A 142,683-nucleotide genomic window follows, 5' to 3' on the forward strand; every position below is an offset into this window, starting at 1 on the left:
GAAGCTTGAAAATTGTTAAAAATACCACTATCTGCTTAAAATATAATTACTTTTGTTCTAGAGCGAATTTTTACATTCTGTTTAAAGTTTCTGAAAGCTAAATAAATTTTTTTTTATCATATATCTTAACATATCTTCCGGTTTTTACATGGATCAAATAAAAAATTGCCAAAAATTGCCCGAAAATCCGTTCTTTTTCGATTTTAGGGTAAAATCCGACAAAATCGGGAAATCGGATTAGTCACGTGTCAAAATTATTCAAAATGATTCTTCTTGATGAAACAAAGTTGTGTTGCAAGTTTCAAGTTCTAAGGATAATCCTAACAGGAGCTATTATATTTTCCCCATTATAAGGATTTCATAGAGATTTTAGGGGTAGTTTCGAGTAATGGCCAATATCAAAGCCTCTGACAGGTATGGCACCTAAAAATTTAGCATGCAGGTGTCTAATAGATAAATGTTGAAACTCAGTAAGTATTATAGCGATATAAGAAAGCAATCAGGAGTTATTAAAAAAAAAACCGTCAGGGAGGGGGGGCGGAATCCGCCCCCCCCCCCGGACCGAATAGGGTTAAGAGCTGTGAAGCTAAAATCGCAAGCAGTTTAGTTAAAAATAAAAAACAATTATATTTCTGAATGCACTGCCTTCATTTTTGGCATATGCTATGATTAATTTTCCTTATCATAAGAGTAATTACCCTTAGTTGCCTTCCAGGAGGTTGGACGTTTTGTCGAACATTATACATTATAATGACGGAATAGAAACACGGATGTCAAAATCAGTGCACAAACCACAACATGAAACATGTTGTGGCTTATGCGCTGAATTTATTCTATTCACAGCAAATTTCATGAGTCCTTTGTTTGTATGGATTTTATCACAATTTATTAGTTTTAAATAAGTCATTTAAGAGGTCTGGGAAGTTGAAAATTTAGACCATATTGTAATCAATGAGTGATTATCAAATTTAGGAAGTATAACCAAGTAAAATTGTATAAAAAATTGGCAAACAGAATTTTGTTTCTCCGAATCAACCAGGTCTAAGCAAATAAAAATCGTGATATTTTGAAGAGAACATCTCGAATGCATAGATTAGCCACGAGACGATATCTGTTCAGAGCACGCTGCTGTGTTTATCAGTTTAAGATAGATTTATTGAAGATTAAATAGCTGCTTTACAAAAATTATATTGCTCAAAAGGGGAATTTACTTAATACATAAACCCTTGATTAAGTCGAGATCATCGTTATCAACAAACATTACGCAATATATTCACCTTATCAACATATCTGGGTCTATGAAAAATTACCAAGATTAGTTTTTATCAAGGGCTTTAGGAACATAAAAACCCTAGCAACGTTACCCTTACCGAGTTGCACTTAAATTGATCTTCTATTGATGCCTTCACGGCTGGAGTGGAAACTAACGGGAAGAATAAAATGACAAAAAGTATGAAAACGTAAAAATTGGTTTATACCAATGTCAATTAACAAATAAATGATAAGTATGCAACTAAAATACAGTTTGCAGAAAGCATAGATTTTCAGAAATCACAATAAATAAAATCGGTGAACAGATTATTTTTTATTATTTTTTTTTCAAAACAAACAAACAAACAAACCGTTCTTAGAGCCTGTTTCCTACATCACTAAAAATAACAATGCCTATCAAAGGCTAAAAATAAACATTAAACTTTTCCTTGATAATTAGCTATGAGTATTTGTTTCGGAATGGGAGATGTCCGTTTTTTTGTACAACACAAACACCCGTCTTTAAATACTTATCTTACAAAAACATGAAAAAAAAACTCAACACGAGAAACATTGCAAACGATTGAAATGTGCTCATACTCTGTGCGGCGTTTGTATTACAGGTTGTATTGCAGGTGTTATTACAGCTACAGGTACGATTTTGCGGGACAGCGTCAGTAAAGCTTTTGTACACAGTACGGTCGTTAAGTGGTTGTGGAGGTCGAAAGTTGTATTCTACTTTCACTGTCGAACCAGAAGTTCTATTATACTTGAACACCGATCGGAATGTTTTAATCTAAATATATAAAACAAAAAGACTTAGTTGATGGTAAGTCGAATATTAAGTAGGAAAAGAAGATATCGAATTAGGATATCGTCTAGTGAGGACGCTCTAACGGCTCAAACGTCTAAATACGCGTTTTCTTCATCCTCAAACATTATTTTGGTGTTCTTTTGAAAAGTAGGAAAATATACGGTGGGAATTACGAATGGTTTAATAAATTTAAAACTGACATAAGTAAAAAATGTCAAAGTTTATCGGAAAAACATAAACTAAAAGAACGAAAAACTGCTTTAATAGTTTTTCCTAATAACCCTACATTCAAGTTACTTTGTTCTTATAATCTATGAAGTGAATTCGTGCATTTTTAAAATCTTTTAAATTCTTGGAAACATCTCACCATGATGATCTCACCCATAAAAAACGTGGAAAAAGCACAACAACTATATTTCTACCTGGTCCTCACTGACGGTAATCGTGTTATTGTTGACAATCCATGTTACCACTTCCTGACATTCTGGTGTAGTCAACGATCCGGAATAAGTGTAGTATTTAGATTCAGAATTCGGTGGAATAAGATCATCAATGCGGAATATAGGGTCAATGTTTGCTCTATCCCCATCGTACATGACTTTTTGTATTTGGTTTATTACATTGTTCATTTTAGTATTTTCTTCCGTACCTGCTGCCTAAATTATAAAATATTTTTCTTGCTTTAGAAAGAAGAGAATTGAGAGCTTGTATGAGAAACTTGCGCATCTAATAACGTACCTAAAGTCAAATTTTTACTAGACGTTTTAGAACGCACTTAGCGTGAAGGATTTTGTTGTTTTAGCCTGAAATATGCCAAAAGAGTCCCGCTTAACACGGAATCAAAATCAGCCTAATTCCTACCTTGATAAAATGTCCCCAAACTAACACACCGTCAGGGTTTTCTAGCGCTTCCGTAGGTGTCCTGTATTTCATGTTATAATGCACGAAATGGATCTAAAAGGAGAATAGGTAAAGGTTATGTGACCTTAACATTGCTTCCTATATATTAGTTTTGTTATCGGCCATTGTACAGGACCTTACCTCGCCGGCGTAGGATTTATTATCAATAGTGTGCTCAGAACCTTGCAAATCGTTGCTTCCCCAATGAAAGTGAAATTGGAAAAGTCTGTATGGCACATCTAAGATTAAATATTAAGATTATTTTTTACCAATTTATTAGAAGAGTAAATTTGTTACGAGTGCAAATTTTAACACAACTGTGTGGCAAATTTGCAAAAAAAAGTCGTAATTTAAAAACTTACTTTTATACGCCAGCAGCACTGGACTTCGGGTCCAGGTACCATTTCTTTCAATTTCCACGTTTAACGTGTGCCCTGTATTTCTGATTGTATAATTCAGATCTGGCAATGCCACGTGGTAGTTTAGTGGAACCAAAGCTGGTAAAGTTTTATCATACATCACATTTGCTGTGACAATGTCGATTGGTGACTGTTTGCTTCCATTGCATGCCTGAGCTATGTTTGCCCAGTACATGGGACCTATATAAGAAATAGGGATATATGATTAAAATATTTTGTTAGCGTAAAATGGATACTAGCTTAAAGACATCGCGACGAAATGTGTACCTTTACTGGATGACATATTGTAATTCCAATTAGCTCCTAAAATTGAAATGTATTTATATTAATACACTTGTGACCTACCCTACCCTACCCTTGTTTTATGTTTTAATGTTAATTTGGCTGTACCTTGTTTACAATCAGAACAAAAGCAATAATTACTAACCAAAAGTTTGAGCTAGAAGCACAAAAGAAACTGCCGTTGTCAAATACTTCATGTTGCCTAAAAATAAAAAAAGCTAAGTGAAATATATAATTACTGGCATTTATCCCGTAAAAACTTCGTGAGAATTCGCCCGCGGTTAGTCGCAGTCACCATTTTAACTCATAATGACGCACGGCCCAATTTTAATTGCTAATACCGTAGCAAAAATATTTAACTGCATTTATGATGATGTATTTATAATTGTTCTAATTAAAGATAAGGAGCTTGGTTCATTTTTAATTATACTGTATAAAAAATAGTTCCGTGCTGTCTCCAAATAATTATAGTATAATGTGATTAGCAAAAAAGCACACAAAAGAATTTTTCTGTTATTATTTGAAAACAACGTTAAAAAAATGTCACATAATGCGGACACTCAAAACACAATAAGAAATTGTTACGACAAAATACCTAAGGAATTTCACAATTTCTTTGTCAATAATAAATACAACAGCCTAAAAATCTATTAGTTTTTTTCCTTACAAAACTTAATCTAGTCGTATTATGAATTGCATGAAGACTGAAACCTAAAATAAATCATAAAGATATAATTAATATATATGTATAAATATAATATGTTAAAATGAAATCTTTTATGTTAAATTTTATAGGAATTATAATCTCTTAAAAACATTTCAGGGCGATTTCTATAGTGGTTATCCAACATTAATTGTGTATTTCCCAATTGAGAACTGTCAATTAAAATTTATATTCCATCATTTTTTTATGAATTTGTTTGTTGTGTGGCCCAATTAGCTTGTTTTTATAATATTTTATTATTTTTTTCATTTCCTAACAGTTTTACAAAAATGTTCACTCCAAAAAAATTAAGCTAAAGGGCCTGATACACTTGCCTTTACAATGTCACTAAAACATACCTTATAATATCAATATAATTTCTTAATACTAGTCGCTAGCCCGTGGAAAAATCCACGGGTTCGCCCGTCGCAGCTAAGCTACCATTTTGCGTGACAGACGGACGGACGGACGGACTGACGTATACGGGCATTATAATATAGATATGTTTAAAATATGGTTATAATTTTTTATTATACAGCTATAATATGCAAAATTTTAACACCTGGCATGTGCATTAGCCCCTCAAAATTTGCTGCATGCCTATAATATTTGAATAAACTCAAACGAGTTTTGATGTTGTTGGTGATCTGGTTTTGTATGCCTTTTGTTTGTGTGACAATTGATTTATTATCTGCTAGCGTTGTTGTGGAAAAGATGTTATGAAGTTGAATGAAATTATAACGATAATATAACAAACTAGTTGTTAACCCGTAGAAAAATCCACCGGGTCGCCCGCCCTTTACATATCACATTTCGTGTTTCCGTAACAAAAAGACAAATAGACGCACGAACAGACAGACGACGGCTATTATTACAGAGATTATAAGTATATTGTAGAAAAATTATAACTGTATTATAAAATACTAGTCGTTAGCCCGTGGAAAATCCACGGGTTCGCCCGTCCTTTTTATACCGCATTGCGTGCTTCTCGCTATTGCGCAGCTAAGCTACCATTTTGCGTGACAGACAGACAGACAGACAGACATATACGGGCATTATAATATAGATATTTAATGATATTATACAAGTGTATCCTGGCCTTAAGAATGGGTTGAAAATAAGAACAAATAAGAATATCAAAACGGCTTTTTTATTTTATCTTGTTTCCTTAAAACAAACTAATCTATAAAACCTTCCTCCACGATGAAACAAAGCGCTTATATTTCTACTAAGTTAATTCATCGACTACAGCTATAACACAAAACTATAATCAGATGTTAACTCGCAAAAAAAATTACAATGTAATGTAACATAAAAAACAAATGTAAAAAATATAAACAAAATAAGAAGCCAAATTTGAGTCCTTATAAAAAAGCGCTCCACAGTGGCTAAGTACAAACCTACAAAGCTGTTATGTTTGTTTTCATAAAAAACATAGAAATAAAGGGAGCTTTGGACATAACAATTATTGTGGTGTTTTTCTTATTACATAAACCAATACTTACGCGTTGAACCACCTTCCTTTTTTGTGCCTTCTTAAATACGTGTTTTGTCGATGTTTCCGTCAGCTCAAATAAATTTATTAAAAAAGGACGAGTTAAAGAGCTTAAATTAAACAAGTAATTAAAATTAGAAAAAAGAATATTGTATTTAAAAAGAATTGTTCAGAACTAGGAGTGGCGGTTTAGTCGGCATTGTGATAATTATGCATCTCGACCACAGTTTTCTGGAGGGGGGGTGCAAATATCATGTTACCGTGTGTTTGTTTAAAAAAACAAATGAATCGTTGCGTGAACTACCCCCGTTACACTTATGACAGGCAACATAATGGTTCTCCGTTTTTAGAAGCAATGCATCATGATTTTAAAATCCTCTTGCGAATTTTTCTTTGTCTCGCGTAATTTTTGTGTTAATTGCCAACAGCTACAAATGGTGTTTCCTTAAGTTTTGTATAAAACCAAGTAATTAAGTTAGCTGCTTATCGTGCAGATCAATTGAAAACATTTCAAAAAACATGTTTATTTGAGCCCCCGCAGTTTAGCCAGCAATGCAGTAATTGTTTACCATAATCAAAGTTTTCTAGGAGAGGAGCAAATTGCAAATGATCTTTCGACAAACAAATAAAATATTAGCGTATATCCTCCCCTACCCTGACAGACAATATGATTGCTGCGCTTTAACCCTATTCGGTCCGGGGGGGGGGGGGGGGGGGGGGGCGCGGATTCCGCCCCCCCTGACGGTTTTTTTTTAGTAACTCCTGATTGCTTTGTTATATGGCTATGATACTTACTGAGTTTAAACATTTATCTATTAGACACCTGCATGCTAATTTTTTAGGTCCCATACCTTTCAGAGGCTTTGACATTGGCCATTACTCGAAACTACCCCTTAAAATCTCTATGAAATCCTTATAATGGGGAAAATATAATAACTCCTGTTAGGAATATCCTTAGAACTTGAAACTTGCAACACAACTTTGTTTCATCACGAAGAATCATTTTGAATAATTTGAACACGTGACTAATCCGATTTCCCGATTTTGTCGGATTTCACCCGAAAATCGGAAAAAAGCGGATTTTCGGGCAATTTTTGGCAATTTTTTATCCAATCCATGTAAAAACCGGAAGATATGTTAAATAACTTTTATTTAGCTTTCAGAAACTTCAAACAGAATGTAAAAACTCGCTCTAGAACAAAAGTAATTAAAATTTAAGCAGATAGTGACATTTTTACCAATTTTCAAGCTTCTGATGACGTCACAGAAAATGTGCTGACGCAAGCAAAAGTTTATTGGCGCCATTTTGTTCCTTTTATGACGTACTATAAGTGTACCAAGTTTGATTCAATTTGAACAATCCTATGAAAAGTTATTAAGGGGGGGGGGCGAAATCCGCTCCCCCCGGTCATAGTATGTTCGAAAAACCCCGGACCGAATAGGGTTAAGAAAAACCATGCATTATGTTGTCTTGCTAATTCTTTCTTTGTCTCGCTTGTTTTTAGCTACCAGACAATGATAACACCAACATATGCACAAAATTACACAAAATCTCTAATTTTGTTAAAGTGCTGTGCCATCCCGCGATGTCTGTCGACCCATGTTGTCCGATATTTTGAACTGTGGAAAAAAGACAATATGGGCAACCCTCCGACAATATGGGTAAACCGACAATTTAGTGCAGCGCGGTTGTTGTGTGTGGATCGTGGGTATTGTGGATATCTAGCCAGCTATATTTTCCTCCGTTTGTTTATATAAGTTTGTTATTTTACTTTGTTTTTTTTATCCTTTTCAGGGATAATTTAGATTTGAGTTTTTAATGGAGAATCTTTTGCCTAAAAATGATCTTGGAGAACATAAAAAACAGTTCCAGGCCTGGTTGGAGGTGGAAGCGTGCAAAAAGAACTCCACAATAATGTCCCAAGAGACCTATCACGACATTGTTTAATACTTGAAAAAACAAAAGAGCGATGTATCAGAAAGTACTGTAAGGCGTATCAGACGAAACAAGTATGTTTTGATGAGTTACCCTACACTTGGGTTGGTGGATATTTTATGTGTTCCTAGCACTACAGTTGATGTAAGTCATTTTTTATTCTCCTTTATAGTTTAATTATACTGCATTTTATTACACATTCATGTACCTAGGTATATATTATATATATACTTTTTTATACTTTTTATGGTGTTTGTAATTTTTACATTTTCCATTGTGAGCAATGCTTAGCTATTCGTCATCTCTAAAGGCCAAAAATATGAACAACAAACTACAATAGCAGAAGAGTAAAGATACATGTTACTTAATACCCATGGATTGTTTCTTTGGCAATTTCAGTTTTGGCATGACCTCTGAATTATGTTTCAGTTACTGTGGTAAACTGAGATGGTTTTTTATCCTGTTATGTAATTTTTCTTTTTTTGTTATTTCTGTATATATACCATAATTCTTAGATAATAAAATCAAGATTCATAGACTGACTTTCGATTCAGTCATCCAATTGGTAGGATGTCCTGTTAACAGGATAATGCAGGTTCGAATCCTGTCTGAATCAGTTCTGTTCTTTATAATGGCTATATACAGTAGATGTTTTTGTAAGTATGTATTATATATAATCGTTGATTTGACATAATATTTATATATATCTAAATGCTTTTTTCAGTGCAACGCAACTCTGGGAAATTTTAAGAGGGTATGCACAGGAAACAAGATGTTTGACATAATTGAAGGAATCCATAGCAAGGAACTCATCCATTGTGGTTCAAGAAAAACTTTTGAACAGGTATTAACGCCGATAACTATTTTTGACCTTACAGGAAAGTGTAATTAGGTCTGCATTGCTTGTGAAAAATTCACTGAGTCAGGTCAGTACTATTGTGTTTAGTATTTTTTATTTTTGCCTTCACTGGTCTTTATTTTCAAGTTCATTTAAAAGTTAAAAAGCCTTTATCGTTGAAATAATCAGGTTATGAAAGGTTAAATACAAGCTTGGATATTGTTGATTTTTTTATTTCAGAAAATGCAAAGAGGAAGGAGTACTGGCGTGAATTTTTCTCTTGAAAACGTCTTCTGTGTGTACAGCCATGTCTTTTTCTACAAATAAATGATATATACTGTTTAATTTGTTAGAACAAGAAGATCAGTCAACGCGAGATTTAAATGCCAGGTGGAAAACTTTCGCGAAACGAAATCACAACCTAATGCAACGTTTGCTTTCTGAGTCTTGCGACGAAAAAAAAATCCTTTGTTGAAGTATTCAAAAGGCAGTGGTGCCAAGTTTCATTGGGCTGCATTTACATCATTATGCGAAACCAATCCTGAGTTTCATGATGAATATTTGAGGAATAGTGAAAATGTACCCAGCGGTTTTGTACATTTTCTCAGAAGCAACTTTTCTGATTTAGGCATCAGTGCAACTTCACATAGCAGGATTGGATACATAACAAGTTTAAAGACTTATTTGATCGAAATGAACAGTAGTAGATTTCATTATACGTGTCCTACATTAACAATTATTTATTACTATGTTCTTTGACTTATGTTATATTCATGTATTTGTTAAAAAAATTCGGCAAGAATACTTACTGTCTTTGTCATTTGTTATCTTTTCTTTTGGAGAATGTGGATATTTAATGTTTTTAAGATCACCAAGTCTGATATGCAGGTTTTTAAAGTTTCGAAGTTCAGTAGACACCCCAACCCATATGATCCAAGAAGGTTCAGGAAAACGTAGGTAGAGGTTATATGCCTGCCCATGTTGTCCAAAAAGGTTTAGATGAGGACGTGACTTACGTTACCTTGTAAGTTTTGTTGAAAGGTCTTACCCAGGGTGTCAACAATCCGCATTAACAAAAGATTAATTTTCTGAAAAATAATCAAGCGATAAGTGTATTTTACTTATCCCGATAATATGGGTTGGATTCGGACAATATGGGTTGTTGCCGTTCTTCGGACAACATGGGTCGACCGGACAATATGGGTCGGAACAGTGCAAATTTGGTAAGAAAAAATGTGTTATCCATTTGCAAAAATTCATTTTGTGTTTTCCATCAATGTTTATGATTATCTCTTTATTAATAATTTATTAATAATAAATCACTGCTTGTGGAATAATTTGCGATATTTTATGTTCGGGATTGAATCTTCAAAACATGATCTGACGCAGGTTCACCTGCAGCAAAGTGGACAGATGAGCAATTATTATTTTAATACATTTTGCCAGCACTGTTCATGATGTATGAAGCTCTATCACAGCCAATTGGGAGATGTTGGAATGTCATATGAAAGCTTTTTTGGTGTTGCACGCCAGATGTTACATTGTGGAATTTCTAATTTCTCTCGCACTTAAGTGAAGCAGTCAACATGCACAAAAAAAGGACAACAAAAATTCATCAGGTAAAGTGTAGTGATCGTATCGTCATGATTGAGCTTCCCGGGCCCTATTTCGTGAATATCAAAAATGCGTTAACTTGAGTACCAATCCTGTTTTTGACTTTGACAACGTTCAGGGTTAGCTTGAAAAATATTTTTGTTATTTCCTAAGTGTTTAGAATTTAGGCATTTTAAGGAAGGGCGATAAAAATTTACGGAAAAAATAATGAAGTGATGAAAATAATCCAGAGCTACCTACAAGGTTTTATCTCAAAGAGCTTTATGGAAACGAAAATGATGGTATTTAGGTATATAGCTTTAAACAGATAAGCTAAGGAAAAAACAAAAAGAGTTATTCCGTATTTAAATTAAGCGCCGAATACTGGATTTGTAATCTTAAAAGATCGTTTACAACAAGTGAAATACCCAGTCTAATTTTTGTAATTAAATAAAATACATAGCTTTATCAAGGGGAATAAAGTTGTGACGCGTGATTAACCTGACCATAGATGATGTCATTGAATAATTTTAGAATATTTTTGATTTTATCCGATCGTTTGTGGCCGATTTCGTTTAGTCGAATAATTTGAATAATGTTACATAATTTTTTTGGCTACAAAAAATTTTAAAGGCAATGTTGGATTTCATTCGAAAGCTAAAATAAATACAACCTCGTCCCCAGGGTCTTGTGGCCCTGAGCCGTTATCAACTTATCAACAAGGCAAAATTCCCCGAGAACGAGGTTGAAGTAAATAGACATTGGTATTTTTGACAAATTTTAAACTTCCGATGACGTCACAAAAATGTGCTGACATTAGCAAAAAGTTATTGCTACTATTTTGTACGAAGTTTGATTCCATTTGAGTATGAGAACGAGACTTGTCAAGCACCCTCTACCTCTGTTTATATCTTCCACAAACCTCGACACAAACTGGGTTAACCTATTAATGTATACTGGTGCATTAACACGTTCAAATCTTAGGTTCCTTTAGTCTCAGGTACGATCGGTTTTTGTACGGGAATTTTACACCTAATTTACCACAACTTGAAAACTCACTAAGTTATCTTTGTTTTTGTGTACCACGTTGGGATTCGTAAATAATTGTCTGTAGTAATTTTTATGAACAAGGAAGAGTATAATACGTGCTGGTTAAGAAATACAACGCTATCACAGTTGATCCGTTGATTGGTTTAGTAAATATTTGAAAGAGCCTTTTTGATTTGTTTTGATATTGAAATCAAAAAGCGATAGAGCCCTAGGGACGGAGATTAAATCATTTCTTTATCTTCCCGATTTAAAGAACAAGTACAAACATTCACGCGCTGCTTCGTAATAAACTGTTCATCAGACTTAACTGCTTAATAAAAAAGTCATACCCTCTAATATCTTTACTACACTCCACTTTTTCTTTGTACGTTCAACTTCCAATCTACGTCATTCTTGCATAATTTGTAATACGCCACACTCCTCTACGGCGTTATTATAAACCACTTATTATCTGTGAAGACTTCATAAGAATGCGATAGGCTAATGATGAATTTGTAGAGTATTAAAACTCAGACGCTGAATTAGACGAATTAGTTGGAAATTGTGGTAACAGTTGAGACCGCTTGAGACTAATCCACGTTAGCAATTAATGCGAACACATGGAAAAGTAGTTCTGAGCAGCCAATTAATCCATAAAACACCCATTTACTGGCAATACGCAAGACATGCGTACCCTTTATGACGTCAAGTTTTGGTCGAAGAGAGTGCTGTGAAAAAGGTTAAACATTAACAGTATATTTAATTTTAACTAACTTGCTCTTAAATAATAATTTTCATAAACAATGTTTTATAATCAACACTCCACCCCCGTCCCCAGGGTATTTTGCCTTCTTGATATGAGAAAGGACGGGCTAAAAATACTTTAGCCAACATATGGCCAGATTATGCAAAACGTCATACGGTAATTTATGCGACCTTCAATGGTGGAACTTTAGCGATGTTATAGGGTATCGCCGTCATTCCCCATATTAAAGAGGCAAAAAACCCTTTGAAAGACAGTCAGAAAACGAAGAACCTGGTAAAACACAGTCCGGTGTGAAGTGAGTAAATGAAAAAGTGCAGTAGCGTTTTTCATATTAAACTAAAATTTTATGTCGAGTGATGCGCAAGCCTAAGCCATACGAAGAAAGCAAATACTTCTAAGTAAAAAGTCCGCAAGCAACAATTAGGAGACAGTGAATTCAGTACAATAAAGAAACCTAAGCAACATTGAGCCATTTTGTGTTGTTTATAAAGCAAAAGCACATAGCAAAACGTACCAAAAGAAATGTAGTTTTTTAAATTTTTGACGTCTATCTACCTAACTCTTTAGATTAAAGGAAGAACAGAGACGGTCAAAGCATTAAAGATCTACCAGACAAGCATCCTTGCCCCAGGGTCTCTTGGTCCCTAAGCCGTTATTGCTGAGCGGGCCGCTATCAAATTAATCATAAAGGCGAAATGCTCTGAAAGGCTACCCGATGATTGTTAATGACGTACTTTTAATATAACACGCACGCATATGAAAAAAGAGGTTGAAATTAGCACGAACTCCTTTGCCAAACTATGTAGATCTGTTATACTACCATGGCCACCAAACTTACACTAGAGCACCGGATTATTGTCTATTCTACAACCTCCAACCCCACCGAGAAATGTGAAAAAACAATTTTTTAAATGCGTGAAAATACTCTTTAGGATCTCAGGCATTGACTTTCAACCTTTGGGATGTGTTCCTGAGGAGTAGAATAATAAATTCCGCAACAATCTTTCATATATGGTTAACTAGCGCCAGTTTTGCAGCAAACACCTCAATTTAACTATTTTTTAATGTTGAAGCAAAATTTTAGCTAGTCACATAAATCGACCACCAATTGCTTTTTTTTGGTTTACAAAATACTCCCGCGCAGCGTGGCAAATATAAATTTTCACAAGTTCAATCAAAAAGGCAAAATGCCCTGATAACGCCTGCAGCATTGCGGGACTAGCATAAATGGGGTTGAATATGCATAAAAATGCTTAAATTGTGTACAATAACACGCCTAAATACGTGAACATGCCAAAATGGGGTAAACAAAATGGGGTGACATTGACTGGGCGAAGGCGAGTAAGCGAATTTTACAGAAGACAAAAACCTTGGAGACGAAGAAAAGGTAGTAAATGCCATTGTGAAAGGACTGCATGTTTTATCTACCACTATGGGATGCAGATCAATGTGGCATCACCTAAAAATAAATCGAGGAGTAATAAAAACACGAAATTTAGTTATGGCCGCATTAAGCTGAATTCACACTGTAAGTGCGGTTGGTAACTGCATGGCCCTTGCTTTTATATTCTTTACATTAAATTTAAAAATACTTTGTTATATTTTTGCATACAATAGAAAAGTGATAAGTAAATAACTAAGTGATTCTAGAATAACAATGAAAAATGCTTATGTCAGCATGCAGCAACGCAAAACGCTGCAGCAAGTTTGAATTTGATATAAACTTGCCGCAGCGTCATGAAATAAACCGAAAGTGAGTATACGTCCTTTAGTGACTACCGTATATGGTCACAACGCGCCGTGATGCCGGGGTTTTTGTGTGGATTTATCATTAAGAATCATAGGTCCTAAGAGCGGTTCACTTTGTGCACTATAAAGTTAGACGAAAGAAACAAACGGTCGATGAATGATGGATATGAGAAGCTCAAGCTGTTTGAGATATGGCTTCATTGATAGCCACATAAAGAATATTATATGTTTTCAATTAGTCAAGTTTAAAAATCATTTAAATATTGTTGGGACGTTCCTTTTTAGATGCCGTTTTTTCAAAGTGATTGTGATACAGATTAAGTTTGTTGCGGCAAAGTCATGGACGAATAGTTGATGACATTTCAGATAACCGTTGACAAAGAGGGTGAACCCCAGTGAAAAAAGGTTGATAATGAATACGCTAATACTTTGAATACAATCGTGATCAATTATCATTACAGTAGACGTCCGTTAATTCGAATGCCGCCTAATTCGAACTTTCTGTTATTTCGAACAAATTGCCAAGTCCCTTGAGTTTGGTTTAATAAAGTCTTATATTTTGAGCTGTTTAATTCGAACTCCGCTAATTCGAACATTTCACTAATTCGAACAATTTTTTAGTCCCAAGGCTGCATTATGCTCGTTAATTCGAAATTTTGTGTATCGATAAATAAAATCTTATGGGAAAATAAAAAAAAACGTTTTCATTTTTATTCATTTTTATTGCATCAATGGTGGCAAAATTTCTTTCAATTTATCAATTAAATTGGCATTTCCAATAAAATGAAGTTTACAAGGAATTTGGAGCCCTTGCCCATCGCCAAGCAAACAACGGTAAAAAATGTTATCAAAAGTTGTAGTGAAGTTGTAATAAAGTTATATTAGCATATTAAAATTCTTTTTTTTTCTGAACTTCCGATAATCCAAACATTCGTTAATTTGAACAAATAATTTAGTCCCTCGCGTGTTCGAATTAACGGACGTCTACTGTACCTATTAAGCATGATGATTTCGAGCGTACATGTTTTCAAATTGTTATTCTTTTTTTAGTGTGAATCGGATAATGAGACTTTAGAGGTCTTAAAATTGCAATAGCCCGTATTTACACACGCAGGAAATGGTGTAAGTTATTTCGACCCTCCTCAAAGTTCTTTGTCTCAATGTTAAAATTAATTACCAATGACTTCACTGATCTTATGTTATTGACGTCAAACTAATGGAATAACAGCCAAGGTTTGGAAATGACAGAACAAGTTGCTAAGTAATACCTCGTAGACTTTTTTAAAGAAAATTTCTGGAATTAAATCCAATTTGCAAAAGTCACAGACACACGGACAGACAGTACATTTGACTATTAGTACATACAACTAGTTTTTAGCTCCACTTAGAAAAAGAACGACGAAAAAGAAGTTGATTCTCAAACATTTTAGACAAACTGTTAGTAAAAATAATGCATAATATCACGTTCTTTGGACACGCCGTTAGTTTAAACGATTCTTAATGACGTCATTAACTCGTTTATATGTAAAACCTCCTTCCCAAAAAATGTTATTCGTGACCTCTATTGTGTATAACATAAAAGCAGACGATAACGACGCAGAATAATATGTTTTTTTACAAGTATTTAAGGTGATATCGAGATTTGAATGTATTTTAATGATGCCCCGCTCCCGTTGGCTCAAATTTCATCCCATATGGTCCTTAGATACGCATATGTGAGACGTTATTAGTTAATTTTATCCATTTTTAAAGGAATATCGTACCCAGAACTTCTTTTTCCATCTATGTTTTCATGGTATAGTTTCAGTTACGCTAATTTCAAAATTCTACAATTTAATTTTGCAATTATAACCGTCAGTTGTCAGTAACTATAGCGCGCAATATTTAGTTGATCCTGAACTTCAATGACACTTTCAATCACATGATGCATTACATTATGACAGCTTGTTTTTATTTTGTCACTTGGTATGTGTGTACATTAAACGTGGTCACAAAAGCTGATAAAAAAATTTATTTAGTTCATTGTGGAATACAACTACAAGTAGCTAATAATGATTAGGAAAAAGGAATTGTCTTCAATTGCGCAAATGGTTAAGAGGGAAGTCTGTTTTGATTTTTGATATAGAACTTTAAAAATCAAGAATCCAGGGAAATGCACATGGCACATGCCAAAACAATAGCAATTTAAATAAAATTTCAAAGCGCTCTGAGATGAGTCCAATCTTCGTCCCTATTTCTACCTTCATATTTTTTCGCGGAAACAGAATGCTGTTGTTGTTGTTGTGCTCTTCTGATATGGAAGAAAACCTTATCTTTTGGCTGTTTTTATTGAAGCATTGCATATCGATAAAGAATGTTGTTCCCATACTTTGTAGAGTTTTCTATCTATTTTTCTTCGTCATAATACAACAAAAACACTTGATAAAAAGCGACATTTGTTGATTGCTGCCATGCTGAATAAATCTTAAAACAAAAATAGTAAATTTAAGGCGTGAGCATACGAAAAAAATTTCGGTTTTTTTTAAAAAAAATCTTTTTTAGTGATTAGATTAAAAAAGATCTGGGCTTTAAAATGGTGAAAAAATATTTGTTCACACGTAATCATGTTGGGTATTAATTTTTACTACTCAATTATGTTCAACGTTATAAATGATAGCCGACTCAAAGAGGAAACTGATTTTCGAATGTAGTTAAAAGATTCTTTTGAAGTTTATCTCCTATTTCCCATAAGGATCTTTTTTTTTTTTTTTTTGTCTTCCGAAGTTGAATATAATTTACTGTGAAAAACATGGAAAAACCAACTTATAAGTTAACAGCGAATAAAAATGTCCTATCGTCATAAAGCTTTTATATCATCAAAAAAAGAAGAAAATCCAAAACAAAAATATTTGACTCGCCAGCTAAAAGAAGATTAAAGCAAAAGGTTTCTACTGCCGATCGCCAAGCTAGCACTAGTCGAAAAGAATTTTGTTTCTACAGTTTGTTTTACCCATACTCAACGTGTATAATTGCTAAAGTGAGCGAAGACGTGCATCATATACAGAAGATGTGAAAAAACCAGTAACAAATAGTCGTTACCATAGTGATCAATTATTATGCAGAAGTATAAGATTTCTGTAAGAAACTTAAAAGCTCTTTTTCACAGTGTTAAATTTTTAAGAGAATATCACTTACGTTTTAAATCCCTTTTACAAAACTATAAAAAATGTGGGGTGAGAAGGAATGTTTGATCTAAAAACGCTTTTTTTTTATTTCTTGAGAATGAGTAGAACGCGAGTTATGATGAGTTTTCTGACAATTAGAGGTTAAAAAATTTTAATACTAAATAACTCCAAAAGTAAAAAACATTAAGAAAAAATTAAAGAAGTGTTTTTTAGGTCAATGTCTTGTGATCACAAAAAAGCAGACAGCAAAGTTGAGAAATTAGTAGTTTTGTAAAAGAGATCGCATTTGTAGGAGAGGGGTCATTTTTTTTCGTGTCTATTAAACCGTCAAATTTTATTTTTTCCTAATAATTTTTATACCATTATATAGGTAATCATAAAGGCTTTCTAAAAATATATACATTAATATATAAAAATAAAATTTTGGTGAATTAAAAGCATTTTAAAATATCACACCTTTTTTGTATACTCACGCCTTAAATGAGTAACGTGGATGTCAACCAAACATCACACAGCGAGAGATTTCTTTTTGCAGCTCCTCCCGTTTCTAGGGTTTTTTGATCCTCCAGAAGCGTGCACTAATTTGACTTTAGTTTACAAGCTTAGCTCAACTTCTGCATTCGAACGATAACTTCCATTGACAACAAATTGAAGCGGTTAGATAAAGTTATAACAACCAAAAATATTCCTGCTATAATCGGTAGAATTCACACTAACAAAGTAGAAAGTCAACTCTTTTCTCTTCCACCCAGACCTGGTGGTTTGGGCATCCCAATATTCAGTGAGGTAACAGACCGAGAGTTCTCTAACGTTAAATTCTTGACCGACCAGAACATAATGTCCTATGAACCACGTAATGAGATTAATAAAGATACATAAAGCTAAATAGAATTTAAACACGATAATGCAAAGCGCCATCCCCAAGAAATAGACATCATTAGATTGAAATTAGTCATAAATGTGGAGCATCTCTTTGGTTAACGACACTGCCAATTAAAGAAGAGGAATTCCATTGAGACAAACAATCCTTCTGAGACTTCATCAAGATTTGTTATAGACACCAGTTAAGCCGTCCCGCCAACTAATGCGCTTCAGGTTCTCAATTCATCTAGAATGTTTACCGTGGTGCAAAAAAAGGGGCTTCGTCACGCTGCGACATAACACGGGATCTGACAGCAAAACTATTGTCCGTAGTGTGCAAGGATGTATGTTTCGAACCACCTGTAAACCCATTGACAGGTGAAATCATGATCGAAATACGTGCGATAGAGCAGACAAGGCAAAATTAGGCATTATAGCCAGGGAGATTTTTATTTCTGACCAGAAAAAATCTTTGACATAAGGGTGTTCAACTCCACCTCTGTAATGTACTATAATACCAAAAATTAAAAAGCATACAGAGTCATTGAAAGAGAAAAAAACGCAATTAAAAGCCTAGATATAGAGCACGGCTCTGTCACTTCAATTTTGTTTAGTGCAGTGGGAAGAATTGGAAAAAAAAAGCTATATCCTTGTACAAACGACTAAGCAAATAACTAAAAAAAAGAGAAACAAACAATTACTTATTACAAGGAGGTTTAAAAAGAAGGAGAGAGAACTCGCGGCGTCCCTTTAAATTTTCTATTCAATTTTTTATTGTTTCGGCGCCCCTTTGAACTGATCCGTGTCTCTGATTTGGCTCAATATTTACCTACCGACTCTGAAACGAGTGTTTTAACGAGAAAAGATAAATCTTAAAAATCACACTTACAGCAATGCGGAAGAGCAGGAAAACATGTAGTTTAGTTAAACTACAAGATTCAATGAGGGTGAAGTTTGTTTTTCCACTTCCATAAGGACGCGGAAGGAGTAAAGTGCCTTCAAAGTGCGAAAAGCTGCCTTGGGAGATCGTAAAGTTTTACAACTTATAAACTATTTCGTATGTCCCCTCCTGGGAAAATGTTAGTTAAAGGGTTGATTAACGTTTTTGTGCAGGTCTCGTCAGGAGGGGTTATTTATAAAATTGTTTTTTTTACTCTCGAAGTAGACGAATTCTCGGTAGGGTGTCGCAGCACGTCGCAGCACTCGGTGATGTTTTCCATTGTCATGGAACAAAAGAAAATAATTAATAAATTAATTAATTAATTATAATAATTTTTCGACATGTCGATTTTTGTTTTCATGAGCTACTAGTATTTTTATTAACTCCATAACAAATTTCTGCAACAACATAGAGAATTCTTGACTGTCAATGCAGTATCCTTTAGGTAATACATGTTTCCAATGTTGTCTGAATTTATCGTCTTGTGCAAGTTCATGCACTTTTCTCCAAAGAGATTCTTTTCCTGAACCAGTCAGTAGGTTAGATTTTTGCAATTCTTTAAATATGCGACACACTACATTTTCAGAAATAATGTCCAAAACATCACTCCCAGCATTCAAAATTGAGTTGGCTAATTCTTTGACACGATTTCCAGGTGTTTTGAATCCTTTCACAACAATGTTATTGATTGGGTCTTTTGAAATTTTAACCATAGCATCACGAACAAAATTCATTTTTTCTTGCTGCAGCTCATGATCGGTGATGGATAAAGATTCTAAAAGGGTGCAAAAAAAAAGGTTTATACCACCAGTTCACAATATTTTGCTCTATATATAGCAAAAAAAAATTCCTTATGTTCTCAGAGTTCATGAATGAATACTTACGATTCGATTTTGATTTAACTTGTTTTGTGGAAATTGTTGTAGTTGATTTATTTTTTGAGTCATCAAGAGTTTTTCTTGCCACTGTTGTTGTTTCTGGATCTATTATTGGAATACAGAGTTGACATCAGAACACAGTTGTGATAACAAAACAAGACAACAACAACAAAAAGCATATCAAATGATGATAATACAATAGCTTTTCTATGAAATCTACATGCAGAGTCAAAAAACAAAACATTATAGCTAGCTAGCTAATGGTGTTTTAAAGAAAACATGACTTTATTAAACTGAAGCATTACCTGTTGGCTTTTTACATATCAGAGTATGTTTCTTGTAGTAAGCTTCTTTAAAATACTGTTTTTTGCACTTGCTGCACACAAACTTCACATTTTTGGTACTGTTGTTATCAACCACCATGTCCACATCTTCTTCATCAACGAATACTATTTGAGGAATACCCAAATATCCAGCATCTACTTCATTTTCTTCTTCCAACAGATCTTCCACAAACGATACTTCCACCTCACAACTTTCGTAAACAGTAAAATCTGACAACATTTCTTCCGTCACAAAAAAGTCATCATCCAATTCTATTATATTTTTAACGTCTTCGCCTGCCATTTCGCTTCTTGCTTGTTTATGATATGTAAAAACGACAAATTTATCAACTAACAAGCATTTACCGCTGAGAGAAAAATAGCCGCGGGCTCATAATTTATGCAAATAGTAACAAAAGACAACGGCTAATTTATTAATTTAAGCGCGAGATTTCAAATTTTGATTGACAGAATTCGATGTAAGAACAATAGAGAAAAGTAAACATGAGACACGGATGATTTCAATAGAAATAAAAGAGTTCTCTCTCCTTCTTTTTAAACCTCCTTGCTTATTACGACAACATGGGTTAGAAGGAAGGTGATATTTTCTCTAATGAGATCTGGTTGCCGAATCCCTTGGAGTGGAGTAAGAACCATCTAATTACTTCCCTCAAAAACAAATCAAGAAATAGCGAATGGCTAAGCTCGATTTGAATCGATATTATTTTTTATTATCATTATCACCATTACTTTATTTTCTCTACGAAAACATGTAAATATAAATCACATCGTAACAACTCCAGGGCTTACGTGTACACTTATGTAAAGTTATGTTATCAAAGATTAGCAGAAGAATGTTCAAAGGGATATTAAAAAGAAAAAAATCGGCGTATGGCCTTATCAAAGTCCTAAGTATGCTGTGACCATGACCAAGAGAACTTAGACAAGTTCAAAATGTGCAACCCTAATTTAGAACAGCTTATGTGACTTGAGGCTGCAAAATTTGAAATTAGCCTTCTTTTTTTATTATATTTTGTCCATAATTGTAGTATGCGTCCCATACCCACCTTCCAACATTTAAAAAAGTCAGTTTCTTTTCTTAAAGTATAAATTATCAAATAATCAGTGCTACCATTTGCTAAATTTAACACAATTCAATTCAAATAAAGGCCTAATTGTATTTTTTGTTCTTCTTGTGTATTTTTAAATCTTTTTCTTCATACCAATTTTTAAATCTTTCTTATTAGCTATTAATGCATTAATAAAAATGATAACCAAAAAATTGAAAGTGCGACTACAGAAGACTTACTATTGTACACATACACTAAAACGACGATAAAAGGGGCTACAAAACGCATTGTTGACATTTTACTTTAGTGGCTTACACGAAGGTGAAGTTCAAAGTGGTGAAAAATTTATTGAACAATGAGGTAACAAACAACATCTTAAATCATCTTGGATATCATATTGCCACCCCTGCAAATATTTAATATCGATAATTTATTCTATATAAGCACTTACCAAATTTCAGAAAAATTCTAAATTATTGCATATAAAGTCAGTTAATACAACAACAATGGCTTCAGAGGTATGAATTACCTTCTTAAGACTAATATAGTATACCATTTCAGTCCCTCGTGTTGTCTTTTTACAAACCATAGCTTGTTTCACGGCTAAAAAGTAATACTGCAAAGTACTGAAAAAACTATTTTAGAAAAATATTATTCGAAAATATTTAATCTTAAGAAAGTATTTATTCATCCAAGTCTTTGTTGCTAAAATAACAATAAAGGACGGATTTAAATTTCGTCCTTTCTTAGGTAAGATTATCGATGCGAGAATCATCTGCATCTTAAAACAGCACATTAGTTTTATCAACCGCGCAAAGTTTCTTCCTGCTTCCCCTCCACCCCGAGTTAATAATTTAATGTCTGCCTATAAGTGTCTTATGAGGTTTACTCTTTTGTGATGTGCTTTGCGGAAGCACTATGGTTTTACAGAAATTAAACTGCATGCTGGAGCATATTATTATTAATTTCTTTGTTTTCCCTGCTCGCCTTCCGTAATATCAGTCGACTTCATCAGATGCCGAAACGCAAACTTCTGGACCCTGGTAAAACAAAAGAGACTCCAATGTAAATCTTCCTTAGAAAGCAGAAAGATAAGATAGGTTATGGAGATAAATAGCTAGCTTCTTCTATTGTTATTGCTTTACGGTAGCCATGCGGTTTAATAGGTTCGGCAGAATTCGGCGAGCTTTCAATTTGTACTTCAATCCTGTTTTTTTTTTATTCCGATTGATACAGTAGCTAAGAAGAGCATAAGAATAAACTTTTAAAACTTTTTTTCACTAAAAATAAACTCTTTTATACACTTAGAATAAACCCTATGGCGCTAAAGTTAATTTTTCTTTTTAAAAATGCTTAACACGAGTATGTTAAGGAAACTTATGTTTCTTTGCAGTTGATAAATGATTTCTAGGTTTAAATGGAAAATAAAAAGAGCCTTTACTTAATAAAACAGTTGTATCTATTTTGAAAAACAAAATCAAAAATGAGTTTTTGCCGGAGTTCAGGAATGATAACTGCTCACAAACGTATTCAAAGTAATTAGTGTATTCCTTATCAACTTCTTCATACAAACTTTCTTCGATGCAATCTTTGATGGTGTTCAGATCGCCAAGGTCTATCGAAAAGGGGTATCGGGCTTTCCATGGCATTGCTGCTTTTTTATTTCCGTGAATAGTGGCAGCTCCATAGGAAACTTGTAATTCGAGAAGCTCTTTTCCGATAATGTAAGAGAAATATATCCATATACACGCATTTTTAACAAGGTCATCCTGATTGTATAACCCTTCATCAATCATATTTTTTAAAAACCGTAAGATGTGAGCACCTTTATGCAGAGACCTAGGACCACCAAGCTTCGATTCTTAGATTACGATGCGGGATCATTTAACAGACTGATGTCTGTTTGTTCGGTAAATGACTCCTTCGAAAAAACAATTGCCCACCAGCAACAACACTAATTTCTTAGCACCACAAAAACTTATTTTTCCACGTCAATCATAAGGTTTCAGGTTCGAGTCCCCACTTCGGCGCACTTTAAACGCAGTGTTGTTAGCTCACCGCTAACCAGCTTGTGTGGCAGGCAAGCAAGTTAGAGCAATGCTATACGTATCTCTGGCGGTAATGTAACATAGTTACAGTCGGAGGGGAGGGAGAGCCAACCGTTAGGATGGAATCCCCAAGGACATTAAACTTCCCTTTACTTACTTTATCTTGTAGTCTTAAGATTTTTTGAAATATATACAGATTCCAATGGATACTGAAATCGTAACAAACCGTCGTACCACCCATTCATCCACCCGTTTCTGAAAACTCTATGTGATATTGGTCGGCAAAAGTTGTGCACGGTGACGCGTTGTTTTATCGGATACAGCCGTATTTCTGTAGCTCTGGGGACATGTTATAACGCTGGCTATCGGTTACAGACGGGTATGTTGAAACAAAATGGGGACTGCAGATGGGTGTGATCCAACAATCAAGAGCTTCTTAAAAAGTTGTTATTCAAGTTAAAATGGACCTTAATATCTTTATGTCGTATCTGAACTTTATTACCTTATTAGACCTTATTCTACCAGAGATAAGCATCAAATTGTTAGCCAAATAGCCCATAAATTGGTATGTCTGGGGGAAGCAGGTGATCCACACCCTTGTTACGTAACATTTCGAATCTTAACACCTCATATATTCATTTCCTATAGTAACAACCTTCGTGTAACAGATAATCAGGCAAACTAGTGCTTTAATATGAGAAAAAGATGACAGACTCATTTATTTAGCACACAAGATGACATTTTTGGTACATATTTGCGTAAGTCCAGAGGCAAGAAACAAACTTAAAATGTAGATCATACACTAAAATAACTAAAATATTCTATTACATAGTTCATAGTTCAAATTCTCTTACCTACTGCGATACCGGCTGTATCCTTATGAAATAGAATGTATCACAAACAATCAACATTACCACGTGGTACGGATTAAATAAAATAGATATTATTCTATTTGTAACGAATTAACATGTTACGCATAATACATATTATACCTTGTATTCTATAACAAGACTGTTAATACAAACTTTGGTATTTCATCAATTTTTGTTATCCACTTATTATTTTACTTGTATTTTCGGTTTTAAAATTTCTCCTTTGGCTTTTTTAATTGCAGTTCGCTCGACCATTTTTTGCGCATTTGGCCAAATGCGCAGACTCCAATCGCCGCGTAGTTGAACAATCCCATGTGCGATTTTCCAAATTTATTACTCCAGCAAATAAAGCCATCTCTGCGGTTGACCCGCGTTTCGAGAGTCCGTATACACGAGAGGGAAGGGTGTATAAGTACCTTCACCATTTCCTTTGCCCCTTTATAATAAAGACTGTACCCTTGTGCACATTTTATTGACTATTTGCGCTGTACATACACGCTAACCCGGTCGTTAGCCTAGTTGTCTATTCACCCAGATTACCCATAGGCGCCCGTGTTCCACGTTTCCAGCACAGCCCCCTGCCTTGTTTTATTTGCGCTACTCACAAACTGTACATTGCGTCACTTACCCGAGGCGCAGTGGTGCTCTGAACCAATTAAAATCTCACCATTACAGATGCCTTTCACGTTCCAATTATATTTACCCATAACATCACGTGACTTAGTCTTTTTCAACAACGAGACAACACAATTTTTTCCTTTTTTTTACCCTGCTAATTATCGTACGTGGTTTGTTATCGGTAACATACCAAATCTGTTGAGCATGGTCAAAACAAACAAATCGGAAAAGAATTATATAGAGGTAACTCTTTCATTATAAACAGACCCTTCATAATGACAGACCGCTTACGCCAGGTCGGGTTGTTTTGATTCTATCATGAATCAATTTCACTATCCGAGCAGAAAGCGGTATAAGAAACAAGGCTTGTGCATCTGATAAAGCCCTCGTTTCTTAGGTTTTTCCTCTACCCACACAACATCTTTTCTCTACATACAATACTTCGAATCCTCCACTGGAAAGTAGGGACACCCAAATCGAAAAACAAACTCATATGTAATATATATTATAAATAATATTTTTAATATATAATATATATGAGTAGCTATAATTAAATCAAGATAACGCGAGCTTAATAAATAAATAGAGCTTGTCTTGGAAATGATTCACCTCCTATGTGCAATTGTAGAGTTACAGTTTTATGTCCATTATCCAATAAATGTCTAGACTCTGGCATCATTTACAAATGCAACATCAAAAGTAACAACTACACTGATTAGGCTATACATTGGATTAACCGCAAATTCCTTCAAAAATCATTTTTTACCAACACTGTAATACTTTTAAGCATCAAAGCAAAGCAAACAGCACAGAGCTATCAGAATTTTATTAGGAATTGAAAGAGAGAGACAACAACGAAGAAGTTGTCACCAATTGATCAATTTAGATCATGCACGTGTTTTCTTTCTAATGGCGTAAACAAATGTGATTTGGGTAACACTGAGGAATACCGTTTTATTACTTCTCAAGGACCTCTTCTATTCTCAAAGTTTCATCAGTAGAATAAATTCATTTTGATAAGCTACAAAGATATCCCACCTGATTAACTATCACTTGCATCATAGAAGCTTTGTAATGCGTGTAATTTGTAAAATTTATAGATTTAAGAGAGTATTTGTAAATGATTATTCGTCTAAAGATAGGTCTTAACAAAACGCAAATCTTCGAGTATTGTAATAAAAATACATAAAAAATTATACCTATTTAAATGATGTATATTACATTAAGGGATTAAAAAAAATTTCAAGTGAATGCAGATAAACAAACCATTTAACATTTTACTGGCCTGACTTTGAAATGATTTATAACGATATTTGACTTTCATTTATAAGATTAGGTACTTCTGTGCAAATATAACGAATTAATTCCGCCATCTCCCACCTAAGATACTTTAAAATTTACCTTAAGCTTGTCTAAAAAATTTTAAACTCATCACTCGTTAAATTTAAAAAAAAAAATTGTGTCACGTATGAAGTGTTGGTATGAAAAAAATTTACTGCGAATAAAAGTTAGAAACCGGAAAAAATTCTTTCAATTAAAAAAATGAGCTTGCATGATTACGATTTTCATATATTAGTCAATAAGTTATTGTTGATGACAGATAGGCTAATTACAATTTAAATTGAAGATCAAAAAGGTATTTAATTTTAGATTGCTTCAAATTAATTGATAGCTTAAGTAATGATGTGTTATTGGTTTATGTGTAAATACCATGGTAACTGACAGCATGTGCCCACACGTAGTTTCGATTGCAAACATCTCAATGTTTGCATAAATTCAACCGAAATTCCAGTTTAACGAATATAAAAAACGAATATAAAAATTTGTCGAAAGGATATATAACACAACGTGTTCATTTGCAAATAATGTTATCTTTATAATTTGAATTATCATCTTTTCATTATTTATCTAAAATTTTCTTTTTAATTGTATAATTGCGAGGTATGCTTAAAAGGGCGCCTCATTTATGGTTTGAATTAATACGCAGTTTATAATCTTAAGGAGTGTGAAGCCAAAAGCTGAAAAAGTAATAATTTGGAAAACAAGAGAGCAAGATAGGCCGAACAAAAACATCGTATATTTTACACATTCTTGCATTTATCATTGAATGATATATAGGTAGGCTGATTGCATATATTAAGCAGGATGACTCGGTGCGGACTAGGTTTGCGGGTCAACTCGTTTGAAAAAAATCGTGTTATATGGGGAAAACACAACCCGGGACATGACCTGTTGCCAAATTGAGTTGTGCGTTTTTTAATGAATATGATGAATCTAAGGTGTATACGAACTAGCACAATATAGTTAAAATTATTCTGAAGTATTTCGGTTGTCAATGGCTTGCTATCTCCAATCCAAGGTTTTCTTTACTTGTCCTATGCAAACAGCTTTTCATTTTTCATTCAGGCACGTGCTCAGGAAAATTATTTTATTTGGATCGACAACCGACATAATATTTCTGTCCCGTATTAAAAAAACAAGCCAGTTCGCCTTGGCAGGTTGGCTCGCTTTTATCTATGCTGACACATTGTTAACTTTAATAAAAGTTTATCTTATTCTGTTTATACTATGTTGAGAATTAGTAATTTAATACTTATTAAGTAAAATTCAATTTTTAAAGACCCACATTTTTTTTCGTATTTAAAACATGCTTTTTCGGCTAAAGCCGCCATTTTTTGATATTTTTTTCATATTAAACCATAGTCATAAAAAAAGAAGATAGTCTAGAGGCAACGACCACCGACATTGTTTGTGCAATCTATCCTTAAGTTGTGTCGGACGACCCTCCGATACTGCACGAAAGTTATGAATGGCGGCTCAAATAGGAGAGGATTACTTGGCTTAAGATGATCTTGATGTTTATTTGAGTTCATTGATAGTGGTTTTTTAGAAGATAATGTGGATTTTAACCCAGAATTAGATGCTGTTGTAACAGAAGTTGAAAGCTACAAGAAAGATGAGGTTTACCGTTGCCAAAATTGCGATAAAGTTTGCAAATCACAATGGTCAGACATTGCAATGTTAGACATGCCTTGTCAGAAATGCCAGATGCTAGCCCTTTTCTGTCCGTGCCAAAATTGTCAAAAGAGAAAAAATTTAAAGAAGCTACATCCGTCATCATTAAAATTAATGGTGAGAAAAAGTGCTGAGATATGTTGTGGTGACAGATGTTAATCTGAATCAGCGAGATGTATGTTTTCAGAGGATAAATTAAATATTGGAACCAAAAAAACCCCTGATAGAAAGTCCTCATGGTGATGCTGAGGATTTTTATTCTCATTTTTATGGCTTACTAGGGGATAATCTTCTACCCTTAAAGTTAGAAGATGGGACATTAAGCAACATTTTATTAACTAAAGTTGCTAATCACATTTTAATTCATCTCTCAGGAACCAATAAAGTTATGGCGTCTCTTCCTGATACTGTTTTAGCGATTTCTGAAAATGGGCTGAAAAGTTGCAATATATAGCTGGATTCATTGTACATAAGCTCCACACAAATTTCCGTTTCTCAAAGAAGTGTACTGATTACAACAAGCAGGCTATTTTAATTTTACAGGCGTGCAAAGTTGACATTGTATAAATATTTTTAGCACGATAAACCAAAGTCACCATTTAACAATACATGCATTCTGAAAAAGCGTCTGTTTGGTGAGGCACCATCAGCTGTAGCCGCTATAACTTTTAAATTTATTCTCTCTAGATAAAGAACAGCTTTCCAGAATATAGGCATATGATGTAATCCCAGTTGTAGCAAATGTTGCAATACTGTACGAAAGAGGATTGACAACACTTTTAGCCAGAAACACAAGTACATGTGTGGCAAGTTCTTTAACGGTTTTTAAGGTGGTAAAGTTTGTATGAATGTCACCTAAATCAACAAAACTGATCAGTTCGCCAAAATATTCCCATACTAACTCTACCTGAATTTTCATCTCATCAAACAATATTATTGTGTATCTTACCATATCTGACAGTGTGTCAGTTTTTTTGGCAAGATCATTTATAACTTCAGGATTACATGCCCTGGTTGGTCGCATGTAATTTCTGTAATCACGAAGTACTCGCAGGCTTGGAAGAACCAGTATACCACTAACAGTCTTAGGATCATGTCCAAAATCCAAATAAGCAGAAGAAGATTTTGCAGCCAGGTTTAGACAAAATTTAATAATCATTGGATGGTACCTGACACTAGTTGGCGAAGAAGATTGGATATACCTTTGTTGCTTTTCAAAATAATTTCATAAACGGGGGCACACTTTTTTTTGTCGCAACCACCGAACAAAGTAACTAAATCAGAGCTTATTTAAAGACTTACATTGCCACCATTAACTTGAATCGCAGTTTTTATTTCCACTAATTAAGCTGTTGTTGTTTGCATTCATACCGTTGACTTTGAATGGTTAATTTTATGCATTCAGGAGAGGTGAATTTGATAGGTGCTTTTAACTTTGCTGGTTCAAGCATCTTGGTTTCTTTCAGGGCCGTAGATGATTTAAATTTAACGTTATGTGCTGTACAATTAGCACAGGGATTAGGTTTCACAGGCAAAGTTAGAATACTGCAAAAATTTAAGCGATAATACTGATCTTGGTGAAGATTCGACTTGAATGATATTTGTTGAAATGTCAAATAATCAAACTTTTTGAGAATAACATGGGTTTGAAAGGATAATCCCCTGCTATTAGCCATTATTAATCAACACACAATTTTAACCATTAAGTTCTGCTATAAAATTTGAAAGGGTGATGTTATAAAAAGACTTTTTATAGGAGGTGTACAATTCATGATCGCTATGTAGTATCCATCCAAATATTCTCAATGAAAACAAGAGAGATTGATTAATTAATATTTCATACTTTGAGATGATGTGGCCCGATAAAGTAGCTACAAGTAACAATAACTAGCGTGTCTTGAATCTCAATATGCCAACAGCTACTCATTGACAGTTTTGAAATTCGTTGACTGAAGTCAAAGAGGTTTCTATATATAGTAGTTGGAGAAGGAGGCGGTGAAAGATCTTGGACAATATTAAAATCTTCCCGTTTTTGAATTGAAGTGCTGGATCGAGGAGCTTTTGAAGTGGTTTGACCAATACTTTTTTGTGGAAGATTGAGATGAGGTAGCTCTCCTTCTTTCAAGCTTTTGCGAGTTGAATAAACCCAGATTTGTTCTGGAGAAAAATGACGCTCACATATAAATAATTTAAATGTTGCGATGAGTTTTTTTAGCTAATCATCAATGAACCTATCTTTCGTAGAAATGCTAATAAGCTCCTTCCCCCGTTTCTTGTTTACATCAGTATTGGGTAGTGGAACTTTAAAAATATTGACCTCTTTGTTTCTCTGTGATGAAGGGCATCAAAATATAGCACAATTTTCGCTAGGCATAGTAAAAATTGCAACAAATAACCGAAATACCAAGCAAGAAGTCCAAACAACAACACAAACAACAGTTAAAAATGCGCCATTTTGAACTTCTGTGTAGGATCGAAGGTTTGGGCGCCAGTATCTCTCGCCCGTAAAGACATGAGAACAATAAATCATTGTTTCTTACCAGACTATCTTTTTTATTATGACTAAGATTAAACCCAGTTTGACGTCATCTCCTGGATCGCAAAAAAGGACCTTTAAACAGTTTGCCGTATTAATCGATATTTGAAACAATGAAAAAAGTACATTATTACAATACCTTTTAATTGTGTGAATAATTATTAAGGGTATGGTTACATGCAAGAGGCGCGGGGAAAAAAGTAAATTACATGGTCAACTCACCCCAGGGTGAAAAACGGATAAGTTAACCCGGTGTAAAAATAATTTTTTTTATAAAATCACTTACGTGGAACACGCGAGCAGCACAACAACTTCGAGAAATAGTAAAATATTTAAACACATGAACGATAAAAAAACATTCCTTCACCTTCTGCATAGTTTTGCGTATTTACTCCTAATACGTACGTTTTACGCCCCAAGAGCATGTGGTTACATGCAAAATCATGAATTTTAACCCCGGGTGACATTTCGCCCCTATGCTAAAGACAGAGGTGAAATCACCCCGGTGCGAAATTGTGCATGCATTCAGGCCCCTAAATTCTATACCTTTTTGCCACAAGAATAATAGAAGTAGCGCTAGAAAACATTCTTTTTGCTGTGTGGACTCATTAACAAAGGCATGTCAAGTTTTTTTTATATCAAGGATGAAACGCGTGCTTGTTGTTGTTTCTTCTGTCTTTCTTTTTATAATACATTTTTAACTTGATTTGGTGTGTTTTATCTTTCTCATAGGCCCCCAGGACAAAGTTGAGTCAGTCCATACAATTTTGAGTAGTAGGTGTTTGAGCTAGCACCCGTGCTTTGCATGTTTACTCACGTGATCGTAGCGATAAGGAAGTTCTTTACTGACATTCTGAATTGAAAAACGCTTCCCGAGTCAAACTGTAAACAACAAAAACCCTTATGTGGGCATTGTTTTGACAGCCTGACAGCCTACAAAGTTATCACTGAGAGACACTAGCAGAAGGAGAAATAACTTAGTTATAGTAAAATCAAAGAAGCGCATGCACATATATACATTCTGTCTATATGCAGTCTCTGACACTAAAACTACCAATCTTCAGTACACGATACAAGCATATCCTCGTTCCTGTTAAAAATATTCGAAAACAAAACAAAAAAAATCTCATGGTGTTGGATATATAAAGTCCTGGGCGACGATTACAGCGAAATTATCATCCAGGAGTTAAAGTCACAAGGCCTTCCGCAAAGAAATTTATTTACAATCGGGAAACAAGATGGCGTCTGAGACAAAGCTTCTTTCCTAGCTAATATTTGCCGACTTTAACGTTGAATATCTTGCAAGCAAATTAAAACCATAGAAAAATAATATTTTGTAGTTAGTGATTTGAAAGATTTAGTCAAGCTCGAACCCAGCACCTTTTACCGTGGCGTCGAAAAGGACTAGAACTATCAGAAAGCGCAGCGCCGTTTAGAAGCAAATAGTCCTGGGGACGAAGTTGAGATTTAGTGGAAAGTAATTCACCAATTTTCAAAGTTAATCGGCGGGAAGTGACAAAACATGCTATAAAAAGATTACAGAATATCAAGTACAGTAGACAAATTTTTTTTACAAATTAATAAAAATAGGAAAGAATAAAGACACTGTACCCGTAGGATAAAGATGAGGTGTGTTTTATTTATAAATGTTTAAAAACGTAGAAAGTAACAAAGGTTTTTTAGAATAAGGCTAAGATCAAAATGAAAAAAAAACTTATCCTGGAAATTTGTGATGCCTTTTATGAAAGAGTTGTTTAGTGTGTATTTTTAGTACAAAAGTAATATGAGAAAAATCCTTCAGTTTGCTTGCTTTTATCGACATGAAAAAAGTTCTTTTTCTGATAAATAAAAGATAACAAAAAATGTTGTAGAGAATGCAAAAACTTCAAACCTGCTCATAGAAAGAGAAACTCAAATAACGTCAAAGTGGGTTAACCCTAACGATTTATTATTTTCCATCTGGATATTTTTTGGGTTTAAATATATTTTAATTTGACCAAGTGGCTTTGACTTTGAACTTCTCTTTGAAAAATAAGGGGAGTGTTTATTAACTGGGGAGAGTCATTATTTACTCGGTTATTTCTACTCTAGGGGAGTTATTATTCTCTAGTTTATTTTGACCCCAGGGGTCATTTTTCACAGGGAGTTAAGATGATCTGCTACGCCGGAATTCTTCAAAGTCTCTGCTTTTGCACACAGGTAGGCCAGGCAGACCACGTTAAAAAGTCACAATCTCTAACACGACCGCACACCTAAAAAAATCCACGTCGGGGTCCACGAAGGCCCTGAAATGTATGAAAAATTGCCATGCTAACGTCAGCAACAATTAGCACCTTTTTAGAATTCGGAATTTACTAAGTAACCCAAGATCCGAAGTTCTAAGTCCACTCTGGACAAGTTCAAAATGTGTAAATGTAATATAGAAATAGTCTGCGCAATTACTTGTGGTGGCAAACATATATTTGTGTTTATGCGGACTGAACTCTGCAGTGTTTTTCATAACAGGAACAACTTTATAAACATATTTACATCATACACCGCGCTCGATCTAGTTTTTCTTATATTTCAAAAGGGGGATCAAGATAAGAAGATCTTTTTAAATTTTCTAAAGTAAGTAACGAAACTAAAAACTTTAAAGTTTTCGACTTTTGTTTTTTATATCAAAAGATAATTTTCGGAATAACTTCCCCTTTAAGTTTCATAAACTTTTTTCCATTTATTGTCGCATGAGTTTTTCACCTTCTTATGGGCATTTGTTGTAACTACTAGTATCTCTCGGCCCTTAACTAATTACTTCGCATTCTGGCTTTTAGTTCTCGACCCACGACACTATGCAAGAAAAAAAGAGAAATCCCATTGATTTACATTCTTTGGTATGTATAAGAGGTTTATTTTTTAAATTGCGCGGGCAGTTAATTGGTGATCTTATCTCATGAAGTTAGTTTCGTTACGTGATGTGAGTTAATTTCATGTTATTTTGTAAGAAACCGGTTTTACAAGGCAGGCTTAATCTTTTTTAAAAAATCATCTAGTTAAGCCTGAAATTTTCCTTGAATTTTTTTAATTTTTTTAATTTTTTAAGCATTTAAAGTCACGTGTTTCTTAAACCCGTGTTTCTTATGCTACGTGTATGTATTAGTCTTAATAAGCTGTCTTTCTTTCTATTTATTCTGCTTTTTTTGTGATATTCCTATTTATTTTGTGTTTGATAATTTCTTACCTGTTGAAGAGGATTTGCCCTTCTGTTGAAGAGGATTTGTCCTTCTTTGAATAATCCACAACACCTTTGTTTCGTTTCCTACCATCAGGCTGGCGATGTTCCTTAAATTTCTCTTAAGTTTTTTGGAATTATAAACTTGATTTTTTAAAAATAAAGGCAGTTTTTTCTCCAAAAAAATTGTGGATGACGTTTCAAATTTGCTAGTGGCATTCTGTACCGCTCCCTCACAACGAAATCCATTTTGATTGCTTGATTGATAGATAGTCAAAACTGAAAAGTTTGTTTAAATATAAATTTGATAAAATAACACCAAAAAGAAATAATACATTTGGCCAGGATAATATGCTTTTCTACGAGATTTAGAGTTAGGAAGGCATAGATAATTAACTCTTCGCCACGCTGGATGCACAATGGAGTCTTAGAATTGGTTTGTATAAAAGATATATGTTGGTAAAGACAATAATAAATATTTATTTTAATATATTAAAACATAAAATATCGAAATAGGAACATCCTTCAAATCGTATCAACTCAACAACTTCCAACAACTACCTCTTCCGCTTTGGTTCAACACACGCGCGTGGTTCCAACAAATTCAGTAAGAGTATATCGCATTTGCCTGTTCTAAGCTAAAAATTTCGTGATTATTGTAGCACAGCTCGGTTTTACAAACAGACGCGATATGGAATTTATTAATAGGGAGAATTTTTCTTTTCTATCTTTAGAATTTAAAATTCATTATGCTATATATCATATGTTACATAATGGGCCTTAATATATACGCTTAATGTAGCTATAAAGGCCAGATTACACGGCAGAATATTCGCAAAAATTTTCTGTGTATTTAGTGAAAGAGTTTGAAAGAAGAATTCACTGTGACGTCTAATTTTTATTCCTTGAAAATTCTTCAGATGGTGAATTGATTTGAAAGTTAAAATGAATTCACCATCTGAAGTGTCTTAATGAATAGAATGACGTAAAGAGCAATTATATTCTGAGATTTAAATGGATTTAAAGGAGTGTTTCGATGGATTGTTCAATTAAACATTCGCATTCTTTCATTTTAATTTATTATGTTGCTCCAAATATCCGAAGATTCAGTCTTCAAAATCTGGTATTTAAACATTTATTTTGAAATGTTGGCTATTAAAAATTCAATGTCAAGTAACTGGCGAAACAGCGAGATTCTATTCGCCGTATGTGTAAAAGAGATTCGTTACTTCCTTAAAAACATAGTTTACTTATTGCAACAAGAACGAAACTTACGGAGACTTGTCACCCAATCAATATTTATTTTTTGTTGAGGTCATTCAGGTATTATATTTCAATGGATTATTTTGTTTTGAAGAAGTACTATATCGACAACATAGAATACATTCTACCTTATTTATATCTTATTAGCTTGGTTTTGTTGTTATATTTATTAAATATATCTAACTGGCTAGCTTGCTAGATAGCTAGTTAACTGATAAACTTTTTCCTGTTTTTTTTAAAAACAAATGAAAACTTTTTTATATAAAAGCTGTTGTTGTTTCAAACTTTTACCTTGTTAATGTGATGCAAAAGTTTGAAAAGTAGTATCGCCAGTGACGTCATAATTTTAAAGGTAGTGTACGTCTTCACAGTGCGGAATTGTGAAAAACTTAAGGAAGTTAAAAAAATTTTTTACTGGACCACTCCTTTCAAGCCCGCCTTGTGTTTCGTCTTCCATGTGCTTTGAATATTTAAGTGATATTCTCTCGTGTGCCATTAAAGAGAATAATAGCTAAGTCAATATGTTCTCTTTGCATGCGACGTTTACCAGGTGTGTGCAATAATCTTTGTGAATTTTCTCTCGTTTAATGGCGCCAATTACGAAAAATCTTTTAATTGCTTAGTCTAGTAAACTAAACTCACCATTTTCTCCCTTTTGATCAAAAAAAAAGAACAGGGCGCTAACGAAAGCAGGGGAGAGAGACAGGTATCTTTTCTATTAATTGCTGGTCCCTTCTTTTTTGAAGAGCACGACAATTTCACATACGACAGTTTGGTCACTTATTAAAAACCTTACGCCTATATCAAAAGAAGCTTATTTTCCGTTTTCTACTTCCATTCAAAGTGCACCCTTTTCGGCCAAATTCAAAAAGTATAAGAAAACTTATAATGAATCGTAAAAACATCTAAATGAAAGAAAGGAAAGAGGAGAAACGAAAAATTAAATATCTTCCCCCACTTTTTTGTAATACTGTATGGAGCATTGTATTAATGTCTAACCAGATGAAATAGCTGTTGCTAAGAAACATAACTGCAGAAGCACTTATTTAAAATTAGATTTATTATAGTACATATTTAGTGATTCGTATTAACACACAGGATCAAGAAGTTACAAGCTTTTATAATGTCAACCATCTTTTCCATGTGTTTGTTGTGGTTTCTTGATTTTTTACTTCTTACACAGGTAAGGAATATCTATATTATAATACCCGTATACGTCTGTCTGTCTTTCACGCAAAATGGTACCACAAGTAGTGAACTCGGTGTAACGAACTCGGTGTTAAATTCCACTGAAAATTATGACTCCGAAAATTTCTACTGTCATGATAACATGCAATTCATCTTGAGTCAGCATCTTGTAGATTACATTCAAAGTCATGTTGATAAAAGGAACGTGTGCACAACAAGGAAACGTAAACAAAGTTTTGAACGTCTTGTGTTTATTAGAATTCGTTATTACTTTGCTTTTTAACAGGATCCTAGCTACGAATTTAAATCACTTTTGCTCGAAAGAGTTCTAAATTTTTAATCGATTTAGGCAAAACTTTCTGATTTTTACTCCCCTGTTAATACAACGAACTCTCGATATAACTAACTTTTTTCTATCCCTCTTGTACATTCGTTATATCCAGAGTCCACTGTATGAATTATCTTTCAGATCTATATATCTAATTCTTTCCTCTTTCGATGAGTGGCAATTAGAACTGATGAGTTAAATCAACAACAAATAAAAACTTAACATGAAGCGAAGGAATTTTAATTACCCAAAATGTTAATTTCTCAGATCTTTCTATTTAATGTACGCACAGCGCTTTCTCTGGTGTGAATTAATGTTGAAGTCATTGATAAATAAAAGATGATACGTAGATATAGACCATCTACATCTACCCTGTTCCTAGAGCTTTTTGTTTCTCATCGGCGCTGCGAGTATTGATAGGGCTTTAAAATGGTCTATCTCAACATTAATGGCCTGTTACCAAACTAGACTACGTTAAACTTCTGCTACATCAAACAAAACTTGATGCATTCTCCATTTGTGAAACTTAAATTGATGACACAATATTGACAATGACGTTAAAATTGATGGCTATGTTTGGTATAGGAATAATCAGAATAGACGTGGTGTACATCCTCTTTGTATATCCTCTTTGAATATCCTCTTTGATTTTTGTTAATGAAAACTTGTATGGCCAGCTTTTAAAACACCTATACTTCGAAAATGTTGAATCAGTATGGGTGAAAGGTGCTGGAAATAAGTTAAACCTAGTGATTTGCAGAGTACTGAAAACCTGTGTGCTCATTTTAAAAAATGTTTTAATAAACTCTCAAAAGAAAAAGAAGTTTTTATCTTGGGAGATGTTAACTGTAACATGCTTTTAAAATATGCTCTTTCCTCCAAAATAAAGGAATTATGCTCCACTCTTTTCCTAAAACAGCATATTACGGAGCCAATTCGTGTTACAGAAGCTACAAGAACTTCAGTGTAGGCCTAAACAACTTTGGAAAACCGTAAGAAAACTTGTTTTCTTATTGGTCAGGCAGTACTACCTCAATAAAACGAGTAGTCCAAAACGATGGTACAGAAACATCTATCCAAAAGAAATTATTATATTTCTGAGCATAACTTTCTAAATTACAGACAGTCCGGATTTTGAAAACTCTTTTCCACAGAAACTGCAGTATTCGATTTCTCTGACTTTATACTTACTGAGCTGGGCCAGCAAAACTTTGTTTGTGCTGTGCTCATTGACCTTAAAAAAGCTTTTGACATTATTGATCATAAAATTTTGTTAAAAAAACTATGGTGTTTTGGCACAAGAGGTGCTACCTTTGACTATGGAGTTGTTGGTTTGAGTCCTACTTAAGGGGCCAAATCCAGCTGACTCTTGAAAACAAAACAAGATCAGGCCTGCTTCAGTGATCTGTGTTGGCCCCCTGCTTTTTCTTTAGTGTATTGATGACTTAAAATCTGTAATGCAAATTATCACGATCTATATGCATACAATAATTATTTTATCCCACAAAAGCTTGGATACCTTTGTCTCGCAGGTCGAGTTGGAACTTTTGCAAGTCGACATTTCGCTGAATAATGACAAAATGACTATAAATACGGACAAAACTACAACAATCTTTTGCGCCAACCACAGCCAGTTAAAAAAGTTGAGAACAAAACTATAAACTATATGGGTATCACTTTTTTAATTTTCGTTCTTAATTATTTTTCTTTTCAATTTTCACAGAATATAAAATGTGTTGCTATGTTTGATTGAGCTGAGGCAGTCTAAGGTTTATTATTTTTTGTTTCCTTTTTGTTTGAGCTGCCACGAGGGGAAACAATACACTAACTATAGGTTTTTTGTGATTTTCTGGGCTAGTCACTTTGAATATTTATTATTGTTATTATTATTTAGGTCGTCTCGCCGACCGATATGCAAAAAGAGACAACGGGTCATGCGATCAAGGTTGGAGCAGCATATAATAGCTTGAAGAGGGGCCATAAACTATCCTTAGGGATTGTTCACATAAGAGACAAAACGGTACGTTTTCCGGGACGGAATGTTTTCCGAGATGATCTTTGTACCGCTTTTATAAAGAACAAAGTGTCTTAGAATGTTTTTTCTCTGAATTGAAAAATCAGTTTGTCCAGGGACAATGTGTTTAAAAAAAACAGTCCCGCCTAAGCCGGGATCCGGCTTGATTGTCCCAGGATAAAGTGTGATACAAACTTGTAGTGCTATTTATTATAATTGTGGATGACATTTAAAAAAATAATCTCATGTTGTAGCTCCGGTAATTTGTTGTCATTACTTCCAGATATTAATTTCCTTTCACGTTGCGCTTCCTCCACAAAATGTCTTTCATTGCTACGTACTATGCCAACATGTTTTTTGTAATTTCTAATAATTATAATTGCATCATTGAATAACGCTATTATACTTTTTCAGTCTACAACCACACCAGTTACCACGCAAGTTTTAACGTCACGACAACAAAGAGGTATGTAATTAAGAATTGGGCGGGGGGCGGGGGGCGAGGGGCGTAGGAGTGATAATTTGACCATTCTCATCGGTTTATTTTTAAATAACTTTTCTTCTGGATAAGATGCAGGCTAGAAATTTTACGACATTTTCTTTTTCCCTATTACAAGAAGATGTGGAAAGTTTCATTTCAGTTACTAAAACAAAAGTGTAATTTTTTCACAGTTTTAGATTTCTTTTTGTTATGAAACTTCCAACATGGATTTTAAGCCGCGAATGATGATGATATATGCGGAAACGTTTTTATATATAAATCGAATATCTTTTTTATTCAAGGGCAATTTAGTTAATTATAAAAATATTTCAAACAACGGAAGGGTGAACTGCAACCATGTTAAGTGTACTCTACCTTACTACAATTTTGATAACAGTCGGTGCCTCTGGCACCTATTTCATGTATTTAAATTATGCAACAGGGCTTGATACAGAACATTGTGGAAACTTATCAAGTCCATGCAAAACATTAATGTTTTCATGGAATTCTTTGAGATCTCGCCTCCTTATTTATGATATCGAAGGAGATATTTTGTTCAAAATAACGCCTGGCTATTACGATAAACAAGTTGATGTACAGCCGCTTCACTAATATATAATCATTCAAATTTTAATTTTGAATCTAAAAATGAATGTCCTCGAGATATTAAAGTCAAATTTGGCAAATATAAATTAAAGTGATGAAAAAATGATGAACAAAACATTGAAAGAACTACTTGTTAGTCTGTGGAAAATTCTACGGGTAGTCTCCTAGTCGTACATATTTCCCGCGCAGATATTTCGTGTTTTTCTATTGGCCTGTTAGCATAAAGTAATGAAAATACTTGGATGGCTTTTTTTCTATAAACTGTTACATTTAATGGTGTTTTCTATTAAAAAAATTCCAGTTTTTAAATAAGAAACTTGTTTTACTTTTGCTCATGACAGACAACGATATAGATAACTTAGAGTCAATCACACCTGCAAAGTATAAGTCTTCTTTTTATATCATTTTTGGTATTGCCATTGTTTTGAAAGCCACGACGATCTTCTCACATACAAATACACCTGAAAACTGCATTGCTCTTTACTCCCTGAAACTTTTTGCACAAAATTATCGATTTTAATCTTTTGTTTTTACCAGGACTGTTCTTATAATATCGCGCTGATTTGCTAAATTGTTCGGAAATTTTAACTGAAAGTTTATCAAATAAATATCATATTTATAAAATCTAAAAATTCTACCGGATTTTGATTCATCTGAAACGCCAGACAAGAAAATATTGTATAGTTTTTCAGCTTTTTTACATGCTTATCTCTATAATAATAGCCGTCGTCTGTCTGTCTCTGCGCGGACCCCGCTAAGTTAGAAAATGATGTTACGGAAACACGAATATCAAATGCGATATATTCTTATCCACTTTGTTGCCACGGGTAAATTCAAAGGACGGGCGAACCCGTGGACTTTTCCACGGGCAACGACTAGTCTATAATATAATACCCGTATACGTGTCCGTTTGTCTGTCACGCAAAATGGTAGCGTAGCTGCGCAATAGCGAGAAACACGCAATCCAATGTTAAAAGGAAGGGCGAACCCGTGGATTTTTCCACGGGCAACGACTAGTCTCTTTAATAATAGCCGTATTCTGTCTGTCTGTCTCTACGCAGACCCCCCGCTAAGTTTGAAAATGATGTTACGGAAACATGAATATTAAATACGATATATTTTTATCCCCTTTGTTGCGACGGGTAAATTGAAAGGACGGGGGACCCCGTGGATTTTTCCACGGGCTAACGACTAGTTTTTACAGATTTCTTGATTTTCTTTAGCGCACATGTGTAATTCGACGATATATCATCATGCTAACGGTTAGTTATCATATTGGTAGCATTTTTCTGTTTACATGGCGGGAAAAATATGTAATCATGAAATTGTTTGTATGTTTCAGGTGAAATCAATGAGACACTTATTAATAAAATGTGTTCGGATTTTTATCCTTCTTGTAAAAAAGATACTTTCACATCACGTTTGAGATATATCTTTACCGAGGAACCTTACTTCAAATTTAATTTTACTATCGTTAAAAAAGGTAAATTTATCTTGTTTCGCTAAGCATTTCTGAGCGGGGACAACTAATACATAACTTCATTCTTTGATATATTGATCTCGAGAAACACAGCTTTGGTGAGATGTTTGTAAAAAGTTTCTCGTTTAAAATATGTCACTGAATATTTCTAATTTAAAATGTCAATTTTCGCTAAAACGTCCCGAAACAAATTTTGCTAAAACACTTTTAGGTTGCATGGCATATGTGATTGACATATATGAAAACAACACCCTTGTTTCTTTTAACTATATTCCGTATAACAAGGTATGGAGTTACTACTTTTGATTTTTTTCTCTCACTGATCTTTTATACTGTCAAAACAGAATGATCCCATCATACAATGATCCAATTCTCTGCTTAATTCCTACAGACTGGCGAACAAAAAATATTCAAGCGACGAAATTTATACGGTGTGTCGTACCGGTACAAAGTCACATTCCTTCCATCCGGATATAGTATATCACACCGTGTTAAAAGAAGCCCGAGTAAGTTTATTTTACTATTCTTAATAACGTAAATTTTAACCCAGCGGCTTATTAAGGTAGTGGTGGTTACTGGAAGGTAAAAGATTTTAAACTTTAGTGTTTAGAAATTTAGGATGTGTGCTTTGGGAGTATACAATTAAATTTTAAATCTTCAAATTTTTATCGTTATACTTTAGCTAAATGTGAGACATTTACGATCCTGACAATACGCAAAAGTGAGTATAATTTTTATATACTCGGTGTATACATCACATGTATAAATATCAAATTTTTTAGGATGAAATGTTTTCACAGCATCTTCCCACGCTAGGATTAACCAGATAACCTTAATAAATTGATCCAATGTGTATGGTTAATTGCTACAGAAATTAGATGTAATATAAAAAAGGGTTATCCGGTAAAAAGGGGTAAAAAGAGAGATACGGATATAATATTGTGCGTTTCTCTTTTTAGATATTAAAAAGGAAAATCCATTGTGCAATGCTAGAAACGGTAAGCGATTTTAAGTATTTTTTTCACAAAGGCTCCTAGATATGAGAAAAATGATCATGCAGAATACAGCTACAATTAGCACACTGTAAGAGTTTAACCAAGAAACCAAAGATCCTAAAGTCCTAAGTCCGCTCTGGATATTAACAAGTGATCATTGACATGCTTAAGATGCGCAAATCTAATATGGGCGTATATTTATTTTTGAGAAAATAAAAGAAAGAACTTAGAATGCAACATTAACATTTTACATTGTATAAATTTTAGATTTATTGGACGTTCAAATTACCGCAGCACCAATATGCGATTATTTCTCTAACAATGTCGCTGATGTTAAAAACTATTTAAAAAAGACCAAGTTAAAAATATCTAACTGTACTATCATCCCCTATCAACTCCCTCGAGATGAAGTTGACGAGAAAGGATATACCAATAAAACACTGCATGTTGTATTTGTTATGTCAGCTATCTTACTGACAATATTCATTATTCTTATCATTGTCCGTATTGTGAGAAATATCAAACGCAAACATGGTGAGGTGGACAGAGTTGAAGGTACAGCGGAACAAGCTGGACATCGTAAGAACAAAAACTTCTGACTTTAATATTTCACTTAACACAAAGTATGTTCTTAAACCGTTTGTTTTTACGATTTGTAGGTCAAGGAAAAAAAGTGATGATTCTAAATCGACCAGGTTGTGAATTGATTGAAACACTATTAAGAGATTTAGCTTTCTTCTTAAAAGCATATGGTATTGATGTAAAGTTGTCATTGCTTGAACAAAGTCAGATTGACGCAGAAGGAGGAATTTCATCGTACTTACAAAGAAATATTGATTCTTGTGATTATATTCTTATCATGTTTACAGAACATGATAAAGGTATTGCTGTTTTCTGTATTACAGTAACGTCTCTCTCTTTTAACCGCCGTTTCAGTAAACAAATTTTCAGAATAGGTCTTTTGCATGAATTTATTTATGCTTAATTCTTACTTTTTGCTGGTTGCTTTTTTTTCTGGATGTTCTCAAACAAAGCTACGGCAGTTTGGATAATCAAAAATGTATTTTGATTTAGATCATACACCCTTAAAACATCGACCATACGAATTTGCTGTAAAAGTCATCAGTGGTTTAGCATATCATCAGAATGATAGTTCCAGATACATTCCTCTGTATTTAACAAGTTATGAAAAAGCACTCAGTTTGATGCCATCCTTTTTAATTGCCACACAAGATATGGGCTTCCAAATCCCTAGAGAGCTGTCACAATTAATGAGGCGATTACTGGGTTCAACTGTACCATCAAAGACAAAAGAACAGTTGGTTAAAATGAACTTTTTTATAAACAAAATGAAAACTGCTTGTAAAAAAATTGAGTGTGAGAAACATACCACTTGTAGCCAAGATAACTGCAACAAGGTGAGCCATTTGATACTTTAGTGGAAGAAACTTTCGCAAATAGAAACTTTCGCGAACTTTAGCCTTATTCGCGAAAGTTTATGTTCGCGAAAACTTCTGACGTAACTTATTTGCAAAAGTTTATGTACGCGAGAAAAAGTTATATTCTTTTATTTCGCGAAAGTTTAAGTAACCAAGAAATGTCTTATGCTAAGTTAATACGTTGTATTTATGATCGTAAAAGGTGTTTACTGATCTTAAAAGATGTTTGAACTATCCCACGATTGACCACTTTTAATTTTCCTTTTAATATGATTGTACATTTTGAAAGTTTGTAAGGAAATTTCTCGTAATTTAGGAAAATTAATTCTTCCGAAATCTTAAATAATTATTTATTTCATGAAAGTGTTTTATGTTCGCGAAAATTTTAAATAAGCCTCATTCCTGAAAGTTTTTGTTAACAAAATGCGAAAATTTCGCGAATTTTCCCATTCGCAAAATTTTCTGGGTCATATTTTTGTGGCTTTGACTTTTCTTATTTAGCTCTACGCCATTTTTTAAAGTAAAAAATATTTTACATCACCCTAATTTTAGCAAAGGCTGTGTGCATTCAAGAGAAAGACAGGGAGACTCTAGAACCCCCCCCCCCCCAACTTTAAGAGGTACATCTCCCTTTTTAAATGCATTATTCATCAACCATTAATAAACAGTTAATTTCGTATTTTTTATTTATTTTAGGGTACAATTTATGACAGTGTCAGCAACTTGTCAGCTATATGGGCATCTACTGCTCCATCGAGATGGTCTTCTTTTCATTCAATATATAAAAGACCACAGGTGGACGTTCCCTTATTGACAATGGAAGAAATTTTAAAACGAAACGAAATCACTAATTAGAGGCATGCTGTATATTGTTATAACGAATTTTCGTTTGCGAGTAATGATCCGTAACGCATAGTTTTACATTGCTGTAGAATTTCCTGCTGAATACCATATACGAGGATTTACCAAAATACCCTGTCTCGATGGACGAGTAGAAGGTCCTAATAATGTAGAAACACCACTCCAATAAAGGAATAAACAGGAATATTTCGTGCATCACCTAACACGAATCACTTCTCCACTGTTAGCTGTTTGTTTCTCAGATATAAAAAATTGCGACGATTATTATAAAGTGAGACAGAACAAGGATAATTCCAGTTATGTGAAGAAAATTTCTAAAACGATTACTTTATTAGGATGTAATGACTTTATAAAATTTAGCTATTAATTAAATGAACTAGTTTTAAGAGGTTTTCAAGAGAGGTTACATTTTATAGCAATATGATTCTAAATATTGTTACGCCCGTTCGACGTGTAAACCACAAGTTGTTGTCTCTGATTCTACGTTTTCTACACTTTTTTTTACATTAACACCAAAGCTGCTCAACCGTGACTCGAACTGGGTTGTACTGCTTTGTGGCTGTTTAAACAGCTCCCAAGTCTTCTCATTTCCACCTTTAAAAAAAGACATTACGCCTTACCAATTTGTAACTTTTACACTTTTTGTCTTACCTCCTTTCAGCTTTGGATTTGGAAGTTTTACTTGACAGCTGTCTCCTCAACACGAAAGAACACGACTGTAACGCATCTACGTGTGCTTTACATACTAATTATGCATAAACTAGCGGCTGAAACACATCCAAAGTTTACATGGTATATTATCTATCATCTCAGATTATATTGACTGGTGATTTGTAGTAGAACGTTCGCCTCCAGTGCAAAAGGTCTTGGGTTCAAACCTTGGCCAAATCATGTAAAAAACCTTTAATGTGTAAAACGATTCTTTCTGCCTAACGTTCAGCATAAGAATAGGATTGATATCTTTGGCGGCTGTTCAGTTAAGCGGCTGTTATGACTTCACACCTTCTGTAACTCAAAATAAAAGTTTAAATGCACTAAGACCCCATTCGCAGAGTCTTCATTAATAACAGTACCATTAAAAACTGAAGGGGCTATCCTAGGTAAATAAAAGAAATAAGAATTAAAGCCAATTCTACATCTACAAGTCACTCTCTATTATATCTTTTTCAATCGTGTAACCATGGAAAGTTGAACACAAAGTCCCCGCGGTTTATAGTCTCGACCTTGAATACTCCTGATTTGAGGCTTGATAGTGAGAATGACAGAACAACTTAAACGCACATGTCGAAGAAAATGTTGGGAAAGGACGTTGCCAAAATCCAGTAACGACGTCATCTTTATGGTCTGCAAAATAATTTTTCTTCTGGCAGTACAAACAGTCTACATTATATACACTTTATGGTACTTATTCTTAGTAACACTACAGGAGTTATTATAGAGATATAGAACAACGCAGTTAACATACACTAACTATGCGTCCACCCGTGCTTAGATTGTCGACTGTCGTAAATATTTACTACATCGGTATGCATTTCTGTCCGCCTGTTAGCAACAAGTAATAAGATTACTCCGCAGAGAGTAGGGGGGTAGGGTGAAATAAAGCTGCGGTACAACACAGCTTTTAATATAGAGACTACCGGGGTGAGCCGACGTTGAAACTGCATTTGACATAAATAAGAAATACAGCCAGTTGTGTATTTAACTACTACTAGTGAATATTTCTTAGCTCCTGATGTTTTCTCAAATGTTCTAATTAAAGTTGGTCCCATTTTGTTTTTGGTGGAAAAGTGACGATGTATTGGGTTGCTAGGAACTTTTGGTAGCCTCGAATAAATCTATTATCCATTGAATAAAGTCCATAACTAAATCCGTTTCTCTAACAATATGGCAGTGTGAAGAAATATTTATACTTTGTTCAAAAAACCATGTGAGGATGATGACTTCATCATTTTCTTGATCGAAATCTCTTAAAATACTCTTGACAAAAACGAAGGATTGACCAGTTTTCTTATAATTATTCTTAATATACTTAACCTCATCTTGAAAATAGTTGCATCCACTGTTTTTTTATTTTTCAGTACTGCTGACTTCTATTTTCTCTTTTCTATGAACTGTTACTATCTTTGCGTCAAAAATCGGGAAGAGTTGATTTCCATAGTCCGTTTAATTTTTGAATTGTAATAGTTGACAGAAATGATAATTATCAGGTTAACTTTTCTTATGCTTTGTACATGTGTCATCAACATAACGTCTATATAGATGAGGTTCAATCGGAATAGCCATGTAACTTTCCATTTTGTTCATATATACGTTTGCAAATACTACGGATATGGTTCCATCCATAGTAGAACCATCCATCTGATAAACGGAAAAAAACACAATCTGATGAAAGCTTGTGAATTAATTTTCGGAACATGCTTTTCTTGCACAGTGGTTGTAAAATATTTTGTTGCGATAATTTCGTTACAAATGAAATCGATTGTATCGCCAATTATTATACTTTTTTACCATCATATCAAGATTCAATATCATACGATACTAACTCTTCGTCACTTTCTAGTGTGCAATGTCTGGAAATTTTATGCACTTTTTAACAATATTATCTTTTGTGTTAGTGGCTAATGATATTTGGATACAATCTTAAAAGCTTTGTAGCTATGTGGCTGTGCCAGTTTGATGATTCGAGTGCTTCTAAGTCAATCTCGTTGACATTGGAAAATTTATGTGTCTTTGCAGTGGCGAAAAAACGCGCAGGTTGGCTAGATCGAGGTCTTATTTCAGCATATTCAGGGTTGATCTTAAAAATTTCTGTAGAGAAAGCTATAAAAATTCCTTGTGTGTTGTATCCAACTCTGGTTCATAAATCTTCTTCGAGATGCCTTCATTTACCATGTCATCAACTTTTAAATATATAACATACGACTCTTTCTTTGAATTTAATATTACGATATCTTTAATTATGCGCAGTTTATTAAATTTACTAAGTGTACCGTCTTGCACAACTCATTTTAGCAATAACTCATGCTTATCACACTAAAGACGGTAGATAAACAAAAATATCGCAATATTTAATGCAGGGAAAGAGTTTTGGCACAGAATATCGGACTATTTTCTAAATGAAGTTGAGTACATTAGGAAAGCTGGTTAACCCTTCGCTTTTGTTAACAATATTTTAGGAGGGTTCATTCAAGAAAAAGATGAGGTCATCATCCACATGTGGCTGCTCAAAAAAGGAAGAAGATTTTCTTCACACTGCAATATTGTCACAGAAACGAAGAAGAAGTAAAAAGGTACATTTTGAACCTCAATCGGTGGACGAATCACAAAAGTTTATTTTATTTACTTTATGGTCCACCACGAGAATCCAATCGATTTTTCCGTTAAAACATAAAGTTCAACACAGATTCTGTTTGATTTACGAAAGCACTTGCTCATGCGGTACAAACTACATTGGAGAAACGATATGCAATGCACATACAAGATGTTGAGAACACAATAAAATATTTGCAAAGTCTGATCCAGCTCAGAACATCACAAGTAATGATGGACACTCCTTTAGTTGGAAAGTGTTGACTAATGCTCTTTTTAATTGTTACAAAGGAAAAAAATATTAGAGGCATTTTATAAAAGGTCTTTTAAACCCATCCTGAATGACCAGATTGAATCAAAATGATTATTATTATACAATAACGGTCTGACATTTACTTTTTTTCACTCAATTAGTTTTAAATGTTTTAGGACACATTTTTAACTTTTGGTGTATGTTAACATAATTAGCTTTTAGTATTTCATAGCTTTACCTAAAGACGACACTACGAAAAGCTTCGTGAATTTCATTTAAAATATATTATGTGACAGTTTATTCCAAACAGATAAAGACAATTAAATGAAGTAATTTTTACTCAATTAAGAAACTTTGACGGTTTTTGTGTGAGAAAAAATGAACGAGAAGAAATTATTGCAGTAAACGTTGTCTCTTTGAAACATTTGGAAATATGATTAATATCACCAAACATTTGTATATAACTACATTTTTATATTGTACATAGCTAAAATGAGATGTTGTTTTAATGATAGTGTATTAGTGTGCATCTGTTTCATATTCTTCTTTTTCTTGTATCGGTACATTTTCATGGTCATTACGTTTCGCTTAATTTAGTTTGCTTAAACCGATAGGCTCTTTTTATAAACAAAAGGGACATTAAGAAAATATTGAAATTCGTTGTTTCCTTGTGACGTGGATCATGCTCAATAACTAAAAGTGAAACTGGAAAAAGTAACACTCCTGAAGATATTCCCCTGTTAAGTAAAAATAAAATTCTATATATAAACTCTCCGTTTCCGCAAGCGGAAAATCTTCCTGTTCAAAAAGTTATGTTTTCAAGAAGGAAAATTTGCATTTTTCACATTTCTGCATTCCTTTGAGTATTGTACTTAATAATGTATGAAGCTTAATAAATATCTCTTGCTCTCTAATACAAACAAAGCAACCTTATTGGTTGTATGTTGGCAACATAAGTAGTTCTTGTATTAGCCAAACATCTTCAACAGGACTGACGAATTGGTTTTAAAAGTTAATGGGGGGAGGAGGGGGAGGGGATGTAGTGGTGCAATACATAGTGACTTAAAAGGACATTGTTCGGCCTGCCTTAAAATATTTTTGAAATTCAAGATCTTCAGATTGACTGAAAAACGCTATTGAAAATTTACAAAGCTATTTGAGCTATCCCTCATAAACAATGGGGTGGCTAAATAATGGTTGAAAGCAGTTCTTGTGGTAGTATTTTGTATCTGTTTTTGTTTGTTGTTGCAAAAATTTGTTTATCGATCCAAGCGGAAGAAAACCCCGAAACGACATTCGCAACTCATAACCACGTAGCGTGAAAGCTTAAAATGAGGAACGGGTTTTTCTGTTTCATTCAGAAGGTCGGAACATTTTCGTGAGCCTAAACATTATATTTACAAACTGTGCCTGAAATATTACGCTAGCTATGTATTGGCTAGCTACTTGTCAATATAAGGTAAACAGCTCGTTATTTCTTTTGTTTCAGCATTTTGTTGTTGTTGTTATTGTTGTTGTTGTTGTTGTTGTTATTTTATCTATTTTATTTGCTCTTCAAAATAAATAACTGCTTTTGGATTTCTAGATGCAGAAATTGGCTTTTAAATTGATCATATCAGTTATTGTTTTAGCAATCCGGTCTACAAAGGTACGTGTATTCTTCTTTGCTGAATTTTTAGGTTAAAAATAATGATCTTTTGTTTAGAACAATGGAGAAATAAGAGTAATGGCCTGCCTGGATGAAGTTTTGATATTCTTATAAAAAAAGCGTTTACATTTCGAATTACTAAGAAAATACACAGGAAGTTACACTTCGTTATTCACAACTACCATTTTTGGCTCACAAAAGTACTTTTATGTATGCATTTGTTAGCCAAATATTCCACGGGGATCACCTGTCGTATATATTTTCCACTTTGCTATTTCTTGCATCTTTGTCCACTTGGCTAGCACGGGGGTTATTAGTATGATTATAGATGCAATAATAATGCGATTTTCGATTTAATAGTCACCCTGTTTTCGAAAAAATTGTAGAAGATGACAGAGGTGTAAGCTAGTATTTTTAACAGACAAAATGTAGGCATTGTTACGGCCTTATATGCCCCGTAGCTAAACGTAAGCCCGTGTTTTGGTTTCCGTACATATTTTGTGAATTCTCAGCATGACATCTCAGTAGCCATATTGCAGAAAAACTACCGCTATTATTATAATACTAGTCGTTAACCCGTGGAAAAATCCACGGGGTCGCCTGTCCTTTATATATCGCATTTCGTGTTTCCGTAACAAAAAGACAAACAGACGCACGAACAGACAGACGGAATACGGCTATTATTAAAAAGACTAGTCGTTAACCCGTGGAAATATCCACGGGGTTGTCCGTCTTCAAATTACACGTTATTACACGTTATCAGATCGTCATTAGAGCGGAAAATAATTTTTGCAAAACAATGCTAAGCGTGAAACAGTGTACTTGTGCAGCGCCCCGATTTTTATTATTTAATCTATTTTTTTTACAAATACTCTTTTAGGCACATCTATACATCAGCGGTAAGTCGCATTTATTAGGCTTTTTGTTTATAACATATAAGATGTTCTTACACTTTACAGAGCCAATAATGGCAATCTAGTCAGTGGCCCGTGAAAAATCCAATCGTTCCTTTTTTACCGCATCTATTCATGAAACAACCAACCTCGTCCCCAGGGCTTCTCTTCGAACAACCTATGCTAAGTATGGTTTAAAGAAGTAATTTAAAGACAGGCACAATATCTTTCTGAAAATTTCACTTAGATGATTTTTTAAAACCCTATTGTGGAACTTTGACTACTAAAATGTCTTTCAAAAATATAAAAGCTATTTTATATTTTTGGCTTAACTTTGGTTGCATATTAAACAACACGTATTTTCAGACAGATCAAACGATGGGTCTGCATATGTACTCTTCTTAGGCGTGGCTAAGGCATTAATCTTTATTCTGCATGATTTTAGAAAGCAGCTGTTTGGAAGATGATTTCGATAAAGATTACAAAAACGCACGTACGTTACTAATTTAGCTATGATTTCTATGTTTCTATAGTAACTATGACGTTATAACCAGTGGGCTGAAAAAAGATCGCTTCGACACTTTACGTATGATATTTTTGTGGGGAATAAAAGTTTGGAAAAATATTACGGTGACCTTCCAAGCAAAAATAATAATAACTAAAACGCTGCAGTATTTCGTTTGATCGAATTTTGCTATATTTTGAAGTACTGTTAAAATAACTTTAACTTTACACTCTAAAGCTTCCTCTCTGAGCTCATGCCTCGCGAGCATATTAAACACGGTACAAAATGCTAACATTAGCACTTTCTACCACCACGAGATAAATTCTGACAGCGCTGCATAGATACAGGTTGGTTTACTGACCTTAACCCTTGTTTTAAACGAATGAAAAAACGAATTTTAAAATAAATACCAGTTTGTCTTTAAAAAAAAAATTAATGAGAGCTTGAGTAGTTTCAAGGCTTAAAATACTAATTCTAGAGTTTGAAAGCAAAAGCAAATTCCACAAAATCGTTCTACTTATGCCTTTTCAACGAAATTTATAATCCTCATGAATTTGTTTTTCGTAAGATTTACGGCCCTTGAATACAATTTGTGGACGCTCTATCCCAAGTACTTTGCAGAAGTATAGGATCACATTCTATCGTCTATAAAAGCTGATAAATCGTTGTAGGTATAAACAAACGACAATTTCTATCGATTTTAGAGAAATTAGATAATCGGTTTTTCCCGAAAGTAAGCGGTTTAGCAACCTCGTCCCCAGGGGTTTCAGGGTTTTTACATTTAAAAACCCTGGGACGAGGTTAGCAAATTTGAAAAGTTACAGGGGCTATTAAAATAGTCATTTAATTACTTTTAGTTTTTTGACGATTTCTGGTCCTGAGATCTCGCGTAGACGTTATGTGGATAATATCACTTTTGCTCGCCGGTTCAGAATGGTCGCAGTCATGGCGGTCGTCGGAAGCTTGTGGCTGTCGTAAAGTGTTATTTTTTTTTTTTAATATCTAACGAAAAGCAACTTTATAAGCAAATAAAAACTTTACAGGTAAACTTGTTTTTGCTCAGGAGGTGACCTTTCAAAACAAAACAATAGATTTTCGCAATATTGGAACTGTTAACTTTTTTCTTAAAGCTCTGTTGGTTTTATAAATTTTATGCTTTTTTTTTTTGGAATCTTGTGGGATAATGAAGGATCATTTGTGTGCTGACTTTCCTTCCGAGCTATCTGACTCAAATGACTTTATTAGAAGTAAAAGGAAATGATTAATTCCATTTTTAGCTGACGACCTTAGTGTTACATCGATTGGTCAATCTTGTGGGCGATATTTTCCAGAATGTTCGCCATATACCCTCAATATACACGTAGAATTTTGTGTGGAAATAACAACACCATACTTGGCACTTGTATTTGATTCTGTCCATGGAGGTATGCAATTGCTCCTTTTTATACGCTTTTGATATGTCAAAGATGATTAAATCCCCCAGCAAATGGAACTGGATGTGATATTTTTTTGTTATTATTTTAAACAGTTAATTATTGAATTATTATTTTTTGTATTTACGCAGGTTGTTGGGGATTCCTGGTACAATTTTATGAAGCTGAAGAATTAAAAATGTCTCGTTACATTAAACACAACGGGGTAACAAAACAAATAAATAAAATAATTAACCCAGTAAGTAATGGAAAACTTCAAGATGGATTTTAATAAGAAATGCTCATGTTTTTTTTTAGAAGAAAGCGTATTCTCCTATCAAATACGCGTACGAATTTGTTACTCCTTATCGCATCGTCGTGACACCATTACCTAGTGGACGGTCGATCAGATTTTTTGTGAAACGAACTCCAAGTAAATAATTAAAAGTTTTTTTACATTATTAAAGGAGAACTAGCGAAAAAACCTACATTATCATTAAAACATTCTTATATATCACGAAAACAAATTAGCATAAAAAACATTTCTTATTTTTGTTTTAAATTTTACCCCTTAAAATCGATAATGACGTTAATTTAAGTTAACTTAATTCATACATACTAGCTGTTTCCCGTGGAAGAATCCACTGTATTCCATTTAATTTATGTAGCAGATATATGTCCATCAAAAATCAAACAATACAGCAGTGCGCATCTTACATCTGCATTATTATATAAATGACCAAAAAAATTAAAGGTTTTCAACAACTGCAGTATTTATGTGACATTTAAAATCTAAATCTACTAAAATTACTTGCTCTGACCATCTGACAAATGCGAAAATTATTCGGAAAGAAGTTTTCAACATACATCTCACCCATAAAATTTAAATCACTCAAAACGCCACATATATACAAAAAAGCTGATCAATGTCAAACACAAATCTCTCTCATTGTATATGTTAAAATCAGTTAGTTTATTGCAAACCCTGCCAAAGGTTGACACACAATATGAAAAATAAACAATAAATTGTGCCTCTGACAGAATTTTTTATCTAAGGTGAAAAAAAGGGATTTGCAAGGACAAATTATAATGCAATAAAACATTATTTGATATATTGCATACAGTCCTTCCTCACCAAACTTTAGACAAAATGCCAACAAAATAACGGTGTTTAAATCTAAAATTAATAAAGTCCTTTTAGCAATTTGCATGCTGTTTTACCATCAATAAAGTAAACAAAATTTCAAATCTCACATAGTATTCTGTCACAAATTTTCATAAAATATATATATAAGTCATAATGAGTCATGTTAAACAACAGCAATCAATCTGTATATAAGTTCATTTTATGTCAATTTTTGCACCAATTTTGCAACACAAAATACAAATTCTAAATAATACTAAAATCTCTTATTTTGGTCCTTCGCATACCGAAGGTCTCCCACAAAAGTTTAATTAAAATGTAAAAAATGAGAGGTAACGACAAAATCAAAGTTTGCAAAATTTAACTATTTCAGTACATATATCTACTGCATATGCCCTCTAAAACAATATTTTAATCCAAAATGCCAAAGAAAAACAGTTTGCAACAAAAATCAGTTATTTCGATAATATTGCATACACTCTTTCCTCACAAAAGCTTCACAAACTGTAAAAAAAAGAATGGTTGTAGGGAGTGCTTCTGATTCAACAAAAAAAGTTTTTTTGACATATTGCATCTAGCCCTTACCCATTAAATCTTACACAAAATTTCCAAAACTATATACGATTTAGAACACATCAAATTTAAATCGAGAAGGATCAGTCATTTCGATATATTGCACGAAGTCCTCCCCAGTAAGAATTTATACAAAATATAGAAAAACAAAGCTTGCAAGGTGTAAAATTGAATTCTTCTTCTGTGTATATATATATGGTCCTTCCTCGCAAAATTAACATAAAATGTCAAAAAGGTTCAGATATAACATCTAACACAACAAAAATCAGTTATCAGTATATGTCATGCCATTGTCTTCCACCAAATGTTCCCCTTAAGGTTTCACAGACACAGCCTGTAAATTAAAAACAACTAAGATCAGGTATTTTGGTCTATTTCATACCATTCTGTTCCAAATAACTTATAAAATGTAAAAATTGAGTGGTAAAACAGAAATGTCAAAAAGAAGAAAAAAATAGCTTACAAAGAGTATAAAATTGAAATCAACAAAGTAGCTCTTTTGGTGTATTAAATATAAGCCATACGCACAAAAGTTTACACTAAATGTAAGAAAATGGTTGTGTTTAGTAATTTTAAATTAAGAAAAGTCAGTTCTTTTAGCATGCTGATTAAGGTTTTTGCCCACAATTTGAAACAAATTAAATTTACATTTTAAAAATAAGTAATTTCTGAACTTTATTTTCAGAATATTTGGAGGAAAAGAACTTCGCAAACCAAAAAAAACCCAGGAAAATGTTTAAAATTTTCAGGGTTAATAACGTTAGATGTGTTTTGTGGGAATATATATACTGGGAATCTTTAGTTTCAAGCTAGCATTAGCTAGCTACAGCAGCTAATAGCTAGTCACTTAAATATAAACTGGAGACTTAGCTAGGTATAAAGAACATGGCTACATATATATATATATATTCCTAGCTAGCTAGCTAGCTAGTTGTAGGTGGTGGTTGGCTTTTTATGATGCTAGCTATAAAACATGTCTGGCAACAATTATATAATCAAAACTGAAAATAAAACATGAAAAAACCTTACAGAACCTTGCTATGATTAATTTATAAAACCATGCTCTTCTTCAAATGTTTTTTTAAAGATTTATTTTGAATGAAAGAGTAGAGAATACTCAAAAAGAACAGCCATCTTTTTCGTAAACACAATTTCCGTTTTATGCTAGGAACTTCATTTAACAGTCCGTATGCTTTGTGAATATCTAATACCGTTTCATATGTAGCGATACCTATATATATATGCTAACATAGAGTTTTTTGGCATAAGGGTATATATATTCATATCGTTATTAGCAGCGGGTTATATATTTACACCTTATGTGCGATTTCTATGAAGTACATCCCTAATCTTTTTAGTTAAATTTTAGCGTACAGCCACGTCATAAAAAAGTGACCCGTGATTTCCGTGTCGTGGACTCACAGTTTTACTCACGCAAGGGAATTAATATATAAGATTCTGTTGATTTGTGGCGTCGCACGACGTGAATAGCTCAACAGGACTGGTAATACGATGAATGGAAATTCAGTGAATTCTTCGTCTTCCCAGAGTGATTTAGATATGTAAATTAGCTAAATTAAACTAGCTAAATTCTAGTAGAAAAACATCCTCGCACAAATATATGTACAGTTTATATTCACACTCTAGTGAACATTTAAAGCACAACTTGTTATTAATCGTTAGTTCTCCTTTAAAAAACTTTGTTAGTCTTTATTTTTTCATTATTAATTAATTATTTTAAATCTTACAGGTAAATGTGAATTGGATGTTATTGAGTTCTTAGAGCCTGGTACGTTTAATTGCATTTTATTAGTCACAAAAATTATAATCTGCGGAAACTCAACACAAATGTAACTTCTCTTATCAAAGGGTGGGCATCAGAACCTGGGGTTTGTTTGTTACAACATGTCCATAACTTACAAGCATAGAATGCCTAATGTTTTGATACTTTCCTTTTTTTAGATATAAGGAAAATATTTGCACATTGTTTAGAGAACCCAGGTATGCACAGTTACACAGAATCTGTGTCCATTCTTTATCATCACATACCCAGCTTTCTACATTAACAGTAAACAAACTATTTTTTCTAGACATAGAAGAGAAGATTGCAGCTGTGGCACCATTATGCAATTCCTTTGCCAATGCAACAGATCATGTGATTAGCTATGTGAACAAAACTTCAGTGAAGGAATTAAAATGCAAAATTGTGCCATTTGCTCTTCCTGTTGAATATTTTCATCCAAACAAATTGAATCCAAAGAACATACCAACAATAACTGGAATTTTTGTAGCTGTTTTGATATTCTTTCTAGCCATTATCTTTAATGTTAAACGAATAAGAGTTTGGACATCACTTTTTAAGTTTGGAGCATCATTTTCAAGTAGAAATACATCAAAATCGCATCATTTTTCCATGGAAGATATTGAACAACAAGCTTCACATACTAAGGAAACTAGGAAAGGTAAGAAAATAAGCTTAAAGCTTCATTGTTATGCAACAATGTATAACCTACAATAAAAATGCAAAAATAAAGAGATTGTTTGTTTGTTTAGATAGCATACGAAAAGTTATGATTCTAAATCGACCAGGTTGTGAATTGATTGAAACACTATTAAGAGATTTAGCTTTCTTCTTAAAAGCATATGGTATTGATGTAAAGTTGTCATTGCTTGAACAAAGTCAGATTGACGCAGAAGGAGGAATTTCATCGTACTTACAAAGAAATATTGATTCTTGTGATTATATTCTTATCATGTTTACAGAACATGATAAAGGTATTGCTGTTTTCTTTTTCTTTTTTTCAGTAACGTTTATTTTTTTTCCTTTGCTGGCTGTCAATCCGTGGAAAATCCATGGGAAATCGTCCATCAAATATAATTCACATCTGGCAGCTTCATGAATCCTGACAATAGTGGTTTGGAAACTATTTTGAATGGAAGATTTTAAGGGACAATTGATCCCAATTCCGAGCATAAATCTTTTCCTATCTTCTCAAGTGCGCATAAAAGGGCACTCATTTCTTCAGAATTAGTGATGTTGTATTTTTTTCTCGTATTATGACGGTTTATTAGCTCTTGAAAAAAAAAATCAACTCGCTCCCATATTTTTTCAAGGCTTTTATGTAAAACACTCGAAAATTATTCGTAAAACGAAACAGGTTTATTTTAACTCACCCCTGTCTTAAATGAACGCCTGCCTTGAACAAGCATCACTAAATAGAAAGTTCATTAACGCACTTAAAATTTTGTCTAAGCGTTTTTCTACAAATGTATTTCTTAATTTAGAGCACACATCCTTAAAACATCGACCATACGAATTTGCTTTAAAAGTCATCAGTGGTTTAGCATATCATCAGAATGATAGTTCCAGATACATTCCTCTGTATTTAACAAGTTATGAAAAAGCACTCAGTTTAATGCCATCGTTTTTCATTGGTTCTCATAATTTTGGCTACAAACTTCCGAAGGATATAACAAAGCTTTTAAGACATTTATTACATTCTACAGACCTATCAAACTCAAAAGATATGGCTGCAAAGTTGGAGTATTTTACAAATAAAACAAAGGCTACGTGTAAGCGTATAGAAGCCAAGCATCATTATTGCTGTTGCAAGGAGGATTGCATGAAGGTCTGTTCTTTCTGCTTTATTATTACAGAGCATAGTACTAAAGTCGTAGTCATTGGAAAAGGACGTGGTGGGCGGGGACGATCGTCTTTTTTTATGTAACTGTATACTGTAGTCCTAAAAATTTGATAGCTTTGTAAGCTGATCTAGACGATTAATAACATTTTACTCACTAGACAACTAGTCACACGACAAAATGTTCTATGAATTTGCAATCTTAAGGCTCCAACTGAAAACATGGCTACGACTCTGAGTATCCCTATTTGATTAACATTGAATTTTTTGTACACATATTTTTTTACCATAGGGTATGCTGTACGGCAGTGTCAGCAACCTGTCATCTGTATGGGCGTCTACAAAATGGTCATCATCCTGCTCAGTTGATTTATCAAAAGAAGAAAATTTTTGTCGTCCATTGCAAGAAGAAACAGATTTCAAATTGGATGAAATGGTATCTTCAGGGACAATTTCATGAAAGCGTTTATCGATGGTTTCATTCAAAAAAAAAATTATAAAAAATAATGTTTTTGTCATAGTTTTTAAAACTGACAGACTAACAAACATTACATTAATCATTTTTTTCTTTCTCAAATTTACCATTGCACGCGGAAAATGCTTTTCCAACTCTCTTTGCATTTCTATGCATTTTGAGGTCATACATGCAAGAAAGCAGAATGCCATGGAAGGGGGTTTAGTTACGAGCACATTTCGGGTTGCTAGCTGTTTACATGCAAGTTTATAGAATGCAAATGTTGACTTTTAATAGGACAGTTTCATAAAATCGTAGTTAATACAGTTATATTGTTTTGGCGGATAGCGGTGTGATAAAAATTTTTGTAGATTTTTAATGTCTATATTTTTATAGGTTAAACTACGTAGCTACTTTTATTGATAATTTTTTACTTTACCGTTTGCTAGCTTAAGGAAATTTATTTTCGTGAGAACTAATTTTTGCGAGAACTAATTTTCGTGAGAAAAATTGTGAAATTAAAATTTAATTACGGCGGGAATTAATTTTCGCGAAGTTGGAAATCCGGATATTACGCAAGAATTATATTTCGCAAATTTCGCGAAAAAGGATTTTGTGTAGGAGACACTATATAAAAACTGCTGAAGTTGAAATTCACGTATATCTTGTATGTAGTTCCAGGTAGATAAAAATTTGGCGTTAATTAATTTACGTAAATTTCGCGAATTGCTATTTTTCAAATATTTTCGCGAAAACTAATTTTCGCAATATTGACAAAAACACGTGAAATTCGCAAAAATTAATTACCTTAAGGTCGTAAATTTACTTTACTAACTTTGATATTTCGAAAAGAGAAAACTAGGAACAGCGAGCTGCTCATGTAGCTAGCTATAGTTAGCTAGCTATAGTTAGCTAGCTATAGGTATTTCAACATTCTCACAATGATATTTAAATCAATATTTACAGAAAATCAGCTGTTTATGTAGCTAATTGTGACACACCCTATGTCACTACTTTATCTTGCAACTGTATAACAAATCTGTATGAAGTACTGTTATGGCTAATCTTATTATGAGTAATAAATACGCTTTTTAATAAGCAACCAACCAATAAACAGCAAGTTCTGGGATGGTAAAATCCTAAGCGATGTTTAAGTGCTTTGTTATGTACTTTAGCAACTACTAGCTTTTAATGAAAAGGGGCTTCTATGTGATTTGATAGAGCATAGTTATAATAAACCTTCATATATAGAAACCAAATTTTTTGAAATGGCTCTCAATTTTTATTCAGGAAAAAGGAAAAAGGAATGTATAACTTCTGCACATGTTTTTTCTATTAAGTCTAAATTACTGAATGTTTAGCAACACGGAAGTCTTAATATTCATACCAAATAAGCTCTTATAAAAGCAAGATTGCGACAGACTGCGATTTTTTGTTTACTTTTTACTTATCAGGGACAGGGGTATTGCTTGTGTATTAAAACGGCTGCTGCCAAATAAAACATATTATCTTGTTTTTCTATTTTAGTATTGATAATTCTGTTAAGAAATTGCCACAAATAACTACCACAAACGTTTTCGAAGACCCCTGCCTTTTTGATAAAATTGAAGAGTTTGGATATTTCCGCTGTATCATTGTAATTTGCGCAGAAAATAAATATAAGTATTATCGCTGTGTCCAAATAATTAAGAGAATATAGTTGACAAATCCACTGTAAATATGGTATACATTTGTGTCGGTTTAACCCTCTTTGGTCCAGTGTATGCGGGGAAATTGCCCTCCCCCCATACGGAGCAATGATATTTGCCTCCATTACGTATTTTTATTAGAACTCATTTTCCCAGAATCTTATTTTTATAATCTTAGAATTTTCAATCAAAATACACAAAAATAACGTGTAAATGATAATAATTGGTATGATATATACTTCTTTCCCATCGCTATGATTACGGTTACAGATTTTAGAATAACACCCTAACCTGATTTCAACCGAAGAATTTATTAAATTGTTCTATTTAAAGTATATAGATAAATGTTACCGCCTTATTTTAAACTTTTAAAGTGGCAAAAATCTCCCCCACACATCTGTGCAACAGACATCATTTTATTCACAACAAGAAGACATGCGTCTTTAACATCTGCGCTGCAAGAATAATCAAATGGTCATACGTACGCAAATCCCTGCTTCAAGAGCGTGCGTCATGTATTATAAAATTCATTATGTAATGCATATAAAGCATTCATGATACATAAAGATCGTTTCGCATTTAGGATGCATATTATTTTTTGAACGTGCGTAGGAAAAAATAGATCAAGTCAGTCTTCTTGGCTAAGCCAAGAGTAATTTTTGAGAATGACGGTTGGATAAGGAAAAAGAAACGCAGCCATTACTCGTCCCCTCCCCCCCCCCCCCCCCCCCCCCAGCACTTGTTAGGTTTTTTCATTGGGACGGAATCTGAACCTCCACCAGTAGAAGGAGAAGCTGTAGAAACGAGGTTGGAAAAGTATTATTTTTAATGCCATAAAAAAATGGAAATTCGAATATCACCACACACTCTGGCCTACTCATAGACTGCGCACTTCGCCTTAGTCGTTCAACTTTGATGAAAAGAGGGACAGGGAACTATATCGTAAATCGAAAGCTTCTTCTGTGAAGCAAGTTGTTAATGCGCATGCGGAATATTTTTAGAAAATCGAAAACACCAGTGTATTAAAATCAATCTAAAATCCTATCTGTGGGAACCCCAGAAAAGGACCTCAAACGATGTTACACCATCGATACACTCGGTGCGCCTTGCAAAACCTCTCAAAAACCGTTTTACTGCTCAATTATTTCCGGCTCAAAAGAGATGCAGTGGTATTGGAATTATCGATATCAATAGACATCAAGACAAGTCATAAGACTTAGTAAAACTCACTTCAGTTATTTTAATAATGAACACTAACAAAATCTAAAACCTCCTTCACAAGAAATCAACATTGTCGTATAAGTCTGATTTACAACAACAGTTTTGTCTCAATGCTATTGAAGGCGTGTCATTTGCAAACATAGAAATTTCTGGCACATTGATTCTTTGAATACGCTCACAGAGGAATTGTAAAATAGAAGTTATATAAAAGGAAGACAAATACCTTTCAAGAAAACAAAATAACAACATAAAATGTCAAAAGTTTCAAGTTGACTAGTTTTCTGGTTCACTGTTTGATACCAAAACACGTATTTCTAGTGTTGCAAACGATAGTTGATACATCATCAGACAACATGAGCACGACCAACTCTTCATCATAAACAGGAACAGCCATATTCTTTTTAATCAAACTACGCTCTGTGCAAATACCTTTTCCACACTTGGATTCGACCATGTGAGCCATGTCTGGTTTCTACAGAGTATACGCTTCTCAAAAACAGGTTCCTGGAAATGACTTTGCTAATTTCAAAATTGTAGCTTGTAACGTAAATTTTATAGGATAGGACGCCCAATTCAGATGAACAAGGAAATCATTGGACATATTAATTTTTGACTTAACCTTGCAAAATCTTAAAAGAGGTAGCAAGAAATAATTTTAACAGCGCTTCTAAAAAACAACGATATCTTTCGAATTTTGCTACGCAATACATTAAAAAATTAAAAGACCTTTGCCCTGACACGAGTAACTGCGAAAGCCTTCGAGCGCAATTAAAGAATTGCAGACGTTTTAACCAATCGTATTTCAAAGCTTATTTTTAGATGGGCGCAAAATGTAATTTAGGGTTTCAGCGACGCGCATTTGTTATGGCTTTTGAACTCTGTCTCCATCCAAATAACGCATTTACTGCTTTGTAACGCTAAAAGCAAGTGTTTACCGCCTTTATCAGCTTTCCAACTGCCTGTATTTAACGCGTTTTAATCGATGCACAGCATTTTGCAGCTCTTAGCATATAAATATTAATTTAAATTACGCCACATAGTTAAGCAAAGAAGACTTGATGGTTTAGCATGAAATACAATCTCGTCAGCTTTGTATACCTAAGGCTTAGTTGCCAAGGTACTACTAGGCCTACCATGTTCAAACTAAAAAATGTTACATTACAATAAAAATTTTACAAAGTAAACCGAACAAAAGCCATTTAAAAATTTTATGTCTTATTTTAATATTATCTTACCTTAATAATTTTATTTTTTATTTTTCATGTAAGATTTTTAACAAAAAATAATAGTTTTACGTTTTTAATCAAATATGAAGTACATTTTTTATAAGTGTAATTTCACGGAGTAAAAACTTCACGTGGCATTTAAATGTGAAGTATATATTTCGATCAATCAAAAATAAAGCAGGTGTAACCGTCCAGTCGAACAAACATGACGAAGGTCGTGTATTTTCTGAAAGTATTCTTACGCTTCAATCAAATATTTTTGAGTGTTATGGATGTGTATATGTTCTTAACAGATGTAAGAGGAAATGAAATGATCATCCATTCTTTCGAAATATGACACGCGGACAAGGAAATTAGAGCCTGTCCGTCCGCATTCTCCGCCTTCCTTGAAGGTTGTTTAGAAACAGAACTGTCATTTCTATTCAATGAGTTATTTTTGCGCATTATTTAAAACGATGATACATGACGTTAAGCGCTACTTATTAATTTCGTTTCGTATTAAGTGGTATTTTTTATTCATAAAACTAGACTGCAATTTTTAATTGGCAAGTCATCGCTATTTTGGTGGTATAGACGCTTTATAACATTTTTTGGAAAATACTTTTCTTATATAGCACATACAAGCGACCGTATTTCATACTTAATAGAATAAGTAAAAAATACACTTTGTACTTAGTTAGACATCAAGTGGCGTTTTTACTTTACTAGAAATGCACCTTATATTTAATCAAAAACGTGAAGTATCTATTGTTTTTTACAACACCCTTTACAGAACATTTTAAAGTGTGTATTGTAGAATTTAGCCATTTTGATGGAGCCTAAAAATGAAATTTTTGAAATGATCTTTAACTAAAAAACACATAAAAGATTACAATATTTTTAAACAACGCACTTTTCTTTAGCCTTTGGAAAATTACACGGGGGATAGCCGTCGTTTTCTGCATCGTTTTTTTTTTGTGCATCATTGCCGTCTGTGAACATGAAGTATTGAATTTTACTTGGACGAAGGTTACTATGATTGTAGGCACCATTTTAATGGTGTTTTTGATTACAAAACACCAGGATTTTTAATTCGGCTCATAGACAGACAGCGAGCATCATTCATAATGTAGATGTTCATACTTCGGTTGGTTTTTTACTACAGGCGTGTTGTTACGTGATCGCATATGTCAAACATAGATTTGTAAACGCTTTGTGTACCTTTAATGTCGCGCACTTTCGAAGCCATCTCTTCTTTTCTATAACTAAATGACTTTATTCCTTGATAAAAGTGAGTTATATTTCAGATGGTTGACCCTACCACTTTCGAAGGATAATCCCTTTATGTTTTTTCCACAACAAACACTGATAGAAAAAAAAAAGATTATGAAAATTTTTTTCCACTGGACAAATAAATTATTCGTGAGCTCAAAAGGTCACGTGACTTGGCTTTAAGATATAAAAAATTACTCTTTTTTGTGGGGAAGAACAAACATCGAACTTAAATAATCCAAAAAGGTGTTCAAATAAAAAGTACATACTTAATTTAGGTGAGTGCTCGATTCATTCAAAATGTGATGTCATCTCAAAAATCACAATGAATTGAATTTCACGTAGTTTCAATTTCAAGCCATTAGACGTAGTCCCCTTTATTTATAATTGATGCTTACACTAACCATCCTCTGATTTGACCATGAGACGCTCACTTGAGCAGGAAACGCTGATTTGAATTTAATGATATCATGTATCGCAGGTACGAAGTAATTTACACTGACGTAGTAAAAAAATACATTACTTGTCCATTACATCATGTTTTGTTAAAGTCCTAATCATTTTCCTATAGCCTGGTTTCTATGCACTTGATAAAATCAGAATTCAACAAAAAGATTCGATACTCAGAATTATTAATATGTATGATAAGAAGGAATCTGTAAAGACATAAAATTTAACAAAAAATTATAAAAAGACATATCAAAAAAGATTATATATAGGATTTAGGGAATATATGTAAAGTAAAAACCGTCTTTTTAATAACTTCATTAGTAAAACCTAATTTTGTGACGATCACACAAATTAATTCAAAGTGATAGTTGTTTTAGTAGACAGGGACATTTAGTTTAAAAAATGTTTTTGTCCACCTGTATTGCAGCATTATGGCTCCTTATTCCGCTCCTTATGATAAAGTACGCAGAGTGTAAGGTAAGAGTTTATCGGGGTTTTTTGTTGATTTTGTGGTTGAGGTGGTTTGATTGGGAAATTTTATGTAATTCTTAGTTAAGTTTTTTTTTTGTTGACGTTGGCAAAAACATTTATTACAGCAACGTTGCTGGTTTGTTGACATTTTCTTATTTTTTGTTTATTTTTTGTTTGTTCCTTCGTTTTATTTCGTTTCGTTTCTTTTCGTTTTGTTGAAGCTAGCACAGCTAAATAAAAAAGGCCGAAAAATTTGGGTGAACACAAGCGATTTATTTAAAAAAAACTTTGAATATATTTTGAGGATAAAGAAGATAAAAAATTTACAATAAACTTGTTGTACAAGATTTACCATTCCTATTCACCACTACTAGAAATTTAATTTTCAGGGATATTATGATAATACCACTTACGGTTATTTGCTGGCTCACTGTTTTGATAAAAAAGATAATAGCTAACGTCATCCAGTTTGCGATGACTTCATCACTTATGTCAAGTATGGGGAAAATGATGTTGTAATGTTTGAATTGAAGTCTTATAAGCGGTATAAGTCATAAGTAATCTTATAAAAACACAATGGTTAAAATATGAATTTTTAAATGTAATGAAAATATTTGGGAGCATTAGATTTTATAATATCTTCCTTAATGCCTATAAAACCGAATCAATAAATCGACTACAACTAAAGCGATTTAAAACGTTTTTTACTTGAAGTCAATTTAATTATGACAATGCTATTAAAACTCATGTAAATTCTAAATAAAGAATGTAAGATGACAAAGTTATAAATTATTATTATTAACTAGTCGTTGCCCGTGGAAAAATCCACGGGTTCGCCCGTCCTTTGAATTTACCCGTGGCAACAAAGTGGATAAGAATTTATCGCATTTGATATTCGTGTTTCCGTAACACCATTTTCTAACTTAGCGGGGGTCCGCGCAGAGACAGACAGACAACGGCTATTATTATAGAGACTTCTTAGCGATTTAGCGATTCATCCGGGGTTTTCACATTTTTGGTGAAATATATCCTAATTGTAGTAGTATAAGCTGTCATCCTAGATAAGAGGAATTTATAAGTTAACAGTTTCTGTGCATATTTAAAAGTTTATTTTTTCTTTATCACAAATTTTCTGTTAATTTTGCAAATAATCACTTTAGTATTTTTTCAGCGCTAAGTACAAAATTGGGGTCAAGTATCTACTAATGTCAAAGACTATAGTAATTAAAACTAATAAGTAATATCCGTTGTATCCATGAAGATATGATAATACTATCGAAGTCAAGAAAGCGAAAAACTCATGGGGATGAAATAAGAAAGGGAGGGGGTTTAAAACAAAACACAAAATTAGAGAAATTATGATCTCTACGCGTACAAAATACGATGAAGCAGCATAAGAAATACTAAAAATTTGTGATTCCAGGATTAGTTAGAAAAGATCAACTGTAGCTCCACACCCCACAAATATAAATTATTAACAAATTTTGCCTTTAAACGGTCTTCAGGTAACAAAAATCAAAATTTTGCTGTTGCCAGAATGATTTGTTTCGTTCACTACTCAGTGAGACGTGCAATTTTCGAAGTACAACGCCCCAATCACTTTATATGGTACTTAATTCAACGCAATTTAAACTTGTTAAGGTTCGCCTTAAACAGACACAAAAGAACCTTTGAATCCTAAAAAAATGGTTAGATTCAAATGCGCTAATTGCTCTGGCGCCTGTGTTGAAATGACGAGAATTTCTTCTTCATACGACAGACGTGTTAGAATGCTTCGCTTACCTAACCAGCAAAAATAGCACAAAAGCTAAAATTTTGGTATCGCCCTAATTTGCAAATTGATCTTCACTGCCAAGTGTTATTGTATCAATATTTTGTGAATAGATTGCAGAAACCACCCTTGGTTTATGTTTCAAATCAACTATAAACATACGATCAAGGAATATGAGGCAAAAAGTTAGAGCCTTTTATAACAAATCACTCCCTTTCAATGTAATAAAAAGTCCATATTAGAGGTGGAGAGACGTGGATTAAACAATACATTGTTTACATCTACTTTTTTTTGTTGTTTGTTATTTTTCCCCGTATTACACCACTAAATTATATTTTAGAACTTTACCTTCGCGAAAAAATTGGAAAATTATGATTACTTTAAGCCAGGCGACCAATTTAAATGCAAAACAAATGATCCAGCAATAATAACATGGCAGAAATGCTCATTTGGAGGGTTTGTTTTTGGATGTGGAGATTTATTAAAGGATCCACATCACTCACACTGTAAAAATATACTACTTGACGATACTCTGTTCAAAATTGATGACTTTAAAGAATCCAGTACTTCAATACTGACACTAAGAAAGCCTCCAGAACTCCCTGAAGAAGCCTGTGTTCGTTGCATTGCAAAGCAAGAAAGTACAAACCTTACAATTATACAAACTTCTCCATTAGAAATCGAAGGTAGACATTTACTTGCTGAGGAAACCCATAGAACATAAAAAACCTTTATATGTAGTTATGGCATATGTTTGCATCCTTTCTCATTTTTTTTTTCTTGTTTAGAAAAGTGTGGAACACCGCTGAAAAGATTTGCGATAGGTTCTTATCAATGTAAGTATTTACCTAAAACATTTACCTAAACGAAAAATTACACGAAGACAGTATACTGGTATAAAAAATGGAGACTGCCAAACCAATTGTTTTAAATATTCCTACAAATAATCAAATTTCCAATAAGTGCAGCATTTTGATTTCAAAAGATATGATAAGTGATTGACATCCAATTGTGTTATCACATTTTGTTAAAAACCTAAAATTTGGAAGTTACTATTTATGAAACTAATACGGAACATACTTATCTAGGTCACCACCTGCTGCAATTCTCTCCTCCATTACTTTGATGCCAAAAACCTTTAACATTTTATTTTTTTAGGGTATCCCTGTAGACGAACTGATTATATTTTCCCAAGGGATGCAAAATCAATAAAGAAGTTCAGAGAACATTGTGAGGTATCGTCAGTTCGAAACATACGAATTGAACAAAGGTTAGATAGCTCTGGTAAAGTGGATGTTACAGTGTTTTGGCAAGAACCTGAATTCAGTAAGTAATTGCTCAGCTGTAACAGGTTTTCCTTTCACTCAGCAGTATTTCTTCTACTACGAATTCAGAAAATATAAATCTTTATATTCCGTTTGAAACGAATTATTTCGCACTTTTAAACCAGAGTTTTGTTTTCAAAGTTACTTTTGACGGCTCAATGGTATTTAGGTGCAAGTCCAAAAAATAAAACCCTATTCTGTAAGTTTAAAAAATCAGCAAATTTAATTTACTTTCTAAAGATCGCAAACATAATGACTTCTACACAGTGGTTCGCTCGTAAAATGCCAGTAACTAAGGAATGGTTTTGACTTCAATCGAGCTGGGGAAGCATTTTGACACATGCGCAGAATCTTTTTTTTCTAAAGGACTGTAACGAAGTGACTTCTCTTTACAAGAAATTGACAGTTGTTTTTACAGTATAGACTTCAGCGCACTTTAAATATAGAACTGACCATATATTCATCGCAAATACTACCACATACAAGCCAATATCCACGTGAAAGAAGATATGAATAGCTAGAGAGATCTTACATCTTACAGATAATAATATTTCAGCTTTGTATGTCGTGTGTATGTCGTGCGTATCTTAAGCTTTTTCAATGACCATATTTTTTAGCGGTACCACAAGTTTGGTCTGCGTGTTTTAAAAGATGAGCGTATTGTTTATTGAAACACAATAAAATGGAATCTTGGTAATCAAGAAACAAATCCAACTGTTTTCCTTTGTTTTGTATTTGCTTTGTATTTGCTGTGTATATGAACCCTTAAACACAAAAAAGCCCGACATAAAGAGAAAAAAGTGGCAAGGGCTCTGAATTTTTTGTTCCAGATAGAGAAAAATTTGAGATAGATAATTTCGATAAAAAGCGAGAGCGTACATAAATGTCCAACAGATAGAAAAGTCTACATTTAATTAGAAGTCATAGCGTTTAAACAAAGCGCATAAAAAGATATATCTTAGTTATTCCATAAATTAACGAGTCAAGAAATTAACGCGAATTAAATTAACGGTCATGAAATTAACGCGGCTCAATAAAATTATTTTGAAAAAGGCATTTAATTGACGCGGTTGATCAAAGTTATTTTTAAAAATACATTTAATTAACGCGAACTTAAGAATATGCGATATGACACAAAGTAAAAATCACGGTAACAATTGAACCCACGCTAGTGAAGCGGTCTTTTCTATTACAAGACAATTTGGAGATTGAAATGAAAGTTTTATGTTAAATATTTAAAAATTTAAAGAAAATAGTACTTTCGGTTGATTTCTCCCTTTGATCAGAGTATGATGATTATACAAAAGTTATTTTAAAAAAGATCGTTGAAGAAGAGAACATGACTAAACTATCGTCTGATGAGGAGGAAATAGTAAAAAATTTGACCAAACCAAATTAACAGTATTTAAATTAACGGGTCATGAAATTAACAGTCTTTAAATTAACGGTCATTAAATTAACGCGAATTTTAAAAAACCGCGCTAATTTCATGACTCGTTAATTTCATGGAATAAGGTATAAATTGTTTCCGCAATCCTTCGCACAATCTAGAAAGGTCGATCCTTTTTCATATAATTTTCTATTTCTAATGTTTTTTACTTTCTCCCTACTGTTTTTTAGGAAGAAGTGTCAAAACATATGGCTATGAAATCAAAGTCCAAACCGTTGAAAATTATTATAATTATGATGAAAAATGGTGCTTGTTTACTAGGTATAACATAAAAAAGGTAAAAAAAATTTAATAGTATCTTATCTGATAAACGTTCATATTCATTGCTGTTTTCATAATGTATTTCCACCTTTTTAGGATGGCATATATCACTCAAACCTCAAGAGTCGATTTCATCTCGAAATGCGTCCAAATACGCAATACATTGTTAATGTTACAGCTTTTCCCATTTCAACACCTGCAGAACACAAATTTAAAATCCGAACAATGGAAGGTTTGTTTACCATACCCTTTTCATTTTTATTATTTATCCAAAAAAAAAATAGCAAAAAAATCGCCATGCATTTCAGCTACAGAACGCCTGCACAGAGACTATAATAATATTGAGATATTGAGACGAAGGCAGTTTTTCCTCATTTTGCTACCACACCCGTAGCCCAGACAGACAGCGTTAAAATTTTCTAGTCACATTCTCTAGCACGCCGCACACATAGATCCACATCGAGACCCAAGAGGGCCCACAAACTCTTAAAAAATAGCCATGCTGACGCCAACGACAATCAGCACTAATATGGAAATACGCAATTACTTCTGTGATGAGCTTCGAAATTAGTCGTCTTGTCTCATTATTATTATCTACATAAAAAAACATTTTAAGAGAAAAATCTCTTTTTCTTAGAATTATGTGATGCATACATGAAAAAACATGGAAGAAGAATACACGCTTGTCGTGAGTACCGTATCATTTTCATTTTGTAGAAATTTAATCACATACAGCCATCTTTTATTTTATTCTAACATTTCATATAGTACAAATTTTGTATGAAATTGTTTCTTAGATATAGTAACGAACATAAAAGTTGGAAAATGCACAGTAGACAAATCCGTTACTATTTCTTGGAACAGAAGCAAAGATTCTGACCAATATCCATACACAACTGTTCATAAATCACCATACAATATGCGAAAGTTTTTGCCAAAGGTATTTCCTTACCTTGTGTATTTCGTCATAGTTCTATTGTCATATGTAAACTTATATTACATAGAGTATTATCTTTCTAGGACCAAACGACTTGGACAATCACCAATGTAACAAGAACCGTTTTTGCATATGTACGTATTTTTTTAGAAATATTGTTACTATATTTAGACGTTTTTGTTTCATACAGACTTTACTTAGATTCCTGCATTACAAAAGAAATGTTAGTACCACATTTTGATCAACCAATTGTTTGTGTGCTTCGATAAAATCATCTACTGACCGCGAGACGGCTTGTGTGTTAGACAAGCAAGTTAGAGCAATGCTAGAATCTCTGGCAATGTAACACAGTTACAGTCGGAGGAGAGGAAGAGCCAGCCGTTGGGATGGAATACCTATTGACGTTAAACTTCCCATTACTTACTCATTTACTCACTTAATTTTAGATACAGATCAACACCTCTTATGAAATTAAAATTGATATCCAACCTTGCAAAGGTAATTATTTTGAACTGCATAGAATCAGCCGACTATATGGAGATTTGAGATTTTATTTTTAAATGTTTTAGATTACAAAGAAGCAACGTCTTATGGATTTTCTTTACGGATATTTTTTTTTTTTTTGTTATATGATGTTAAAATCTTGTTTGTTTACTTTTTTTAGACATACCAACCACAGTCCTACCAACAACTCAACCGATAGCAGAGGCAGTAACAACAAACTCCAAAATAAACATTTTTATTCCTATGGTCATTGTGCTGATTGTCGTCTTCACGGTCTCTTTATTTGTGTTATTTTTATATTGTGGATTAAAAAAGGCACGAAAAGGAATAAAGCACGAAATGGAAAGGCTTCGATCAGTGGATAGCGGAGAATACTCCTTCGAAGAGCAAGGTAATTATATACTGGAAGCTGTTTCTTTAAAATTGTAAGACCATCTCTTATTCCTGTTATATTTTCACACTAGGCGAGACTGTGATGCTTGTCTATCCACACGGATGCCGAGAAGTAGAAAACATTGTTTTATTTCTGGCGGGTCAATTACATTCTTTTGGTATTAAAGTGTTGGTTGATAACTTGCAACCAGTCAGAGTTGCCAACTTAGGATTGCCATCTGTTTTGGTTCAAGATTTTAAAGACGCAGACTACGTCGTGACAATATGCACAGAGAAAGAAAGTAAGTAACTAATTTCAAATAGTTCAAATAAGCTGTGAGAGTCTTTATTCTAGGTCCTTGTAAAGTGAATAATTTGCTGACAGTCGAACCCGGTTCCAGGACAACACCCCTGAATAATTGTACCCGGAAAATTTTCCTCGCTAATCTTCCTGGATTATTGTCTTTTGTGCATTCCCCACCGAAGGTAACATCCCCTTCCTTTGAATAATCACCCCCTGTATAACTTGCATTTTCTAATATTTAAACCAAGACATGCTAAATCTGTCTGTTTTATTTAGTACTTTTGTTGACGAAAGCTGAAGAAAAACGAGACTTTAAGCTTTGTGTTTTGACCTTCATTCTTATTTTTCGTTGCAGCAACGAAACTACCAAGTCATAGACCATACACGTTTGTTTTGAACCAACTCATTTCATCTGATTGCGTTTACCAGAATGGCGATCGATACATTGCAGTCTACTTCAGTAAAACAACAAACATGGTACCACTGTACCTCAGAAACAAATCATATTACTTACCATCAGCTCTGCAAAATTTCATTCAAAACTTACTTGGAATTGAGACGTATTTCTCCTCTGTGTATGGGAAGTTCTTCAATGCACAAGCAAATCATTACAAGGATAATAGGAAGGAATTGAAAAGTCTGGTTGAAGCACTCAATAAGACGGACCATAATTTCTGCAATTCTGAAAGCTGCAGTAAAGTTAGTTTTGATTTTTTTCTTGCAAATTTTACATTCGGGTGAACAGGTTTTAAAAACTGGGTGGTCAGATAGTAAATTCGGGTTATTAGGTTGCAAAACCTGGCAAGCAGGGTAATATTATCACCCTATTTCTTTAATAAAAGTAGACTTATGTTCGTGGAAGTAACCGTTCACCTCGTAATTTGTATATAAATACTAACACTTTTGTATAGGGCAAGGTAATGGAGTCAATAAATGTGGATTATCCTACGAATGAGCTGTTGCAGAAAGAAGTGGAAAAATACAAAGTGCTCAATGAAGATAATTGTAGCTTGAAATTTTCTTCAGCAGAATCTTTAGCCGATCAAGAAAAAGAAGATAGTAAGCTTCTACAGCAAGAGAATACGAATGAACATTTTAAAGAAAGTGATGAACACTGCGTACGAACGTGACCACGCCGTTTATTGAAAAACTATGAATAATAAAATGGATGATGTAGTTCCATATTGTTGCAAGTTCTATGAATGTGATAATTGTGTTTGACCTTTTAATATACCTGTAGATGTGATGTATAAATGATTGTGAAATTTCATGTGGTATGAAATAAATTTTTTTTTCCTCATTTGGTCCCTCAAAATAGTTCTGGTTGCTAAAAATGTCTGTATACCATCATAATACTTGACATGATTTGTTCGTTTCTCGTGCTAACTTTTATTAAAGACAGAGATAACAGTTTAGAACAAGTTGGCAAAAAAATATACTGATCAACATTGTGCACCCATTATGAAAAAATTACATTCATTAAAATACTAAAAAATTTAGCATAAACAAATTGAGAACATCATCTCCGCGCCCACCTTTCATGTCATCAACGAAAGGTATATTTGATGAGAGTAAAAATAAAAGACTTCAGTCATGCATACGTCATACATCAATCAACAATTTTTAAGAACTGTCATGCCGTTGGAAACCTATAATTCATCTACTGTTGAATTCAAGTGAAATTTAATTACTGTAATCTTAAGTTTCGAAAAACAACCCCGTGATTTCTTATTATGCAAACGAGAATTCTTTACATCTTAATCATATTTGTATAACCTCCTCAAGAAATCCTGGCCTTCTATTTTTTTTTCAGATCTTGAATTGCCCCCAACTCAACATTCGTTAAGTTGAAACATTTTTTAATTCTCAATACTCTATCCTTCCAGCGAGCAAAGTGTCAATAACTCAAGATTCTGTATAATTTTGTTTGAGTTAAACAATAAAATCTTCGTTGTTTAGAACTATTTTCAGTTTTTTTTGTTTTTTTCAAATTGAGTTATCGAATTTCCTGATAACCTGAATTATTTTTCTTCTGTTTGCTAGGACTATAGACGTTTTTTTTTTTTAAAAAAGACGCTTTTTAAGACTGTGATTTCAGGTTTGAAGCAATAGGCATATTGTTTAAAATAATAGGGAGGTGAAAAGGTTGGCTAAAATTTTGATTGTGTCAGAGAAAAGCGTGTACTGTAGTTACAAACACAAAAATAAGTTGTTAATTTTTTAACTTTCTTGACCATTTTGGGGTATCGAATATACCCAGGGTGTGGATTTGACCATCATTAGCACCCTTTAAATCGGGCAACCTGTAATTATTGCAGAGAAGCTGTTATTAGTTTGCGCGAGTGAGTGAGTAATAACCAAACCTTTTGTGCTACAATGATAAAAATAGTCATAACACTTTTACAGCAATCATAAACAACTTGCTAACGAGTCACATTTGGTGGTTGCTATGGAAAGTTCCAAAATAAGATTTGGAAAATATGTTATCGTCTTTGTCAATTTTTTTAATTATCCCTTTGTTTTAGTAAAACTACGCGTTTATCTATTTGTTGATTTCTTGGAAAATAAAAATAAAATGCTTAACTAACAAGATTTGTGGTAATATTCTTGTGTTCCACACAATTGTGCAATCAGGAAATTTAGAGTAGGAAACGCAGTGGATAATTTAATTATTTGTTTTTTCCAAATGTTACATATCGATACTTCGTGCGCCAAACTTTACGTATCGATACTTTGTGCGCTAAGCGTTACGTATCGATACTTTGTGCGCTAAACGTTACGTATCGATACTTCGTGCGCCAAACGTTACGTATTGATACTTCGTACACCAATTGTTAAATATCGACACTTCGTGCGCCGAGGCACTAATTATTGTAGGCTTTTTTAAGTATAAACGTTTCCTTTTTTGGCAAACGTTTTTTGATTAAGGATACTTTTAATTTCAGTTAAACTTTATCCTTTTTACCTAAATGCATGTGCAGTTGGAGTCTGTGTGGGTGTTATTGTAATTTGATGCTTTTAAATTCAAAGAGGCTTATAAAAACATTTGTATAGATTTAACTCTTCTTATAGACTATAGAAAGATAGAAAGATTTTACAATCAATACATCGGTTGTTCATCATTTCGTTAGATGACACGATCATTGTTTGTTTTGAAGTTAGGAAACCCGGAAAGTGAAAGAATGAACGAAACTTCCATCTTCAATAACAATTACGTACATTAAATTTCTTCTTTTAAAGGCGGGAGTTTCAACGATCATAACTGCTACATACAGATTGTTTCATAGGCAATACAAAATTTCAGTTAAGGCTTAACTGCCAGTTATTTGTTCCTTGTTGACTTTCTACTTAAAAATGTAATGTCCTAGAAATAAGTAATTAATGACCAACATGACAAGAGAGGACAAAAGACGACACAAGAAGACATATGTAAATAGCCACAAAAAGACAGACAGCAAGCTTATTATGTATATTTAAGAATTTTGACGTCAGCAGTAGAAACCTTTTTTTTATTGTTAGCTTGTGCGTACCAGGTCATTTATTTGATTCATAATAGCTTTGTTGTTGCTTATTGCACAATTAAATCAATCTAATCATCTAAACAATCTCATTAAAAAAAGTCCGCATTGAAAGCATTAAAAAAAAAGTTGATACGAATTTCTCAATTCGATAAAAAATAAAGATGGGTTTATCATCTGGCATTGTTTTATTTATGGGTTATATTTTTTTCGTTCTAGTAATTTGTTATTCGAATTGTTCGGTGAGTGTTTTAATGATCTATTTCATTTAGGCAAATTTAGTATTTTTTATAGTTTTGTTGTTTCGTTCGTAAGACAAAGGGCATAATTTAGCGTTTAAATTTACCTTTTTACAACATCCACTCCGCTTCTTGTATCATCCTTATGGCTATACAAATCAATCTTCCAAACAACTTAGCTACGTGCCACAATAGTACATTCTGCAATATTTCATAATCTTAAAAATGTAAACTTGGTTTTTAGAACTTTAAATTTACTACCTCGACGCCGAAAAAGATTACCTACTATTTTGGCAGTCCTGAATATTTTACTATCCGGTGTAAAACAAGCTCCCCGGCAGAGATATCATGGCAGAAATGCTCTGCACTTTCTGAAAGTATTGTTTACTGCGATGAGAAATCTGCGAAGGATCACCACAATACACTCAATTGTGTGCCTGTGTTAGAAAACAACACTGAGCTAAGCAGTCAGGTAATTTCTGATAAAGAGTCCTTGTTACGTCTGAAAAAACAGCCGATATACATCGGTATTGGCTGCTTTCAATGCGTTGCGAAGTCAAGAAACACATCTCAAGTTATTAAACAATCAACAGAGTATTCTTACCAAGGTAATAGGACAAAAAGTAGAATATGAGAATATAAAAAAAGAGGTATTAACGTGCTTAAAATTTTTTTTTTTTCTTTAGATTATTGCCATACGCCTTCGAAAGCACAAGCAAAGGCGCATCCAGGTACTTGTTTTTTTCCTCCCAAACGCTTGTTCGGTAATACAAAAATTGGAAGCTTTCTTTTTCTTCTTTTTTTCAGAATTTAATCGTTTGCTCATTGGTACACGTGCCACGATAGGTAACGCAACAGTTGAATTTAATATATATTGTAAAGTCGCACCTGTTGAAAAAATCTTCATACGCCAATCAGTCCGTTCTGATGGAAGTATTGATGCTATAGCTACATGGCAACACAGCAACTTACTTGGAGGTAAGCAAAAATTATATAAATAAAATTATATATGTTTTAGAAAACTGAAATTGTCCGCCTTCATTAAATTTCATGAAGATGACTGTTAGAGTTTTTAAGACGTGTGTATGACTTTTAGCATCCTTGGTACGTGTGTATGGATTTTGCGTGAAGGTAACATCACTCTTAACATCACATGTTAGTGATTTTGGAAATTGCTTCTATGATCTAAACAATCAGGTATGTATGTCATGAGCCAGGAGTACTCCTTATGTGAAACCATAGTTCGGTATTAGACTTTAATCCAATTATTGTTGGGATCTGAATGTCCCAGTCAAAGGCTGGAGAAGGGTGGGCTATAATGCTTTACTGCTCTAGCTTCCAAAGTACTGTGTTATTTTAAAAAATTACTCGTCAGATATAACGTCGACCATAACAGAAAATGAAGCCTTGTTTTCATGTTAAGTCACGTGATGAATTGCTGACGTCAGCAAGAATACAAAAACTTGTAATATATTGATTTTTGATATATGCACTTTTTAGATTTTAATTAACAATACTCTAAAGTATATTATAAGATTCTTGCAGCTATAACAGGGCGCCAAATGATTAAATTTCCGTTTCAAAATGGACACAAGGGAAGGATAACTGTCGAATTTTACGCCTGTATGACGTAATACTGTATACTTAGCTCTAGAAGAGAAACGCGCATGTTAACAATAATAATAATATATACTCTAATTGCCCTTAATTTGTCTAAATATATTTCACAATATCTAAAATTTAAGCAGGAGGATCCTATAAAATTTTTTCCAATACGGCATTAACTTTTAGTCTTGGACTAAGTTCTTTCCTGGTTAAAATCACATCAAATGCACATGTGTCCATATATCGTTGCATTAAAGATTGCAAATATGAAATCCATTTTGTTTTAAAATTTAATAACTGATCGCACGAAAGTAGATTATTTTTAGGTTCCAATGTTAAATTTGGTGATAATAGCGTAGAAATGTGCACATTATCCATTTCCATTGTAAAATCAATTCTGGATCTGAAGGTGTACAATTTCCCCAACCTCCACTAACTTAGTTTTGATTTACCTACAAAAAGGATAGGTTTGATTTCTTTATTGTTTTAACATAAAACCTTCGTTATCCTCCCGTTTTCAAAAATGTCAAAATAAACCTGCAATGGTGGAATTATGCTTTCCTGAATATAATCTTGTTATTGTTGCTGCTGCTATTTTTAGAAGAATATATACACCTACAATCTCTCACACGTAACGAATATTTACGCCGATATTGATTATAAACTCGAGGTTGAGGCTCTACCCGTTTCCAGTCCTGTTCATCATTCCTTTACGATCAAGTCCGCAACCGGTTTGTGACATTATTTTTTTTTCATCTTTTACATAATGACTTTCAAGCTCGTTCCCAAGACCGCTAAGTAAAGAAGAGATGTCCTGGAGACGAAACAAGATGTCCAGGGGACGAAATGTGACAACTTCCGTATAACTTTATACTATTGATTTTAGAACTTTGCGAAAAGTATTTTGAAGAAAATGGCGTTATTCCCCTAAAATGTCGTAAGTTATTACATTATCTGGATTTTCTTCCTTTGTTACGAGAACCACACTAAGAATGTGTGTGAAGTTCTAGAACTTCTGGTATACCAATATCACGGCTGTTTCAGAGCGGAAACTAAGACTGCGCATGCGTCAATAATTACGGCCACGTTGAGGCGCAAGATGGCGGGCGCAAATAAAAACAATCATGATAAATAAGTAACTAACTTTTTGAAATCGCTTTTGCATGATAGAATCTATTTCAGTGGATTTAATTTAGTTTTTTAAAGCATTTCAACACGCTGGAAGCTAAATCTTTCTTTTACCTTTGCGACAAGCATGCTGTTGGAGTAATACTGTGGCAGTTTTGAAGGCATACTTTTTTTTGTTAAAATTAACATGGCAACTTGTTCCAACTAATTTTTGGTTTTGTGGACGTTGCGAAGTTATGTGGCTGGTGTATTATATATTTTTGGAAAGCTGAAAGGCTCATCTACAAGGTAAGAAAAACGAAAAAACTGTATCAGTACTTCTGAAAGAATGCTAGAGCGCTGAATTCTGGCAATAAAAGTTAGTGTAAAACCTGAAAATTTTAACTCCCTCTTTGACATAATCTACTGTATGATTTATTGTAGGCATTAAAACTGTTGTAGTTTACTAAGCTAATATTTCACAGAATAACAACACTAAACAACATTCTATATAAACAATTCTGTAACTCTAAATAAGGTTTCTGCGTCTCATACACTACTAACGTAAGCTCGACAAAAAGTCAAATAAAAATGAACTATGCATGTAGTAAGCTAATTAACTGTTCAATTCTTTTTCTTTCTAGACCAGCTGATCCACCTTTGAAATAATGCAAAGACTAAAGGAGCTTGCAAAGTAATGCTAATATGCAGTTAAAGATATAACTAGCTATCTAAGCTGTAAGTCTAAAAGTTATTCTTCACGTGCAATTTTTCTTTTTTTAATTTTTGGTTTTAATTGGCTCGATTCAGGATTTACATTAACAAAATGTTGCTTTAATGTATTTCGTAACCGCTCGACTGGGTTTTTGATGCAGCTGTACCTGCTCGACATCCTGTTGATTTCATGATGCAAGCTTTCTCCACCTTAAAAATGTTATAATTTGACATTTAAGCTAGCTAGCTACACATTTTCTGAAAAATAACACATTTTGGTAAAAAACACAAATTTTGGTGTTACCAGGTTACAAATTTAAGTGGCTGTTTACCTTGTTCGCCATAAAACCCAAATCCAACATTCCATTTTGCTATGAACTCAGTGACATGATCTTCAAGCATATGCAGTTTTGGTGAAATATTAACTTTTGGCCAGTTAGTTCGCAGATGCATCATGAATTTATTAATTGAAATTTCTAGAATTATGTACTATATGTATATTATTCTTTCTTTTTGTTTTGTTTTTGGCACATGAAATTTTAAAAAAAACTTATTTATTATTAAAAAAAGGAACAAGTTTCTCACCTAAAGCCAGTATTTCCTCACATGACAGATATTTTGCCGAATTGTAAATGTTATGAACTTCTGCAAAGTAAGTAAATAACATGTCGTACTTATCCATTTCTAAATTCACACTGTGAATAAGCTGGTCATCATGCTTTTGTGCTGCAACAATCTCTTTAATGCTGGATGTTAAATTTTGGATGTTTTCTTTCTATAAGAGCAAGATTGTTTTTTTAATTTTCTTTAAATATGTTATTTTTAAATTGCTACATTATTGTTAGTATTAACAAACCTTTAGCAATTTATGTACATGGTTGCCGATAAAACTTTGGCCATGGTAGGCCTGACGTTCAACACCCATTTTTTGCAGCGTTTTATCTATTGAAGAAGCACAAGGACCAACACCTAAAATAAGATGAACAAACTATTAAACATAGCTTTAGATTGGAGAGAATATAAGGCTTGCATCATAAGATCAGAATGAAAATTATAATTTTGGAAAGTTTTTTTTCGGGAATTAAATTTCTTGGAATTTCCAGACAAAAAAACATTTGCGAATATCACAAAAAATTACTTAGGTAATAAAAATGATCATACCCACTAAAATTCTTTTGTTGTTTCCCAAGGTTGAGATTTCTAATTCTAATTCTGTGATTTTCTTCTCAGTTTTTATTATACTTTTCTCGTACGTCAGTATATTTCGTTGTAAGCCACCAGATATTACAAGCCAGTTTAACTGATCTTGCTGGTTTGCTAATTTGGCTTTTTCATCTTCCAGCTTTTGCTGCAAGTCATTTGTTTCTTTAAGGACTTCGATGTAGTCACCATAATCTGAATCCAGTTCATTGTCTTCTGTTGCCAACAGCAGAGCTATTTTTACATCATAGTCTTGGCAAGAAGACTCAAACATTTTAAACATCTTTTGATATACACCCAAGGAAATATGAAGACCAGGAATACAGACCTAAAATTAGGTGTTTATATAGATTTTATTTTGGGATTATTAAATCAACTTGCAGTGGAAAAGCATAAAAATATGATGTATACTTGATCAATAGGTATGTCAAAAAATATGTTGTCAATGACATTATAAAATTCTTTCGCATTTTTAGGGCTCCCACCACTTTCACGGAAATCTGCTAAATTTTCTTCAAGTGTCGCCAGTGACCTTTTCTTAAATTTCTTGCGAGTAAACACTGGGATGTTCATTAGTTTTGAGGTAATGTTGCAAAACAAACAGCTGTGACGCCCTAAACACAAATGTTAAAGTATACATATTTTATTAGAAACTTTTAAAAATAAACCATTTTTAACTATGCATTTCCCATATCTGCGTAGTAAAAACCCATTGTTAAACTACAGGAACTTTATGAAGTTGCAAAAAAAGTTCTGTAAAAATTAATTAATTTTGATTATCAACTAGCAACTTGCCCCAGATCTTAAGTAATTAATATTTACCATTTGCACCAGTTATACCATACATTGCACACAGAAATTCGTAGTCGCCATACATAAATACACGGAATATCGACTCTTTATATTTGACTTGTTGCAGCATTTTTATTTGTGGTCGAAACCGTTCAAGGCAGACTCTTAAGTTTGTTCTTGTGTCTTTCCCTAATTTAAAAAAAAAATATAAAAAATGTTTTGATTTCTACTTTAGATCACTTAGATCATTTCTACTTTAGATCACAATTAGACATCACATGCATAGAATTTTGGAAATTCCAGTTTTAATTTTTTTTTTTTCATATTTGTAATATATTGCATTAATGTTTGTTACCTTCAAAAATGCTAAACATTATTGTGTTTTCCTTCTTGTTTGGGTTTAGAACATTGCCTATTTGATATGCCATTTTAAAACTATTTCCTCCATGGTCTCCACCAATTTTAACATGGATCTCATTGTCAGGAATGAAACTATGTTTTACAAGTAAATTGTGACATTCTAGCTTTTTGAGTTGATACAGAATGTGGCCAACTACATTATACAGATACCCCCAGGGCCTAGGTATAACGGATACCCTGTTTCCAACTGATAATTTGGTGAGAGGAGCCAGCTCAACTCTCAGTCCTTGGCCTACCCATTCAGCAGCGACACTTCTTGCTTTTTTTTCTGATTCAATTTTTATGTTGAATGTTTTCAACCAACGTGATATTTCACGTAGTTGATTCCATGGCATGTTTAAATTTGATTTCATTGCTGTGATGTGATTGGCTGGAATAATGACTTCTGTACCCAAATTTTTAATGATAGTATTTCTGTCACTTTCTTCCATAGACTTTAGCAGTGCTGTGGTCTGTTTTGTGACAGATTGGGTTTCTTCACCAGACATCAGATGGATTAACTCCTTGGCTGTATTTGCTCTTTTCCGCACATTCCTTTCACATGTTTCATCAGAAGACTTGCGAGGAATTCTAATGGGTGTTATTGTCAATGGCTAAAATATGGAACATATGTTATTAATTTGTTTTATGTAAAATGTAATATTACTATTAAAATTATCATATTGTTACAGACAATTATGTGTACATTATTTTTAATATAACATAGCATAGTTTTGTATTTTTGTATAAAGTAGTTATACACATTTTTTATATAAGATCACTTAACGATGTAGACGCCTTAGCATTTAGGGTGGGCACATCAAAATTTTAGTAAATCTCCTAATATATAGAATGGTTTTTATTGACCCCCAAAACTTCCTATATTCTGTGACCCCTCTAGCCACTTACTTATATTTATTATTATTTTTAATTATTTACTCTGAACATTTTAAAATTTGTCTTGTTCTTATTATGGCTTGTTTTTTGTATAAAAAATGTGTATAAGAAACATTTCACTGGAATTGTAAAAAAATGATAACCTAGGTATGCACATATATAGACATATACAAAAGCAACTTATTTTCAGTTTTGATTTCAGCCTTAAAATTGCTAAGATCAAAATTTTTTGCTTTATCAGCCGTTTGAAAATCAGTTGCTTGTTAAAAAAAGTCAATGTCAAATCACTTTTACTGAGTCCACTCCATACATAAGTAATCTTACTTGTGAACTTCCACTGGGCAATTGGACAGTTTTATTCGGCAAGTTTGACTGCTGCATTTTTATTCCAACCACATGAGCAATGCATTCTTCTACCTTTTTCGGTACAGGCTTGGAAGGGCTCAACTGCATCATCTCTAGTGTTGTAAATGACAATGCTGGAGAGCATGTGTGCGATTGTGCAGACAGCAGTTTAAATGAACAACCACATGTTCCCTTGACAACTCGTGTGTTTAAAATCCTGGAAATGCACAAACCAGGCGAGACATCCCCGGGTGTTGTTGGGATGCTGCAGGTGGGACATCTATTTGAATTTTCCAACCAATTTGTTAAACACAAGGCACAAAACACGTGGTTACATTGGTTTATCATTAATGGCCTTTTTAAAATATTGCTACACAAAGCACAAATCAGATGTTCCCAGTTGCCTTCACTGATATTTATGTCTGAGAGAACGTTTCCACTATAGTCAAAAAGTTCAGAGGTTTTTCTGTAAATTTTATTAAGTTCTAGGGGTGTCCAAGTTTTTTCTGCGGAATCCACAGCTTTGTGTGTTGGGTTACCACCGCCCCTTCTTTTCATAGGTTTGCCACCTCTCTTTCTTTGTGCACTTAATATGCATGTTTTGCACTCGGTGTCTTTATGTGTATACCATTTAACAGGCACAATAGCGGTAGCTGAGTCACGTTTTAGGACATTACTTATTGTAGCAAAGCACGAGTGACAGAATTTTTTTGGGTGAATGCCTGCCCGATCAGAATAAAAATCAGCTCTGAAAATACTGTCCAAGTTCTTTATGTGCTCTTGGACAATATGTGATCGTCCAGGCAGAGTGTTTCCACATATTCGACACAGCTTGTTCAACCGAGCTAGGTGTAAATCCCCAGTAGCCATCTTGAACTTTAACAAAAATTTTGAAAAAAAAGTACCTAATGTTTGATACAATATCAATTCGTAATGTACTGATACACCTACAGTTCTTTTTTTATTCGTATCTCGTAACTATCTTGGAATGATTTTTATAAAAATTATCTGTGGGATAACTTCGTATCTGAAAATATTTTGCTTTAAGTTGGCATGGTGTCCACAGTCTTCAAAATGGAGGTTGAAAGTTTTTGTTTTGTTTTAGCTAGGCAACAAGCGAATAGCTTTGTATTTGAATTAATCTTATTGGTATAGGACTATATTTTATTTAAACCACTTAGTTTCCAGTCCTTAAGTTGGTTTATGTGATTAAAATGCCTATTAAACCTGGTGCTAGCTACCCTAAAATTTGTTTACTTTTAAGCGCAACTCGCCCCAGTCCTTATTTTAAATTTTTTTTTGACATGCGCAGTCTGAGTTTCCGAAATCTCGCTAGCTGAAACAGCCGTGATATATGTTGCACTCAACAATAAACGTCGCAATCTTACCAATCAATGTCGCAACAGTGGAAATGTAATTCTTTACGATAAAAGTCGTAGAAAATGTTTACAACATTTAACAGTAAACAAACTGAGAAAAAAAGGAAAGCATAGCTATTTGTGTGCATGCCAGATTACTAGAAAACACTTTTCTGAAAAGATTTTCTTTTTGGTTAATTGAATTGACTTAACTTTTCCTGACTTTTTCCAGTGTCATTCAGTTTGGTCGTACGTTTTTGTACCATGATATGTCTGTTGTTACTCATAATAAATAATATATGTATCCCAAGTATGTTTTATGACATTTAAAGCTGGCTATAGTTTTCGCCCGTCGCAGCTAAGCTACCATTTTGCGTGACAGACAGGCGGACGGACGGACGTATACGGGCATTATAATATAGATAATAAATAATATGTCTGCAGAAGCTTGTTTTAGTATGCCTTTCACCTATACGCGAGCTTTAAATTTTTGGTCAACTTTTTGAACACCTTCACTTTATTATTGTTGTTCAGTTCTAGACCATCAGTACAAAACGCGTTTTGGTATAAAAATTTTCAAGGCGAAACAGTAGCTTTTTTACGAAGAAAACACAACTAAGTTATGTTTTTCTGGAACTTATTTCAAATATCAAAAACAATTTCTGGGTTAATTTTTCTTTATAAATGTAAGCAGATGCTATAATAAACAATAATTGACTCGCTTTTGCGTCTGAACATAGAAAAGCCAAAGACAGCAAAAGACAAATTGACGGATTTTATGAAGAAGGTGTAATAGAAAATGAGGAAATGAGCAACAAAGCGGAAATGATGGAAAGGGATGATGGAAAGAATATGATTGTAAGAGACATTCTAAAAAAATTGATGGAAAGGGGTGGTTGAGAAGATATGATGGACAAAAGGGAGGAAAGAGAGAGAGTTGTAAAGGGCAAAGAGAGATTTGTAAAAAAACGAAGGAAAAGACGAGACGAGACTTTCCTTTACATCTTTTCCATCATTTTATTACTATACAAAGGAATCATAGAAAGGCACGATAAGCAAGATGCAAGGGAAATTAAAAGAAAACCCAATCTTTAAGAAAATATAGATAATGGAAAGGAGTTAGAGAACACTATTGGTTTAGACAAAAAGAACAGCGCCGAACTTGTTAATGACAAGAAAAAAGTGCAAGCAGAAATATACTTTGAAAATGTGAATGACTGCTAAAATTGATTGTGGTCATTACTCGACTTAAAAGAGATTCCGACAAAAGCAGAAAACAGACCAAGAAAATGTAGTACTGCAAAGTTGTTGTGATGGAACACAGTCGTGTTAATGTTAAAGGCTTATGGCGTAACTTATTGAGTTATGGCTAGTATGTCATATCGTCCATCAAATGGCATAAACATTGATTTCTACGGGACATTGTATTTACAATGTTCAATTTTTTTAGTATTATAAGCTTAATACACTTCTTTGTTGTTGATTGCGGCATTTATTAGTGTAACACACCCTATCGTTGTGAAGAAACGTAAGAATTAGCGATGTGATGTGATGTGATGTGATGTGATGTTAGTTCAAAATAATATGACTTGCCTTTGTACTAATGAAAGATTTTAAAGTTCCAACTATGTTATAAACTGTGAACTGAAAATATCTTATATTGATGTATTTCGATTCTTAATACACTTACTGGTGGAGATAATATTATCTGGCTAAAAAAAAATTATAGTCGAGATTAAATGATATATATATAATGAGTTTGACATTGCTTTCGTTAATGGAAAATATGCTTTTCATTTAGAAATGGTAAAAAATATCACTGTATCTCATTGTACTTTCAATAAATCAGTGAATATTTCATGGATTGTACCAAACTTTACAAACATCAAAAATGTGACATTCATTCGAATTTATTCGAATAATTTTCTTAACACGGAGTTACCTAAGGTGAGCCATCCAACGTTTTCTTCTCTATCTAATACTCCTTTCCATAATATCCGTTTTCTTAATATCCATTGTCAATTATTGCATTTTTATATATTATACATTAATTTTCTATTATTTTTTTTCTAACAGTCTCAGACATTGATTACACTCGAAAATGTGGACGTGAATACAACAGTTTATGTGAGTAAGAATTGTTTCACTAAATATTTTTTTCCCTATTTGATTGTCGATCTTACATATTTGCCTGTTTAATTTAAGATTGAATTAAAGCTCGCAGATAATTCCGAAATTTATTTGCACTCAGCAAGAGTGGATTTAGCGCCCTGTCCAAGTAAGCTATTAAAGTTTATTTTCGTTTCTTCGTTCTTTCGTTCCTTCCTTCCTTTGTTCCTTTGTTCCTTCGTTCTTTCGTTAATTTGGTGTCTCGTTAATTTCCTGGAATAAGGTAGTTTTCCCTTTTTTGTTTTTGCTAAGCCAGTTTCAATAGTTAAATTATTTCAGTAGGTCGGTTAAGAGAGGTTCTTTGGAAGCCTGTTATTCATCTTCGGACTTCGGAAGGTGTTCTATTATAAATATGCAATGGTTTTTCTTCTATAAATTAAACACTAACATTTAGATATGATAACGACAACGACAACTTCCAAACCCACAACGAGTCCCACACGTAGATCAAGTATACTGCAACACAAATGGATGTTGGTCATTATAATTCTCTCTGTTTTGATCTTCTCTGTTGCATTGATTGCCTTCTTAATTTATTTTTGCGCAACTAATTTACGAAAAGGACGCATTCTACGAACTCCTTTATCGACACCTCCAGAAAATTACCCTTTGAACGAACCAGGTAGGTTTGCGATAAAGTTTTCTATATTGCTGTTGAAATAAAAATGGTTATTAACTATTTCATTTCTCTCTCACTAAAGGAGAAAAAGTGATGCTTGTTTATCCACACGGCTGCCGAGAAGTGGAAAATATCGTTTTATTTCTTGCGGCTCAACTCAATTCATTTGGTATCGAAGTGTTGGTTGATAATTTACAGACTGAGAGAGTGGCAAAATATGGCTTGCCATTTGTACTAATGAAAGACTTTAAAGATTCCAACTATGTTATAACTCTTTGTACAGAATCAGAAAGTAAGTTCGCGTTTAAGACACAAATATTAAAGATAAATGTCTTGAAAGGATGACGTTTTTATTCAGGACACTGCCTTCTTTTAATAGGTACAGTAGTAAAACGCGTCTAAAGTGGGCATCTACAGTGGATACCTCTATTTGAAATTTGACACGTTCTCTCAAAAGCGAAAAAAAATGTTTATTTCTCTTTACGACGCCACAGCCAGACTTTTTGGAGCTCTGACAGGTCGTGGAGGTTTGCGGGGGTGGGGGGGGATGAGAGAGGGAGGGGGGATTTTGGACACAGTTGCCTAAATAGCGTTTAATCATAACTTCCTTTATTTTAGCAAGTAACCTAGCGAGCCACCGTCCCTACAACTTCGTTATGAACCAACTCGTTTCAACGGATTGCGTTTTTCAAAATGGCAGACGCTGTATAGCTGTCTACTTCAGTAAGACACCAGATCTAGTGCCAACCTATCTTAGACAGAGATGTTACTCATTACCGCTCTCATTCGAAAGATTTGTCCAACATTTACTTGGAATACAAACATTTTTTTCATCAGTACACGAAAAGATGTTCAACTTGAAAGTTGGTTACGTTGCTGACAGAAAAAAAGAAATGAGAATTTTGATACAGTCCTTAAATATGGCCGAGCATGGGTTATGTAATTCCGCCACGTGTAGAAAGGTAAGGAGGATTTTTTTTTTTCCGAAATGCTTTTTTCATCTTTTAAGGGGAATCCACCATTCAATAAATAATACCTTCGGCTTTGTTAATAAACTCTTTTTCCACGTTTACAAGAACCCCCCGTAGGGCGCATACTATGTGCGCGAACTAACCTGTCAACGAGATTAAATATCCCTTTTTGGCCAAAAATATTAAAAAATGTCACTTTGTACCAGGCGTAACACGCCCGTACACATCGCTTCCAAAATGTCGTTTTATATTTTTCATTTGTCAAATGTCACAGAATTAAACAACTCCGTCGTCGATATACGTCGGAATGAGACTTTAGTTGCTTCCCTATCTCAGCTGTATGTTATTCTCACAGTAACGTCTTTTTATAGGGACAGAAAACAGAAGACGAAGACTTTGAGTTTCCTTTAACAGAAGCTTTTGAGAAAGAGGCAAAAAAACAACATTTTAACCAAGATGATTGCAGTTTGAAGTTTTCTTCAACAGAATCTCTCACTGAAGACGAAAGTGTTCCACAAAAGACTAACTTAAATGACGGGGCGGAGTACTATACTTCAATAAAACCGCCAGTGTACTATGATCAAGACATACATCATTATCCCCAAAAGAATGACTGTCAGAGCGTGTCATCACAGAAGATGTTGATGTCGCAATTGTCAAGAATCGATGAAATGGAACCCCTGGTATGACACTTTGTGTGTTCAACTCGTGTATATATAGATTTTAAAACGGATGTTCTGTTACAAAAAGAATAAAAGAAGATGCACTCTTATTTTTAATGGGTTTTTGTGAGCACTTGTAAATACAGAAAAGCACCATCTGTAAATTTTTAAGTAAATATCATTCCCGTCCGATCAGATGTTTCTCTCAAAGAGCTCTGGGGACGAGAGTGTGGTCATTTTATACTATTTATGATGTCACAAAGGGAAGAATAATTAACGATTGGTTATTTTAAGTCATGTTAAGGAAGTTTTAAAAAGGTTTCTTTATTGCCAACTAGAAAGTGTAAAGTAACCTCAAACCCAGGGCCGTATAGTCTTCTTTTTACATGAAGATAAAACGTGTATCATCCTTGCACTAAAAGAAACACTACATACCCTTAATTCGAGGTTGATTTAGCGCCTTTTTTGAAAGTATTCCATTACACTTCCACCCTCGTCCCCAGGGATTCTTGTCTTTTCGATATGAAAGATTGCTCGCCGTCATCTCATACCTAAAACGCGAAAATCCCTGGGGACGAGGGTGATTAAATCTCATTCTCACCATTCACATTGTTTATAATGATGTGACATCTACATTTCAAAAATTTTACTTCGTCTATCCCAAGTACTATCTACGTCTCCAGGATCTCTTAATCCCTGAGCCCTTATTTGGAGCAATAAAAAGAAGACAAAATTCCTTGGGATCAAAATAAAAATACCGCTAACAAGTTGCTAGTGAAACGTGAAACAAAACATTTTTTTAATACCTTTGCACTACATAATTGCCTACTAATAGGTTTTTGACTTCACCATTGTGTGCAAACTTTTGGGTCAGCCAGTACTTAGATGTTGAGGACAGCAGTAAGAATTATAAACATTTATAGAAAGTTGTGTATTTATTTATAACTGCATTTTCATGTTATTAACCGTTTTTTAATTATCTATTTTTAACCAAAAATACTTAGTTCACCACATTTTGTATATAACATTTTTTTAACAGTAAAATTGTTAGTTGCTTTTGTGATCGTAATTAAAATGCTACTAATTTGTGCCGCCAATAACCGAAATATCGTCCCGAATTTATTCATTGATCCATTCATTCATCTATTCATTCATTCATCAATTCATCAATTCTCTCATTTGTCCATTCGTTCATTCGTCCTTTCTTTTATTTCTCCATTCATCCATCCATCCATCAGTTGGTCGGTCGGTCGGTCGGTCGGTCGGTCGGTCGGTCGGTCGGTCGGTCGGTCGGTCGGTCGGTCGGTCGGTCGGTCGGTCGGTCGGTCGGTCGGTCGGTCGGTCGGTCGGTCGGTAGGTCGGTCGGTCGGTCGGTCGGTCGGTCGGTCGGTCGGTCGGTCGGTCGGTCGGTCATTATTGTTGCTTTCTTACCATTTTCAAAGCCTCCGTTTTTGTTTGCATCATATTTTCTTTACAGCATTTTTTTACTACAAGACATAGAAACCAGGTCGCTTTTTATGTAATTAATACAACTACCTAATTCCAATTAACCTTAGCACGAGCTTGAGATAGATTAATGAATCAGCATTTTTGAGCAATTTACACTTCCGTTAATAAAAAATTTAAACAATTAAAAAAGTTGCAACATTAAAGATGGCACGATGAAATGAGTTTTTAAGCTTATTGCGTTCTATTTTACCATAACCTCGCGTCAAAAAACATCAACTAAATGAAGTAATTACGTTTATTGTATTAATAAGTCATACCATAGAGGTATAAATACCTCCATGGTCATACTTACTTTCCTCTTAACTCCTTCTACACTCTGAAAACGTGATCCACAGCATTAGGCAAAATTTAACAACTACATACCACGCATATAATAGACCTTCAACAGAATCTCATGATTAGATTCATGCCCCTCCCCCTTTTTTTTGTTCTTTTCCCTGTCCCCGTGCCTATTTGCGCCCAGGCTCTCTTTTTGAGCAAGGTAGCGAATTACTTTCCATGTTGTTTTGAAGTATATCTTATATCGTATTAAAGTATTGCATACTTTTTAGAGCGTCCGGTAATTCTATCCTTCTAGGTTAATAAGAGAGTTGATTGTACAACTGTTGAACATCATGAAAGATTAGAACGATGGTATTTGCGCAAGCTTTGGCTTGTATATTACTAGGTAAACAATCACATCAGAGTTAGCAGCGTTTAGTCACGTGTGGCAGAAAATGATGGAAATAATCCTTTTATTGCAACGTAGAACAATTCGTAAAAGCGCTTACAGCACGTCGAAAAGAGCTTTAAACTACTATTTAGAGTTTATCAGACAAGGAAACAAAAGTTATAACTTCTCGATAATTTTTATTTGCTAATTTTTATTTTAACATCTATTTTGGATACAATCATATAATAAAAATAATAAATAGCTAATATATTCTTGAATGTCAAAACTGAGATAGCTTTCTGTGGATCTGATCAGCATAATCCACAAGATTTTGGACATATCTCAGAAAAAAATTTAATATCTTTATAACAACCAGATCTAGCTTTTTTCTCGCAGCTTTTGTACTTATCAAAACAAGTAGCTATAAATAGAAAGTATAAATATATAATAGTAATCCATGCAAATAAAATCAAGTGCGTTTGATTAAAAAAGAAAAAGAAAAATTACCTTTATAACATCCATACAATTTATTAAGTTGATAAATATCAATTATGCTCAGCTGCTCTTTTCCCAGCTCTTCATTTGGATTATCAAGTGATTCCACAGTGTTTCCACCATTTTTAGTAAACGCTTTGTTGCCATAGTGAAGTATGCTATGTTTGTCGTACGGCGCATTTAGTGTGTCCACCTTGCCGTGACTGTAACTTGCGAAGTTCTTGAAAGCACCTTAAATGAAATATGCCACATATAAATTTCCTGAAGCAATGAAGCGGCACTTTGATATGTGAGAAAAAATTAGCTAGATTCCTACCGTCTGCAATATTCCACCAAAGTATTTTCACATATAAATCGCGATCATATCGACTTTGCTCGTGAAAGAAACCAATGCAATGCATTAGTTCGTGCAGTACATGACCAAAAGTGTTACAACCGTCACCCAATGATATTTCTTGTTTACCACCTTGTCGACCAATAGCTGAATAGCAACTAAAAACAAACAAAGGATCGTTTAGTTCGGCTTGTCAAATGGATAAGTGCTTTGTTTATAAGAAAAAGTAAGTTTCGTATAAATCATCATAAGGATTTTTCGATATTTAGTCAAAGGTAATGAACAGATCTAGAACGATTGCTTATGCAAACATTATATTTATGTGTATATTACAGCATACAAAAAAAAAAAGAGAAAGAAAATTTACCCATCATCTGCAATAAATTTCACATAATCAACGTAACCGTCTAAAAATTCTTTTTTGATAAATTTGATACATGATATTCTTTCATATTCAGCAAAAGCTCTTAATATCAACTGTCGGGTTAGTCCATCTAAAAAGATAATAGTGTATTTTCTTGACTAGTTTGTTGTTGTTGTTGTTGTTGTTGTTATCATTGTTGTTATTGTTTTGTTTCAATGTTTCTCTATCATGTTTTTTTTATAGTTTACTAATTCACGAAAAAAAGGTTTAAGACACTAATATTGTAAACAAACTAACTAACCAATTTGAGGAGATATCATGTACGGTATAATTCCGTCCTTCCAACGATATATATCTGCTTTGATTGCGTTCCTTTTATTTGCGCTATTTTGTCCACGTGACTCCTGAATAATGTTGGCAACATTTTTTGTTACTATAATATCTCCCTCAATGATCACACCCTTTCTTCCAGCTAGAAAGAGAAGGTACTATATCAGAGGTATGTTCGGACACGAAGTAAAAAAAAATGCAATAGAAATTTCCTAAATTATGGTCATATGGAAATACAATGAAGCCTCTGTATGAGTTTCAATTGGGTGAAGGGATTGGGTTTGGAATTACTGTTAGAGGAAGGTTGAGGGGAGTCTTTGCGGCTGCTTTATTCAGCTAAAATGCCATGCCAATTTGTTTACCAGCAAAAGTGAATTGCTTGGATGTTTAAATCAGTTAAATATTTTGTTTGTCTCAATAAATTAATAGGGGATTCAAAATAATATTCATTTATTTTATTTTATTTGTATCCATTCGATACAAATGCTTCTTCTGCCTAAACTAAAAATGTATATAAATATATGATAAGGAAACCCGTAACATTTATTTAATGAATAAATTAAAAAAATATAATAATTACAATAAAACCGCTGCAGACACAAGGGATAAAAGGAAGTTGACAACGGTGAGACGACGATTATTTTGTACGTGAAAAAAACATAAGAAAAGTAGTGTCATACCTATAAAAAGAGGTCTACGGGGGAAAAGATTTGGAAGAAATTTCGGTTCCTTATTCAGAATACGTAAATTGTCCTCTATCAAAACCCGCTCGGAAAGCTACGTCAGCGCCATATATTGTAGAAAACATTTTTATATACTCAAACATGAGCGAAAAGAGCACAATATTTCTTTAAGAAGAAACGCCCACCTGCATGCAGACGAGTGACGAAAAAAGTTTGCTGACACGTAAAACTCACCTGTTTGAACAAGCAGTTTAAAAAATGTAAAGATCCAGATGATAATTGCATCGTTCTTCCACATTTTGATAAGCTCTACCTATGCACTGAAGTTGAAGAAAATCCTAAGTGTATAAGTTTATGAAGAACAAACATAAGATTATTGACACAAGACAAGATACATATGTTTTCTGTTTACACTATATGCCCCTACTTATTTTTCATTACACCTAAAAGTTTTCAATGGCTTTTATACTAAAATGGATTACAATGAATATATATATATATATATTTATATAGAAATAAAAATCAAGCAAGACAGAATAATAAAAGATTACGAAAGAATTGAAACAAAAGACATAAGAAATGAGTTGCAAAGTATTATTGTGTGAAAAATACATAAAATTTTCATTCCGAGGAGTTCGTTCGTGTGAAAAAGAAAAACAACATTTGATATCTGTCTTTTTCCCTTCTTAACACTCAAACAACATGTTTGTTTCTTTTGATTCACCAGAACATTTTTTCATGACCAATATAAAAATACGCAGTCATACAAAATGTCTACAGTGTAGTCATAGTTTTAAAAGCTAAATATTGTACGTAATTATTTTTTTTTTCAATAAACTGCTATTCTGTGGCTCTACAAAAATTTTTAAACTGTGTATTTTCGCAATTAGTGTCTTTTACTTAAACTGTTAAATTTCTTGCTCAAGATGGTGCTAATTTATTATTTATATAAATCCGTATTTTCATCTGGATAAACTTCTTTTTAGCTATCCAGATTCCTTCTCTTTAAGCTTTATCAAAAGTAAACAAGCCTGGAGAAATTAGTAATAAGCCATCTCGGTCCCAGGAGTTTATGTGATACTTTTGATAAAGCAGACAGCTCCTTCCCCATTGTCAGACAAGACAAGTGGGGTTGGGACGAGGCTGAGTAATGAGGGGAATGAAGTTAAGATGTGATAGGATGGTCTTTGTTTACCTGACCCAACACGACGCAGAAAGAAAACGGCGCAGAGGTAATATTCAACGGACTGTCCCCAGCTTCCAAATTCTGACCCCGAAAGAAGAGATCAAGCTTTCTTGGAAAATAAAAAAAAAAAATTAGCAAATTCATCTTAAGAAATTAATTACATAAACAGGTAGTCTAGACGTCTATGTCGTTTTAAAGTTTGTATAATTTCTTGCACCTAGACCATTTGAGTTGTCCGTTTATTACACGCCATTTTTCGGAAATTGCAGGGAATTAAATTTATTGAATCGCTTCGTAGCACACAAGATGTTGTCTTATGTCTTGAGTGCGTTGTGAACAATGTTAAAATCGTGAGAGCTTACAAGTTAGTAATGCGTGTTACTGACTTAGAAACGGCTTTCTCAATTACTTGTGGCCGCGAGCTTTGAAATCCCACCTTCCTTTGCAATAATTTACGCTCAGGATTGTAGTTAGCTATGAAAACTTAAGTCTAGAATAGCCATAAAGTTTGCACAAAGTATTTTAAGGAAAACTTTAATTTTGGGATTTAGCGCGTGGCCTTGTGGTTATGGAGTTCGCTTCGTAATCAAAAAGTCCGTTTGTGATTCGTGTGGTTTGATCCACAGCGCAGGAATGTTTAGCAAGTGTTTTTACCACAACTACAAGTCAACTTACCCATGTGAGGGAAATTGGTCAGGCAATGCCGGTGTATACTTCGTATACATTAAGAACACAGTGCCCACATTAATAACAGTATTATATCCAACACTGAAGAGGCTACATGTATAAATATTCGGAATAATAGTAAAAAAATTCCAATTCTTTAGATTTCACGAGAATTAAATTTCGCAAATGGATACTTTTTATAAATCTCGCAAGAATTTATTTTCTAGATATTTACTAGAATTATTATTAATAATTACTAGATTTTATATAAAGACAATTTGCATGTGCAATGTTTTTAATCTAGCACAAGTTTACAGCTATTTATCACATAGTTAGAAGGCATTTATTTCGTCCTTCTTTAAAAGTCTATATCGCAAACTTATTTAACAGAGGAATGTTGTCTCTATCATTGACGTGAGGATCTTGATAGGAGTCACCGACCATGGAGGTATAAAGAAGACCTCCATGCACGGACTGATGACTTTTCTCTTCTACAGCTAGCACGATGTCTACATAAGACAAGGTTTTGAAAATATGAATTTCGCATGAATTTAATTTCGTAAATGACAAAATTGACAAAAAATTTCAAAATTTTAAAAATTTATGCTATTAAGGTACATTGGGGCCATTTTTAAGCAGTTTTTTCAGGAAACAATTTCTAACGGGGAGTTACAAACTAATATTTAACGAATCTATGAAATCTTGGAGGGACTCCCTCCAAGATCAAATTAACAATCCAGCTATTATCAAATTTATATTCACTGTTTATTGATAATAGCTAAATAAATTATACAGGGAATATACAACCTGTTGCAACTATTTGTTTATTTTCTGTATCAAAAACTTCTTTTAAAAACGTTTGGATACAGAAAATCATTAAGTAGTTCGAACATTATGTATACTCGCTGTATACTTTTGAAATTTTGGGCATATTAACTATGTTTTTTGGTTATGTAAAAGAAAAAGAAAACTTGCACTGTATTAAAGAAATCGAATGCGAGAAAGGTCTATTTCTTTCTGCACGCTGATCATAAGCCATTGCTTATTTTGGCCAACCATGGCCTGATAATCTACTGATTACTATTTCACTATTTACAAATGAAAATACCATGAAAAATGTTTTCGCCTCATGTTGTGAGTAATGCAGATTTTGACCAGTTGAAGTTCTGAAGGGGCTACAAAACGATCCAATAAGCTCGCAAATTCCGAAAAATGACGTGTCATAACTGGATCATGCAAAAAGTCAAGGTGCAAGAAATTATACACACTTTAGAACCACATAGACGTCTGGATAGCCTGTTTATAAATAATTAATTTCTTTATGATGAATTTCCTACTTTTTTATTTTTATTTTCAAAAACGGAAAGAAAAAATTACCTTAAGTATTCTTTTTAGCGGTAAAATAAGCTACGGTCTGCAAAATATATTAAATATTAAATATATTAAGGAAACAGAGACCACACGGGGAGCTGTATCTGGTAAAAAATGCTATGTTATTAGCTTTAAGAAGGTAATTAATATCTCTAAAGAGATTTTAAGTCATTGTTGCTGCTTAAACTGGCTTTATGTGCAATAAACTTGTATGTTTCTATGCAAAATTTATAAGAAAATTTGAGTTAAAAGCAAGCTAAGTACTTATATCAAAAAAATCATGGATGTCAATGCATGTAGAGAACTTTTCTGTCATTTACAGCTATATTTGAATGCCCAATATGATATTTGAGATGATTTTAGTTGTTTTTGTCCTCAGTTATCATAAACATTTTCACTGACATTAGCTCGACTTTCGTGTAAGTCACTAAAGTCGAAAAGCAACGGCCACTTCGTAGTCCCTTTACTCTACTTTCGCATTAGCGACATATTTTTCGAAATTTGCAGTAAATGTTAATTTGAGAATTAAAAATGAGAATTTAGGTTTCGAGATGAAATGTCAGGGGAAAACACGAAAAAAAACGTATAAAGACCATTTCATAATACAGAAAATTTTGAAAAACTTTAGCAGGAATTAAGAGGTTACTTATGATAAAGCCTAATCTTTTTTGAAAACGTAATAACAAAATTTAAATACTTTGAAAGAAAATTGTTGCATAAAACATTTATTTAGGATTTAGGGGATTTTAGGCCCTGTGTTCCAAAGTAAGAAGATTTACAGGAAATTCTATTCAGGATCAAAATTTAGTCTTTCCATTTAGTCATTTTATTTGCAGCAATTTATAAGAATTAAAAATAAATTTACAATAATTAAAATATGAAGTCTAAATATTTTTATTCTCATATCAATGGTCGATGATAGAGAGACATTTGTTTCTTTTTAAATATCCAATGTTGTAAAGTATTATTTGTAATGTCCACATGTTCGAATCCTTGTTCACTTCCTTTTAAAATTAACTTACATACTAACTTCACGAACGGAGTTGCGTCATTCATTTTAGAAAGTTTGTCTACGCTCATCCACTCACACGCGTCTATTTCATCTGGACAAGGATTGATTAAAAATGATAATGGCTGCAAACGACATATGAAGTAAAAATCCGACTGTCCATGGATTGTGTCGTGCATTTGTCGCAAACTGAGAACCGATTTGAACTCTAAAACGATAGAGAGAATGACATCACTAAATGGCGTAGGATTTGTTTCAGAGGCTTCTGTTGATGATTAGGCAGCCCTTTTTGAAGTTTTATTTCGGCCTTTATACATGTTTACATGGTTTCTAGCGAAATGAAACTCATTTCGGTGTTTATTTCATTTCAGTATAAAAGACTGAAATTGCTACCTTAAAATATTCAAGTAAACACGTTTTACCTATTGAGCATGCGTACAAACGTATGGCGAATGTGTTAACACAAGCTCGATAAGAAAAAACGTTAGGTAAACACAACGAAATTTCAAAGCGGTTTGAAATCTAATTTAGGGTCAATGTAAAGGTGACCTTAAAAACTGGAATTTAGGAAAACTATAATATTCATTAACTAATATTGAGAAAAAAGACGTTGCTAATAATACTTACCAGCTTCGATACCAGTCTCTTCGTAAACTTCTCTCACAGCAGTTTCACCTTAAAAAGAATAACAACCACTCTTCACAGATTTATCGCTAAAATCTCACGAGCTGAGAAAAACCTCCCTTTACACACCTCTCACAGAAGTTTCACCTGAAAAACACTGTACTCCTTACAGTAGTTTTGAGTAAAAGAGTAAACACTTTTGAAACACCCCATACAACAGTTGCAAAACAACACAAAGTAAGAAAGCATACCAACAAATTCTCCTAGGTCAGAAAAACCGCCGGGAAATTTCCACCAATTTGAATACTAAGGAAAAATATGAAAAAAAATAAAAGAAGAACAAATAGCTAAAGCGGTTAGGTGAAAAAAAAGATCGCGTTCAGGAATTTGATATTCAGCATAATGCAGTAAATGACTTTCCTTTTAAAAGCGTTTTGACTATGGTACTTGTTAATTTGCGTCAAAACTGTAGAACCAAAAAAAACACGTCTTTTTAAATGCAATTTGACTAACTCAGCGCTTAATTAAATTCGCTTATGGTAGTCATTTTACAAGGTAAAAAAATATCAGCTAAAATACTAGCTACCGTCTATTTGTTATCACTTTTAACATGATAATGATTTGAGCCGGATAGTAACTTTTTAAAATCTTGTCATTTTTGTAAGACGTTTTCAGGCTCATGTTGGTACGTAAAACAGCCAAATAATTGCCAATGTAAATTATTAACGACACAAAATTAGAATCAACTGCAGCTAAAATGTGTATTAACCAACATTTGACTTACTCTTCCCTTATCACGAACTACTAACAATTCGTTCTTGTCGCTATTGAAGCAAGCACCTGCAATGAACAAACAACATTGTTAATTAAGTAAAATTTAAAAGACTCGTTTTTCAATCAATTCAGAACTATAGTAAACAACCCAAAAGCCTCGAGTAGAGTCAAATATTAAGCAACTATGTTAGACACATTTTAAACTGCACAATAATCCCTCAATCACTTTTTGCTGCTCAAACAACCTTCTTAAGTGAACTATGACTCTTTCCAAGAAAAATTATTTCCCAGAAGAAACATATGCCAATGTTTAAATGGCACTTTAGTGTTCTTCACAGATTTTTTTGTGTTTGTTGAGTTCACCACTGAGAAACACGATTCAAAGGTTCGATAAATAGGAGCTAGCTAAGCAACTTAAGAGCTAAAAATGCCTTCCACCCATAACAAACCAAAACTTAAACCAAAAAAATCTTGCGTGAAAAAAAAATTAGAATTCAACAAAACTCTGTACCTGCCACGCCCACCTGATGATTGGCAAACAATGGAATCTTTGAATCTGTGTTTTCGACCAACCATAAACTCAGAACTGCTATATTATTTCGTGCATGATGATATATAAATCCATTTTGGGATGCTACCCTTATTAGATGACTTTGTGATATTGGAACCTGAAGTAGTACACTGCTTCGTTGATCATTCTTCCATCGTTTTAACGCACCTATAATGAAACAAAGGCAACGTTAAAAATCACCAGACATGTTACAACATCACTATTTTGAAAGTTCACGATGATTCGCGTTAATAATCGGGTTTTTTTCCCACTATGTATGCAAAAACTTTGTTTTGTACGTTTGTTGATGGCAACTTGCTCATGAAATTGTTTATCTCTTATATTATTGTTCTTGAAACCATTTATCCTTTTTTGTGTAAGATACAATGTTTTTAATTGAGGATAAGGTAAGAAGAATTTAAAAAAATATGTAAAACGTTAAAGATTTAAAATCACATGATCGCTGAAGAAAATTCAGAAAACAAAATATGTGAGCATATATACATTACATAGGCTATTTGGGTGTACGTGTGAGCTGACAAATCGCTGTATGTACATGCATACATATAGCGATTGTAAGAAAAAAAATTGCTTTAGTTGCAAGCAATGGCTAGCTTACTTTGTAAATCGTCTTTAAAAGTGGTAGCATCTTGTTCTTGATCTTGAACAGTCACATAAACCCCATTAAATCTTGTTAAATGTTCTGTAAAGTTAGTGTTCACTGCAGAAAAATGTCTTTTATAAAACACTGCTCCTCCTCCACATAACAAAGTTATCTTAATTTTCTTAAAATTTCCAGCTAGCGAAGAAAAAGATTTAGCACAAACTGCTATCATCTAAAAGAATCATTCAGATAAACTGCAACAGGAACATCAAGTACACCTTTGTAAAACTTGACATTAAGTAAATATATAGACACAGACAATGTAAAAACGGACACCTTGTAAGAAAAGCCTTCGTAATTTCGACAATACGAAAAAAACAGCGATTGGAAGTTTACTATATATAATAGTTGAGTATTTATCATTCACATGGAAACACAGTATCTTAAATTTAAGCCTGTACAAATGCGTGCGCTTAAGTAAAAATTTTCCCACCGCCCTAATAACTCCATAAGTAACCTCACAACCATTAATAAACAACAAATGGGCAGATGATATTTTAAAATGCAGCAAAATTTTGTTAGCAGTAAGCCAGCTTAATTCTTATATTCCTATTGAATGCCTTTATATTAATACATGCTTGCCCACCTACCTCCCTATCCCCCTCCATCCCTACGCCTTTCTTAACAAAGAAAATAAACTTTGTTCTTTGCGTAAGTCTCTGCCTTTATAGCACATCAAAAAAAAAGAGTATACAATTGCATTTTTCACAAATAATATAATTAAGGTATATATAAATATAAATTTATTTCAAAATAATTGTTATAATATTCAATTTTAGTTGTGCTGAATGATGCACACATTTCTTTTTTGGAGAACGTTTTATGAGAGAAATGAACATGACATATATATGATATCACAATCACCCATAGTGAGAAGCACCTTCACTGAAATGAACATAATTTGTGACAAACCTTGGCCATACCAGAAATTTTATAAAAAACATCCATATTAATAAAAAGTTATTTTTCATCACAACCACATCAAAAAACCTCTTACTTAAAAACCGAACCCTTTAAGGTAATTTAAAATGTTACTTAATAGCTGATAATTTTAATATTGGACTTAATAAACCATGTGAGTCATGTAGCAGCGACACACAGTTCGAAACTTCCAGGTAAATATCTGTTATTATACGGGAAGCACTTTCTTTGTTATTTTCAGCTAAATGGTTAGCGTAACTGTTGCCCAAAGATGTGACTTCTATTTGGTAGAGTTGGGTGATATTTTTTAATGTTGATGCTCTCTCTTCCGCTAATTTTTTCGCCTCCATGTCCGTCATAAGGAGCATGTCTGCAACCTTTCTGTAATATTCGATACATCTCGATGTAAATTCAGCTAACGTCATCACAGCATTTTCATAACAATCATGAACATTAATAGTTTCTGAAAAGTTTGTTTTTTCTTGAAGTTTTGACCAAGTGTTTAACAGTTTTGAACATGTTACTTTTAATTGCAGTTTCTTTGACTGGAGATAAAGTTCCTTTTTAAAATTTACATCTTTTGATTCGTCAAGTTCAACATCAAGTTCCATCTTTTCTTTTATGGCAGTCAATATTTCGATGCTTTCATCTTTCGCAGCATCAGATTGGGCATTTAAAATTCTCTCCAGTTTCATATCACATTCCTTAGATAACATTTCCAATGCCTCAGAATGTGCAACTCCTTGTACTTTTTCAAACATGTCATTAAAATTTGTTGGGTTATCTCCCCTTTTCATAGAACTTTTGCAATCCACTTGTTCAGATTTATTTTTAGCTTCTTGTAGCACAGATGATAACGTTGATTTCTTTCCAAGCAACTGGTCACGTTTGCTGCGTAGACCTGGATCTCCTTCAGACAAAATGTTTACAGTTTTTTTGCCAAGAAATTCTAATGCATCGATGCTACCAGAGACAAGATCTTGGCCAGTGGATTGAACAAGATTTGATAATGTTGATACTGGGACAAAACTGGAGAACCAAGATGATGCACCTATAAGACAGAGAAGGCATATCTTGAAGTAAAGGTATATGAGGATAACACTAAAATTTAGAAACATGTTGGTACATATACATAATTTGATATGAATGAAATGTGGGTAACATGTTCTGCAGATAATTGTTTGTGAAAAATGACGTAAAAATGTTATCAAATATTTTTTTCGCAGAAAAGCCTTTTATCAACAAAACAATTACAGCACTTTTAATAATCCTTTGTTATGATTTTTTGTGACAGTGCTTTAATTTTTCTTTGTGTGATATTTTCACTGGTAAAAAATTCATGAATTATGGACTTTTGTGTTGTTTTTTTGCAGGAGACATGTATTTTATTTTTAATTTTTTTTAACTCAATTTCAAATACTTGGCTACAATCTGTCAAACAGTATAAAGAATAACATCCGTGATAACTAGCACCACTAACATAGAACAGAACAGAAAATTTCATTGACCTGCAGCCTGGTTTCCAGCAGAACTATCCGAAACATTGTCAAGTTTGTCAGCCTGTTTCTCACCCTCCTTGCTTTGACTTTCCACCTCATCTTTTCTTAAAGCTTGTGCAACTTCCTTGGGATCAGGTATGCCTAATTGGTGTTCCACAGTTTCCAGTAGGGATGAAACTTTGTTTGCAGTTTGGGATATAAAATCATCAGCCCATGAGTCCCATCCCCAGTCTTCTTGACCTGTGGTGTTGTTGCCACTGGAGGAAATCTGTGGTTGATTGTTAACACTCTGATTGCCATTTGATTCATTTTCTGTGACGTCTTCAACAACGGAGTCATCGGTTGTTTTCACAACTTTTTCAGCATTAGGTGTTTCCGTAACCCTTCTAACTTTGAGGGATTCTTCAACTTCTTTAGTGCTAGATATATCCATAATCTTTTCAGGATTTGGTGTTTCTACATTTTTTTTAGTGTCAGAAGCTTTCAAAGCCTTTTCGACAATAGGTGTTGCTGCAACCTTTTCAGTGCTAGATGGTTCAATAGGTTTCTCCATTTCTGAAGCTTCAATTGCTTTCTCGACTTTAATGACAAATGAGCTCTCTGCAGGACTATAAAAATTAAGAAAAAAAATATACAGGCAGAATTTTCTTTTTGCACTACAACAGGCTACTGATCACCAGTTTAGCCCATAAAAGGAATATGGTTATTACTGGAGTTTAGGTTACAAACGATAGTAGCAATAATTAGACTTGTTTGGTCACTTTTTATGAGTTTTAATTAAGAACAGAGCAGTAGTGCTCTTTCTCTTAAAATTCTGACAAAAGTGGTCTGCACAGAATGAAAAGTTGAACTTTACCACTATAAGCAAACCCACCATTCAATCAAAGTACATATAGCATCCACTTGATGTGAACATAAAGCAAGAATTTTTTTTTGGATTTTTAATTTAAAACATTTAATAAAAACTTGAAAAGTTTTATAAAGAATACACCAAAAAGAAGACAATTTTTTACATGGTTTTGCTAAAACTTTTTGTGATTCGCAACTTTATTTTCAGCATATTGAAAATAAAGTTGAAAATCATGCAGCCTCATGTTTCATAGACTTTTTTCAGGTTTTCGTTATTATTGTTATTTCCTTATCAGAAGTCTTATTTTATACTTTTTGTTTTTTTATTTCTGCGAAAAATTTAAACGTTTTAAAAGTCTGTAAACATCGAAAAAGTTAATTCTACACCTTCATTTCAAAAGTTGCTTTAAATGCTACAAATTATTTTTTACCAGTAAAAATTGAAAAGTGACAAATTGAGCAAAAGGCAGGGTGGTTTATTGTTACTATAACAGTTATAACAATGCCGTTCCACTATGGGCATTCTTAAACTGCAAAACCAGGACCCATACCAGACAGAAGTGGCTTAAAATCGGCCTAATAGTTTTATGAAGCTTTCCTTTCTAAGTTTTTCGACTTACCTTTCATTTGCATCACCGGTGTTTAATTCAGGTGTAATTTTTAATTCTCCGTCATTGAAATCTTTGTTGTCTTTATTAATGACATCACCAGATTTAACCTCACTGATATCACTTTCATGGTTATTATCTTTTAATATATTTTTATGGTTTACTTCATTTTCACCTTCTGTGCATTTATTTTTTTCTCCATCAACCATCAGTGTGTTCTCATGATGTTCAGAATGTTCGTGATCATCTGACAAATTTGCTGATTGATTAGGTACATCCTGCTGATCAAATTTTTCAATATTCTTACATGGCAAAGAGGTTTTTTTAACATTCGTATGTTTTAAGTCACTGGCCAAGGAGTCTATTTCTTTGTCAGTGTTTTCTTCTTCGTTATCACTCTCAGATTGAATAATTTCATTATTTCTAATAATGGTTGTTTTATCATTAATGTTATTAGTTGCTTCCTCATTCTTTGACTCTATCTTTTCATCACTTTCAACTTTTTTTACATTTTTCACTTTCATTTTTTCTTCTTGCTTCTTACAAGCATCCTTTTTATTGTCATCATCTTCACCCTCATCAGCACTAACAAAATCTTCTTCACTTTCACTATCAGACATTTTCAACTAAATATATATACACAATACACCAGTATGGTCAAAATCACACTCTGTATAATAACACTTTTCTTGATATAACATTTCAAAAAGTTGGAGTTCCTATAGCAGTAACATTTTAACAAAAAAATATTTTAAAAAAAGAGACAATGGACTTTAATTATTTTTACCAAAGAGAAGAAGCAAAAGCAAGGTGCACAAAAATAAACTTCCTAATTAAAGAAAAACAAACCAACAAAAAACATCTAAAATATATCAAGCCTCTTTTATGCCTTGCGTCTGACTTTTTCTTTAGTTCTTAATTGTATTTTTGTGCGGTGGGGATATGACATTTTAATTTATTGTTATCTTGGCAATCTTTCATCAAAATACAAAACAAGCCTATATTATTATGAAACTAAACTGGCTGGAGAACATTTTTAAGATAAAAAATTTTTGGCCACATGTGCTCTCCTACAAAGAACATCTTTGTTAATTCATGTCAACGAGTTTTCCTAATGTCGCCTTGGCTTTTTTAGCAATAAAAATAATACATGGCGATGTTTGAAGCATCCACTAGCTACATCTGAGACAAGTCAGCAACCATTATAATTATAAAATAGGCTTTATAAATAATTCAAGTGGACCACAGATTGGAATAAACACATCACAGAATTATACTCTGTAAGGGACCTTCGAAAATTCTTTTTGAGCCTTGTTAGCGGGATATAGCCCCTAGGATTCGGACCCGCTCCCACCCTCTTTTAGCGGATTTCCGTCCGTGAATACACACATTCGGATAAATCTTGGAAGGCTCAGGGGTGTGTTTTGTAGATAAAAGTTATCGGAATACATTGAATCACAGTCACGCTAAACAAACTTAGCGGAAAAGTTACCTCCATTTATGTGCGTGCAGGAAAAACACAGCACAATGATTGAGTGTATTGATGACAAGAGGAATTATTCTTGCGAAGGACAAAGAATTTTCTTTTATATAATCTTTCCCCTCCTGAGTGCACAAATTTTGTCTGGGATAAAATAAGACAGAGAACACAGTGCCAGTGGCTATATTATTATTTATACATGGCCTTTATAATACTAAAATCGTGGTAAACACACTCGAGTTTTCCCGTTTAGTTTAGAAGAAAGATAAAGGTGTTTATTCTAAAGTCCAGGCTCTAGATATGGATATGGATATCTGAGAAATGAATTCTGTTGATTTGTCATATCTAAATAAAAATCTTAGTCTACGAAGAGATAAAAAGAGAGTTGCGGCCTGCTGAACTAGCAAAACAAACACCACGTCGACGTCCATTAATCGGTACCGTAAAACTATTCGTGTGCATGTTACAGGAAACAAAAAATCAAAACATTGGAATCTGGAGAAATTTATGCAACACGCAAAACAAAGCAAACACGGAAAGTATATATTTGATTATTGCTGTCAACCTGCAACAAAGCAAATACATGAGTGTAAAACTTTTAAAGAATACTTGTATTGAATGAAATATATATATAGCCTCAAAATAGCTAGCTGCTTACTAAAACGTGAAGCAAATAGAAATATTAGAAATGATGTGGAAATAACCACCAGGAAACAAACAGAAACCAGAAAAACAAACGATTAAAAAACATCCTTTTTTACCACATGTCAAAAAATCTTAAACCTGCTGGCTTTAATTTTTTGGCCGTTGACAACTAAGGTTTCATCCATTAACAGCAATATTCCATTAAGCTTCATGAGCCCCTCCCCTCTACACATTAACTGCATGCTATTTTTTCACTTTGTACCATAATGTACTACAATAATGTTAATAGGAAATTATAAACCTTTCTGAATGTATACATTTACTGTGGTAATCCCTTCTAGCTCTAACAACTGCGTGGCACGCAGAAAGATCCAGAAGCTTGCTGAAGAATAGTCTTTTTCATCCCATTTCTTTTTACGGAAACATTTTTAAGGCTTTGAACTATTATTGAGTCATCATCATCATTCTCGGCTTAACGTCTGTTTTCCATGCTAGCATGGGTTGGACGGTGTATATTAATGACCCTTTCCCAATCTGATCTAGACTGTGTTAGATCTAAACTCAACTTCCTCTGTATAAAATCTGTCCTCATAACCTCCTGCCAAGTCTTTCTCGGTCTGCCTCTGGGCTTTGCCCCAGGAACTATCAAGTCTCTACACTTTCTTACCCAATTATCCTCCTCCATTCTTTCCAAGTGCCCCAGCCAATTCAATCTTCTTATCTGGATAACATCTTTAATTCTACGGAGACTTAGCCTGCTTCTTAGCTCATCTGAACTCTTACGTTACACATCCACCTAACCATTCTCATATCATTCCTTTCTAAATGGTCAAGATCTTCCGGCTTCACTGCCCATGTCTCACTACCGTACAATATAACACTTCTTACACAGCCCTCATACAACTTACCTTTTGCCTCAATTGACAGGACTCTGCTAGTCAACAAAGGAAGTAACTCTCTGAACTTTTTCCAAGCAGAACCTATCCTGCAAGTAACACTGCTTCCAACACCCGCTTCACTGCCCAACATATCACCTAAGTAACAGAAGTTCTCAACTATCTGAGTGTATATAGATAACTTCTTATTGACATATATTTATATAAAGTCGTAAAATGATACCTTTGTGTGAAGAAACAGACTAAAAAGGACCTAACTTCCTGGTTCCGTTTAGAAAGGAATGATATGAGAATGGTTAGGTGGATGTGTAATGCCAGTCTGAGAGACAGAAAGAGTTCAGATGAGCTAAGAAGCAGGCTAAGTCTCTGTAGAATTAAAGATGTTATCCAGATAAGAAGGTTGAATTGGCTGGGGCACTTGGAAAGAATGGAGGAGGATAATTGGGTAAGAAAGTGTAGAGACTTGATAGTTCCTGGGGCAAAGCCCAGAGGCAGACCGAGAAAGACTTGGCAGGAGGTTATAAGGACAGACTTAATAGAGAGGAAGTTGAGTTTAGATCTAACACAGTCTAGATCAGATTGGAAGAGGGTCATTAATGTACCCCGTCCAACCCATGCTAGCATGGAAAACGGACGTTAAGCCGAGAATGATGATGATGATGATGATAACTTCACCTAGCGCCGGGATATTTTTGCCTGCCATGCAGTTGTTAAAGCTGAAAGGGCTTACTGTGGAAAATGTAAACATTCAAAAAGGTCTATATATTATATACATGGGATCTTGTATAAAGTTCTGCTTAATGAATATTATATGCTTTCATGCAAAGACTGTGTTGTTATAATGTGTTGGTCAAAAAAATGTTGTAAAACTTATTCTGGTATCATATTAGTTTCCTAGTATTTTTATGTTTATTTTTATACTTTTTCTTTTATCTTCTACAATGAAATATAAAGAAGTAAGTATCTAGACACATTTTTTCCTTTAGTTTGTGCAATATTAGAGTAAAGTATTGTAGGGTCTGTTAAGACCAAATTTAAAATTACTTAAGCTCTACAGATGTAAAAATAAGTAGCAGAGTAAAGTGCTCCTTTCCTGTGTTTATTAAAGGAATTTTTCATTGCAAAATGATATTTTTGTATGTTAAGTCAAGAATTTCCATCCAACCTTATCACATCATCATTAAAGATGTAATAAGGTAAGAAGCATAACTTAATAACTTTAATATCTTGCAAACTTACAAAATATCAAAACTTTTTAGCAGTGTGAACTTATGCTCTTGATGATGTCTTGACATAATGTGAAGTTTTGTAGCTTAAAAGTAATTTCATCTTTAATTAAAGGTAGAAATGTAATGTCAGCATTTTTTAGAAAAGTACGACATCATAAGACATCATAATCACATCATTATGACATCATAAGTTCTCAGATTTTGAACAGTTGAATCTTGAATTACTTGAGAATAAAAAAAAGATTTTTAAAAAATTTGAAGAGACTTGATAGACAACTTTTTTTTTCCTCCACAAATATAAAAGGATCGTTTTTAATGCAGGAATCCCTTTAACTGTATAATACATAGATATGTTAATAGACTTAAAAATATAGAGTTGTCACTGCTGCTGAGACACAGTACTTCCAGTGACTAGACATTTCTGAAAGTTGTGTTTAGTTATGTAGTCTGTGTATGGCTTTATTTGTTTTGTGTGGTTATGACCTTAAGTTTTATGTAAAGTGTTCAGTTATTCAATTTTATATTAAAAGTAACTTGTTATATACTTTTTTAATGTAATTACTGCTTTTTAATTAATTTCTGTTTGCATTTTTTTTATGCAAATATATCGTTTTCTTGTCACAGTGTCATCTATTTTTTTCTTACATACAACAGCAATATGGCGTCTTGGCACGTGCCTGTTCATGATTCAGCATCAGCTGGTCTGGAAGAAGATCCATTTGATGAAAACCTTGAACTGACATTTCCACCAATGCGCTATTCGCCTATGTTTTATAATTCCCAACCACCTTTACCCTCCAAAGGTGGACAACGTTTGCGAAGAGAAAGCTCAAGAGAACGAGATCGGTTGTATCGTGAGCTTGTTGGCCATGAACCATATAAGCCACCTTCAAAAGGTGAATTGGCTGATCAGGGGGAGAAGTTTTGTGTTCGACTCGATGTTAAGCACTATAGACCCGATGAAATCACTGTTAAAGTTGATGGTAAGTTTCTTGGTTCTGTGCTTGCATTGAAAAATGCTTCTCTGTATTTTTTTTTTTGTGAAAAAAATATTTTTCGCAAAGTAACCAATATTTCGCGAGGATTGAATTTCGTGAATCTCGCGGAAGTGAAATTTTTTTAACATTTTTTCTTTTAACTTTTATACTGTTTAATTATGTTTTACCTATAGTATTAGTTAAATTTAAAGGGAAAAATTGTTTTTTATAAAAAAGGAGAAAAAATTAAAATTTCGCAAGGATTAATTTTCGCAAATAGCGAGTTACTTAATAATTTTTGCAAAACTAGTTTTCGCAAAATTGTTCAATAGTTGTGAAATTTGCGAAAATTAATTCCCGTAGAGTAAAACGCGCTCAATTCCTTGGCATTATCAGGGGTTCTAGGTAACAAACTTGATAATTTTTTTATTTTAGGTCAAACGATGACAATCACTGGCAAGCATCGAAACGAAATTGAAAATGGCTACGAGGCTTGTGAATTTCAACGTAAATACACCATACCCGAACATATCGATACTCACACTCTCACATCCAACATATCACAAGATGGAATTCTTACTATTGAAGCTGCGAAGAAGATCTCTCTCAAAGAAGGTGAAACGGAAGACTCTGCGGAAAAGAAGAATTACCACTTATCTTTAGATGTGTCTGGTTATGCTCCAGATGAAATAAGCATTCGTGTTAATGGCAGAGATTTGATTATTCGGGGTGAAGCTAAAGATGAGCATAATAGCGATCATGGCAAAAGCATCCATCATCGCCATTTCACTTGGCATTATAACCTACCCAGTGATATAAATGTAGAAGCACTGTCTTCTAGATATACCAAAGATTCCAAGTTAGCTATAGAAGCACCAAGAGGACAGCCTTTGAAGACAAGAACATTGGAAATCATGAAGGAATAGGAGGTGTGGAATAATCTTATAGTTTTTAGTTTATTTTTTTTATGTAATTTTATTCTTGTATATCTACGTTTTGCATTCTTCATTTTTACATTGATGTTCCGACACAAAAATATATATTTTTACATGTTTTAGTTTAGATTTTATACGTGGCAATAAATTTATGTAAATAATTGGCCCTTTATGTTTCTTAGTGGATTGAACAGAACTGAGGCTGAATAATTTTTCTCGGAAACTAATGCGGTATTTCTAGGACGAGAATGAGGCTAAAACAGGGCGAAACTTTAACTTCTTGGCAGGTTTAAAAATCAGTTACGCTTAAACACTGGGTGATACTAATGCCATTGTAAAGTATAGGCGCTTTGATCTTTAGAATTCTTGTTTCACGTGGTTTCCAAATAAAACGGCAAATATAACATTTAAAGATTGTTCTTTGAAAATTCTTGAGCACTGAACACCTTTAAGATGACGATTTCAAATTTCAGGACACACCGTGGAGTCTGATTTATAGCTACTTGTGGCTTAACATTTTTAAGGATACAAACATGTGGCAAAACTTGCCACGAGTGGAAATGCCATGGAAATGAAATGTATGGATTGAAAATAAATTCACGTAAAACGGTTGGAAAGCTACTTAAAGTCCGTGAAAATGGTTGTTATATGCGGTGTTATACATTTTTTTCACTACTTGTTGCGAAAAGTGCCGGATTGCACAATATACATGTTTTTTGTAATAAGAGTCTTAATTTTTGAATCTCGATTTTGCTTAAATTTGAAGACTTCGTTTGTTGCTTAGCCATTCCTTAAATATCCCAAGTAAAGTAACCAATGATTTTTAACCTTGTTTCTATGTCTTCTTTTTATCACGCTTATAATATCGGACTTTTTCTCTCCTATGAGAAGTCTTATATAAGCGTAATATAAGCGTAAAGGAAAGAAGAAGCCCATGGAATGAGTTTGAACTATTCTTACTCTATGTTAAACCGCCGTATTCGAATAAATTTGCTGTCTGAAAACAGGTAAAAAACCATTTTTGAAATGCAGCCATTTTTTTTTCGTGGAAACACCCTTAAAAAATTTGTTTTTACAATAATCCAAAAGTAATTTCAAGTGGTTAAGCAGCAAGTTTGACAGACCATAAAAGCAATTATATCAAGCTCAATGGGATAAACTGTAGCAAGATTAATTGGTCTATTTTTTCTATGTAGCTCGCCTCTTCTTTTGTGGTAGCATACAAATACATGTGATGCAAGGTAATTTCTAAACATTTTAATTGTTTTGGAACTTCATTGTCGAATATTTCGTTGCTCTCAATTTGTGGATTAACAACGATTTTGTTGTGAAACGATTCTGCTGAAGATTATTCCTAAGCAAAAAAGCGCAATAAAGTGGAACAAAAATGAAATTAAGGAAAATTTAGCCGTAATGGCTTAAAATTTTTGTCCTTTCTTTCCGGTTTTTGATATTGTTGTTCTTGTCAACATGTTTTCGTGAAATAAACAAACTTAATGCTTATCTGTTGATTAATTATATTAATATTCTGACCTAATAAAAAATATTATTATAACAACTCTGTGAATTCCATGTCATAGTTTGAACATTTTGACAGTGTATATCCGTAATAATAAAAACGTGACAAAATATTGGTCGCAGAAGGTTTCTTAAACTTATAAGTGCAAGAAAGTCTCAAAGTGCAATGCAAAGGCTACCATAATCTTCTTGTGTCAGCGCCAGTCCCTAATGCATTTACATCGTGCCGTAATGTCAAAAAATAACAAATAGACACAATTTTCAACTACTTAAACTTTGGGCGTTTTTGCCAGACATATTAGCGTATTAATATCAAAGACTAGTTCACTGGTCCAACACTTACTTTGGTTTGATGAAAGCATACACAGTTTTGTTAAAGAATACACTTTTCCCGAATTAGTTTTCTTTGATGTACCGCTGTTATTTCTAAACTTTTTCAAACAAAATGAATGTGATTTTTGAAATCCTCACCTAAAACTTGATAGACTGTGGAATCTTCAGATTATACAGCAAAAAACAACCTCTTACATATCAATAATCAATAAAACACTTTGTTAAAAAAAAAATTATTTTCACGAAGCTTTTCGTAATCTAAGTTACATTATTAAGTTACCACTTGATAATGTAACTTAGATACTCATTTATGGCTGAAGATTTACACAACCTGTTACGTGTTTTTTTAATTTTGTTCTAATCGAACTCTGCCTGAAACCGAGGCTTATTAGTACAAGTAGAAAATTACGAAAATTACAGCATTTTCGGATTAAGTTAAAAATTTATACACACACTAATTCAATGATTTGAATTTGATCCTAAAGTCAAAACAAGAAAATTCTAAAAATTTTAAAAAACATGTAATTCGGGAAACGTGTATTACCTTTATATATCTTAATACTTGCAGTTTGAGGTTAAATTCTTAGCGTTACGTAAGTCCTATCTGACGCAGTTGGCTATTCGCAAATTAACGCACTTTTTTAAAATATGTTTTTCTTGTCTACAACTATTCTACAATAAAGCTTCTATAAATGAAAACACAAGTGTTGGTTCTATCATTTCTTATCTGGCCTTATCTCACAGGACTTTGTACTTAAAACCGTACCAACGCTTGCGTAATACCAGCCCCCGCCAACCCATCTCCGTTTTCCGAATCAGTCACTTCCATGCCACTGTCTCTGATAGCGTTTTTTCTTTCTGTCATCCGAAATAGAACTCACAATAAAATTTTGCAGCATCATTTATTGTTGCTAAGTACCGGGTATTTTCAAAAAGGCGTAATTGTAAAGTTAAAAGGAGGAGAATGACACAGTCATTTTTAAATTATGACTACACTGCGAAGAATTTAAATTGATGCCTTTTGAAAGAGAAACTAAAATAAAGTGAATACTTTTAAAACTTACCTCCCCGCGAAAAAAAAAACACGTTGGTTTTATATGAAGGTCAAGCACTCTTGTCGTAGGGGAAAAGGAGCTATGCATGGGCTTTAAACGTAATGTTACAGATAATAATAATTTTTTCTTAGAATAAAAGTTTCCTAAAAAAATGATAGTATGTTTTTGCTTTGCTATAAACGAAGCTTTGCTGCATGTTTAAATTAATAGCTCAATGTTGGCCTTGGGATTGGATTTTAGCGCAATTCCTTTGATGTTATAGCCTTATTATAACAACGATGGAAAACAACATCCGATTTTAAGATATAATATTAGATAAATAGATACAATTTGAATTTCTAACTTTATTTAAACAAATTTTATACGTATTGACTGATGCTCCACCATTTTTCTAATACCATGTCGAAACGCCTTTGCTGTGTTTAAATCTTTTCGAAATATAATAATAAAGCATTTCCATCCATATAGTGAAATATAACCAATGAAATTTAATCCTATAACTGTACTCATAAGAATAATGTCTTTTTTGATGCCGTTTGTTTGACTGTAATATATCATAGCTCCTGACGCTAACAGCAAGCCCGATACAAACGATGAAAAAGTGATAAAAATTGTTTCTCGAAAATTACTTGGTAATTTTCTCGCCCTGAATGCTTGCACAGTATTGCATACAAGTAGAGTGAATATGTAACCGAGTTGTATTTGGATGTGCGGATTTGTGTTGCAACGAACCATACTTTCGTTGTCCGTTATGGTATCTATTAGAGTTCTTGGTGATGTGATTTGAAAGGAAACAATTAAAATCAAATCGTCGATAAAAAGCATAATGACAAGTAAAAATATCTCAGTTGCTTTTGTTATTATAACTTCTTGTTTTCTCATTTTTCTTTTTACTTGAAATACTAATAGCAGTCTTTGTGATTTGGATAATGTTATTGTTGTTGTTGCTGTTAGACATACTCCAATGACGATTGGTCGAAATGTGCAGGTTGTAGTGTTCGGTTTCGCCATAAATAGCAATGGTAAACATATCAGCATTACGGAATGCATTGACAGCTGAAGAGTGGACATAATGCGTCCTGAAGATAAAATCACAGGCGTGTTGCCATACCTTTGAAACAAATATATTGTCGTTAAGGTAAGGCAGAGCGAAAATGCACAAAAGAAAATGATGATCATGCTTGAAGTGTCTTGAAATTTTATGTAGCTTTCCACGTTTGGGTTATAACAGTATGTCCTATCTTCACTACTTTCTTCCAAGAATGGGCAAGGTTCACAACTGTGGTTGCCAAAATGATTCTTCACATAACCACTTGGACATTTTTTGCAATGCCACCCAATGTAAGTTTTATTGTGACTTAATTCATATTCTTCATACACCGATTCTTCGCCTGCTTCACACGCACCCATACCACAAACAGCTTGGTGTTGACTAATTAAATTTGTGAAACCGTTATACATTTCTGTATTGTTTAACAAAAGAGTTTTCAAATTCGGAATTGAAATATTCGTATCGCTGTGAAAATGCGCTAAAGCGTGGTATATTTCATGTTCACCGTACACTATTGTCATTTGGGTTACATCAGAACAGATTGATTGTGCTGTAAAATTATTTTCAGCAACAAAGGATTGCTTAGCTAGGACACATGCGTTTTCTTCCTCTGCTAGTCTATCTCGAGTGTGTAATATATGAGCGTCCCGATCGCTGGAATGAAAAAAATGCATTCCTGTATCAGCGTGTTTAAACTCGTATAAATTTTCTACAAATACATTAAACGTATCATTTTTTAGGATGCTCTTCATGATTGCGTCCTTGTCAGTGATGTTAACAAAGTTTTTCGTCACACATATTTGTTTTGTTTCTGTAAAGGCTTCAGACAAGCCGTAATCTTCCGCACAATCATATTCATTACAAAATATATAGAATACTGTATTAGTGATTGAGTGTTGTAATAAGGAATCTTTGACACTCTCTGTGTGTAGAATCTGATCATATTGATAGCTGAATATTGTATTTTGAAGTTCCACTAAAGCATTAGGAAACATGTTTTTGTTCGTTAATGCAACGTATCGAATATCAGAAGTTGATAATATTGAAGCAGCAATTCTTGTCATATCAAAAGACATGTAGGAGATAATGGCAATTGGTTTCTTAACATTCATATTGAGATATGGTAAGAGGTTTTCTATCAAAACTTTCGGATTGTCACAAACATCAACGGTCACATAAGTTGTACTTCTGTTGCCATATAAACTCTCCAAATATTTTGACATTTGTTGATCAGTGATAATTGTGGAAAGATTGTATTTTAAATTTCCATTTTCAACTGATGTTAAGGAATATAATCCCAGAAAAAAATCCTCCGTATTTGAGATTTGTTTTGATCTTTGGTTGCATCTACCATTTACCATAAATAATTGGTAACAAATGAGCATAAATAAGTGTAGACACTTCATCCTCAGATCATTCATTTGAACGTGCTTTCATATTGTTAAAACCATACCGTGCCGATATTTCAATACGGAGATGAAAGAACTAATTACTTTAAAATTTGTTTACATTTTGTCATTAACAAATAAAACATGAACGTAATTGACATGACGTTACAGATAGTCATTATTTATTGTCCTTTTATTTTTCCTAATTACCTGTGACCCCTACGTTCAAGTAAAAATGAAGAACTCAACGCTAAATGCTCAAATGTATTGTTTTGGCTTTGTTTTAATGATCATTATGATTTGATGTTAAAAAATATTATATAAATAAGGTCATATATATTTAATAGTTTTTTTCCATCGTCAACACTCTTTTATTAGAACAATCTTATAAGAACAATCAGGTTGAGAATGACTGAAAGAAAATAAGAACAATGAAAAGGCTAAACTTTTACTGAAATTCAATTTTTTTTCCTGAAAAAAAGTCATGAAATAAGGGGAAAACATCTTTCGAGGCAGACATTTTCCCAGAATCATTTGTTTCGATTTTGTGAGACTTGTACCTGTATTTTACATTGCAACTATATGTAATATACTGTTAAATAATTTTTTAAATATGCTCAAAATATAAGAAGAAACAATTTTAGGCTGACGAATGTGAGAAAAATAAGAACACCTAGAGGTACTTACTGAATGACCAAATTGAGTAGAAGCACGTAAGCTTTTCACCCTCGCAATGCAATTACAATGAAGGAGGGAAATTACCATAAAAAAATTTGGTTTCATCAAAATTATGTCCTATTAACAGATTATTCATTATAATTGCTGCAGGTAACAAAAAAAATTTGTTCCCATGTTTTTCAAAACAAAGCGTTTTTTAAAGACGTCAAATTCTAAATGCTACAATATCGATATTGCCAAGTTGGAACAACTTTTCTGTGACTGCTAGAAGTCTAACTCAAAAAATGCTGAACAATTTTTGATTCTCTTGCTTTATAAGCATCTTTCTACCTTTATTTTTTTCTTTATCTCCTTGAAAGGGGAACTGAGTACGACGTTGCTGATACATTTGATTCGTGTAAGGAAAAGAATCTAATGATTTTAACAGTGTTACTATAGTAACGATTGATATGAATGAACTGTTTGGATAAACAGAATTCTTGTCAAATTTTAGGCATTCCTGTTGTCAGAAACATATACAGCTTTTCTTTTGGAGTCCTTACATACCATTTGGGATATAACTTGTTACTATTCTTTAAGAGGTTTTGGGTTAAACATAAAATTAGCAGCTAGTGACCGTGCTATTATACATTTTGTGTAATTCATAATTCATTAAGATTCATTAGACGTTATCTCGGTCTATTTTGAGTACTGTCATATGGCAAGAACTTACATATAGTTTGGGAGAAATATAAAATACTTTATAACCTAATTAATAAGGTTTATCGTGTTTTCACTGATTTAGCATATTTGATACTTCCGTTAACAAAAGAGCCTCGTACTGAAAATTTATTGCTATTTTAAGCTAAAACCGCAGAAGATTATGCCGCAATCGTTGTGGCTAGCTTTGAATAACATGATCTGTCGTAATTAATGTCGCTAAGGTAGTTGGTTTATAGGAAATTGTTATAAAGTTTACTTCTTGCCATGAACAATCAAGAACTTCAGGGAGTTATGTTGGGTTCATAGATCTTAGTTGAATTTAGGGTCAACTACCATCTATATAAAACAAAAGTGTATAACTGTAACAAAGTCTGGTTTAATATTACTGCAAAATTTCCATAACCACGAAATCTTTTATTCTTATGTGAAACGTTTCTATAAACCTACTACAACACTCTAACAGCTTGAGAAGTCACGCATCGGCTTAGTCAATAACAATTACATAATTTCCTCTGTCAACACTATTAAGTCAGGATTATTTGACAAGAATTAATTAATGGAGGGAGTTGGATCCTCGCACCCACGATTACAACCTGACAGGAGTCTTTCCTGTATCTGGTAGGCGGTAAAAACATTACAACGAGGCTGTGTGAACATGTTGAAATATTGGGTGAATTTGCAGGACGAAGAATATGAATTAAATACATCTTCTATATATATATGTTACAATGTCAAAAAAATCTATATACGTTAATAGCAGACCCTCAGACTTTGGGGGTCAGTTTATTGCCGGTTTAGTTTGACGTTTTTTAAGTTAGTTATTAGCCATTACTGTACTTCCTGGGATTATTAGTAGTATGTACGTGCAAAGATATATATCGTACGATTTCTATCTATATCTATCTTTTGAAAGTCTCCACGTTTCAATGAAACCTCAATCTACTTTATATTCCGATTTAAATTTTTCAAAGGATATTACACAATCAACAAAATCAGAGTTTAACAATATACTCAAATGTTAGATAATTTATGGAGTTACTGCGGTTGACATTTGTCCTTTATACTTCCATGTCTGTTTTGTATTTTATCATAAACAAATTAGGAACGCGAAGAACTGTATTATAAGAAGACCAAACATGTTGAAATGTTGGGTGAAATCTTTTTGTCACTCCAGGGCTATTGAAACAGGCTTGTCTGATTTTCATAAATTGACAATGACTGTTTTAAAGGCCAACTTTGCTAAACGAAAACCAAAAATTATAAATTATAGAGCATATCGGAATTTTAATAATGTAAATTTTCGCCATGATATATAATGAATGGTCTAAATGATGACAACAATCTCGATGATTTTAAATATTGTGAAAATCTTAAAATCAATGTTTTAAGGACATTAGATAATCATGCTCCTCGAAAGAGAAGGTGTGTACGTCATAACCAGGTACCTTTTATGAGTAAGGAAATAAACAAGGCAATTATGAACAGATCAAAACTTTTAAATAAGCATAGGAAGGATAAAACTCCAGAGAGTAAATTAGCATACAATAAACAAAGGAATTTTTGTGCTTCACTAATAAGAAAATATAAAGACAATTTTTTCAATAACCTTAATGTTAAAAATATAATTGACAATAGGTTATTCTGGAAAACAGTAAAACTATGTTTCTCCAACAAGACAGTTACAAGTAAAAATATTACTTAGTTGAAAATGGGACTACAATATCTAATGATGAAGATATTACTGGAATATTCAACAATTATTTTGGCAGTTTTGTTGAAAATTTAGGCATAAAGTCATCAAATATACAACCTTCAAGTAATGAAAACAGACCCAAAGATCAAATAAATTCGATAATATATAAATATAAATCTTATCCTAAGATAAGAAAAAACGCAAAAAGCAGCACCAAATTTTCTTTTAAACAAATTGCAATTGAAGATGTTGAATAATACATTCGAAAACTTGATCCAAAAAAGGCGCAGCAGAAAGATAATATTCCTACTTAACATCATCAAAGAAAACAGTGATATTTTTAGCCAATTTATTACTGAAAATGTTACTCAATCGTTAAAAAGAATTTCCAACATCTTTGAAAAACGCCGATATTACTCCTACACACAAGAAAGGACTGCGCACTGAAAAGGCGAACTATAGACCTGTAAGCGTCCTATCGAACATCTCAAAAATCTATGAAAGATGCATGTATGACCAAATATACACCTTCTTTCGAGCCATTGTTTTCGAAACTTTCATTTGGTTTTCGCAAGAGGCACAGTTCACAACAATACCTCATAAATATGATTGAAAAATGGAAAAACAGTCTTGACAAAGGTGGCACATTTGGAGCGCTTTTAACTGATTTGTCTAAGGCATTTGACTGCATACCACACGAGCTTTTACTAGCAAAACTACTTGCATATGGCTTTGGTATGAACTCTTTCCTGTTTATAAAATCGTACCTAATTGACAGGAAACAGCAAGTACGTATAAATAACAATTACAGTGCATGGACAAAAATACAATACGGCGTACCGTGAGGATCAATTTTGGGTCCTTTGCTTTTCAATATATTTTTATGCGATCTTTTCCTTTTTGTCCCAAATTAAATACATCATCTGTATATATGTTGCAATGTAAGAAACAATCGGAATACGTTATTAGCAGACCCTTAGACTTTAAGGGTACGTTCACTGCCGGCTTAGTTTGACGTTCTTGCGTTGGTTTTTAGAGCTGTATTTGATATTTTATTGATTGAAGAAATGGAACGCACTGTAACAAGACTAAAACCAGTAGAAGCATTTGTTTCGGTCAATTTCAGGGCAGAATTAGAAAAAAATATTGTCGTAAGGTTTCCATAGCGTTATAATACTATTCCCCGTTTTGTCGTGATACCCTTTGTCGCGGTGCAAAATTTTTGTCGTGGTGTGTTATTGTTATTGGTGGTTTTACTTTTTGTCGTGATACTCTGTTATGTCGTTTTATTCTTTGTCGTTGTATTTACTCGTTGTTGTTTCTCAAAATGGCGCAAAACCCACCATTTTGTGCTATCTACCACATAAAGTAAAATTAGTTAGTCACTTCACGTAAGAGAACTTAAAAACATCACATCTTTCATTTAAAACGTGACTTGTAAATTCGGGTCAATAAATTGTGTGTTCATCAGATATTTTTGTTGGTAAAATGATAACTTGCTAGCTCGCTAGCTTTTTAGATGTTGTTTATTGTATTAAGTATACAGTTAAGATAAAGGGGAAGTAAAAGTGAGAAGGTTAATTATTTTTGGTTTATGTTCGGCTGGCTCGCTAATATGAAAAAACTTTTGCGATACTTCGCGATTTTTGGCCTAAATACGAAAGTTAGGCCACGTGAAAAGGGGTTTAATCGCAGAAATTAATACCCTCAGAATATATTGAAAATGTTATCACAAAAGTTATTTCTCGTCAATTTTTAGTTCTTTTATGAGATAAAAAAGGTATTCCCTTATATAGCTTTCATCTTTGTTTAAGGTCTCGTGTATTAAGTGTTAACCAACTCTTTGAATCGATTCAAAATCATACCGCTTTATATCTTTGATGACATTTTTTGATGACATTGTAATTTTACGCGTTATTTCATGACCTCCTTGAACATATAATAATCAACAGATCTCAAGAATTAGTTCTCGCAAAGATTTAATGAAATGATCATTCGCTAGATTTCTCGATTGTTTTTACTTGAGAAATTTTCTTTCTTTAAAGTAAATTTAAGTTGAATATTCTGGCAGAATATCCAAGCGTAGCAGCCATTTTGCATGGATGTACATTCATAAACATCAAAAAGTAAAATGCTTTACCTTTCACATTGACCCTAATTTTGTCATGGCGTGCATTTTATGCCAGTTTGGTGGCAGGGCAGTATATAAAAAAAAATATACCTACAGACGGGCTACATCTTTAAAATGTTTGATTTAAGGAGGTTCTGTAGAAAATTTGGAAAGTGTGGTCACCGCTAAATCTCACTCCAAAGCCTTTAGCTAGCTGTGCAATACAATGGCCAGGTAGTTAACTAACTCAAAACGCTTTAGTCACATTCCTGAGTCTCCTGTTGTGATTTCCTGAGAGTAGTTTACGAAATTAGTTATTCCATGTAAAAAGTACAAACATTTTACGCCACGAAGTGGAATACGCTAAACGAACTTATATATTGAGAGTTGTGCGACACGGTAAAACGTAAAACCACACAATAAAAATGAACCATTGTTATGAAAAGCGCTAAAGCGATAAAATGCACGTCGAAAAGAATGATTTAGCACGACGAAACGCACTTCGGAGCGATAAAATCCACGTCGCAAAGGATGTTTCGCCTCGATGAAGCGCATTACGAGGCGATTAAAACCACGTTGCAAAGAATGATTCGCCACGACGAAAAGCACTTCGAAGCAAAAAAATCCACGTCGCAAAGAATATTACGCCACAATGAAACGCATTACGAAGCGATAAAATGCACGTCGCAAACAATAATTCGCCACGGCAAAAGCTCTTTGAATCGATAAAATGCACGTCGCGAAGAATGATACCCTTCGACGAAAAGCACAACGAAGTGATAAAAAACCACGTTGGTAGAAAAGACACGCTACGACGAAAGGCAACACGGCACGACAAAAACCACGCCATAAAAACTTGCACGCAACAATAAAAAGAAACATTACGACGCGACAAAAACAATACACGAATATTGTCTTACAAATACCTCTGTGAACTTTGCTGATGGTAAACAATCGTTTCTACAAAAAGGCAAATTTATCCGTGACATTTTATTTGTGTGTTTGTGTCAGCGAATAAAGTAATGTATACACCACACGCCTTATCCAATCTCTCTGAAATAAACTTTTTAAAATTTAAAATCTTCATATAATCTTTTTAAACACCCCTCCTTTAATAACGCCCCTTTAAATTGAGACATCTATTTGAATCACTCAAATTTTGGTAAATTTTGGTTAGTTATAACTCACCCTTAGCCAGGGTTTTTCGAACTAACCTTGTCCCCAGGGCATATTGTATCTTTTCTGACATCGAAACGGCGATATTTTTTCCGCCAGTTTGGTTCTTTACGACTCCCAAGATATAAAATAAACATTCCGATAAACAGCTGTTCATTGTGATACAATCAAATTTCGAAGTCAAGTCGATATTACCATACATTTCTCAATAATTCGATCTTGTTTTTTTATGTTATAGTGGTGATATATTTCCCAGTCAAATTTGGTCAAAGGCTTAAAACTACATTAAGTAAAAAATTCACAGCCCTGATATTACGTTTTAATGCATGCGAAAGTAAAAAGCAGTAAAATAGCCATACAACAATTGTTCCATGCACTATATCAAGGAACTAAAATTTTCGGACGATTAAAATTTTAAAAAATTTTCCTTAGGTGGAAGACACACAGTAAGTTCTTCCTACAATAGGTACACATCAGATGTTTTTTAAAGCTCCTAAAAAATGACGAATATGTTACCATTAAGAATTTATCTCTTCTAACAAAACAAGAACAACAGTTATCTGCAACAACATTGTCCATAAAATGGCGTCATATAAAAAACGCGCCAAAAGTTGGTTATACGAAAGCGACAAGAAAAAAAAAACTGAAACAAATATGGCTACTTCTAAAACCACAAGAAATGCGAAACTGACATTGAAACTGACAAACAGACCTCCACATAAAATTTTTGTATTCGCTTTTCTACATGCTTTATCAGTAGTATCTTAATGATTTTTTTATGATTTTTTTCTCGTCAAAATATTTGATGTTTTACCTACAAATACAAACACTTTTCAAAGTTGAAAGGAAACGGCTAATTTTTTTATTTATTTATTTACTTTTTTTTGGACCCTACACTGCACATGTGCATTAAGGAAATAAATAAATTATCCCTGTCGTAGGTTACCAAGTTCTTGTTCCGTAAGACCTCTTATTTAAGCCCTAGTGTTTACCTGAGTTACTTCTTTATGGTTAATTTACAGGCTTACGTGTAAATGACTTAATGGTTGAGTAAAGAAAAGTATTTCATTTTATCTAAAAGAAGTGTTACTAAAACGTCCGAAATATCATCATCGGAACACTGCTTTTTAAAGAACTGGACTTGACACGATGTTCAATTTAAACGTATTATCTGGCTTGCGATAATAATTCTGGCAGAACAAAGCCAGTGTAAAGGCGTACTGCAGTAATTGAATTTCCGCGCCCGAAGGCGTAGGAAATTCTTTAAAACCGTCGTTTTTTTCTTTCGGAGCACTTTTTGAGAAATAATCGACCCTGGGATTTCACGTTGGTCCGTCACAGATGTAAACTTCGTACCCAAGCTCCTTAACTATTTGGAAGTCTAGTATTGACGTTTCAGGCCAAAATTGGTATTTGTTTTCGACAAAATTTGGCACAGTTAACAAAAAAAGTATGCTGAACATAATGGTGACATAATAATCTTGATTTTTGTCACCTAAATGTCATTTTAGGCCAAAATTGGTCCAAAAATTAGAACTACTTTATTTTCAACAAAATTTGGAACAGTTAACAAATAAAGTATGCTGAACATGATGGTGACATCAAAATTTTGATTTCTTCTTACCTAAATGTCATTTTAGGCCAAAATTGGTCCAAAAATTAAAACTACTTTACTTTTAACAAAATTTGGCACAGTAAACAAATAAAGTAAGCTGAACATGATGGTGACATCAAAATTTTGATTTCTTGTTACCTAAATGTCATTTTAGGCCAAAATTGGTCCAAAAATTAAAACTACTTTATTTTTGACAAATTTTGGCACAATTAACAAAAAAAGTATGGTGAACATGATGGTGACATCAAAATTTTGGTTTTTTGCCACCTTAAATGTCATTTTAAGCCAAAATTGGTCCAAAAATTAAAACTACTTCATTTTCAACAAAAATTGGCAAAGTTAACAAAAAAAGTATGCTGAACATAATGGTGACATCAAAATTTTGATTTTTTGTCAACTAATGCCGTTTAAGACCATAAACGTTTCAATCGCAAGACTTTCAACCATGAATGATAGGCTGTATTTTTTGTTAGCAATTTCTTTTAAAATGTGAGTTTATTATGACACGTTACGTTTTGTTTGCGTTTGTTGTAAGATATAATGTCACTGATGGGCTTTATCTTCAGAGGTTCATGCACCAAACCCCTTCGAATGTTTGGCACATGGTCTCTTTGCAAGCAAAATTTATTTAAAAGTAGCGTTCTTGGGGTTTCGTTCATGGAATTCAAAGCTTGTCTCCAGGAATTCTGTTGTTTTTCATATGATTTATAAACGTTAGAAAGAGAAAAGCTGGAAATGGGATGCGCTCTATCAAATTTCCTTCGAAGCTTTTTTTGTTTTATTTTTTTTACAACACAAGTCATCTCCCTTTTAAAACATTTTGTGACAGTGCGTTTAATGAGAGTGTTTTGCAGCAGATCATCTCTTTTTTTTGTTGAATTCTTTGACAGGATATCTTTCATGAATGCTTTGACATGCCACGTCATGCCATGACGATCCAATTAGTTAACTCTAAAGTGCTAGCCTATTATTAATTTATTATCCTTGTGATAAAAACCATTTCAAACATATGAGGTATGGCAGCAAAGATATACTTTCTCTGTTTCATTCTATGTTCTTTATGTTTCTTTAGCGTTCATATGAGCGACGCAAATGAATATTTAAGCAGAAAGTGCCCTTATGTAATGAAATCACCAAATGTCGATGCAAATTAATCGTTGGTTTTGACCATGATGTGAAATTTATTAGTTCATTTCTTCAGAACTGGAAAAATTGGAAACGAATCTTTAACAAGTCAATGGAGATAACATGTGAAGCACTGACAACAGCACAATTAAAAAAGTATAGAGGAATGGAGTATGGCAAGCCAGATCATACGTTTTAACTGCAAGCCTGAATTATTCGTCTCTCTAATTATTGGTGATGAGAGGAAAATGAATGTTGCACTTTGTCCCAAGAGAGATATGCGTGTAGAAATAGATGGCAAGGAATATGATACAAATTATCTGAGCAAAATCGTGGAACGGGTTATATCCAAATCGAAGCATGGTACAAACTTTTTTGGAACTGAAAAACATCCTCTGATGCTACTAATCTTGAAAAGTTTTCATACGAAACATTGAACGCTGGTATCAAAACCATTGTGTTACCAAAACTCGGTGGTGGTTTGAAATAATTTCGCTTTGTAGCACCCAACGATTTTTATCGATTTTTGTCGATCACCCGATACATTTTTAGAAGTAAAATGTTTAGATCCGCAAAAAGTGTGCTTCAGAAATGAAATGGAACAACTGACACTAGAGATGTCGAATGGGAACTTCGATGTTTCTTTTCCTCGATATATTAAGAACTTAAACTTCGTATATCATGACAATGGTAAAATTTCAAATGAACTAATATTCAGAGATGTGACATTTGAGAATGTAAACATTGTTATTTCCAACATTATGCTAAACAGTGATGGCTTATTATTTCCTGCAAACTTCAAAAATTTGACGGTAAAAGATGTGTTTTTGGTAGGACCATCAGAAGAAGAATTGGACCACAATGTGTGTGAGTTTGCTGGTAAAATGTTTCAAAATTACGGAAGCATGGAATATGACAATTGAGAAGTTTTAGTAAGGCGAACGTTCTCCTTAAAAGAACTCTCAACTGCAGAAATAACAGGCAGACATAAAGCAATCATCATCAATGTTTACACCATATTGGATAAGTTTTCCTAAACCTGGGTCCCCGAATCCGTTTCGGAATAGACGGGTTGGTGAGGTCATCAAAAAACTTTCAAACCCCAAAATCTCTGCAACCATTTGTAAAAAGTACATGGTCCTATACATTTTCTTGATCAACGTTTCAAGATCTATACGATGAAGACAACAAGTATACAAATTTATAAAAAAGACTTTTTGCGTTGATAACCTCAGCAATATTTTTAAACCCTCACATCTCCTTAAGGCGTTTATCAAAAGCATGTGATCATATATATTTTCTTGATCAGCAGTTTAAGTTCTACACAATAGAAGCAACGTGAAAACAAGGTTCTTTTTTTTGTGGATGGGTTGCTGACGTCATCTAAATTCAAATAACGCTTATTTTTCATTTTTATCCTGCCCCATTGGATTTTTCCACGGTTTTATCGACTAGTATAAGATATTGACGTTAAAGTAGTGTTACGTCGAAAAACATTTCAGACATTTTCGGCAACATCAAAGGAAAATGAACACATTCACTTTGCTTGTTACAGACACACACACCCTCCGTATTATTATAAGAGATGAATTTATTCTGGCATATCATATAAAAACACACAACTCTTCTTCCAGAAAGTAAATAAAATAAAGTAAAATATTTAGAAAATATATAAATAAATAACATAATATATTTAAAAAAAATCTTTTGTATAGAAGTATGTTAACGAGTAACATACAGGGGCGGCGCCACTAGGGGGGCTGGGGGTGGGGCTTCAGAGTTTTTGCAAATGCAAATAGTCATCATTATTGAATAAAAAATATATATAGATATCATTAGGTTTTTCAAAAACAATTTTTTATATGAGGATGCTACACATCTCACGATAGTGAAAGATTTTGTCTTTCTTTTGACAGCTTTCTGCTGATACCTTCTCGAAATGCCACTTCTGTGTTTGCTTCTGGCTTAAACAGGATAAGAAATACCTTACATCCATACAACGAAAAAAAGCTTGCTGCATTAATAGTCACAACCGTGTAAACGAGAACCAAAGTTTTTCCCCCGTTACTCATTTGACTGTAGTAAATAAAACTTGTCGATGCTAGTATTAGAGTTGATATGAAAGATGAGAATGTTATGAATACTGTCTCTCTGTAGTTTTCTGGTAGTCTTCTCGCTCTAAATGCTTGTACTGTATTGCATACAAGTAGGATGAATATGTAACCCAGTTGGATTTGAATGTGTGGGTTTGTATTGCAGTAGATATTTCTTGAAATGCTGTCGTGGTCCAAATCCATCTTCTGTGTTGGCCATATTACTTTAAATGACGTAAGCAATAGAAAATCATCAACAAGTAAAACAACTATTAAGAAAATGATATCAGTAGCCCTTGTAACAAAAATTTCTGTCTTCCCCATTGTTTGTCTTCTTTGGAATATAAATAATAATTTTTGGGTTCTGCTCATCGTGATGGAAATTTGTATTGTGAAAAATACTCCAATGATGATTGGTTGAAATATGCAAGATGTGGTGGTCGGTCGACCAATGAAAATCAGTGGTATGCATAAATTTATTGCAGATATGACTACCAACTGTAAAAACGAAATATTTCTCCCAGACGACACCACAATAGGTGTGTGCCGATTTCTATACAATATTGCTATTGTTATGCTGTTTAAAAAAAGCATAATGACAGATACTGTCACTATAAGCTGAGATTCTGTATCTTTCATACTTAGAAACTTATCCTCATATGGATCAAAGCACATGGTTCTTCCTCTATTACTTTGCCAAAACGATGGACATGGATGACAAACTCCTTCCGTGTCCGTGTCTTTAAATGACGAAGCATTGCATTTATCGCAGTACCAACCAGCTCTTCTCATCCAGGTGTAAGATGAAGAGACTTCCCCATAATTCGCAACCATACCTAAACCACATGATGGCATAATGCAGGATTGGTAATTTGTTAAGTGTTGTGTTGTGTTTAAATGATCTTTCAGTGAAAAAAAAATGTACCCGAAATCTAAAGACTTTCTGAACCCATCAAATGTTAAACCCGTTTCAATATCTGTAACATAGGTGTCTATTAAACGTATAAGGCTTTGTCTCCCTGAAGTTGACGATACAGTAACGTGAGAGCAATTTATTTTGTGTTTCCAATCTACAACAAACGAGCTTTCGTAATAATCACAAGGAACTTCGATTTCAAGATTATCTTTCTCCATTTGGGCATTGTAAATCATTCCAAATCGATAATCAGTTTTGGAATTGAACAAATATAGGAAATCAGAGTTTACTATAAGTATTGACAATACATTTTCTTGTTGTGTTTCCAAATAAAATGATGATTTATTGAATATATTTTCGTTTGCCAGATCTACAAAATATGTGTTGACACACATTCTTCGCATCTTTGCAAAATTCTCTATACCACCATCATATGCACACAAACTTCCATTACACAGCACATAAAAATCAACAGCCGTTACTTTTGCATCAATCATACTTTTTACCATCGTCTCTGCATAATTTGTTTCATACAAGTCAAAGCTAAAGAAATTTCTTTTATTTTCCAATAAAGCATTTGGAAACATAGACTGGTTTGTGAATGCAAAGAAGGGAATATCAGAAGTGGATAACATTGAAGCAGCAATTCTTGTCATATCAAAAGACATGTAGGAGATGATGGCAAGTGGCTTGTTTACATTCATATTTAGATATGGTAAAAGATTTTCTATTAAAACTTTTGGATTATCACAGACATCTATCGTTATAGCGTTATAGTTATATAAATATCCATTTGACAGGTCCAAATCCACATCAAGAGCATTTAAATTGTAACTATGTTCACCAAAGTTCGAGAAGGTTAAAGAGAACAAGGAAATAACAAGGTTATCTTCACTATGCTCCATTACCGATTTCTGACCACATTTGCCTTCAGTTGTGTGAAATACCAATTGAAATTGCAATAAAAAAGGTAGGAGCTTGTACATTGTTGAAAGACAGAAACCTAAAATTAAATTACGATATCAGAAAATAGTTGTAAATTTACTAGTAACCTTATAGATAGGTACAAACAAGATAATCCAGCAATAAGCTAGAAGAAATTGTTTTTTTTTTATTTGGGGTGGTGGTGCTATTTTAAGGCATGCAATACAAGAAATCGAAGAGGATTCTAAAAAAAACTTCTCTACCTGTTATAGTGTCAATCTGAAGTGATTTGTTGATGTTTTGTCATAATAAATCTTGAGAATATGAATACTTAATTATAAACGCAACTTCACCTTATCGAATTTTGTCGACAAGCGATCGTCAGACAATCACTTACAATGTGATTACGAAATACACTAAAAGTAGTGTCATAACCTTCTAATTGTTTCATTGTATGTATAATTAAAATCGACGTCTTTATAACCACAGGGCGGATTCTTTTTATTACGTTCGATACATGTAGTTTAGTATGGAATGTCTCTTTGTTAAATTTTTAATAATGAAATGAAGGAAGTTTCCAAATAGGAAATTAGAGGTCATAACCACATAAGAAGACAGAAAAAAAACACACGCACTTCTTAAGGGGTGTTGATGAGAGTCATTCTGGTCTGTATAGCGAGCTGTCAGTATTTCTGCGAAAAGGAGTCAGCCCGGTAAGAAAGACAGCCCTCTGGTAACTCGGCCTCATATAATCAGTCCTTAATTAACTAAAAAAAACGTGTTTATATGAGAAACAAGCCATATCTCAATTGAATTTGTCGTGATCCCGGCAAGAAGGGATAAATTTAACCTATGTAAACTCACTCTAGCAAGCCAGCTCAACCCGAGAGTTTACGCTCACGCAATCAAATTTGCTTGTGATGAAAATTTTTTTTTGTTATGCATTGTTTAATGATTTCATAGTTTGCCCGCTTAACCGAGGTTTTTCGCATATACCTTTGTTAAAAGAAAGTGGGCAAAAGAGAAGTAGGCAAGAAGAAAAAAAAGACGGCTAGAAAAAAAAAAAATAATAATATATAAATAATAAAATATTTAATTTTCGTCACTTTTTGTCGACTAATTTCTAGATCGTAAATGACCACAAAAGTTTGAATTTTTAAGCTGTTTTTGTTTCGATAACAACATACGATGGCTTTGAGGGATACTTAAATTGTTATTTCTGAAAGAAGATGAGCGCAGAGAGAAAGGGGTTGGCAAAAAGTATTAGTCATTCATCCAGTCCTGGCTCAGCCTGTTCTAACAACTTCCGAATTTTTGTCAATTTTACTAGTAAAAACGAAATCAAAAGTAGACAGACATTAACTTTTTGACCTGAAGACTAAAAGCACTCAAAATATGATTACTTTGGCACGCAATCAATGAGCAAATAACGATTGCGCGCCATATATTTTTTAGAAATGGAATAGAAAATAAGCAAACAGGTGATCGTATGGTCAGGTGTAACGAGAAGCATATAGACCTGTGACAAACTGATTTCCCGGTGGAAGTTCTTACATCCCTCCTTGTGATTTACTTACAACCAGCTTCAACTCAATTGTTTGTATAATGCATACGATATGCAGTCGTTTGTGTTCTCTCTAATAAGCCACTTTTATGATCCTTTTAACCTCGTACCTAGGGATTGTTAGTTTTTTTTCATCTGTACATCCGAAGTTTAAAAAAATCTAACAACCTCTGGGGACGAGGTTGGGCTTGTATAAAAAAAATTAATCGATACAATAGAAACCCGTCTATGATATCAATCCTATTTTCATGTTGAACGCTAAGCAGAAAGGATCGATTCACAGAATAGCTAGTGGCATGACTTTAAAGAAGTTTACAGATTTCCGCACGGAGAGCGCACACTCTGCCACAAGGGGTGGCTTTGGTGAGTGTGGCCACAAAATTTTACGTCAGCGGACTTTTTTTCACTAATAAGGCGTGATTTCCATTGGAACGCTTCTCACGGCAGGTACTACAAAACTTGTAACGACTTTAGCAAGGACTCTTACGAAAACAAGTGTGAAGTCATATCTTTTGGCTATAACTTCCTAACCGAAATAACGCAAAAAGAAAACAAAATAGTCTGGTAAAAAATTATTTCAGAAAAAATAATATTCCATTTTTAGAGTGGCCACTTATTTTTTTAAAAAATTCAAGAACATCGGCTCATCTTTTGAACATCGCTCATGAAATTTAATTATAGATTTTCTCTCCACTGAAGTTGTTCACAAGTAACCACTCAAGTCTTATTCCATCGTAACAAAAAAGAGGTTAAAAACCACAGTGTTTATGTGTTAGATAAAAAAAATTAATTCTACCATTTTTAAATTGCTACCTTCCTACGAAACATGTTCAGTTGTAATGTTCGTTAATTTTCGTCAATAACGCGTCGCACGTAGATTTGGCGTCTCCTAGCAACATAGACGTATTTTCTTTGTAAAAGACAGGATTGTCGACGTCAGCATAACCTGTACCCATGGTTCGTTTCATGACAATGGCCTAAAAAATAAAAAAAATCGAAGTATATTTACACAGAAATCAACTCACACCACCAGTTCTAATGCTGTTCCACTTATGACACGCCAATTTAACAATTAATATTTACCTGCTTCGCTTTCCATACTTCTAGCACGGGCATTCCCGCAATGATAGAATTCGGGTCTTCTTGTGCAGCGGAATTAACTGTATCGTTTGCACCAATAACAAGAACTAAGTCTGTATCTGGGAAATCATCATTTAGCTCATCCATTTCTAACACTACATCATACGGAATACCAGCTTCCGCTAAATAAAATAATCAATGAAAATCCATCACACTAAAATTTATAGATGGAGCTTGAAAAAGAAATTCAAGACGAATCTTAAACTTACCCAATAACACATTCAGTTGGCCAGGCATACGACCAGCAACAGGGTGAATTCCAAACCTAACGTTAATATTCTTTTCTCTTAATTTACTAATCATATCAGCAATGGCGTATTGTGCTTTAGCAACTGCTAGACCGTAACCTGGTACGATGATGATATTCTTGGAGCTCGTGATCAGTTCAACAGTTGAGTCGACATTAATTTCACTATGTGTTCCAGTGATCTTCATTCTTTCACCAGTTCCTAGAGCAAAGAATAACTGAATGTCTTATAAGAGAAATAAACAATGGTGAAAAGACTTTTTGACAAAGCTGAACGTTACAAGGGCTTCTTCTGGCAACTCTTCTATTAACAGCAGCGCTTTATGGAGATTCATTGCAATGTCTTCGCATAATAGAGTACGTTGCATTGTTACACCAACAGTTAAACAAATTCGTTGATCGCAAAGGATGTGGTATGCTATCACGGAATATATTTGGGGCTCGGGCGAGCAACCACAAACACGATCGCAATCAAAAATAGAGGAAGGATGGGTATTAGTACAAGCGGAAAATAAGGAAGTTAACACTAAGGCTAATATCGAGGTAGGAAACATGTTTCGCTTTTCCATTACGTTTTTAAAGTTAACAGTTTGTAATAAGTAGTTATCTAACTTAGAGTGAAAGCAAAGTGGATAAGGCGCCACAGCGCAAATCTCCAAAAAGAAAATCGTTATCCAGAGACCTGTGTTACGAAAACGGCACAAAAGAAATATCTACAAAACGACAGGAGTCCATAAAACGAACTGTGCAGCGCAATGTAGGTGTTTCAGTTAAGGGAAAAGATGGCGTAAGGTACCGAAAAATCGAAACAGCAAGAAAACTCAAAAGAAAAGAAATTCATAATAGTTTCCAAACAAAACGACGTGTTAAGCAAAATATATTCCAACCCAGAAACACTGGCACACATCATTAAAAATAGATTAGTAAAAAATTATATTATATTAACAACGCTTGTTTTTATTTTTATTTTAAAATTTGACATTCAAACTGTAGCTAATAGCTGCTTGAAAAACTAGTTCCAAAAGGAAAGGGTACACTGTTGCTATAGTAACACTTACCAGAGCTAAGCGTTCCATATCCACCAAACAATACATTGGTAAGAGATCGATTCATCGCTTTGCACATAATGTAGGATAAGATACCACCAGAAAATCCCACCAAAGCCCCGACAATTGTTAACAGATCATTATTCAGCATGAAGCCTTCTGCACACAACGCCCACCCACTGTAACTGTTCAACACTGTTATGACAACAGGCATGTCAGCACCGCCAATAGATGCGGTCATGTGGACGCCCATAACACCAGATAAACCACTTGCGGCACCTGCAAAACAAATATTGAAATGTTTCTACCTAAAAAAAGCGGCTAACTTGCTTGTCAGAAGTCAAGTATATTACACCATATTACATGTAACGACAGATTCTCTTTTTAATGTTACATTAGGAAATAACTAGTGTCGAGGTGACTTACTCGCTTACCTAACCCAGACAAAATTGACTCGCTTACCTAACATAGGAATACACACGGATGGATCATTGCTGTTCATGAACAAGCCCAAAGCACCTGCGCTAGCAGTTCCCATAGCAATATTGTAAAAGTTTTTGCCAGGTAAATTTAATGGTGCAGATTTGAGTAAACCTTGAAGTTTTCCAAAAGCCGTTAACGAGCCGGTAAATGTTATGCCGCCAATGAAAGTGCCAGCATAGATGGCAGCTTTGTGTACGTTTCCAGATGGATCCATCGCAAAATGATCTACATTAAAATAAAGTAATTTGCTCGGTTTTAGTTTGATTTAAATTCCAACCTTTTTTTGTGATTCTTTTAAAAACACTAAGCTAAAACCAAAAACAAGCCAAGACTTACTTGCGTCTATAAGGTACGATGCACACGAGGTTAAAACAGCAGCAAGACCGACAAAACTGTGAAACAAAGCAACCAATTGTGGTAGGTCAGTTACAGCTATCTTCTTAGCTATAACAGCTCCTATTGTTCCACCAACAGCCATAGTAATTCCCATCTGAGTAAGAACATCAGTGTTGGGTGCCATTATGCCAATTGTAGATGCTATTCCACTGGTGATTCCAATAATTCCTTAAAATTACGATTAGATAGTTAAATTTTATGCAGACCTTTTTATAAGAAATGAAAATTCCAGATTCAGCGCAAAGTTGTTGTTTTTGTCACGTGTTCCGGCTGAAATTGTTTTTACGTTGCTCTGCATTTTGAGCATTTTTAATCAATTTGACAATAAATTACAAATATTCCGCACAAACTTTAAAACTTTTGAAACTGCGTATCGCTTCAAAATCGCCACTTCGAAATTTTCCATATTTTACTTTCCGAGGAATACGCGATTATTAAAAGACTAATCGGTAGACCGCGGATAATGCCACGAATTCGCACATTCTTAAAATATTGCATTTCGTGTGTCCGTAGCACGACGTTTTTCTTTCAGACAGACAGACATTAAATTTTTAGCAGCATTTCCGAAAAATAAGTTTATATATCAACATTCCCCACCTAGTGCATTTCCAGTTCGAGCACTGCTCTGCGTAGACAGTCCACCAATTGCACCAATACAGCATAAAGATGACCCAAGATAAAGCATTTGATGCATATCAGAATATCCAGCCATGTTGGTCGCAGCATAACCACCCACAAAGAGCGCCCCAGGAATGGCGTACAAGTAATGGTACTCCGGAGGGTCAGCTAAAACAAAAATTTTGACATTTAAAAAGAAACTCTAGTGATAATATCAAATAAGAAGAAAAAAGAAGACAAAGTACTTGGTCTTTTAAACATGTCCAACATTCTTTTAGTGATGATAAAACCTCCCGTAATGTTGATAGAGGAAACGAGAGCAGCGGTGGCTGCGAGATATTGCGCCGTACTATGCGGAACGATGCTTCCCCCCATTAGTAGCAGTCCTCCTGCTGCAGTGATACCAGATACAGCATTTGTAACTGACATCAAGGGTGAATGGAGAGCAGGTGTTACTCCCCAAACAACTTTGTAACCAATAACACCAGCAAGTGAAAAAGTTGTCATCATTTGATTAAAAGCCATATTTGGAGACACCATACCAAGACCGAGTATACTTCCAAGACCAGCTATAAAAATGGATAGGATTTTTTTAGAAAGAATCTGGATGACAAGAAATGAAAATTGATCAATACTAAAGATATGTAAGCAAAGCTACCGACCTGTCACAAGTCCAGTTTCTTGAACAGCGCCCTGCCATGGGGTCTTTACTGGCGCAGTTATAATTTTTGCCGCTTCTTTTGCCGGAGGTGGTGGTGGAGGAGCAGCACTCGCTGGGGGCGGCCACATCAATTTACCATCCAGGTGAACCATAGAACCTCTGATAACTTCATCTTCTAAATTCAAATTGTAATGGCCTTTTTCGCCAGCAGACAGCAACAGTTTAGAGATGTTATTCGCATATAAGGAGCTGGATTGCGTAGGTAGACGACTAGGAAGATCTGTATATCCAACAATCTAAAATTGCAAAATTAATACACAGCTCTTTGAAACAAGAAACTGCAAATACATACGGACAGAAGTCTTCATACCTGCACACCCTTGTAGTTGTAGCTCTCTCCAGGTTTAGTAACCTCACAGTTGCCACCAGTTTCTGCTGCGAGATCAACAATAACAGATCCTTGTTTCATGCTTTCAACCATTTCTTTTGTTATAAGTTTTGGAGCTGGTTTTCCAGGAATTAATGCAGTAGTAATGATAATATCCACATCCTTAGCTTGCTTGGCAAACAATTCCATTTCTGCCTTGATGAATTCAGGCGACATCTCCTTCGCGTAACCTCCGCCACCTATTAAAAAAATATTGTTGAACACTTTTTTTTAGCAAATTTAAGGTATGGATAAAAAGGAAAAATGTAAAAATTCCAGGTTTGAATGTTATTATTATAAACTAAGTGTGCGGTATCCGTTTCATGGTGATAAATCTTGACCTGCACTACATTCATCATTTCGCAAAATCTATTACCTTCTCCAGATTCTTTAATGTTTACTTCTAAAAACTCTGCGCCTAATGATTGTACTTGCTCACGCACAGCTTCACGTGTATCGAAACCACGAACTATAGCTCCTAAATTTTTAGCAGTTACCATTGCTGACAGGCCAGCCACACCTCCTCCTATTACAAGCACTTTAGCTGGGGGAACCTTCCCTGCTGCTGTAATTTGACCAGTGAAGAACCTTCCAAAATTATTTGCAGCTTCAAGAACAGCTTTGTATCCAGCGATATTAGCCATTGAGCTTAGCGCATCAAACACTTGAGCACGTGAAATACGTGGAACGCAGTCCATGGCCAAGGTGGTTAGTTTTTGTTCACCTAACTTCTCTACTAAGGCTTTATTTATACCAGGATGAATAAAGCTGTAAAGGTTAGCACCAGGTTTCATCAACTCAGCTTCATGTACGCCTAAAGTTGGATGTTCAGCAGGAGGTCGAACCTAAGGTAAATACAGTTAGTTAAAGGAATCCCGAGATGCTACAATCGGTAGACCTGTAAGGTAATATAAATTGAAACGATATCAATGAATAGATCTGGTAGAAGTAAATTAATAAATAAAAAGTTATGCCACAATCGCATTATTTCCTCGTCCCAGCAACAACACCATAACAAAGAAGGATCTGTGCGTTGGTTTTCTATAATTTAGACTGTATACAAGCTCACTCACAAATATTATTGCAAACTGATCCCTTTCAAAATGCAACTATAGAAAGGATTTTTTATGCTAATAGAATAAATGCTGGTACCTTCAAAACAATGTCAGATTGAAATGCATCTTTTGTCGGAACAATTTTAGCACCAGCATCGACATACTCTTTATCTAAAAACTTTGCAGCTTCCCCTGCGCCCTCTTCTACAACAACATTGAAACCTTTTCCTGTGAGTACTTTGCAAGCTTGTGGCGATAAAGCAACTCTTTTCTCATTTAAAAAAACTTCTTTTGGAACACCCACAGTCAAGCTGGAGTACGGGACACCTACAACTGCAGCTTCATCTAAAACAGATTTTATAGGATGATTTCTTACATACAAGGTTTAAAAATCAATCTAAAACTTAAACAAGAAAATGCTGCATATATATTAACAATCGCAAAGACAAAAGTGTAAAGATTTCTTTTTCCGGTAACAACGTTGATACAGCTAACTTGCCTCAAGTAATAATTGTCGTTTTTTTAACTGATACGTTTAAAAAATTACCATCAAAGTAATCGATTAAAGATTGATAAAAATTTGTACAAAAGGACTTTGTACAAAACTGAGACAATCATCATATAGGCAAATTGCCTGCAAAAGAGGACCACAAAAGGTGTGTAAATTTTGTAAAATAATGATTGTTTAAAAAGTTTTTTTTCTTTTTTTGTAAAATAATTCACACATAAAAGATGTGTAATGTTCTGTTTTATGCTAAATAAGTTGTTCATAAGAACCAATTTGTTTTAACTGCATTTGTACATAAAATGTTTCACACTGTTAAAAAATTATTCTCAAAAAACAGTCGCAGAAAGCCTTCTAAGCAAATATTTTTTTAAAAAGTAAAAAAAAGAAGCTTATTTTGTAAACACTGCCTTCAAACAGAATACAAACATATATATATAGCAACATCAAAAATACAAATATTTTATATTTAGTTCTTTTTTATTGAATTCTGGCTAGTTAAATATTATCAACAAAAAATCTGTTTTCAAGCATGAATAAACATCAGCAATATTCGTTGTCGTTAAAATTGATAGTTTTGGTAATTAAACATTTTCAGGGTTTCCACCGAAAATATGGTATCAAATTTCCTGACTTTCCTTCAAATTCTCGGACTTTCCCTGACTTTTTCAAGAAATTCTACAGCCAAACAGAAAAACAAATTAACTAAAACCGTTTAAACATTAATAAGGCATGCAACTTTGCATTTGCAATTTTTGAATTTATAAAAATAAAGTTCTATCAGTCTACTAAGTCAAGTTAAAAGACAAAAAATTCCCTGATTTTCCTGAAAAAATGGGTCTTTTTTCCTGACTTTCCCTGACCACAGATAAAGTTCCCTGACTTTCCCTGATTTCCCTGACTTGGTTGAAGCTCTGAATTTGTGTCATATTTTTTTAATAACATACAAGATTGTTTTAACAACAGCAGATAGTTTTTTTCAGTTTACCTTAAAAATTAAATCTACCTAAGAATTCCAAGCTTCTAAACCTGCAATCTACTTTGGTTCCTACCAATTCAAAAAGTCTTTAAGACACTTTGTCTATACTAATCCTTTACCTTTTGCTTCTGTTGAAAAAAGTTTTGATGAGCATATTATACTTCTAGGTAACAATTCCAATTTCTAAAAAAAAAGTTGTCAAATATTTCTTGGTACATTTGATCACACGACTAAAAGAAATTGCAGATGATTTGAATGCATCCTGCATGATGATGTGGAGATAATGCAGACAATAATGCACAGTCAAACCTGTGTTAACGGCAATTTCTCTATAACAACCAGTTTAAAGTGGACTCCTCTGATTTCAGTGGAAGTCGGACCTGCCAATAGTGGTCGGCCACAAAATTTGGCTCCCTAGTTGTATCACAACCTGTATATAACAGCCACTAAAATAAGATTGCTCACTGCCGTTGTAAGTCGTTTTGTTTTCGTGGTAATTTAATTGTCGAAAACTCCATATATTTTGCACAATGAAATCAACTCACTTGCTACTTACATGCTATATGATTACATTATTTGTTTCTGATAACCTGTTTTTGTGACATGAAAGTTTTAGTAAAACTTTATTTATTTTGCACAGTGCACTATATTTAATTATAAAAGAACATTTACATGTTAAGCTAATATGCCACCATGAGTTGGCTAATAAAGTCAAAAATGTTCAAAACTTTTCAGATTTAATGTTTGAATTTTTCTGATAACCCTTCTTGAATGATTGAGGCATTATGTGAAACCAGCAATTGAAATGCGTCATTATATCGTTATATATTGGATCAATTCTTTTCTATGTACATTGTTTTTTAAACCCAATCCTTGAGTTTCACTAAAATTTAAACTAAACAGGTTTTTTAAAGCTGTTCTCATTCATTTTTTGACTTTTTTTAACTTCAAATGTTTTGTTGACAAAATGTTTAAGATTTTGAGACATTTTCCTAAGAGGTGGGGTGAATAAAAGTGAGTAAGTCAAAAAAAAAAAAATAAATACTGACTTTAAAGAAAAAATTTTTTTCTGGTTTGGGAACCCATAAATAAGCAAAAGAAGTTGGAAGTTGGAAAACGCAAATACAAACCATAATAAAAAATAGAGATGAAATACTTAAAAGTTGTCAAAATAACGAACCAGCTTAACGAAAGCGTAAAAGCAGTAAAAATACCACCCACAAAAAAATTAATAATTTAATGTGGGAGTGGTTCAAAGATCATCTGCTAGACACCTTCCAGTCAGTGGTCCGCTTATTCAGGAAAGAGCTTTAAAGTTTGCTGAAGATCTTGGAGTGGAAGAATCTTGTCAAATGGCTGGCATTGAAGTTTTGGGCAACGAAACAATTTAGCATTTAAGGGAAAGCGGAGATGCAGCTCAGGACTTGTTTGAAGAAATAAATGTATTGCAAGCTATTACTTGGCTAAAGAGAGTTGGTAAAGTTTTGCGAGAGCCGATTTACCAATGTTGCATAAACAGTGGGTTTGATGTAGCTTGTAGAGATGGCAAAGGTAAGGTTACAAAACCTAACTTTGTAAGAACAATTAAGAACATTATAATCCGAATTATGCAAATATGTGTGTTTCATTTCTTTACCAAATCTCTTGTAACAAAATATTTACAAGTCACAAGCTCGGATTTTTATATCTTATAGTAACACTTTTTGAACAAGTTTTGTTTGTAATACACCTTTCCCGAATTTCATAAAATTATAACAATTATGATGTCATCCGAAATTTTATGTTTCTGTGCTAAGGATATTCAGATAGAATAGCAAATTATCATGACAAAAATGAAGTTTTTAGAGCAATATAATATTCTGGTTGGATTTTATTTAGATTTGAAGAAAAAAATATTTTGAAAACGAGGCTATTCTTAGGAAGCTCAGCTATATGAAGGGTTTGACCGTACCTTTCAGCTCGGAATTGAGGCACTTAAGGAACAAAAATATTTACAGAATTAGGTAATTGTTCTACCTTTTTCTAAGGAACTTGGGGATAAGAATCATTTTAGCATCGACCTCTTTAATTGAGTTTGGCATAATTAGGAAATTCAGGAAAGGTCTATTTATAATCTACTTCCTTATTAAAAACTTCATAATAACAAAACTCTGCATGCAAAATTATTTAACCAACAAAACTCTGCATGCAAAATTATTTAACTATCTCTATTAGATCAAACAGCCTTGCCTATGATTTGTTTGGTGGTTTGATGGAAGAATTCTTTAATATTAAAGAACAATGCCAGGCTGGCGATATTAAAGATTTATTAAACTAATGCTTTGAAATATCATTCGAAAATATTGCACAGCTCGAGATTATTTTTTTTTAAGAAGATCCCTCACAAAAACACTGGGATATACCTGCAAATGAAATTATAAAATCTTTCATTGAATCTAGTGACAGAGACAAAAGTGACGTTAATGAGCGACAGGACAGGTCAGACATTATGATTTCATTGCGCATTAAACATTTGCCTTACAATGGCCTAAAGAAGTTATTAGTTTCGCAAATCTAGAGTGTCGATTGGAACACTTTTTTATGTTGGAGAAAGCTACTGCCAGGCAGTCGACAATAACTGAATTTCCTTAATAGTTTATAAGTATGCAGTATTGTCGTTGTAATGTTAGGTTTTGTTACTAGGACCATTTTTTGGTATTGGATCAAAAATTTACCATCTTTAAAAGATCAAGTTGCATGCAGTAGGGATTTGCATTGGCCATTATTGACAGGTTTTCTCTACAATGGCCACCTGTCCTAAACAGCCAGTATTTTTGGTTCCCTGTTATAGACAGGTTTAACTGTATATGAGGACAAGGAAGATTATAACAACAATGTCAACAAAAGCAATACATTATATGCTATATATTTAATAACCATTATTACCTTTACACAATGTTTAAGTTTTGGGGCATACTTTCCAGTACCTAAAAATAGTATATTATATATCCAATTTCATGGTTGACCGTTGATGTTAGCATAAGATTTTGACGTTTGAGTGTGAAGGATTTAATTGCACAAGAATGGAAACATAATGGGTAAGGTAAAGGTACAAAAAATACAGTAGAGAAAAATAATAAGGTACTTGCCTGGAACACATGTTGATAAACTTCGTTTTGCAAGCAAATTACCAATATGAAGTAGCTTCATTGCAATTCTAATTAAAATAAACAAAAAAACTATGATTCCAATTATCAAAATCTTTGCTTTAGAAAAGGAATGACATTGAAAATCACAGTGGAGGCTGCAACAAGTTGTATAAAATGTGGATGAGATACATCACTACCATTGTAAACACAAGATTGAATAAATTAAGATTAAACATTACTAAGTGGTTATTCAACTTTTCATTATTTGTATAACAGGTATTTACTTGTGCAGGTTGAGATTCCTGGCTATGAAGATTGCAAAATCACATTAGATAAGATAAGATAAGAGAATTTTTTTTATTAATCAAAAATAGCTGTCAGTTCAAATAATTAAACAAATTGGTAATATGAAGAGAAAAAACAAACAAACTATTTTTGAAGGGAGACCTTACCTAATAGCAGAATGCTTGTACCCTGTGCCAAATAGAGCAGACTCTGAAGTGTGCCGGGTTAAAGGATTTTTTTATTACTAGCCTTTCTAATTCAGTTTATTTCATGACGACAGAACATTGGCAACGTTAAATGACATTTTCCTGTTTTACGTCAACAAATTAGTGTTTGACATTGGCAATTTATATTGTTTTGTGACCATTATGCTCCAATACAAAAATAAAAGTTGAATTTAAAGAATTTACAACTAACTTGAATAAAAAATGTCAGCAATAGCCAAAAGTCAGTGTGAAATAGAAAGCCTGCTACTACAACATCTGTTAAAATTAATTTAGATGAGAAACATGCACATAATTACTGAGGTGTACAAATCTACCACACACCCTTTTAGAACTTAGAAACGATATGGGCTGCAATCCTCCTACCTTGTGGCTATTAAAACAGATGGAAGACTTTTTAGGTTAAATATCATTTTGGTCTACAGTCAAGCCTGTGTTTAAGGCCAACCTTTTAACTTTTTAGATAAGACTTGCTTAAAAGAATTAACATAGAAATATAAAAAAATGTCCCCATAATGAAGGCATGTCTCTGAATTTTAAGGCGTACACTGACACTTTCTCTTTGTATATATTTGGAGACATTGTCTATATTTTCAGAAATGTGTTGTACTACTACTGCTAGTGCAATTTTTTAGAATGATTGATTATGGAAAATGTACTTGATTTGATTCATAAATAAAGGCCCTGTTAACGAAGTCGAGCACTTATTATATTTTCCTATTCCTGTCACATGGAGGTAGTGAATCTTAGTATTGTGTGTGATTTATCATCAAGCTAATCAGAGGATTGACAGACAATAAACCGGTCTAATTTTTCCTATTGGTTGCACATATTGCTTTGATTGACAATATAGTGAATAATGAAATTTTCCGGGATGTGTTTTTGGTCTAGGACAAAAAAAGGTGATGTAATTTCCTTTGGCCTAATGGTAAATATTCGCTTGCCCATATTAAATTGCTGCCAAATTACAGGAGTCCCAGGCAAAAACAAAGATTTTATTCTTGTTTTTATGCCAATTTACACCCTATTTTTATGCTATTTTATGTTTTTTACTTCTAATTTCATGCTATTTTTTATGAAAATTTAGCTAATTTTATGCCAATTTTATGCCAATGCCTAAATTTGATAACTGCATGGTTCAATGGTCCTTACTAATTTCTCATAGATTTGACGAATCTCCTACAAAAACTGGAGAACCCTTGGAAAACTGGTTAAACATTGTTCATTGCTAAACAATGGGTTAAATCAATCAAGTCTAAGGGTTCCCCTCTTAAATTTGTTTCTGGTTTTTATCAACTATTATTGCAAAGCTTGTAACATTTCTGCCTTCATTACTAAATTTTCTTGGCTTAGGAATAAACTGCCTTGACTAAGACTTAACTTGCCATCTTCGGAATTAGCTGGTTGATGAGATCTTTTTTTGACCCAGATGTATGACACTTTGCATGTGATTTTACTTGAGATAACCCACTGTTGTCAATTTTGAATGCTTTAACACAAATTTTACAATAAGCTGAAAATTTATCATTTTTAACTAAACTGACAGGTTAGCTTTTCCCCACTCTGAACAGTGTTTAATCAATCACTATTGTAATTACTATAACCTTAAAAAAAGTTGTTCTACTCTCTTCTCAACTTAAATAATTGCTACAAACTCTGGGAAATGTCATAAGAATAATAAATGCTAATAATAAAGAGCAAACAAAAGTTTGGAGAACACGTACAGAAATTATGATTTTTTATGCCAACAAATCAATTTCATGCTAATTTTATGATTTTTGAGAAAAAATTGCTCATTTTATGATTTTTTATGATTTTATGCCAGCTGGGATCCCTGAAATTACCAAATGGGAAGGTGGTCCTAAGTATTATTGGAACCTTATTTTTCAACTTGCATAAAATGGGCATAAAAAAGTCCTGTATATATTTCTTTTCAATATATTTTAGAAAAAAATTATTTCACTTTTCCTCATGGTCAGAGCCTTCTTAATTCATAACAGTTTGCTTCCTTTTTTTAATTCTCAATAAGAGCGTTGAAACAAAAGAAAGATTTATTTAAACAATGGTTAGCTGAAACTGTTAACTGGTGTATATATAATTAGCTTCTCTAATAAATTCAGAAATTTAGGATAAATTTCAATTTGGAAATAGCTATTTACAGCTACTAAGAATGCTGGATTTTACCCTGTTGTGGCCAACAACAATACACCTTTACGATAATTCGGGAAAACTAACACTTCATCGCAGCTTATTTTACAATCAGAGGAGGTAAACATCACACTTTTATAAGAGTTTATTAAGGAGAAAACACGTTTTTTCGTAATAACTTTTCTTGCCGCGTTTTGTTTTTAATGAAAAGTACACATAAGTTGTACCTTATTATTATTAAAGTTTCCTGAAAATTTGAAAGAAATTGATACAACAGAAGTTAAAAAACTGGAGAAAACATGCTTTCGTCTCTAACAAACTCTCATAAAAACACGATTTTTACCTCCTTTTTTTCTAAAATGTAAAACGATGGAGAGCCGTAGAAATGCATGTACAATTGAATTATCGTAAAGGTGCATTATTTTAAACCAATAAAAAATTGATAAATGGAACATGTGTTTACGTGTAAACTTCCCACCTTTCGTTACTTATCTAATTATATACATTTCACTGTGGCTGTTTGCTT

General features: G+C 33.5%; 13 protein-coding genes and 2 long non-coding RNA genes across 16 annotated transcripts in view; 7 read left to right on the forward strand and 8 right to left on the reverse strand.

Moving 5' to 3' along the window:
- Window positions 1–1,451: 1,451 nt before the first annotated feature.
- On the reverse strand, window positions 1,452–6,016 carry LOC130654951 (carbonic anhydrase 2-like). The gene is made up of 8 exons (XM_057457650.1): window positions 5,875–6,016; window positions 3,812–3,868; window positions 3,652–3,687; window positions 3,328–3,564; window positions 3,107–3,204; window positions 2,927–3,019; window positions 2,488–2,721; window positions 1,452–2,047 (listed from the first exon to the last, which is right to left on the reverse strand). The coding sequence occupies exons 2-8, from the start codon at window positions 3,861–3,863 to the stop codon at window positions 1,787–1,789; spliced, it is 1,011 nt and encodes a 336-aa protein (XP_057313633.1). The 5' UTR covers window positions 3,864–3,868; window positions 5,875–6,016; the 3' UTR covers window positions 1,452–1,786.
- A 1,522-nt stretch (window positions 6,017–7,538) lies between these two features.
- LOC130654953 (uncharacterized) lies at window positions 7,539–9,082 on the forward strand. The gene is made up of 2 exons (XR_008984530.1): window positions 7,539–8,644; window positions 8,992–9,082. It is a non-coding gene; the product is annotated as an uncharacterized LOC130654953 (long non-coding RNA).
- LOC130654952 (uncharacterized) lies at window positions 8,856–12,926 on the reverse strand. The gene is made up of 2 exons (XR_008984529.1): window positions 9,448–12,926; window positions 8,856–8,955 (listed from the first exon to the last, which is right to left on the reverse strand). It is a non-coding gene; the product is annotated as an uncharacterized LOC130654952 (long non-coding RNA).
- Window positions 12,927–17,916: 4,990 nt separating this feature from the next.
- On the reverse strand, window positions 17,917–20,505 carry LOC130655135 (uncharacterized). Its single transcript, XM_057457835.1, has 3 exons — window positions 19,924–20,505; window positions 19,625–19,723; window positions 17,917–19,515 (listed from the first exon to the last, which is right to left on the reverse strand). Exons 1-3 carry the CDS (start codon window positions 20,243–20,245, stop codon window positions 19,064–19,066), a joined length of 873 nt encoding a protein of 290 aa, XP_057313818.1. The 5' UTR covers window positions 20,246–20,505; the 3' UTR covers window positions 17,917–19,063.
- A 15,109-nt stretch (window positions 20,506–35,614) lies between these two features.
- On the forward strand, window positions 35,615–44,653 carry LOC130655397 (uncharacterized). 2 transcript variants are annotated; one of them, XM_057458146.1, is made up of 13 exons: window positions 35,615–35,757; window positions 37,985–38,110; window positions 38,519–38,570; window positions 40,415–40,453; window positions 40,534–40,674; window positions 40,883–40,956; window positions 41,063–41,177; window positions 41,354–41,392; window positions 41,631–41,669; window positions 41,934–42,245; window positions 42,326–42,547; window positions 42,741–43,084; window positions 43,802–44,653. In XM_057458146.1, exons 1-13 carry the CDS (start codon window positions 35,698–35,700, stop codon window positions 43,958–43,960), a joined length of 1,722 nt encoding a protein of 573 aa, XP_057314129.1. In that variant the 5' UTR covers window positions 35,615–35,697; the 3' UTR covers window positions 43,961–44,653. The 2 variants fall into 2 exon arrangements, with proteins under 2 accessions (XP_057314129.1, XP_057314130.1); XM_057458147.1 differs by lacking the exon at window positions 35,615–35,757 and adding an exon at window positions 35,774–37,760.
- Window positions 44,654–51,265: 6,612 nt separating this feature from the next.
- Window positions 51,266–59,468, forward strand: LOC130655029 (uncharacterized). Its single transcript, XM_057457731.1, has 10 exons — window positions 51,266–51,617; window positions 51,852–51,998; window positions 52,139–52,212; window positions 52,305–52,419; window positions 55,454–55,492; window positions 55,666–55,704; window positions 55,794–56,165; window positions 56,257–56,478; window positions 56,989–57,332; window positions 57,637–59,468. The coding sequence occupies exons 3-10, from the start codon at window positions 52,186–52,188 to the stop codon at window positions 57,802–57,804; spliced, it is 1,326 nt and encodes a 441-aa protein (XP_057313714.1). The 5' UTR covers window positions 51,266–51,617; window positions 51,852–51,998; window positions 52,139–52,185; the 3' UTR covers window positions 57,805–59,468.
- Window positions 59,469–63,810: 4,342 nt separating this feature from the next.
- Window positions 63,811–72,329, forward strand: LOC130655118 (uncharacterized). The gene is made up of 14 exons (XM_057457817.1): window positions 63,811–64,111; window positions 66,217–66,562; window positions 66,665–66,712; window positions 67,035–67,202; window positions 68,822–68,928; window positions 69,009–69,144; window positions 69,550–69,600; window positions 69,710–69,852; window positions 69,933–69,983; window positions 70,296–70,347; window positions 70,514–70,744; window positions 70,818–71,027; window positions 71,385–71,728; window positions 71,941–72,329. Exons 1-14 carry the CDS (start codon window positions 64,037–64,039, stop codon window positions 72,157–72,159), a joined length of 2,181 nt encoding a protein of 726 aa, XP_057313800.1. The 5' UTR covers window positions 63,811–64,036; the 3' UTR covers window positions 72,160–72,329.
- A 1,969-nt stretch (window positions 72,330–74,298) lies between these two features.
- On the forward strand, window positions 74,299–88,682 carry LOC130654165 (uncharacterized). The gene is made up of 14 exons (XM_057456703.1): window positions 74,299–74,789; window positions 75,031–75,394; window positions 75,473–75,517; window positions 75,594–75,764; window positions 75,883–75,983; window positions 76,993–77,122; window positions 77,278–77,328; window positions 85,005–85,150; window positions 85,280–85,330; window positions 85,409–85,481; window positions 85,767–85,994; window positions 86,074–86,283; window positions 86,610–86,953; window positions 87,334–88,682. The coding sequence occupies exons 1-14, from the start codon at window positions 74,712–74,714 to the stop codon at window positions 87,649–87,651; spliced, it is 2,310 nt and encodes a 769-aa protein (XP_057312686.1). The 5' UTR covers window positions 74,299–74,711; the 3' UTR covers window positions 87,652–88,682.
- LOC130654166 (uncharacterized) lies at window positions 77,536–81,112 on the reverse strand. The gene is made up of 8 exons (XM_057456704.1): window positions 80,560–81,112; window positions 80,235–80,393; window positions 79,824–80,026; window positions 79,374–79,740; window positions 79,069–79,181; window positions 78,798–78,987; window positions 78,545–78,688; window positions 77,536–78,422 (listed from the first exon to the last, which is right to left on the reverse strand). The coding sequence occupies exons 1-8, from the start codon at window positions 81,110–81,112 to the stop codon at window positions 78,250–78,252; spliced, it is 1,902 nt and encodes a 633-aa protein (XP_057312687.1). The 3' UTR covers window positions 77,536–78,249.
- A 1,287-nt stretch (window positions 88,683–89,969) lies between the features above and the next one.
- LOC130654241 (zinc metalloproteinase nas-13-like) lies at window positions 89,970–93,954 on the reverse strand. The gene is made up of 6 exons (XM_057456790.1): window positions 92,226–93,954; window positions 91,280–91,450; window positions 90,982–91,108; window positions 90,597–90,772; window positions 90,293–90,511; window positions 89,970–90,206 (listed from the first exon to the last, which is right to left on the reverse strand). Exons 1-6 carry the CDS (start codon window positions 92,287–92,289, stop codon window positions 90,097–90,099), a joined length of 867 nt encoding a protein of 288 aa, XP_057312773.1. The 5' UTR covers window positions 92,290–93,954; the 3' UTR covers window positions 89,970–90,096.
- A 2,070-nt stretch (window positions 93,955–96,024) lies between these two features.
- Window positions 96,025–99,375, reverse strand: LOC130654243 (nucleoside diphosphate-linked moiety X motif 6-like). The gene is made up of 6 exons (XM_057456792.1): window positions 98,791–99,375; window positions 98,133–98,339; window positions 97,632–97,687; window positions 97,099–97,153; window positions 96,851–96,898; window positions 96,025–96,431 (listed from the first exon to the last, which is right to left on the reverse strand). Exons 1-6 carry the CDS (start codon window positions 99,005–99,007, stop codon window positions 96,115–96,117), a joined length of 900 nt encoding a protein of 299 aa, XP_057312775.1. The 5' UTR covers window positions 99,008–99,375; the 3' UTR covers window positions 96,025–96,114.
- Window positions 99,376–99,553: 178 nt separating this feature from the next.
- On the reverse strand, window positions 99,554–103,567 carry LOC130654242 (protein FAM114A2-like). The gene is made up of 3 exons (XM_057456791.1): window positions 102,725–103,567; window positions 101,265–101,863; window positions 99,554–100,807 (listed from the first exon to the last, which is right to left on the reverse strand). The coding sequence occupies exons 1-3, from the start codon at window positions 103,330–103,332 to the stop codon at window positions 99,867–99,869; spliced, it is 2,148 nt and encodes a 715-aa protein (XP_057312774.1). The 5' UTR covers window positions 103,333–103,567; the 3' UTR covers window positions 99,554–99,866.
- A 3,276-nt stretch (window positions 103,568–106,843) lies between these two features.
- On the forward strand, window positions 106,844–109,035 carry LOC130654245 (uncharacterized). The gene is made up of 3 exons (XM_057456793.1): window positions 106,844–106,929; window positions 107,617–107,945; window positions 108,375–109,035. Exons 1-3 carry the CDS (start codon window positions 106,859–106,861, stop codon window positions 108,863–108,865), a joined length of 891 nt encoding a protein of 296 aa, XP_057312776.1. The 5' UTR covers window positions 106,844–106,858; the 3' UTR covers window positions 108,866–109,035.
- A 20,340-nt stretch (window positions 109,036–129,375) lies between these two features.
- The window catches only part of LOC130654590 (NAD(P) transhydrogenase, mitochondrial-like), a 13,803-nt gene continuing 495 nt past the window's right edge, over window positions 129,376–142,683 (reverse strand). The window contains exons 2-16 of the mRNA XM_057457201.1: window positions 139,501–139,568; window positions 139,298–139,338; window positions 136,492–136,555; window positions 134,986–135,233; window positions 134,210–134,678; window positions 133,777–134,033; window positions 133,408–133,702; window positions 132,991–133,314; window positions 132,725–132,913; window positions 132,068–132,295; window positions 131,711–131,956; window positions 131,261–131,527; window positions 130,165–130,404; window positions 129,899–130,077; window positions 129,376–129,792 (exon numbers count right to left, since the gene is read on the reverse strand). Of these exons, the coding sequence (XP_057313184.1) occupies window positions 129,646–129,792; window positions 129,899–130,077; window positions 130,165–130,404; window positions 131,261–131,527; window positions 131,711–131,956; window positions 132,068–132,295; window positions 132,725–132,913; window positions 132,991–133,314; window positions 133,408–133,702; window positions 133,777–134,033; window positions 134,210–134,678; window positions 134,986–135,233; window positions 136,492–136,555; window positions 139,298–139,338; window positions 139,501–139,561 (3,255 nt within the window). The 5' untranslated portion in view covers window positions 139,562–139,568 and the 3' untranslated portion in view covers window positions 129,376–129,645. The remainder of the gene's footprint in view (window positions 129,793–129,898; window positions 130,078–130,164; window positions 130,405–131,260; window positions 131,528–131,710; window positions 131,957–132,067; window positions 132,296–132,724; window positions 132,914–132,990; window positions 133,315–133,407; window positions 133,703–133,776; window positions 134,034–134,209; window positions 134,679–134,985; window positions 135,234–136,491; window positions 136,556–139,297; window positions 139,339–139,500; window positions 139,569–142,683) is intronic.
- LOC130654591 (uncharacterized) lies at window positions 130,610–131,150 on the forward strand. Its single transcript, XM_057457202.1, has 2 exons — window positions 130,610–130,745; window positions 130,819–131,150. The coding sequence occupies exons 1-2, from the start codon at window positions 130,611–130,613 to the stop codon at window positions 131,113–131,115; spliced, it is 432 nt and encodes a 143-aa protein (XP_057313185.1). The 5' UTR covers window position 130,610; the 3' UTR covers window positions 131,116–131,150.

Source organism: Hydractinia symbiolongicarpus, chromosome 8, assembly GCF_029227915.1.
Source record: "Hydractinia symbiolongicarpus strain clone_291-10 chromosome 8, HSymV2.1, whole genome shotgun sequence".
NCBI classification, from domain to species: Eukaryota; Metazoa; Cnidaria; class Hydrozoa; order Anthoathecata; family Hydractiniidae; genus Hydractinia; species Hydractinia symbiolongicarpus.

Bases quoted from the DNA above. Each gene is read 5' to 3' on its own strand.
- LOC130655135 (XM_057457835.1), bottom strand. From the start codon at position 20,245: ATGGCAGGCGAAGACGTTAAAAATATAATAGAATTGGATGATGACTTT. The intron at 19,724-19,923 runs GTAATGCTTCAG...TTCCAATAATAG, and splicing joins GATATGTAAAAAGCCAACAG to ATCCAGAAACAACAACAGTG. The intron at 19,516-19,624 runs GTAAGTATTCAT...GCACCCTTTTAG, and splicing joins AGTTAAATCAAAATCGAATC to AATCTTTATCCATCACCGAT.
- LOC130654951 (XM_057457650.1), bottom strand. From the start codon at position 3,863: ATGAAGTATTTGACAACGGCAGTTTCTTTTGTGCTTCTAGCTCAAACT. The intron at 3,688-3,811 runs GTTAGTAATTAT...TTTCAATTTTAG, and splicing joins GCTTCTAGCTCAAACTTTTG to GAGCTAATTGGAATTACAAT. The intron at 3,020-3,106 runs GTAAGGTCCTGT...TTCTCCTTTTAG, and splicing joins ATAAATCCTACGCCGGCGAG to ATCCATTTCGTGCATTATAA.
- LOC130654591 (XM_057457202.1), top strand. From the start codon at position 130,611: ATGTGGTATGCTATCACGGAATATATTTGGGGCTCGGGCGAGCAACCA. The intron at 130,746-130,818 runs GTAGGAAACATG...TATCTAACTTAG, and splicing joins ACACTAAGGCTAATATCGAG to AGTGAAAGCAAAGTGGATAA.
- LOC130655397 (XM_057458146.1), top strand. From the start codon at position 35,698: ATGTCAACCATCTTTTCCATGTGTTTGTTGTGGTTTCTTGATTTTTTA. The intron at 40,454-40,533 runs GTTAGTTATCAT...TGTATGTTTCAG, and splicing joins GATATATCATCATGCTAACG to GTGAAATCAATGAGACACTT. The intron at 41,178-41,353 runs GTAAGTTTATTT...GTTATACTTTAG, and splicing joins CCGTGTTAAAAGAAGCCCGA to CTAAATGTGAGACATTTACG.
- LOC130654243 (XM_057456792.1), bottom strand. From the start codon at position 99,007: ATGATAGCAGTTTGTGCTAAATCTTTTTCTTCGCTAGCTGGAAATTTT. The intron at 97,688-98,132 runs GTACAGAGTTTT...TGTTCATTGCAG, and splicing joins TCATCAGGTGGGCGTGGCAG to GTGCTTGCTTCAATAGCGAC. The intron at 97,154-97,631 runs GTAAGTCAAATG...ATTTTTCCTTAG, and splicing joins TAGTTCGTGATAAGGGAAGA to TATTCAAATTGGTGGAAATT.
- LOC130655118 (XM_057457817.1), top strand. From the start codon at position 64,037: ATGTTTTTGTCCACCTGTATTGCAGCATTATGGCTCCTTATTCCGCTC. The intron at 69,601-69,709 runs GTGAGTACCGTA...ATTGTTTCTTAG, and splicing joins AAGAAGAATACACGCTTGTC to ATATAGTAACGAACATAAAA. The intron at 71,028-71,384 runs GTAAGTAACTAA...TTTTCGTTGCAG, and splicing joins AATATGCACAGAGAAAGAAA to CAACGAAACTACCAAGTCAT.
- LOC130654245 (XM_057456793.1), top strand. From the start codon at position 106,859: ATGATATTTTTGTATGTTAAGTCAAGAATTTCCATCCAACCTTATCAC. The intron at 106,930-107,616 runs GTAAGAAGCATA...TACATACAACAG, and splicing joins ATCATTAAAGATGTAATAAG to CAATATGGCGTCTTGGCACG. The intron at 107,946-108,374 runs GTAAGTTTCTTG...TTTTTATTTTAG, and splicing joins AATCACTGTTAAAGTTGATG to GTCAAACGATGACAATCACT.
- LOC130654242 (XM_057456791.1), bottom strand. From the start codon at position 103,332: ATGTCTGATAGTGAAAGTGAAGAAGATTTTGTTAGTGCTGATGAGGGT. The intron at 101,864-102,724 runs GTAAGTCGAAAA...TAATTTTTATAG, and splicing joins ACCGGTGATGCAAATGAAAG to TCCTGCAGAGAGCTCATTTG. The intron at 100,808-101,264 runs GTCAATGAAATT...TCTGTCTTATAG, and splicing joins TGCTGGAAACCAGGCTGCAG to GTGCATCATCTTGGTTCTCC.
- LOC130654166 (XM_057456704.1), bottom strand. From the start codon at position 81,112: ATGTCTGGTGAAGAAACCCAATCTGTCACAAAACAGACCACAGCACTG. The intron at 79,182-79,373 runs GTATGATCATTT...ATCTTATTTTAG, and splicing joins CAACAAAAGAATTTTAGTGG to GTGTTGGTCCTTGTGCTTCT. The intron at 78,423-78,544 runs GTAAACAGCCAC...AACATTTTTAAG, and splicing joins TGGGTTTTATGGCGAACAAG to GTGGAGAAAGCTTGCATCAT.
- LOC130654241 (XM_057456790.1), bottom strand. From the start codon at position 92,289: ATGTGGAAGAACGATGCAATTATCATCTGGATCTTTACATTTTTTAAA. The intron at 91,109-91,279 runs GTTAGTTAGTTT...TTATCTTTTTAG, and splicing joins CATGATATCTCCTCAAATTG to ATGGACTAACCCGACAGTTG. The intron at 90,207-90,292 runs GTAATTTTTCTT...TTCTATTTATAG, and splicing joins ATTGTATGGATGTTATAAAG to CTACTTGTTTTGATAAGTAC.
- LOC130654165 (XM_057456703.1), top strand. From the start codon at position 74,712: ATGGGTTTATCATCTGGCATTGTTTTATTTATGGGTTATATTTTTTTC. The intron at 77,329-85,004 runs GTAAGTTATTAC...CTTTTCATTTAG, and splicing joins CGTTATTCCCCTAAAATGTC to AAATGGTAAAAAATATCACT. The intron at 86,954-87,333 runs GTAAGGAGGATT...GTCTTTTTATAG, and splicing joins ATTCCGCCACGTGTAGAAAG to GGACAGAAAACAGAAGACGA.
- LOC130655029 (XM_057457731.1), top strand. From the start codon at position 52,186: ATGTCTCGTTACATTAAACACAACGGG. The intron at 55,493-55,665 runs GTACGTTTAATT...TCCTTTTTTTAG, and splicing joins TATTGAGTTCTTAGAGCCTG to ATATAAGGAAAATATTTGCA. The intron at 55,705-55,793 runs GTATGCACAGTT...TATTTTTTCTAG, and splicing joins ACATTGTTTAGAGAACCCAG to ACATAGAAGAGAAGATTGCA.